Source organism: Pagrus pagrus, assembly GCF_965226575.1.
Source record: "Pagrus pagrus genome assembly, chromosome: 13".
Lineage (NCBI taxonomy): Eukaryota > Metazoa > Chordata > Actinopteri > Spariformes > Sparidae > Pagrus > Pagrus pagrus.
The window spans coordinates 11,569,557-11,691,452 of NC_140197.1; the positions used below are offsets into that span (position 1 = coordinate 11,569,557).

The following is a 121,896-nucleotide window of genomic DNA, read 5'->3' on the forward strand; positions in this document are numbered from 1 at the left end:
CCATGAGCTTGACGCTCTCCTCCCTCGTAACGTCCACTTTAAAGGTAAAAAAAAAACTCCACACGTTCTTTCGTTCCTTTTCATAGTTTACTCCAAAAATAAAGCAAGATACAATCCAGCATGATGAAAATAAAAAAGGCCAGAGCAAAATATCTAGAAAATGCTGAGTAAAGGCAGAGGTAAACGCAGAGGTCAAAAAACTGTGTGGCTCCACTCCATGACGACTGACCTGACTGACTTCTTCACGTGAATCACGCACACGTATCAATCCGCATTAAAGGTTACATGCGTGATTTTTTAACCTCTAAACATCCACACATTTAAGTGAAATGAATTAAATAGTAACTTATTAATATTAACTGTTCACCTGTAAATAATGTAAATAACCCATTTTTATCATAATTAACAACAACCTCTTCTTAAATGTAAACTTAAATTATTATCCAAATACTAATCAACTAAAATAGCATTTAGGCTCCTACATGGTTGATAATAATAATAATAACAATAACAATAATAATAATCATAATAATAATAATAAAGGTTATTTATATAACACTTATCAAAACGAGCAATCAGTGCTTTACAAGGCGGACAAAAAGAACAAAGGATAGAATACAATGCCAGATACACACATATTCCCACATACTGTATATAATTACAAATATAAATCCATCAGTAAAGATTATAAGAAACCTTTGCTGCTTGTCCTCCCCATGTGTAACCTATATATGTAGCTGTGAGAACGTTTGGACTGTTAATTCAGTAGTTCAATTTCTTAAATTTAGGGATTGTATGATTTATAAATGACAGTGCCTTTATATAAATCTACTTTGTAGGCAATTCTTGTTCAATAAATGACTTCCAAGGGCTGACATCTGCCCAGTCGTTATGATTCTCCCCTCAATCACAACAGTGGCATCGTTAAACAAATAAAAAGTTATGATTGACAAATTTAGACCACAGTGAAAAGTAGTTATCATTTTAGAAAAATCCACTTTGAATGACCTCAAAGTTTGTATTTCTATTTGTTACATTTGTGAGATTAAATATTAAAAATCACACCACATCCCATCTGCCCATTAAGATGATTAACACAGTGTAATTCATGTGCAAAGTGGAAAAGTAGGGGGATCTCTTCTGCTTCAATTTCATCAGCGATCAAGAACGCATGTGCAGTTTCTTCAGCCATAGCTATCCGAACGTGTTGTGCAAACTACAGATAGCCTACAGATGGCTCTAACAGGATGTAAATATTTCTGTGACTTCCTGTATATTCTTGACAGCGGCTGGAAACTGGCCGAATTGACTGCAGCTTTTTGCCACTGCCCCCTGCTGCTGCCGACTGGTCTCGTCCACCTTCCAGGCGAGGCGCAGTTCATCTCGAACGAGCCTATTGTGTGCTTGTGATGTCATAAAGCTGCTTCAAATAAGATTTCATCCAATGATTTTAGGCTTATAGGCATCGAAAATTAGCCACAAAATTAGAGGTTCTAATTAAGAGTGCAGCTTGACAGAGGTTGTCTGGTCTGATATGAATTTAAAGAACACATTCAGATATGAGACGTTTTCTGATTTGAATATTTATTTTGAACAAACACTGGTCAGCAAATGAGGCCGAGATGAATGGAAGATGTTGTCTTGCAATGCTCACCTATTATAAGGACACTTGTGATGACCCCCGCCTGTTGAGGCAGCAGCCTCCTGATGTGACTTTGTGGGAGGAGTTTTGGTTGATCAGGGGCACCTGGGCCCAGTGTTCCTGAGATTATAAAACCCATGATTCATTCATTCATTCGCTCTCTCTCTCCTCTCCAGCAGATGTCCCACGGGGTGATGTGGCAGCCGCAGTTTTCCTAAGTTCCATTACGCTCAGTTCATGCACTGTACAACATACATTCATTACCTTTTACACACATGCACATCCTACACTACTGATAGTACTGATGTTCACATCTCATTTGTTCATTATTTTCCTTTTTTGCACATTTTGTTGCCTTATCTTAAATAAATATACTTTGTTAAACCACCACACTCCCCTCCAGCCACTCCAAACCTACACAGACTGACTCGTCCGCTGCTGATTGATGTCCCCCTGGTCCCTGCTCCTATGCATTCAGTTCCACCTCTGATCACATCATACACAATACTGGACTCGGACCTTCTGTTCTCATTAACAACTCTCCCATTCCTGTCATCATCACTCAACGTAACGGTGGTGGTACTGCATCTATAACTAATAACTCATTACAGACTAAAGAAATCCCTTTTGATCAGTACACCACCTTTGAGCATCATGCAGTTGTTTTTAACAGTCCCTCAATTCTGTGCATCACTGTCTACAGACCACCAAAGCATGATGCTGCTTTTATCAGTGAATTTTCTGAATTTTTATCTATAATTCATGCCACTTATAATTTTATCATTATATCTGGTGATTTTAATCTGCATATTGATAATCCATCCGACTCCTTGGCAAAAGAATTTTTAAATCTACTAAGTTACTTGGACTTCACACAACATGTTACTCAGCCGACTCACAACAGAGGACACACTCTGGATTTAGTTCTTAGCTATGGCTTGTCAGCTACTGTGTCCTCTGTTGTTGATTTGGCTGTGTCGGACCATTACTGTGTGTTTTTTAATGTCACCAGTTTTATTCAGCGGGAGACTTCAGTGAGAACTATCAGGAAACGCTATATTACCCCGGAAGTGGCTGCAAATTTTATTGACAATTTTGGTAAACATTCTCCAGCTACTCTACCTGCATCCTGTGATTTTATCGTTGAACATTTTATGTCAAATCTCAAATCTACACTTGATCTCGTAGCTCCACTATCTACAAAAAAGATACTGCCTAAGCGCACAGCCCCGTGGAGAAATGAAGAGATCAAAAAACTGAAAAGAAATTGCAGGGTAGCAGAACGGAAATGGAGAAAAAACAAATTAACAGTTAATTATGAACTGTACTGTGAACAATTAAAAAACTATAATAACGCTCTCAGGCATGCAAGAAATTCCTATTTTACCAGCATAATCACTAATCATAAAAATAATCCAAAAATACTCTTTAATACTATTGATCTGTTAATCAACCCTGTTTTTAACAGACATCAACACACTCCTACAGACTCCCTTTGCGAGGACTTTGCAGACCACTTCAGGGGTAAAACTGATTTTATAAGATCTTCTATTTTATCGAGTCAAAATACTGTTCTTAATACATTAGAAAGCTTGCTTTTACCCGAGGAAACACTGGACAGTTTTGTTCTGGTTGAAGCTGAGATGCTTGGTAGAGTTTTCTCCCAAGTAAAACCAACAACCTGCCTTTTAGACCCAATTCCAACATCACTTTTTAAAACGTTTTATGGATCCTTTGAAGTTGAGCTCTTGAATATTGTGAATTGTTCCCTTCAGACGGGCACTTTCCCTGCTGCCCTTAAAACGGCAGTAGTGAGGCCGCTTCTGAAGAAAAACAATTTGGACCCGGATGTTCTTAATAACTACAGACCAGTGTCCAACTTACCATTTTTAAGCAAAATTTTAGAAAAACGTGTTTTTATTCAGTTGAATGATTTTTTAAATAGTCGTTCTATCTTTGACCTAAGTGCTGCTTTTGATACGGTAGATCACCCAATTCTTTTAAACAGACTAAAACATCTTGTTGGTGTCTCTGGTACTGCCCTTCAATGGTTTAGTTCTTATCTCAGGGATAGAAATTATCTGGTAAGTTTGGACACATGCTCCTCAAGGATACATGAAATTAAATGTGGTGTGCCCCAAGGCTCAATTTTAGGCCCCGTACTTTTTAACCTATACATGCTCCCACTGGGAAATGTCATCAGGAGGCATGGTGTCAATTTCCATAGCTATGCGGATGACACACAACTGTACATATCTATGTCTCCTGATGACACAGGGCCTATTGATGCCCTTTTTAAATGTATCTTAGACATCAAATCCTGGATGGCAGAACATTTTTTACAGCTCAACCAGAGCAAGACTGAGGTTTTAATTATCGATCCTAAGGCCCAGGGAGAGAAACTTTTATCAAAACTGCAAACAATATCTTTAACTCCATCCAATCAGGTAAAGAATCTGGGCGTCATCTTCGACTCTGAGCTCAATTTTATTCCACACATTTAACAGGTTACAAAAACAGGATTTTATCATTTAAAAAACTTAGCCAGAGTCCGCCCCCTTCTCTCCCGTGCTAACACAGAGACGCTAATGCATGCTTTTATTTCCAGCCGTATTGACTACTGTAATGCCCTGCTTTCTGGTCTTCCAAAAAGAAACATCTTAAGTCTACAACTTTTACAGAACTCAGCAGCACGTGTTCTGACGAAGACCAGAAGGCGGGCTCATATTACACCGGTTTTAAAATCACTGCATTGGCTCCCTGTGTGTTTTAGGATCGATTTTAAGGTCCTTTTGATGGTTTTTGAATGTCTTAGGGGTTTGGGACCTTCTTATCTTTCAGAACTGCTTTTACCATATGAACCCTCGCGGACCCTGAGATCCTCCGGCACTGGCCTTTTGATAATCTCTAAAGCTAGAACACGAACGTACGGTGAGGCAGCTTTCCAGCACTACGGCCCCCGTCTGTGGAATAGCCTGCCGGAGGACCTGAGGGCCGCAGAGAATGTTAATATTTTTAAAAGCAGGCTCAAGACCCACCTATTTAACCTGGCTTTTAACTAATGTTTTATTCTCTTAGCTAATTTATATTTTAGTCCTCGCTATTTATTTACTTTTATTTATTTATTTATTTAGTTACTTTTATTGTTTACTTACTTATTTATTCTTATAGCAGAGCTGATTTGAGCTACTTTTAGTGTTTTATTTATTTAACTTTCTTATTCCATATAGTTTTATGTAGTTTTTAGGTAGTTTTATGTTTGATGTTTTATGTTTTTATTGTCTCTAGTTCTTTTATGCTCTTATTCAAAATCTCCAGTGTTTCCTCGGTGGGGGCTGTCTGCGCTGGGGGCTGCTTTCGGCCGTGTCTGGGATGTCTCTGTCTTGTGGCGAAAATCATCTGGGCTTGGTGGGGGGCCTATGGCAGTGCTTAGCCGCGCTGCTGTGGGGCCCTCGCTGGCCTGTAGCTGGGTGGGCGCCCGAGTGGAGGTGTCCTGGTCTGGGCTGTGGGCGGCCCCTGGTGCAGACGGCCTCCTGTGACAGCGCTTCCTGACTTGGCTCCTCTGTGTTCAGCCACATGTTTTTAAAGGGGACATATTATGCTCATTTCTGCTTGTTGACATGGGTCCTTGATGTCTAAATGGAATGACAGTAACATGCTTTGGTCGAAAAAACCAAAGGATTGAGCACAGCAGTTTCACAGCCCTGCTCTAAGCGGCCGGATTCAGTGACTTTTTTTCATTATGTTAATGAGCTACTGCGTGCGCCGCCCACTTCTTCCTGCCGACCGGAAGACGTGAGGAAGGCATCGCGGGACCATGGCAACAAGCACTACACAGCAACTTTCAATAAAGTTGAGGAAAAAAAACAAACAAAAAAAAACAAACAAGGAGCAATACACAGCGCGACGCAGCTTTTCTGTGTCCGTGCCTGCATATAACTGATAGTAGCACAGCAGACATGTAGCAGGTAGCGGCTGTCTCCGGCTCCAAAACAAAGTAGTGACTGCTTTACTGCAGATAGCGTTTTGATACTCTCAGGTCTGGTCTCTCATGCCAGCAGCTAACGCTACAGGCTGTAGCATTAGCTATACCGTTAGCTGTAGCCTACAGCTCTTCGCTCTGATAGCTGTAGCCTACAGCTAACGCTACGGCTAACGCTACACACATATTACATGTATACCAACACACAGAAAAACGGTCAGAGGACAGTCTCCCAGAGCCATGACATCTGCCAAACTACAGCAGCTCCTCGGGCTGTCACACAGTCAGTAGTGCATTCAGACAAGACACGCTTCTAGAAGTTTGCTTACACACTGTCCTTTAGCACAACATGCTAATGAATGAACGTAGCTCACTGGCCGAGAATAACAGACCAGTTCATACCGTTTCCTCTGCATGTTCACCGCGGAGCAGCAGCTCACTGTCCGCGAACAACTGAGACATTTCACCCCGTCTCCTCCCCATGTTCATGGCCGAGCAGTGGTTCACCGGCCGGTTAGAAGCGATAAAATCTCAATATACTAATTCATTTTCTCAATTCACCGTCATGTTTTAAAAGAGTGCTGATATGACACATTAACGCTTCGTATCATTAACATTATCGTGAATCCTACGGCCAGTAAGCCCAACGTTGATAATGTTGGTTCAGCCTCATATTTACATCCACGGTTAGCATTAGCTCATGTGCTAAACGGCCAAAGTAACACAAACTACACTGTTTTTTAAATACTTACAGTTCCATCACTGACAGCGGGTATGGATCCATCTTTTAAGGGACAATCTCGTTGCCAGTCCAGCGTTGTACTGACCCTGGTTGCTGAAACAGTCCGGTGTGAAGTGACTGGCACAGACCATAACGCTTCTCCTCACTGAAGCTAGGACCCTGATAAATAAAAAGTAGCCTCTTCGCTCTGATATCCTCTTTGGTAGGGAGGCGATGTAGCGAAACAGGACGATCCGTGCATCCGACGACAGAGCAGCAGTGCTTGGCTTTCGGGTCGTACATGGTAGCGGTCAGGCTGTCGCGTACAAGTTAGCGAGGGGAAAAAAATGGCGGATCCTCGTTCAGGTAGCTGGTGTAATGTGGGAGGAGATACGCAAAGAGTATGCAAAAGACCGGATTGTGACGTCACAATCCGGTCGAAATCCAAACGGCTCATTTAGAGACTCAATTCCTGACTCTGCCAGGTACAAAATATTGACTTAGTTGTCAAAACTCATGCTTAGGGGGTGGGGAGGCACTCCGGATACGCAACTATACATACTAAAGCAAGGAAAAAGTCAGTTTTGCATAATATGTCCCCTTTAAGATCAATTTTATTTGTGTGTGTGTGTGTGTGTGTGTGTGTGTGCATGTGTGTACGTTTATATGTGCTGGGGTTGGGGCCTTGGGTGGGGTAGGGCGGGATGAGGGTTGTTTTTAAAACATGTAAAGCACTTTGTGCTACATTTTTAATGTATGAAAAGTGCTTTAAAAATAAAGTTATTATTATTAAACCTCCTTAATTCAGTGTGTCTCCCGTCTTGTCATGGCCCAAAGAGCCAGATTGTGACACACTCAACAACAGCAGCGATATACAGTTGTAATTTCTACTGTAATTATATAACAAACACTGATTACAGTAACACTCTATTACTATGCCTTTTTTCAGCTTGGTAACTGGCTTGAGGGAGACAAAGGGTTCATATCACGGTGGTTGCTCTGCATGTTCAGGGGTCACTGTAGTGCTAGCTTGTCATCTTGTGTTCATCATGGGAAAAAAAGCTAAATTTGCGACATTAACTAATTTAACTTTTTTTTTCACTCTCTGGGCTTTAACAGTATGTCGACTTTCTACTTTTCAGCTTCTTGACAATTCATTTTCAGCTAATCCAAGATTTGAAAATTGTTTATTTAGCTTAAAAAGTAGAGTTTCCTTAACACAAAGGATGAATTTAAAAAGGTAACTAGTAATTAAAGTTGTCAAACAAATGTGGAGTAAATGGTACAATATTTGCCTCTGATGTGCAGTGGAGCAAAGAAAGGCTCTAAAATTGGATAAAATGGGGGTACAAGTTCCTCCAATGGTGCTGTGATGTAAATGTAGTTGGTTACAAATCTAGAATACTTCAGTAAATGACAGTAAAGGTTTTAGTTGACTATTTGAGACATACAGCTGCAGCCAAAGTCTATAGGCTGATGTCTGTACAGCCAGAACTCTTTGTATATAATTGTAAGGGCTGTAATTATTACCCGGCAGCAGAACCACAGCTCACTTTAGTATTTTCTAAAATGTCTTATTTTTGTCAGTATTAATATTCATTGATTTTAAAATTCTATAGAAAATATTGTATTTGTTTATACCTCACTCTCTTCTGTATAGTTATTCCTATTTCGTCAGATGAAGCATGCCGTTTCAAAGGGGGTAGGACTGTAGTAGGAGCACTGGGGTATCAGGTGTGATTGTACGGCAATGGCAAAGGTTGACATGGCTCACAGGCCAGGAAGGAGGGCCCCTTATCATACCTTATTATTTTGCTTTGGGCCCCAGGGAGGTCAGGACTGGCTATCTGCTACATTCTCCTGCGTCTCAGTGACTCATTTGTTTTCTGAATCTGATCACTGCCTTTTTGGAAAGTGCAGTAGACTGACCTTCGTCATTTCATCCATTAACATCTTTATTGTTGCCTTCACAAGAATAGTGTCAGTTGGTCCCTCTAGATTTAAAGTCACAGCCTATCTGACATGCCAACATTTGTGTTTTTTCACTTTGGTGCAGGTCATTTCACTCAGTTAGAACCTTCAGGCAAAAGATTATTCAACTGGAGAGAAAGGATGAACAAGGAATCAACAAGAAACACAAAAAGAGTGGGGACCATGTCATACTTTACTGCAGTGTAACTCAAGGCTGAAATCTTTTATTTCTAAAAATAATGCAGTGTGAAAAAAGTGGAACAAGTTATCAGTTTTGAGCTTTATTGTCTGAACAAAGTGCATTGTCAGTTCTGCTTTCACATTCAAACGGGTTTAACAACATTTTTTCCAGTAACATGACTCACTCTTGGTGAAGAAATAACTTCCTTAAGTCAAAGTGAGGTGTGTAAGTGCTGGCTGGTTGTCCAACAGAATGTGTGAAGAAGCTGTTCCAGGGGTGGAGCAACTCTGTGCAGAGAGAGCAGAGCATTCTCAAGGCCCTTCTGAAAGTCATTTTAAAATTCATGTTAAATAGCTGATGTATTCTACACTAACCCAACCTATCCTCGCCCATCCTATCCATAAACATAACTGTTCTATCCTGATTGTGGTGAGGGGCACTAAGGGGGGAAGCCGAACAACGCCACCCGGGGACTTGCAACCCCAAGATATTTGAACCTCTGAGATTGGTTGGGAAATAGAAGAGGACACAGGCTCATTAATGAATAGGCAGAGACGTGAGTTATGACGTAAATTCAAGGTTTTATTTTAAACAATCAAAATAATCAGTGTAGACAGGCAAGGGGAACTGCTGAGGGGGAAAAGATAGGGTTATTGAGCAAACAGAAAACTCATCAATCAGTAAGGTGAATGAAATTACTTTATTTACGGCAGACTACACAGAGGCAGTGTCCAGGGGTGCTACCACTACTCACCTTCAGTGCAGCACAGCAAACCTCACAGCAAAACGGTGAAGTCAATAGTGTATACCTGTGTGTTTACTCATGCAAAAAGTGAAGGGACCTCACCACGGGTGCTTAGCCTCCCAACAATATGCACTCTGCTTAGGAAAATAACTATATCAATGATCAGAAAACAAGTAATCAAATAAACAAGGTAACAAAAACAAAGTAAAGTAAGGTAACCCAGTTGGTTTAAAACTAAAGGCAAAACAGCAGTGTTTTTGTGCAGGTGATCCTGAAAAAAGGGGAAACTAAAGTTAGCTAGGCTTACTGCATGTTAAAATACATTTTAAAAACTAAGCCTACTCACCACTTATGGCACCAGACATAAACAAGAAAGCACTCTGCTAAGGGGCAAACAGGGATTCCTCACATGGACAGCTGCTTCAAACAAAGACACTCCACTATAATACACATGTCAGGTGGTAATATGCCTTTATAGGAAAGGGTTTTTCTAGCATTCCTGGGACACCAAACACTGCCAGCCACAGCAGGGACAGAGAGCAGGACAATGGCACACAGGTGACTTATAGCTTGGCCCTATAGGGAATTTGTTGGGGAGGAGTTGATTCTAGGCTGCATTCACCAGCACTACACCTTACTCTGTACTAGGGGAGTATACCCACCACATAAATATGCCACTCTCACATATTTTATGACCTGATTCAAGCTGGTTAATAGCTCCTTCATGTGAAGGTTTGTCTTCTTCCATCGCCGCTCAGCTTTCCTTTTATGGCGTCTAATGGGATTGTTTATCCAGGAGGATGGATTGATAGCTGGGGCTATTCTGGTTTTGTATGGAGCTATTTGTTTTCAGAGCTACAGTATTACAAAATACAAATACAAAGCCGACAGTCACACACTGGTGCCGAGATGCGGCAAACATGGAAGTAAACATCACGGCTGATTTCTTCATAACCAAAATTTAAGAGATACTTTTATTATCTTTCCTACAAAACAAATAATCCTATTTAGATTGAAGATCCCATCAATCCTAAAGATGTTCTAAAATAAATACAATAATGCTATCCTATCATGTTCTACACAAGCATGATTAGACTACAGAGGCACTCAATATTATGGTGCAAATCACAACGTCAAATCCAAATCAAACAGCAAGTCAGAAAACACAACAGCAAGTTGGAAACCCCGATTGCAAATTCCAAAAACACAACAACATTAACCAGGAATCACATCAGACTTTTGTCAACCAGACTTTTACTTGTTGAATCTGATTGGGAAGATCAGTGTCAATAACAGTGGGAAATGTCAAGGTTTGAGAGAAGGTGAGGACCCAAATGCAGAAACACACGGTTGATCGGCAGGATTGAGAAACAAAAGTGAGCTTTTAATGAAAAGCTGAATAAAAAAAAACGACAAAGAAACCAAAACCAAGAAGTGTCGACGATGAAAAATGCAAAGTTACAACACAAAAGCTTAAACAAAGTACACGTAAATTTCACCACAATAACTGTATATAAACCAATAACTTTATAACCAGACATGTTCCAGCAGAAATCTGATCTGGAATTGGGGGAAATGAGCAGCATCAGTGAACAAGATCAAAGTTTTGTGTGACATTTTGCTCAGGTAAATATTGCTAATGTTATTCATTCGTCCCTGTCACATAATGTTGCTTACTGTAGATTAGTACTTATACCTTAACTGTCTACACATACAATCTGTTTAACGTTTGTCTTTTACAGGTCCATTTGTGACAAGTGGCCAACAGACCACAGTGAAGTAACCTTATAAAGTACTTGATGTGAGGAGCTACATAGGTAACATGTTAGCATGCGCATTTAGCACAGCATGTAAAGTAAACACTACGTTATTTATCAGTAAGTAATAAAACAACAGTGCTCGCCACTTGAGGATAATGATGGCCAACCAGTTGGTCGATTTCTTTGGTATATGTAAACCTGAACTTCCTTTTCTGCTTCCTTTTCTCTCTAAACTTTTCAGCTCCTCCTTTACTTTTTGACTCTTTCATCTGATCTTGCTGTAGTTGATGCACGTCTCTAGATTGTTAACGCAACAGGGGTAGGTAAGGCCATTGGTCAAACAAATTTCCCAGCACACCTTCCTTCCTAACTTTTGGGAAGAAAACAACCTAATTAAATAAATAGTGGATAGCCTAAGCCTATACATTGTTTTTTGGACATTCCCATAGCCAAAGGCAAAACACAAATTGATAAAAAATAGGTTGTAACTCAAGACCAACAGTTACAGTGAAATACAACCAGGGAAAGTGGTAGCCTACTAGCTATACATTCACCATAAAGGCTGATACATTGGGAACTTTTAACCTGGTGAATTGATGATAGCAGGCTGGTAAAAGGGTAGACCAGTGTAAAAGAATGCGACTGACCAGCCCAACAATGCGCCAGCACACTGGGATTTGTCCCGGTTTGCCAGATTGCCAGTCCACCCCTGGCTGGCAGTAGATAGCATTGCGATTGATCATCTATTATTCCTTCATCATTGTGGATATGTTGTATTGAAAGGACGATCCAGACATGAGGAAAGATTTTAACTTGGGAAATAATTAAACTTTTCCCATCTTCTCACTATTTGCACATTATTGCACCTAATGTGAACTTTATCTCCCTTTTACCAGCAAGCTTGATTAAAAATAACAGATCAGTGCCAAGCATTCAGCTGACCAATCACTCAGCTGTCGAGCCCCAAGAGGGTCACGGCAAGAATTTATGCAATGCTCCGAACACAGACAGGGTGAGACAGACAGAATCCTGGAGCCCATCGGACAACACCTGGGGGTTAGCAGTAAACAAAACTAAAACTGTTGTTACAAACTGAGCCTCATTTATTTACATTAAATAAATCAGAGCATTCACAATAATCCCTCAAAATCAGCAGGGAGATGTGCATAGTAACAGCTGATTGTCGTTACTGTTTGCACACACTCTCTCCCTCCTTTTCTCTTTTCCTCCTTGACTGTCCCTTCACCTCCCTGTCGACTCGTCTCGATCACCTCTGATCTATTTCAGTACTCCGGACAGTGTCATAGACTTGCACCTATACACATCAGCTTGAATTAACCACACTAGTTTCATCATTTCATTCCTTTACCTCTTTTTAAAATCTGATTTAAAATGCCTGGCATCACTGCGTGACATGACCGCTCCCTCTATCTCTTTTTAAATCTGATTTAAAATGCCTGCATCTCTGTGTGACATGACCGCTCCCTCTATCTCTTTTTAAATCTGATTAAAAATGCCTGCATCTCTGCGTGACATGACCGCTCCCTCTATCTCTTTTTAAATCTGATTTAAAATGCCTGCATCTATGCGTGACTTGACCGCTCCCTCTATCTCTTTTTAAATCTGATTTAAAATGCCTGGCATCTCTGCGTGACATGACTGCTCCCTCTCTCTCTTTTTAAATCTGATTAAAAATGCCTGCATCTCTGCGTGACATAACCGATCCCTCTATCTCTTTAAAATTTGCCTGCATAATAGGCAAACTAGTGATTTTTGAGAAACCTAAGTGGGAAATAAAAGAAGCACAGGATAGATAACATTAAATATTTCACCAAATGTATTTGATAGTGACAAAAGAGATGCCGGATCTAGGATGTCCCAGATCTTGTTATGGCAGGATCAGGCATAACTTAAGCCCTGCTCAGTGCTTTTGCATTACCTTGCAATATGTTTTGCGTTACACACCAACCTTCTTCACCCTCTTCTTTGGTCTTCTGCTGCTCTTGTCGGGGTCACTTATTCTGCAGAGCCGCTCTTCACCATCAGAGTTTATCTGGGCTCTTTAGGTAGAGCAGACAGACCGGCTGCCCACTGCCGTTGGGCTGCCCTTTCGCTTCTCCACCACCAGTGGTGTATAAAGTACTGACATGCTATACTTGAGTAAAAGTAAAGATCCCTTACTTGAAAATGACTCTGGTAAAAGTAAAAGTTACCCATGACAAAACTTTTACTTTTACTTTAGTAAAAGTCTTAAAGTAGCTTACATGAAATGTACTTGAGTATCACAAGTATTTGTCATGTACTTAAGTATTAAAAGTAAAAGTAAAAGTACAAAAAAATAAAACAGCCAGAAATTCAATTCTTCAATTTAAACTTTATTAACAGTAGATTAATCAGTCGATTATGTTTTCCATTAATTTATTAGTTATTTGGTCTATAATGTGTCAGAAAATGGTTAAAAATGTGGATCAGTTTCCCAAAGCACAAGATGATGTCCTCAAATGTTTTGTTATGTCCACAACTTAAAAGATTTTCAGTTTACTGCCATAGAGGAGGAAATAAACCAGAAAATATTCTTTTAAGAATCTGGAATTTGAGAAATGTGCCTTTTCTTCCTTAAAAATATGACTCAAAACGATTAATCTATTATCAAAATAGTTTTGGATTAACAACAGCTTGATACAACATCGTTGCAGCTCTAATTAACAGTATTTATACCTCCCTCTACTCCTTCCCTCTCTCCTTATACTCCCTCCATCCCTCTCACCTTACTCCTTCCCTCTGCTTACTCCCTCCATCCCTCTCCCCTAACTCCCTCTGCTCTCTCATTCCCACACAAGAAAACATTTGTTTAAAATACGGCCACGGGTGTTGTTCTTCCTCCGAGTTAGCCTTACTAGCGGATGCCGTTGTGGCAGCATCATCCATATTTCCTCCAACAGTGTCAGTGGACGAGGCTGCTGCCATGATTACGTTCGCGGTTTACAGCGAGACTAACGTCAGTTTTTCGCACGTGTCGTGAATACATTCAGCCCGGATACAATATCATGAGACAATTGGGCTGTTATTCAAATATATTGTTTTGTAACGAGCAACGACAGTGTCCTATGATAATCTAGCAGAGCAAAAGTACGTATTTTTTCTTTATAATGTAGTAATAGTAAAAATTGAAACAAATATTAAAAACTCAAGTATAGATACTCCCAAAATCTACTTAATAAGTACTGTAACGAGGTACTTGTACTTCGTTACTTTACACCACTGGATTTGAGCCCACTTCCCCACTCTATATGCAAATATATCACTAGAACAAAGGGATACAACCTTTTTTACACAAATAAAGAAATATCTTCATGTGTAACATTTGCCAAACTAACAAGTAGGCCCAAATAGTAAAGAATGTGTTGTAGACAGTTTTTCACAACGTGGTCATTGTCACTGCCACTTACAAGAGAATATGGTGCGTAGTTCCTCTGAAAAACATGTTTCTTTTAACTTATTTATATCAATGTTAAAAAAATACTCATTACATGAAAAATGCATTATTTTGGGATTAAAATAACAGTTGATGGTAATGTATTAGTGACCCCCACAGATGTATGAGTTTATTGCTTTCATGGGAGATCAAACCCCACCTTATAGGAGTTCAGCTCCCGTTGGCTCCCACATAACTCAGACCCTGCGTGAACAGACTGGTCTATAAAATCCTTGATGACACATCCCACCTCCTTCACTTTTTTTGAGCCGATTCCCTGTGGGGACAAAAACTCAGAGTCACCTATGTACAGACGTGCTGTTTTAAAAGATTATTTATTCTCACTGCCAACTTATAGCATTTTAATATTACCGTAGATTTAATATTCATTCCTTTTATAGCCACTGGTCATTATTTTTTAACTAATCTCCTAACTGTTAGTAAACAACATTCTACTTTTTACCGTAGAATATACAGTATGTATAGCTATACATCTTTCTTTTAAAAAAAATCAGATTTAAGTAAGGATTTGAAAGAGCACTGAACATTGTTTGTTTTGTTGATTCAATGGTATCAGTTGTAGGGTTTCGGGGAAATCACGAGTTAGAGCTGAACTACTTTCACTTTTTGTTATCACTGGTATATATAAATGCAGATGGTTATTTTGCATCGCAGACAGGACAGTTTGTGAGGGGCAGACCAACAGCTCATATTGTGATCTCTGGTTATTTTGAAGGATTTGTAACAAGGCAGCACATCGACTCAGACCAGGCAGAACTATTACAACACAAAGGTGAGTTTATTCAGCTTTGTTACAGATGTATAACAGTTTTTATTATCAGATTAATAATCATATTTGAAATGGGTTACCTTTACTTTACCATCCTTTATGTAGAATGTTTAAGAACTGTGGACATATTTCCTAAATGCAAGACCAAAATTCAAATTTGAAATAAGTTTAATATTCATTTAATTTGATCTTTTCTACCTAATCTCCTAACTGGTGGTAAACATTTAACTCTTTACTGCATCAAAAAACAGACAGATGTAATTTTATCTTTATCTACAATTGATGTTATACGTATGTACTGTATGTATTTTTTTTTAATCAAGGTTGTCAAGCGTTTAATTATTTAGAACTTTTAAGGTTAATTCATTAAAATTAATTGCACATACCAATATTTGCCCTAATGTTGCAATGTGTTTTGGTAGGACCCAGAAACGGACAACAAGGCAGGGAGTTGAGTGCAACTGCGGTCAAGCCCGCCTCCACTCCGAAAACCCACGGTCAAACTAGCCCCCAGTTGTTTTGTGGTGCCTGTAGATATGTTTTACGGTAATGCAGCGCAAGAACAAATTTCAAAATAAAAGCAATGACCTATGAACGCAATTTCTCATTTATTCAGTCAGTCTGTTAATTGATGAATTAATTGAGCATTTAAGGAATTCATTCATTGATTATTTACTCAATTCATTTTACAATCGTAATTCTGATCACATTGAAGCCTTAGAAGATGGAGGCCATGGCATTTCAATTGTGTGAATAATCAGTAAAACGTAAAAATAAACTATCAGGAGCTTCTGATAAGGAATTTCAAAATTAAAGCCCACTTCTTAGTCAAAGACCTCACCACGGCTGCCTAGCCTTCCAACAATATGGCACTCTTCTTACGAAAATAACTAAACAAATGGTCAGAAAACAAGTAATCAAATAAACAAGATAAAAACAACAAAGTAAAGTAAGTTACCCAGTTGGTTTAAAACACAAAACTAAACAAGAGGCAAAACTAAAGGCAAAAGGACATAACACAAATCTGAAGGCAAAACTGAGGACAAAACAGCAGCGTTATTGTGCAGGTGAACCCGAAAAAAGGGGAAACTAGGTTCACTGCACTTCACTAAGCCTACTCACCACTTATGGCACTAGACATAAACACAGAAAACACTCTGGTAAGGGGCAAACTGGGACACCAAACACAGCCAGCCACAGCAGAGACAGAGCAGGAAGCAGAGGCAGAACATGGCACACAGGTACCTTATAGCTTGGACCTGATTAGGGAATTTGTTGGGGAGGAGTTGATTCTAGACTGTATTCACCAGCACTACACCTTGCTGTGTACTAGGGAAGTATACCCCACCACACTATTTCTTTCCATGCTAATGATGTTAATCATGCTGAAACGACAGCGTCTGGTAGTGATGGTATAACGTCCAACTATTAACCACAGCCCATTCTCAGTTTGAGAAAGAGTGTTAAAAGGAAGAAACACTGGCTGCAGTGGGACTTTTCCATTCAGTAGTCCAGCAGCCTTTAGTCATCTGCCTCCATCATGTTTACAAAGCTACTGTGGAATGTGAAGGAAACATGTTCAGTGACGTAAGGCCAAGGGGTGTCATAGCTTTTTAGTTATAGTTATTTTTTCTAAAATTGATTAGTGAAATTAAGTTGCTTTATTGCCTGCATTGATGGACAATTATGTTTTTGAATCTTGAAATGCAATTTGGTAAATTTTTCATATTGCAATATCTACAAAATCTACAAAAAGGATAGACTCATATTCTATTGGTTAAATACTTTGCCCATTCAGCTTGAATGGTGATTCAATCTTGCAGTAATAGCTTATCACAGTATTTGTCTAACTGACTTTGCCCTTGTTCTTTATAAAGCATGAAGAACCGATAAGACAGAGGAGGAGAACCAAGACGAGACACGAGCTGGAAGGGCTGAAGAGTCTGAAGGCAACTCTGTAACACCACCTGAGACAAATTTAAAGGGTAACTTTAAAGTTTAAAAACAACCTAATTTAAACTTAGGACAAGGAGTTTACCAATAATGATGCGTTTATGCTCATCATGTTGCAATCGGGAGTTACAGGAGAGTGAAGATGAAACCAAGGTAAATGTAAGATTTCAAAACACATCTTCATCTCAGTGGGTCTGATGTGATGAGTTGGTCAATAAAATTATCCACTTTCTCAGTGTGATCCAGTGAATGAACCTGATGAAGACCAGCAGTCACAGAACAATAATGACACAGGTGGAGGGTCTGAAATCAAATCAGGATCATCTGCATCCAATGACAAAGGTAATAAACTTAATTATAAGTCATTTTGAGAATGTGAGATTTGTTTATTACCTTTGATTGTGTCATTGTTTTTTCTGTAAACTCTGTATAACTGTGATACTGTTGATTTTAAATGATTTCTGCAGTTTAACATATTGATGTTTTATTTGTTTTTTTAAGTGCTGCCTGAACTCACACTTGTGTTAATTGGTGACACAAATTCTATTGAGATTGGATCTAAAAACATCTTACTTGATCATGATGAGCAGGCTAATGTGGAACAGTTTTCAGCCAAACTGTATGATTTATGTGGTAGGCTCATCTCTGTCATTAACATGCTTGGCCTACAAAACACTGACCAATTCCCATTAAATGAGGGAATTCATTTCTTTCTCTTACTGTTACCAAATGGTCAGCATAACAGCCATTACAGCTCAGGAGTGCAGTGGTTAGAAAAGGCTTTTGGGAAAGGCTCACTCGCTTATTTAATGACAGTTGTGATTCATGAGTCAGATGAAAAATGTGAAAGTGCTCTGACAGACCTGAAATCTAACAGCAGGTTTGCTGAAAAAAGATATCACACATGTACAAGAAGTATGATGGATGAAAAAGAGATCATAGCTCTGTTGGACAAAATAGACATCATGGTCTCTGAAAATGATCCACACTGCTACAGTGGACCGATGTGTGATGAAAATAAAGAACAGAAAGAACGACTGGACCACAAATCCCATGAAGAAGAAAGCATAGATTCATCAGTGTTTCAGCAAAATCAAACAGGAGAGATTTTGATGTTGGTATTCTTAGATAACACCTACATTGCTTTATCAAGATAAAATGTACAGATATTTCCCTCTAGAGTTGGTGGAGACCACACACAGACCAAAAACAGTGTGAATAATGGACTTAGGTTTTTCAGGTAGCTGAAACATGAGTCCCATTAAATGTATATGTTTTCTAACTACTGAATGTATAAATATGCAACTGTTTGCTAACAAGTTCACAATATCAACTCAGAATATCTAAAGGCAGTGTTCACAACTTGTTTCTGCTGCCCCCATGAGGCCAAAAGTCAGTTATTGTACCTTTAAATAACTGAAATGTCAGCTCGTTGGAGAGCGTCTGGTGGCCTTGCATTGACCCATGGGTATCAGCCAGGCACAGCCTGAACAAAGTACATGGAGCCGCCACCCTGTGGGCCCACCACCTTCAGGGACAGAGAAATACAGAAACTGTGGGGGTGCCAAATTGCACAAAGTGCCAATTTCTACATAATGTTGCTTTAATATTGAAACGCATTATCTCTATTTGGTATAGAGGAGATGCATCTTGTTGAACAATTAACTTTTTGAATACACACATCATTTTTGCAAAAAAATCTTCTTCAGCTTGAATAGTTCACTGACAACTTCAATCCTGCGATCTGTTTGTTGTTACATTATCCTGCAGGAGATGAGCTGGAGGAGGAGGAGAGTGCAGCTAAAACCAACTTAAAGGTGAGATCTTTTCAACTTCAGCACTCACAGCAGTATTTATGTTTAGTGCCACCTATTTTTCTAAAGTTAGACCTTCAACTGAAGATTGGAGCTGTTTATGTTTTTAGTTAAGACTTGAACAGTTTGACTCCATGGATCTCCTGGTCAGACACATGGATGAGTTGGAAACATTTTCCCAGAAGAACTTACTTTCTTCTCACTAAATTACAAACCTGATTGCATTTAGTTTGTGCATATTGCTTTCCTTGATTTTATTTCTGGTGGTACTACTGTGTGTTGTAGATCTTAAAAATGAAATGAAATAATTTTGTTTCTGAGTGTGATCCAGTGGACAAACCTGCTGATGTTGAACACTGCGAGAAGAATGACAACAACACACCAGTAGCAGGAGAGTCTGAAATCAAGTCTGTACCATCTGCAACCAAAGAGAACGGTAAGATTTTGTAATTATTAACATTTTTTCATAGTACAATAACATGAAACTTTCAAAAACATAACTGATTTTGGTCATTAAATTAAATGTTATCGCACGTTGCTCTGACCTTCTTATGATGAAGTTAATTATTCTACTACAGGTACTTCAGATATGAATCTTTGTGGAAACAAGGATAAGGTAAGAGACTCCTAACTTTATTAACAAGATCTTTAGTACTATTTACTTTATATCCCATCCTATATCAATATAATTGCTTACATACAGTGCATTTTTAATTACTTATTTACAGCAGTCAGTGAAGATTTCTGAAGAGACCAACAGGATGAAACAATATCAAGCACAAACTGAAACACTGCTCGGCAGACTTCACCTTCAAGACAAACATCAACAGAAGTTTTCACCATCAGATTTTCTTCAGATAGGTCCACCTGTGAAACAGGATCATGAGACATGTGAGAAAGATCTAGCTCATACTTTTCTTCACAGGCTGATGATGTTAGACTACAGAGCCAGATATATTCCTGTAAGACAAGACAGTCCTGAGGTCAGCCATTTTTATTTTGTTGAAACAGATGACAATGACTTAGACGCTCTTTATGGCACCAGTGTAGACTCTGATCAATCAAAACAGTCTCATGTGCATCCAATGGACGTTCAGATGGCAGTATTTCACTGCTCAGACAGCTTTTTTAAGCAGAACATGATTACAAAGCTGTCACAATGTCAGTACGCTGTACCTTTGCTTGTTCCTGGCCCAGTCACAATGGACATTGAATGTCCTCTGTGGCCTTTCAGACAAATAAGAAAAACATGGAAGATAACTCAAAGCAAAGATAAATCAAACATTGTCACCATGAAGAGTATGCCCATCTGCAATGCTGAGACACCCATGGTGTCATTTTTCCGTCTGGGTTCACTGTCTCAATCTAAATCTCAGCTGATGAACACTTTGATCAACGACCGTCACAACACCTTCTTCCACAGAAACTGTCAAGGTAGCACAAAGTCTCGCCATTTGATGGATGGAGTGGCAGAGATTGCCTGGTACTGCCCAGCTGGAAAACCCAATGATGCCTTTACTGACTGCATGGCCTTCTGTAATCTTCACGGTGATGCTCTGTTGAATGAAAAACAGCGTGACATACTGACTGAAAAATCTTCAGTCAATGTTGTTCTTGTCCCAACTCTGGAAAAATGTGACAAAAGTTCTACAGTTATCTCTGCTCTTTACAAGGCTCCGAAGCCTCTCATTATGCTAATTGCTGATAATGACAGTGGTGCAGTTCAGTTGACAAAAAGAAAATACAGAATGGGTCTGAAGGACAGAAGCCAGTCAGATGTTTCTGAAGAACTGAAAGGAATCATTAGAAACATTTTGTCTGGACCACATGCATCCTTCCAGCTTGAAACCATGGCTGAGGTCTCTGGAATCAGAGTGGATGAAGATGACAGTCTCTGCCAAAAAGGGAAATCTGCTGCTGAGGGAATAGTGAAGTTGCTTCAGGGGATGGATGGTCTAAAGATTAAAGATACATTTCTCCAATGCCAAGGCCAACTGTGGAGCAAGTGGTGCAGAACAAACAAAGAACTGCATCGCCTCACAGGAAACATTGAGAAGGAGAAATCTGAAAAGGAACAACAACTGGAGCAAATAAGACAAGATCAATGCAAGCATGCAGCTTCCTGTAGTGAGCTGATGAAGTCATTTTTTGGAAACCTCTCATCTTTGAAATCAACAGACAGAGAGTATTTCCTGAAATGGACTCAGATCTTAATGGATGCCCTCTGCACAGACGATCTCTCTTCAATTCTCCAAAGCTATGATGACAAATGGTCTGAGGTCTTGGCTTTGAAGAAGAAGAAGCATGACAAATCTGATCAGCTAAAAATGAAGCAAAATGAGCTCGAACAAATATCAACCAAACTACAGTCAGCAACTTTTGGCTTGGAGCACATGTTTAGAGAAATGGGACAGATCTATGAAGCCCATAAATCTCTGAAGAAACAACCAACGAGGGGACAGACTGACTGGTCTAAATACCCTGAGCTGGCTGCAGAGCTGATGATATCAGGACACCCAACAGAGCTGATGGATGGTGATGCAGGTCATGTGCCTTTAACATGGATCTCTAGTCTGTTAGATGAAGTCATCAAGAAACTGGGCAACAAGAGAGTTTTTGTTTTGTCAGTTTTAGGCGTACAGAGCAGTGGAAAATCAACAATGCTGAATGCCATGTTTGGGTTGCAGTTTGCAGTGAGTGCTGGCAGGTGCACCAAGGGTGCCTTCATGCAGCTGGTCAGAGTGTCAGAGGAGATCAAGAAAGACTTTCAGTTTGACTACGTTCTGGTGGTGGACACTGAAGGACTGCGTGCTCTTGAGTTGGAAGGTAACACCACTCTTCACCACGACAATGAACTGGCAACATTTGTTGTTGGTCTGGGAAACATGACATTGATCAACATCTTTGGGGAGAATCCAGCTGATATGCAAGATGTTCTGCAGATTGTTGTTCAGGCTTTCATGAGGATGAAGAAAGTTAAGCTTTCTCCAAGTTGTGTGTTTGTTCATCAGAATGTCACAGATATTGCAGCTACAGAAATGAACATGGATGGAAAGAGACGCCTGCAAGACAAACTGGACAAGATGGCCCAACTAGCAGCCAAAGAGGAGGGTTGTAATGCTGAGTGCTTCAGTGACGTCATTGCATTTGATGTTCAAAAAGATGTGAAGTACTTTGCCCAACTGTGGGAGGGAAGTCCACCGATGGCTCCTCCAAATCCAGGTTACAGTGAGAGCATCCAAGAGCTGAAGACCTTCATCCTCTCTAAAGCTTCACAGACTGAAGGGATCACTCTGGAACAGTTCAAAAGTAAAATTCATGATCTGTGGAATGCCCTGCTGAACGAAAACTTTGTGTTCAGTTTCAAAAACACACATGAAATCGCAGTGTACAGAAAACTTGAGGTCCAATATGGGGACTGGACCTGGGCCCTGAGGAGGAATATGTTGACCATTGAAAACGAGCTTTACAACAGAATAGAAAATGGAAAACTTGACAAGGTTGAGCTCAGTTATCTTAATAAAGAAATGAGCAAAACATATACAGAAATCAAAAAAGCAATGACAAAGCACTTTAATGATGACAGAGACAAAGAAATGTTGGCTCAGTGGCGAGGCCGATTTGAAAACAAAATTAAGGAGTTTCATGATGAACAAGTGAGAGGAGTCCAAAGAAAACTGGATGAAGTTATCCAGCAGAAGAATGCCTGTAAAGAGCTTGATGAGAAGAAGACAAAGTTTGAAAGCAAGCTGCTGGAGAAGGGTAAAGAGCTTGCTCATGAGTTAAAAGACAAGGTAAAAGATGAAGAGGAACTTAAGAGGCAGTTTGACTCAGTTTGGAGAGGCTGGGTTACTGAGTTAACTGCAGGCACAACACCTATTAAGGACATCAACTATGAAGAAGATCTGTCAGTAATCCTTCAATACCTTTGTTTCGAATGGGCTCTCATTAATAAGTCCAGAAGCAGCTACAAAAAGATAGCATTGGTTGGAGATTACAGTCATTATGTAGCTCGCCATAAAACAGGCCAGGATGCAGGGACAGTGGAGAGATTTGTTACTGCTGCAAACAACCAATTCGCAAAAATAAGAAATTACTTTAATACAGAGTCTGCTCAGTATGAAGAACAGCAACAGATCAGATCCCTCATTGAAGATGTTGAAAAACACTCTCTCGATGCAATCAAGAGCAAACCTGTAGCTACAAGAGGCTACAATCCAGCTTATTTGCAAGAAGTGGCAAAAACCGCAAAAGAAAAGGTGACAGAATTTGAATCAAAGAGGAAATATACTCTGAAGAAGGAGTTTACAGTCGATCTTGTACTGTATGTATTTGACAAAGCAAAGAGTTGGCTGACAGAGTCCCACAAGAAATTCAAAAATAACAATGATGCACATGTTTATTTAGAAAGCAAGAAAGAGCGATATTACAACATTTTCAGAAGCTTCTGTAAAGGAAGCTCAGATGCTGTTGTGTTTGGAGAACTGATCTGTGAAAAACTGAAGAGTTCCACTGTTGAGGCCGTCTGTAACAAGACTGCTATTGGCATCGCTGATGAGATGAGGTGCAGCTTCCCAGCATTCAGTGGAAACAGGTTGAACTTAGAGAAACATGTGTTGAAGTCACTGGCAGAGAAAGAGGACTTTGATGGTTTTATCACCTACATCAGAAAGCCAAGGGAGCAAGTTGAGGCTTTTATAAAGGAGGAAGTAGAGAAATACATCTTCACAGAACAAAGAGATAAAGCACAGAATATACTCAAGAAAAATGTTGAAGACATCGAAATATTTGTGAGTCAAGCTTTATTTGATGCAACAGCGACAGTCAAATCCCAGAAGGGGGACATAGACATGTGGATAGAGGAATTCTCCAGTTTGCTGAACGATCAGCTAACATTTGACACCATTTGTTGTCAAAACTTCAGCGACATAAACAACTTTGACTTTCTTAAAGAAGAGATCGAGAGAGGCCTTGAATCCATCATGGAGGAGATGAGCAGCCTCTCACTGGATAAGATGGAGGAATTCAGAAATACGCCTGATCAAATCCTCATCGATCAGCTGTGTAACTGCTGCTGGGTGAAGTGTCCATTCTGTGCAGCTGTTTGTACCAACACACTGGCTGATCACAGTCCTGATAAACACAACGTCCCTTTTCACCGACCCTCTGGGATTAAAGGATGGCACTTTAGAAACACAGATCAACTGGTCATTGATTTCTGCACAACATTAGTAGCAAGTAATCAAAGTTTCCGCCCCCATCATGATTCAGAGGAAAGTATTCCTTATAAAGAGTATCCAAAGGCTGGAGGGGAGTATGCTACATGGACGATTACTCCTGATGAGTCTAAACTGATATATTGGAAATGGTTTGTGTGTCAGTTTCAACAGCAGCTTGAAGACCACTATAAATTAAAATTCCACGGCAGAGGAGAAATTCCCAGTGAGTGGAGAACACACTCTAAAGAAGAGGCTATTAAAAGTCTGGATGAAATGTAAAATCTGCAGTGACCCGAAAAACAGCTGAGATCTCCTCAAAGTAACAGCAGCCCAAAATGAATTTAACTTGTCAAAAGAGATAAGACTTGTTGATTTGATTAAAGGAGAGCAACAAGAGCAACAATGAGGATGAAGCCTTTCAAGAATGACTGAAACAGCACCTAATTATAATTTCATCAATAGATATTTTAACAGCTAAAAGTATGAGCCAGATCAGAATAGGCCAATTTTATTTTTGTTTGACTAAAAATGTGCATTTTTTTTACTTCACATGATGACGAGGATGTATAAAATATGTATGTTAATATTCAAATGAAAACAATCTTTTTAAGAAAAGCAGTATCAGTATCCAGTATAAAGGGTATAAAAGGAGTATCTGTAGCTTGTAGGACATCTTTTTGTACATATTTTCATTCTATTATAAACAGGAACGTGAGCTATGATTTGACTTTTGTTTTATTAATTTTTAGTTTTATTTAAAAATCTCATCAAACAGACATGAAACCATTCTAAGTTGTATGCTGAAATATATATGAGAAGGATATTTTTATTGATTCAAGATGCATCATTTTTTAAATGTTCTTTTTACAGTTGTTTAAAGTTCAAAGAGTAAGATGTTGAGACAAGGCAAATTGTTCTATGTGTATATAATGTAATTCATTTGAAATAAGAAACAGTCTTACCTTTTTTCTGTAATGCAGATCTCATTTTAAGAGCGTCATAACAAGCAACATGTTTAGTATTACTTTAAGAGTTTTATATAAATATCTGAAATTTAACTTTTGTTGACTGTTTTAGGGGTTATGAGAGAATTCATTTAGCATAACTGATATTTAAGTCATAACATTGTTGTTGATTGTGAAAATACATGAAACTTGTGTTTGTATGAGACTTGTTGAGTTCCATGAAAAGACAAAAACTTGTTGACATGTTGAAAACAATGGAATCCTTTTGTTCACCTTTAAGTTGTTCAAGTCATCTGAGAATCATTTTCACATGTAACAATAATATTTTCATCCTCATAAGTTTTTTTTAAGAATTCAATGAATGATACTATTTTAACTCACTCTAGTCTAGTCTTGTCCTTGTTTCTCCAAAAGAAAAAGTGGGGATATTTTCCTTACATGTACTAAATAAATGTTTTTACATAACTGATAGGATGTTCTGAGATTGAAAGAAATGTTGATTATAAAAAAGCAAGAAACTTATTTGATTTGACAAGTTGACATCATGTTGAAAAACAGAATGGAATTATTTTTCTTATTATTTTGCTGTGTCTGTTGTCCAACTCATCTGAAAATCATTTTTACATGTAACACAAACATGTTTTTCTTAATGTTTTTATTTGATGGATGATGGTTTATCTTAAGTTTTTTCTTTGTCATTTTAAACGTCTTATGTTGACATTGGATTTTTTTTTTTCTTGTACTAGATTCAATTTTTTGTCAAAAGACACATTGGTGATATTTTCTTTAAATGTAATGGCAAAATCTTTTACATAACTGACAGGATGAGTCATAAAGGGGATGTTCTGAGACTTAATTATTGAAATGGTGATAAAAAAGGCCTGAAACTTTTCTTTGAGACTTGTTAAGCTCCATAAAAAGGGACAGAGTTGTAGAAGTTGACATATGTACAAAATATGTGTCTGAGCTGTATCTGTTGTCAAACTCATGCTTTTTTTGTTATAAAACATTTTATTCTTCAAATTTTGTTTTTATTTTGTATAACGTTGATGATTGCTTTTACAGTATTTGATGATTTATCTTTCTCAAGTATTTCGATAATCTTACACTTCTTACACATCTGCATCTAATGTTAAATGTTCTATCATGCCCATATTGGAAAAGACTTTTTTTTCTTTTTCTTTAATTGTTCTCCTGTCATTGCTGCAGTATATTGATATACAGAGTTACTGACAAAAATATCAGTCATGTCTTTGTCAAAAAGAAAATGCTGAACATTTGCTTTAACTGAAATAAATAAAGCCTTCAAACAAAGACCAGATTGTCTCTTTTCACAAAATATGTCACAGACCTGCGATAAACTAAACCATCATTCATTTTAATTATATAACCCAAAATCACAAATAGTGTTAATTTTGTCAGCTATTTTTAGATTAACACTGAAAAGATCAAGTTTCCATGTTAAAGGATAAGTACCGTTTTTTACAACCTGGACCTTATTTCTGGCAAAAGATATGGTCATTTACTCACCCAGATAACTTTGGTGTCATTCGGCGTCGTTCGGACGAAATTAGATCCAGTGTAGCGGCGATATATCCATATAATGGGAGAGACGGGGCAGCGACACACAGCCTCTATATAACGCATTATCTGCCACGAAACTAGTTAATTTCATCAATATTTTGTTACGATATGCTAGCGCTATTAGCCTCTGAGTCCGGGCTCGTCCGTTATCAACATCCGGGGTCAAACTAGCAGCAGCAGCTACAGGTAAACAAGGCGCGCTGTCGCGGGTGCGCGCGCAGCTCAGAGACGACATCTTCCAGGTCAGAGGTAGTAGATCAGCCTACAGACCCCGGATGTTGACAATAGACGAGCCCGGACTCAGAGGCTAATAGCGCTAGCATTTCATAACAAAATATTGATGAAATGAACTAGTTTCGTGGCAGATAATGTGTTATATAGAGGCTGTGTGTCGATGCCCCGTTACTCCCATTATAAGGATATATCGCCGCTACACTGGATCTAATTTCGTCCGAACGACGCCGAATGACACCAAAGTTATCTGGGTGAGTAAATGACCATATCTTTTGCCAGAAATAAGGTCCAGGTTGTAAAAAACGGTACTTATCCTTTAAGTTTAATCATACGTATGTAGTTAACATCCTTTTCTTATTTTTTGTATTGAAGTTTAGTTTGATTAAAACACTGGACATTTTGGTCTCATTTTACTTATAGAAAACCATTGTAGTTCAGTTTTAGTTTAGTTTAGTTTTTTCAGTTTAGTCATCAAAATTTTCACTTTTTACTAAACCTTCATAAAGCTGCTTCAAATAAGATTTCATCCAATGATTTTTGGCTTAAGGGTACCGAAAATTAGCCACAAAATAAGAGGTTCTATGATTAAGAATGCAGCTTGACAGAGAGTTAGTCTCATCTGATGTTATGTATTTATTGTGAACAAACACTGGTCAGCAGATGAGCCCCGAGATGAATGGAAGATGTTGTCTTGCAATGCTCACCTATTATAAAGACACTCAACAACAACAACAACAATAGCGACATACAGTTGTAATTTTTATTGTAATTATATTACAGACACTAATTTCAGTAACACTCTATTACTATGCCTTTTTTCCAGCTTGGTGACTGTCTTGAGGGAGACAAAGGGTTCATATCACTGTGGTTGCTCTGCATGTTCAGGGGTCACTGTAGTGCTAGCTTGTCATCTTGTGTTCATCATGGGAAAAAAAGGTTTGAAAACATTGCTGAATTTGTCACATTTTTAACTAATTTAACTAATTTTCTTTCTCTGGGCTTTAACAGTATGTAAGTCAACTTTCTACTTTTCAGCTTTTTGACAATACATTTTCAGCTAATCCAAGATTTCAAAAATTATTTAGCTTAAGTAGGGTTTCCTTAACCCAAAAAGGATGAAAAATTGTAATCTAAAAAGGTAACTAGTAATTAAAGTTGTCAAACAAATGTGGAGTAAATGGTACAATATTTGCCTCTGATGTGCAGTGGAGGAAGAAAAGGCTCTAAAGTTGGATAAAATGGGAAAAAACAACAAAACAACAAGTGCAAGTTCCTCCAATTTCTACTTAAGTATGGTGCTTGTAGTTGGTTACAACTCTGGAATACTTCAGTATTCCAGGCAGCAGAGCCACAGCTCACTTCTTTTGTATTTTCCAAAATGTCTTATTTTTGTAAGTGTTAATATTCATTGATCTTAATGTTACAACCAGGGCCTAGGGGAAACCCTGGCACAACATGAAAATGAGACACCCCTCCCATCCCCCAAGCAGCAAAGCAATTTAAAAGATTTATTCAAAAACACATTTAGTACACAGACAGCCTGTCAGTGTGACTGAGAGAGGATAGCCCACAGGAACTGGGAAGAGCCGGCCTTTAAACTCCTGGCTTTGAGGCAGGAACCAATCAGCTCCCTGGACAACCTTCAATCACTTAAACACATCTGCAACCAATCACACACACTCGGGTAACTCAAGGCTGAAATCTCTCTTTTATTTCTAAAAATAATACAGTGTAATAATAAGTGGAACAAGTTATCAGTGTTGAGCTTTATTGTCTGAACAAAGTGCATCATCATCATATCGCTTTCACTTTCAAATGGATTGAACAACGTTTTTTAATCTTTCCAGTAAAAAGACTCACTCTTGGTTAAGATATAACTTCCTTGAGTCTCTTGAGTCTTGAGGTGTGTGTAAGTGCTGGCTGGTTGTCCAACAGGATGTGGTAAGAAGCAGTGGTGAATTATGGTAACATAATAATTGTCACAACGCGGTGAGGGGTGTCTTGTCCTGGTTTTTCTGTCTTGTCATTTTCATGTTTTATTTTGAAAAATAACTCTCCTCTCGTTTCAGGTCACTTGCCCTTCCTCTTGTGTCACAGGTCTGACGTCTCCCCTGATCCCTGATTGTTTCCACCTGTTCCCCATTAACCTCATGTGTCTTATAGTCTGCGTCTCCCTTTGTCCTGTGCCAGAGTGCCTCGGTTGTTCGTGTGCCTCCAGCCTTCATGTCCACAGCCTTGTCCTGTTCCAAACACCACGTTTGTATTTTGATATCTCTTGTTTCCTCTTTAGAAGAGTGATTTTCTGTTGTAAGTTTTTTCTGTTTATTTTATAGATCTAGTATTTGTTTCATAGCCTTGTTGTTTTTTTCCTCCCTTTGGAGTGACTTTGTTTTCATACAGTTTTTTCTAGCCTAGGTGTGCCATAGCCATACACTTCACTGGTGGTACACAGAACAGCTTCATTATTGGACCAACATGTTTCAGCTTGTGGCCTTCATCAGGGTCTTTACTGGACTCCTATCAGAGCCGGTTAAGACCTCCATGGGGCCCTAGGCAAAATTCTGCTAAGGGGCCCTCCTAACTGAACTCCAAAAATGTTCAACAGTTGCACCTGACACCCAGTGCTTCCACTCATCCCCCCTTTAAACATATTGCACTGTCGCCAGCTGTTGGTCTAACTAAGAATAAATTCAGACCAAATCAGAACAAATGGCTGGAGTCTGTGCTGCTTGTGGTGAGAAACTTAAGTATAACACCTGTAAAATATAGATAAGGCTACTATTAATTCAGCTCCATCAAATTGGCTGCACTTGTTTTACTTTCATATACTTCAAATGTAGGTAATTATTTATATTATTAATTATATAATTATTATTTATTTAGCACCATGGTCATAATATTTCACGAGTTTTATTTATTCACTAAGATATCTGCATCTATATTTGCCTGTGGGCTATCCAAGCAAATAAAATTCAATCTTAGTCAATATTTATCCTTTACTTTACATTTTGTATAAGTGCAGTTGTAACTACACTACAACTAAAATTATAGATGCCAGCAAGACGCACACGGAGACCGGGGTTCACCGGGCTCACCGCCCTGTTAATGTAGGTGAAACACGGACTAGTCCCTCCCACTCTCCCATCCGGAGAGGAGAGTTACCTGACTGCTGTTCCCGCAGTTCATTGTCATGCTGTTTCTTCCTCCTTTTTTCATTCCCCGAGGAATAACTCTGCTTCATCGTGGCGTGCTAAACGCTGTCTTGCAAGGCTGATGCGCTGGGAATCTGGGACACGTGCGCGACGGACGGTCACGTCGTCACGTTTTTTTTTTGTTTTTTTTCCCCACGGGGTCTCTATTAGTTTGCGGGGCCCTACGCAACGTAGTGTGCGTATTGGGTGAACCAGTACTGACTCCCACCATGAAGCACCATGACGATTTCTGGTTTCCGTTCACTTCACTCCTTTCCATCCTTGTTCAGTGGCATCACACTGCTTTTTCTGTCTCCTCCTGTTTTGTACTGTCTGTCAGTTTGTAATGTTAAGTCCATCTAGGAGACAGAAACCTGTCTGTCTCTGCAGTGAAGTCTCAGCAGTGTGTTGTTGGGTTGTTACATAGGCTACTGCCACCCTGTGACGAAAGAACTGAATTGCTAGACATACAGTAACTCTATAGCTCATACTTTTTAAACTTCATTTTCAATACAAACTATGAACTCTATGGTTTTCTAGCCAGGTGAAATGTGTTTGTGCTAAAAAAAAGCATTTTAATATATTATAAAGTGATATCAATTCTACTGTTCAAATCACTAAAATAGGATCATTTCTGATATTTCTGTTTTAGGTTGGATTTTCTTTCAGATATTTACACTTTGAAAAGTGACTTCAATTTGAAAATGTAAAATCATGACATAAAACCTTTCAGAAATACTTCACTTCAAAATCCAACTCCTACACATACCCAACACTCATTCCTTGTAACATCCTACATTGATGTTGTTCTTGTTTGAGATTCTGGTGATCTGTTTACTTTTTATCATTTCATCTTTAAATAGAGGTAAAAACTAAGTTTTAGAAGGTAAAGAAAGTTTCACCAGGATTTTTTTTTTTCAAATTTGTTTTTTAAATTCATCTGTATTGGACCATTTGTTTAAAAATGTATTGTTATACTTCTTTTGACCACAAGAGGGTGAAGTGCACCACAACCCCATGTTTTCAATAGTGTAATCTTCCAACTGAGTTTAAATTTCTCTATGCCCTTAAAACTCCAGGTACGTATATTGTGTGTTAGCAGTATGTAACATAACTGTTATATGTTGTTTTCAGAGGTGCATGTAGAAATCAAGGGACAACAAGATGCTTTTAGCCCTATGTAGAATATGAGATAGTAGTTGACTTCTGCATCTTGTGGCTGATATGAGTAAAGCAAAGACCAAAAAGACCCCCAAAAATGTAGCAGGCCAAAACTTTCATGATGAAAACAAACAAGCCAACAAACAAACAAAAAATGAAAGAACTGTAAGTCTTTACCATAATATTTTTTCTCACTTGCCTTTCAGGGCTTCTGTACAATTGCTAGTCACTCTGAGATGTTTTATATGTGTCATGTCATCATTTCAGTGACTTCAGTGTGTTTTCTTCTTGTGTCTGTCTGCAGGTCTGCAGTCTGGTTTTGTCACTCTGCCCCGCCTCTCTCGTCCTGATAGACAGTTTCAAGATGGAGACATCTTGAGACATCCAGAGAGCAGCTGACGTTCTGTGTCGTCATTATGGTGGAGGGTCCTTCACAAAGAGAACGAGGACCGACAACAACACCACCTCTCCTGCTCTTTCCCACAGCTGCAAAACACCATATGCCTTTTCTGAAGAGGAAGAAGAGATCAAAGTCTAGATGTTGAAACTCCATCTGACAGAGGGCAGAAACTTCATTGATGCAATAAAACTATAAAACATTTCCACTGACCTGAGATCTGGGCTGTTTCTGGTCAAAGGGCCTGAAGATTGTGTGATATTCTGTTGTTCCTTCATGAAACATTCTTCCTCCTCTCACATGCACCTACATGGAGGCATTACAGATCAGCCACCAGATCCTTGTCTTTGTTCAGTTTCTACAGTATGGATGTTTGATGCAAATCTTGACCCGGGCCTTCTGCCTCTTAGAACTTTGTTGCTGCCGTGATTTTATACAGATAATTTAAACTACTCGAAAGACATAAGTTATGGAATAAGTCTGACACCACAAAATGGATTCTTGGTGGATGGATTAGACTTTATAAGCTCTTCTTACATTTCAAGAGTAAACTTTATCATGTAGCATCATGATTTCAACAAACCAACTGCCATCAGACAAATATGGTGCAGTAAAATAGATTTGCTAATATGAAGACTCGTCAGGTAAAGGTTCTTGGGTTAGGGGTCAGGGTTATTATGAGAATATTTACATATAACTGCTTTCATCGATTTGGACACAGGTATAATCACAACAGTCACAACCTGATAAAAGTGGCTTGTAGGGACCTAGTCATTTATTTTTGACTATTGTTATTTGCTGTTTTGTATTTGTAGTGAAGTTCCATATTTATCTATTGTTCACTTTTCTTGTTATAAATTGCAGTTTAATCTTTGGGACCTACAGCATCCACTCTAAATGTATTTATTAATTTACGTGTACAATTTGATGTATCATTTTGCTTGTTACAATGTACAGTATTTTGCCTCTATATTTTCACTTAATCATATACTTTCAGTTAGGAGGTTGATGTTGGTTATTCATCTAGATTTCATGCAGTGATTGTGATCGACTGCAGACTTTCAGCCAGTCCTTGTTTAGGATTGGCTTCTCTTTTTAGACTGTTTACCTGATGAAGGTTTAGTATCAACACATTGCAAATAAATGTATTTTTGCAAGTTGAACAGTGTGCAGGACTTGCAATTCAAAATCACAACAGGGACAAACAGTGTTATCACTTCATGAAGTAGTAACAGCAAACATGTTGGCAGACAGTTACACGGAGCAACATTAGCATTCATTAAGAGTTGTTTTTCTGGCCACTTGAAGAAAGAAAAGTTCAGCATTTATTCTCCGTTCAGTTCTGGTTTAGTTTCCACCATAACTGAGGCAAGAATCTGTCTCATTAGTTGCTAAATGTTTCTTTATGTATACTTCTTTATGTACTATAGTACTTGCTAACTGTGTTTGTATGCTGTTTGGTGCAGGGCAGTTACAGTACGTAGTTTTTTTTTAGAGCTTTTAAAGGTAATAATAACAGCCTGCTGCTGCAAGAAATGAGACTGATGAGTGTAGTAGCAAAATGTATCATTTGCATTTAACCACACATATTGTTGTTACCTTGCATCACCTTGCACTGTTTCATTTCATGTATTGACCTATAACCTCAGTTTATTACACCTTTAACACTGTGAATTATAACCTGGCCTAAGTGTGAACTGTCTGATTTACTTTTAAACAGTGACCTCGCTGATTTATGGGAAAGTGTTTGTGCACAATAGCACTATGTGCTTGTCAGGTGTTGTGTGTACATCCAAGGCCGTCTGGACAGCTGGATATTGTTTAGTGAAATCTCCTTTTCTCAAGGTATCTCTGAGTGAGCTATAAACTGACTTTGTCTGTGTCTCTTGGTCAGTCTCTGCCAGGGTTTGCTTGGTGGATGAGGCTGGCCTTTCAGCTGAAATTGCTTAACTCTGTTTACTTTTTGCTTTTATCACTTTATTAAATTACACAAATACAACCTTGTGTGAATCATCTTTTATTTGTTCACTTCTAAATGAGAATTTCCACCACAATGGGGGTGGCGAGAGTATTTTGGAGATTTCTGTAAATGATGAGCTGAGAAATTTTAATAAAACCTTTGGTACAGCTGAGACAAAAAGCAGGGTCAGAAGATGATTATCTTTGGGTTTCAATATTTCTCTTACAGAGGCAACAACTTTGTAAATTACAAGTGTTCACTGTTGAGAGAGCATTTGTGTCATCAGGTTTTTGGATCACCACGAGTCGGAGCTCACCTACTTTCACATTCACTTCTTGTGATCACTGGTTTACAAGAAACGCAGATGCAGGTTTGGGAGGAGGAAATAGGACTTGTTTGTAAGGGGCAGATCTACAGCTCACTCTGTGATCTCTGGTTGTTGGAAGGATTTGTAACAAGGCAGCACATCTACACAGACCAGACGGAACTGAGAATACGAAGGTGAGTTCATCCAGCATTGTTACAGATGTATCGCTATAGCAGACAGGTTTTTTTTTTCCAGATTCAGGTTCAGATTTGAAATTGCTCAAACTTGGCATACACTACTGATTTTAGACATATTAATTCCAGCTCATAATGTACGAGTCAATCGTCTACGATGTAAGGCCAAAGCTCACGATTAATGTGCTCACAGTGTACTCGTCAAGCCATGACCTGAAAGCTCACACTGTACGTGTAACAACGTCCTGGCTACTGACAATTGTCAATAAAGATTAGTTTGAAAACTCCGAGGCAGGTTTTAGCAACAATGCTAACAAGGCAGACGCGTGCTTCCTCGATAACCTGTGCAATCCTGTGTGCTAAAACCTGCAAGAAAAAGAGGCGCCGGTATATCACTGTGTAAATGTATTACTTTTACTAGGACACTAAGAACCTCTGCCATCCCCAAAACCCTGCTGCATTCATGCTGTTGTCATGTATGACCTTTGAAGTCATAGACACCCTGAGCTTCTTCATCTCCTCAACAGAATCCATACTGTTCATCCAATTATTAAAATGTATATTCCAATAAGTGATGCTAATACAATCTAAAAAGAAAGGTTGACATACAGACAATAATTGTGGATGAATTCTTGTTAAAATGGTTGTATTACCCTCTGACCATTTTATGATTCTGGATTTTTCTGAATATTACATGAAACTACATGAATTGATTTATATTTAGGCCAGCGGACAGTGGAACCAGGTGAAATCTTAACTGGCACATGTTGGCTAACAGTTGCATTCATTTGGAGCTTCTTGCTACTTGATGAATGCCCAGTCTTTGCTCTCCCTTCAGCTCTGGTCTGGTTTACCCCAGTTCTGAGGGAAATATCCGTCTACTTAGTTGCTTCTATTATGTTCACTTACTACTCTCTAACTGTATCTATCTGCTGTTTGGTGCTGGTCAGGGAGTGTACAGTGTGGTTAGAGGTGAAAACAACAGCCTGTCGGTGTCAGAAACAAGATGAATGAAAGCAGCAAGAGTATTTTGGCTGTAAAAACAAAAAGAGCTAAAAGACTAAAATATTCAGTAAAGCTGCAGAGGGGATCATTCTCTGTGGGTTTGTCTCTATCAGTGACATGACATGACCCCTATTAAACTGTCAGTATACCAATATTTATTAGTGTAGTTTTGCCACTGCTGTAAAAATGATGAATCTTTATAGAACCAGCTCACTAAGAACATTTAACATTGTGTGTTTGGTCAGTGGTTCATTTAATGGTATCAGTATTGTGTCATATGAAATCATGAGGTGCAGATGACCTACTTTCACTTTGACTTTTGTTATCAGTGGTTATCTAAAAATAGATGTTTTTCCGTCACTTTTGAACTTTACTACCATCTACTGGATTGTAATATGTATGGCATGTATTCTGTTGAGGCCAAATGTCCTATCTTGTGATACATTAATAAACATTGTGAATCTGCCCCATGATTAAGATCTGCTCCAAAATTCAATGAAAATTAGGCCAGTGGTTTTTCTATAATCCTGCTGACAAACACGCAATCTAGACCAAACCCAAAATATAACCTGCTTCATGGAGGTAAACTCTCACTCCCTTGAGAGTCATTGAGCCTGTACAGTTGTTATGGCTAACCTGTGAGCAAACAACTGCCTATGCCTGATGTGAACACCCAAATGCTAAAACATTAACTGGGTCCTGATGAACAACCCAATGAGTCTTTGTTTTGTTTGTTGTGATAAACAACATTTTGAGTCATTTTATTGGACATCAATATGAAAATGATTTCTAAATTTAATGATTTAATCAAGCAAATGAATCTTGTTTTCCCTTTGCAAACCTGAAAGAAATAATGGTGAAGTAGATCATCTATTACACTTTAAATAAAATATATATATTGCTTGCTAATATCAACTTGATTTATTGTAATCAAAACTTAAAGCACAATACTACACTTCACAATCAAACATTAAAATGTCACACAATTACCCTGATGTCCTCAAGTTACATTCCACCTCCATTTACCCTTCTTATCTTGCTCTGCAAAACCCAAACTCCTCATAAGATAAAGTATGATGAGATAAACCTTTATTGATCCCCAGTGGAGATGTTGCATGTTGATTGTTGCAGCAGGATGATGACCAAAATTAGTACAGACAAGTACACAGAGTAAAAGAAACAAACAAGTAAAAGTGAATACAAAAGTGAACACAAAATTTAAAAAATGCAGCAGCATTTGGAGAAAAAATTACAAGCCAAAGGGCCATATCACCTCTGGTTGTAAGCCAGAAAATATGGACACAATTCAGTGTACAAAATCTTACTTTTACATTTTTTGGCAATAACGGTACTTCAGCATCAAAAGTTAAAGTAAGAGTAATTAATACATATATTTAAATGGGTTAGGGTTATACATACTGTATACTATAGGTGGACCTATTATTGGCCTGGTCGGTCATCAGATCTAATATTTAGCAAATTGCTGATTATCAGAATTACTTTTTTTTTTTTTTAGCTGAATGGTGATAAAATTTATTTATTTACTGTACTCTGGCTCTGATGCAACATGTAATCTGCAAAGAAAAAAACCTCAGGACTCACTGAGCTAAACCAGCTTATAGCATTTTAATATTTACAGTTTATTTAATATTTATTTCATCATATAGCCACTGGTCAATCTTTTTTACCTAATCTCCGGTTAGTAAACAACATTCTACTTTTTACTGTAGAATATATGTATAGCTATATATTTCTTTATTTTTAAAAACAAATCAGAATCAGAGTACAGATTTGAAAGAGCACTGAACATTGTGTTTTTCAGTGGTATCAGTTGTAGGGTTTCAGGGAAATCAGGAGTTGGCGCTGAACTACTTTCACTTTCACTGTTTGTCATCACCGGTTTATATAAATGCAGATGGTTATTTTGCAGTGCAGACTGGACAGTTCGGAGGGGCAGACCAACAGCTTATATTGTGATCTCTGGTTATTTTTGAAGGATTTGTAACAAGGCAGCACATCTACTGAGACCAGGCAGAACTATTAAAACTAGGGCTGGGACTTTTACGCGTTAATTAAGATTAATTAATTACACAAGAATTAACGCGTTAAAAAAAATTAACGCATTTTAATTGCACTTATTTTTGCACCGCGGAACGTTTCTCACTGGATGAGTTTCAGGCGTACCGATTATACTGGAGCACAATTATTTAACAAGTTAAAAAGCCGCCGACACTGATCACTGCCTATGGATCTATAAAGTTTTAATGTAGCCTGAACGCAGTTCAAACCGACCCGGTGCCTCAGCCCTGCGACCAAGCTTTGATAAACACACCGGATCCGCGCCGGTTTACAGTATCCTCCCGTAGTTTAGCCGGTCGCTACTGGAGCTTAATTAAAAAAAAAAAAAAATTAAAAAGCGCTCGTCGCAGTGGAGCTGAGAACAGCGGAGTTTCCTCTGCTGCAGCTGAACAGCTGACATGTGGTCAAGACGTAGGTAGCCTACAGACCTGTCACTGTCTCACTGTGCATAAGACTTCAACCTCAGAGCTCTCTGTCTTCAGACTGTCCTGACCTGTCCCTGAACATCACACAGGGAAAACATAGAGCTGCCTATGTGTTATTAATGTTTACATCAGGCTGAGTTCAACAAATCAGTTTATGCTATCGTGATTTAAGTAGTTAAATACAGTAATCATCATAGTGTAGTGGCAGGAAAGACCATTTACCAAATAACGTGTTACTTAAACATTTTTCATTGTGCTGTGCTCTAAAAATAAACTAACAAACTAGTGTAGAGTCCTGTATAAGGAATGTTCAGCTTAAATTTTCTCCTTAAATTTAGGTTCTCAGGAAAATCGCATCTTATCAGGTAATTGTTAATCGATCGATAAGGTCCATTAACTAACGATTAATGAATTAATCGATAATTTGCATCCCTAGTCTGTTGGTCTTGGTTAAGTACCACCTTGAAAAAAAAATAAACAATGTTTTGTAGCTTAAGCTTATGTATTCAGTCATTATTCAGTGGTATACTAAAACCCATATGAAAAACAATGCTTCTCACTGTTCTCAGGTCAAATATTTATATGCGATTAAAAATGCGATTAATTTCGATTAATTAATTACAAAGCCTCTAATTAATTAGATTAATTTTTTTAATCGAGTCCCGGCCCTAATTAAAACACAAAGGTGAGTTTATTCAGCATTGTTACAGATGTTTAATAGTTTTTATTATCAGATTAATAATCATATTTGAAATGGATTACCTTTACTTTACCATACTTTATGTAGAAAGTTTAAGAACTGTGGACATAATTTCCCAAATGCAAGACCAAATTTAACATTTGAAATAAGTCTAATATTCATTTAATTTGATCTTTTCTAACTACTAAACTACCCAACTTGTGGTAAACAACATTTAACTTTTTGCTGCATCAGAAACAGACAGATGTAATATTGTATCTTTTATGTACTATTGATGTTCTTATATGTTCTGTGTGTATTTTTTATTAAGGCTGTCAAGCATTTAATTAATTAGAACTTTTAAGATCATTACAATTAATTGCACATACCAATATTTGCCCTAATGTTCCAATGCGTAGTTTTGGTAGGACCCAGAAGCGGACAACAAGGCAGGGAGTTGAGTGCAAGGAGATTTATTGACACTTCACAAGGGTTATGCAACTGCAGTCAAGCCCGCCTCCACTCAGATAACCTATCCTAAAAATACAAAAACACACTGGAGTGGGGCTTCAAAAAGCACCCAGATGTTGACAGGAGCACCGTTTATTTATGCAGCAAGGACTTTTCGTGCCATTGGAGCTTAAAGTTTGAGTCTCTAGCCAGAGCCTCTCATCAACACTGCGGTCAAGCCCACCTCCACTCCGAAAACCCCGGTCAAACTAGCCTAGTAGTTATTTGTGGTGCCCGTATATAGTAGATATTACGGTAATGCAGCGCAAGAACAGAATTCAAAATGAAAGCAACGAGCTATGGACGCAATTTCACATTAAAACATTAAACACAGAACTGAAGGCAAAACTGTGGACAAAACAGCAGTGTTATTTCTGAAAAAAGTTGAAGCTAAAATTAGCTGGGCTCACTGCATGTTAATATATGTTTAAAAACTAAGCCTACTCACCGCTCATGCACCAGACATAAACAAAGAAAACACTCTGGTAAGGGCCAAACAGGGATTCCTCACATGGACAGCCACAGCAGAGACAGAGCAGGAAGCAGAGGCAGAATAACTGTCACAGGTGCTTCCGCTTGGCCCTGATTAGAGAATTTGTTGGGGGAGGAGTTGAGTCCAGGCTGCATTCACCAGCACTACACCTTGCTGTGTACTAGAGGAGTATACCCCACCACACTATTGCTATCCATGCTAATGATGTTAATCATGCTGAAATGACAGCATCTGGTAGTGATGGTATAATGTCCAACTATTAACCACAGCCCATTCTCGGTTTGAGAAAGAGTGTTATCAGGAAGAAACACTGGCTGCAGTGGGACTTTTCCATTCAGTAGTCCAGCAGCCTTTAGTCATCTGCCTCCATCATGTTTTAAAGCTACTGTGGAGTGTGAAGGAAACATGTTCAGTGACGTAAGGCCAAGAGGCGTCATAGAGCTACATTAATCTGCTTTTTTTTTTTAAAAATGCGTTATTTTTTCTAAAATTGATTAATTGAAATTAAGATTCATTATTTCCTTATTTGCCCCATTATTGGACAATAATGTTTTTGAGTCTTGAAATACAATTTGGTAAATTTTTCATATTGCAATATCTACAATATCTACAAAAAGGATATTAGCCTCATATTCTCTTGGTTGAATACTTGCACATTCAGCTTCAATAGTTATTCAATCTTGCAGTAATAGTTTATCACAGTATTTGTCTAACTGACTTTGCCCTTGTTCTTTACAAAGCATGAAGAACAGATAAGATGGAGGAGGAGAACCAAGACAAGACACCAGCTGGAAGAGCTGAAGAGTCGGATGTCAACTCTGTAGAACTGCCTGCGAAAAAAATAAAGGGTAACTTAAAAAAAAAAAGAATAAATAAGTAAATAAAAACTTAAATAAACCTAGGACAAGGAGTTTACCAATTATGATGTTTATGCTCATCATGTTTATTCTGATATTCCAACATGACCCTGCAGTGGAGGAGTTACAGGAGAGTGAAGATGAAACCAAGGTAAATGTAAAATTTCAAAACACATCTTCATCTCAGTGGGTCTGATGTGACGAGTTGGTCAATAAAATTATCCATTTTCACAGTGTGATCCAGTGAATGAACCTGATGAAGACCAGCAGTCAGTGAACAATGATGACACAGGTGGAGGGTCTGAAATCAAATCAGGATCATCTGCATCCAATGAGAAAGGTAACAAACTTAAATGTAACTTATTCAACTCATTTTGAGAATGTGAGATTTGTTTATTACCTTTGATTGTGTCATTGTTTTTCTGCAAACTCTGTATAACTATGATACTGTTGTTTTTAAATGATTTCTGCAGTTTAACATATTGATGTTTTATTTTTGTTTCAGTGCTGCCTGAACTCACACTTGTGTTAATTGGTGACACAAATTCTAGTGAGATTGGATCTAAAAACATCTTACTTGATTATGTTGAGCAGGCTAATGTGGAACAGTTTTCCACCAACCTTTATGATTTATGTGGTAGGCTCATCTCTGTCATTAACATGCTTGGCCTACAAAACACTGACCAATTCCCATTAAATGAGGGAATTCATGCCTTTCTCTTACTGTTACCAAATGGTCTGCATAACAGCCATTACAGCTCAGGAGTGCAGTGGTTAGAAAAAGCTTTTGGGAAACGCTCACTCGCTTATTTAATGACAGTTGTGATTCATGAGTCAGATGAAAAATGTGAAAGTGCGCTGACAGACCTGAAATCCAACAGCAGGTTTGCTGAAAAAAGATATCACACATGTACAAGAAGTATGATGGATGAAAAAGAGATCATAGCTCTGTTGGACAAAATAGATGATATGGTCTCTGAAAATGATCCACACTGCTACAGTGGACCGATGTGTGATGAAAATAAAGAACAGAAAGAACATCTGGACCACAAATCCCATGAAGAAGAAAGCACTGATTCATCAGTGTTTCAGAAAAATCAAACAGGTGAGATTTTAATGTTGGCATTCTTGGATAACACCTACATTGCTTTATCAAGATTAAATGTACAGATATTTCCCTCTAGAGTTGGTGGAGACCAAACAAACACAGACCAAAACCAGTTTGAATAATGGACAAGCTGAAACATGAGTCCCATTAAATGCTAATGTTTTCTAACTACTGAATGTATAAATATGCAACAGTTTGCTAACAAGTTCACAATATCAACTCAGAATATCTAAATGCAGTGTTTACAACTTGTCTCTGCTGAGGCGAAAAGTCAGTTATTGTACCTTTTAAATAACTGAAATGACAAAGGGGGGGGGATAGCTCGTTGGAGAGCGTCTGGTGGCCTTGCATTGACCCATGGGTATCAGCCAGGCACAGCCTGAACAAAGTACATGGAGCCGCTGCCCTGTGGACCCACCACCATCAGGGACAGAGAAATACAGAAACTGTGGGGGTGCCAATTTATACACAATGTTGCTTTAATATTAAAACACATCATCTCTCTTTGGTATAGAGGAGATGCATCTTGTTGAACAGTGAACTTTTTGAACACACACATCAATTTTACAAATAAATCCTCTTCAGCTGGAATAGTTCACTGACAACTTCAATCCTGCGATCTGCTTGTTGTTACATTACCTGCAGGAGAGGAGCTGGAGGAGGAGAGTGAACCTAAAACCAACGTAAAGGTGAGATCTTTTCATCCTCAGTACTCACAGCAGTATTTATGTTTAATGCCACCTATTTTTCTAAAGTTAGACCTTCAACTGAAGATTGGAGCTGTTTATGTTTTTAGCTTAGACTTGAACAGAGTTTGACTCCATGGATCTCCTGGTTAGACACATGGATGAGTTGAAAACACTTTCCCAGAAGAACTTACTTTCTTCTCACTAAATTACAAACCTGATTGTATTTAGTTTGTGCATATTGCTTTCCTTGATTTTATTTTTTGTGGTACCACTGTGTGTTGTAGATCTTTAATTTCAATAGTTATAACCTGGTAACTAGAAAATTAAATAAAAATAATTGGATTCTCAGTGTGATCCAGTGGATAAACCTGCTGATGTTGAATGCTGCAAGAGGAATGACAACAACACACCAGTAGCAGGAGAGTCTGAAATCAAGTCTGTACCATCTGCAACCAAAGAGAACGGTAAGATTTTGTTGACTTATTTAATACTACAATAACATGAAACTGTCAAAATCATAACTGATTTAGATTATAAAAGTCAAAATGTTATATGATAGAATGAAAAAATGATCCAAAAGCACATTGCTCTGACCCTTTTATGATAAAGTTAATTATTTTACTGCAGGTACTTCAGATATAAATCTGTGTGGAAACAAGGATAAGGTAAGAGACTCCTAACTTTATTAAAAAGATCTTTAGTACTATTTACTTTATATCCCATCCTACATCAATATAATTTTTACAAACAGTACAATTTTATTTACTTATTTACAGCAGTCAGAGAAGATTTCTGAAGAGACCAACTTGAAGAAAAAATATCCAGCACAAACTGAAACACTGCTCGGCAGACTTCACCTTCAAGACAAATATCAACAGAAGTTTTCACCAGCAGATTTTCTTCAGATAGGTCCACCTGTGAAACAGGACCATGAGACATGTGAGAAAGATCTAGCTCATACTTTTCTTCACAGGCTGATGATGTTAGACTACAGAGCCAGATATATTCCTGTAAGACAAGACAGTCCTGAGGTCAGCCATTCAAAGCCTGTTCCAGAGGTTGACAGTGCTGAGACAGAAGATAGTGATTTAGATGATTTTTTCAGCACCACTGTAGACTCTGATCAATCAAAACAGCCTCATGTGCATCCAATGGACGTTCAGATGGCAGTATTTCACTGCTCTGACAGCTTTTTTAAGCAGAACATGATTACTAAGCTGTCACAGTGTCAGTACGCTGTACCTTTGCTTGTTCCTGACCCAGTCACAATGGACATTGAATGTCCTCAGTGGACTTTCAGGCAAGTAAGAAAAACATGGAAGATAACTCAAACCAAAGATAAATCAAGCATTGTCACCATGAAGAGTATGCCCAACTGCAATGCTAAGACACCCATGGTGTCATTTTTCCGTCTGGGTTCACTGTCTCAATCTAAATCTCAGCTGATGAACACTTTGATCAACGACCGTCACAACACCTTCTTCCACAGAAACTGTCCAGGAAGCACAAAGTGTCGCCATTTGATGGATGGAGTGGCAGAGATTGCCTGGTACTGCCCAGCTGGAAAACCCAATGATGCCTTCACTGACTGCATTGCCTTCTGTAATCTTCACGGTGATGCTCTGTTGAACGAAAAACAGTGTGAAATACTGACTGAAAAATCTTCAGTCAATGTTGTTCTTGTCCCAACTCTGGAAAAAGGTGACAAAAGTACTGCAGTTATCTCAGCCCTTTACAAGTCTCCAAAGCCTCTCATTTGTCTCATTGTTTATGAACATTTCAATACTGTTGAGAAAAAGGGAAAATACAAAATGGGTCTGAAGGACAGAAGCCAGTCAGATGTTTCTGAAGAACTGAAAGGAATCATTAGAAACATTTTGTCTGGACCAAATGCATCCTTCCAGCTTGAAACCATGGCTGAGGTCTCTGGAATCAGAGTTGATGAAGATGACAGTCTCTGCCAAAAAGGGAAATCTGCTGCTGAGAGAATAATGAAATTACTTCAGGGGATGGATGGTCTAATGATTAAAGTTACATTTCTCCAATGCCAAGGCCAACTGTGGAGCAAGTGGTGCAGAACAAACAAAGAACTGTATCGCCTCACAGGACAACTTGAGAAGGAGAAATCTGAAAAGGAACAACAACTGAAGCAAATAAGACAAGATCAATGCAAAGCTTCCTGTAGTGAGCTGATGAAGTTGTTCATTGAAAGCCTCTCATCTTTGAAATCAACAGACAGAGAGTATTTCCTGAAATGGACTCAGATCTTAATGGATGCCCTCTGCACAGATGGTCTCTCTTCAATTCTCCAAAGCTATGATGAAAAATGGTCTGAGGTCTTGGCTTTGAAGAAGAAGCATGACAAATCTGATCAGCTAAAAATGAAGCAAACTGAGCTTGAAGAAATATCAACAAAACTACAGTCAGCAAATTTTGGCTTGGAGCACATGTTTAGAGAAATGGGACAGATCTATGAAGCCCATAAATCTCTGAAGAAACAACCAACGAGTGGACAGACTGACTGGTCTAAATACCCTGAGCTGGCTGCAGAGCTCATGATATCAGGACACCCAATGGAGCTGATGGATGGTGATGCAGGTCATGTACCTTTAACATGGATCTCTAGTCTTTTAGATGAAGTCATCAAGAAACTGGGCAACAAGAGAGTCTTTGTTTTGTCAGTTTTAGGCGTACAGAGCAGTGGAAAATCAACTATGCTGAATGCCATGTTTGGGTTACAGTTTGCAGTGAGTGCTGGCAGGTGCACCAAGGGTGCCTTCCTGCAGCTGGTCAGAGTGTCAGAGGAGATCAAGAAAGACTATCAGTTTGACTACGTTCTGGTGGTGGACACTGAAGGACTGCGTGCTCTTGAGTTAGCAGGTAACACCACTCTTCACCACGACAATGAACTGGCAACATTTGTTGTTGGTCTGGGAAACATGACATTGATCATCATCTCTGGAGAGAATCCGGCTGACATGCAAGATGTTCTGCAGATTGTTGTTCAGGATTTCATGAGGATGAACAAAGTTAAACTTTCTCCAAGTTGTGTGTTTGTTCATCAGAATGTCTCAGATATCACAGCTGCAGAGAAGAACATGGATGGAAAGAGACGCCTGCAAGAAAAACTGGACCAGATGGCCCAACTTGCTGCAAAGCAGGAGGGTTGTGATGCTGAGTGCTTCAGTGACGTCATTGCATTTGATGTTCAAAAAGATGTGAAGTACTTTGCCCAACTGTGGGAGGGAAGTCCACCGATGGCTCCTCCAAATCCAGGTTACAGTGAGAGCGTCCAAGAGCTGAAGACCTTCATCCTCTCTAAAGCTTCACAGTCTGAAGGGATTACTCTGGAACAGTTAAAAAGCAAAATTCATGACCTGTGGAACGCCCTGCTGAACGAAAACTTTGTTTTCAGTTTCAAAAACACACGTGAAATTGCAGTGTACAGAAAACTTGAGGTCCAGTATGGGAAATGGACCTGGGCCCTGAGGAGCAACATGTTGACCATTGAAAACCACCTTTACAACAAAATAGAAAATGGAAAACTTGACAAGGTTGAGCTCAGTTACTTTAATAAAGAAATGAGCAAAACATATGAAGAAATCAAAAAAGCAATGACAACATACTTTAATGATGACAGAGACAAAGAAATGTTGGCTCAGTGGCGAGGCACATTTGAAAATAAAATCAAGGAGTTTCACGATGAACAAGTGAGAGGAGTCCAAAGAAAACTGGATGAAATTATCCAGCAGAAAAACGCTCTTAAAAAGCTTGATGATAAGAAGACAGAGTTTGAGAACAAGCTGCTCCAAAAGAGTAAAGATCTCGCTCATTGGTTAAAAGACAAGGTCGAAGATGAAAAGGAACTTAGAAAGCAGTTCAACTCAGTTTGGAGAGGCTGGGTTACTGAGTTAACCGCAGGACCAACATCTATCAAGGACATCAACTATGAAGAAGATCAGTTAGTAATCCTTCATGAGCTTGGTTTCGAATGGTCTCTCATACATGAATCCAGAAGCAGTGGCAGCTATAAAAAAATATCTGTGGTTGGAGATTACAGTCATTATGTAGCTAGCCGTAGAATATGGGACAAAGTTAATTTTTTGTTAACAGGGTATGCTCAGTATGAAGAACAGCAACGGATCAGATCCTTCATTGAGGATGTTGAACAACAGTCCCTTGATGCGATCAAAAGCAAACCTGTAGCTACAAAAGGCTACAGTCCAGCTTACTTGGAAGAAGTGGCCAACAAAGTAAAAAAAAAGGTGACAGAATTTGAATCAACAAGGAAATATGCTCTGAAGAAGGAGTTTACAGTCGATCTTGTGCTGTATGTATTTGACAGAGCAGAGAGTTGGCTGACAGAGTCTCACAAGAAATTCAAAATGAACAATGATGCACATGTTTATTTAGAAAGAAAGAAAGAGCAATATTACAACATTTTCAGAAGCTTCTGTAAAGGAAGCTCATCTGCTGTTGTGTTTGGAGAACTGATGTGAAAAACTGAAGAGTTCCACTGTTGAGACTTTTATAAAAGAGGAAGTAGAGAAATACATCTTCACAGAACAAAGAGATAAAGCACAGAATATACTCAAGAACAATGTTGAAGACATCAAAACATCTGTGAGTTTGGCTTTATTTGATGCAACAGAGAAAATCAAAAGAGAGAAAGGGGACATCGACCAGTGGGTGAAGGAATTTTCCAGTTTGCTGCACAGTACACTAAAATTCACCATTTCTTCTCAAAACTTCAGAGACATAAATGAATTTGACTTTCTGAAAGAAGAGATCGAGAGAGGCCTTGAATCCATCATGGAGGAGATGAACAGCCTCTCACTGGATAAGATGAAGGAATTCAGGATGAAGCCTGATCAAATCCTCATCGATCAGCTGTGTAACTGCTGCTGGGTGAAGTGTCCATTCTGTGCAGCTGTTTGTACAAACACACTGGCAGATCACAGTCCTGATGACCACAGCGCACCTTTTCATCGATCTGCTGCAGTCAATGGATTTCACTACAGAAACACAGTGGAACTGAGTGTTGATTTCTGCACAACAAATGTTGCAAGTGATCAACAATTTTACCCCCATAGAGATTCAGAAGAACTGATTCCCTTTAAAGAGTACCGAACTGCTGGCCCAGAGTTTGCTGACTGGAGAATTATCCCTGATGAGTCTCAGGTGAAATATTGGACATGGTTTGTGTGTCGCTTTCAGGAGGAACTGGAGGATTACTATGAATTAAGATCCCAAGGCGAAGGAGAAATTCCCAAATGGTGGAAAAAACACACTAAAGAAGATGCTATTAAAAGTCTGGATAAAATGTTCAAGCTGTGAGTGAGCCAACAAAACTACAACCCTGCTGAAAATCTCTTGTTATTCATGAATCCCAGAATAACACAACTGATTTCATCACTGACAGGTGAATTTGTCTGTGAGTGAGAAATGGATTCAGACAACAAAAGTCTGTTTGCTTGATTGAGGTGAAGGCAACAAGGAAAAGAATGCAAAAGAACAATAGTTATAATTCACATGTACAAAGTCAGCTACATGTACGTACATGTATGTAGGATTCATGGCAACATTTTCTATGTAATCATGACTTAAAAGGAAATTAAGACAGGAATTCTTACAATGTGTCGCTGTTTGATTGAAACTGAATCCTATTACATCATTGTTTTACAGGATGGACAATATTATGTACTTCTGCTATATCAGCATGTAATCAAAGAGTATTTCAAGTATTTTCTTTAATTTCATATTTCTACTTTTTAAAGCGTCTAAATCTTTATTTTGATGTAGTTGTTGTTTCATCATTTGTTGTTGTTTTTTACAATATGTTTTAAACGTTTCTGTTAAATTTGTTTCAAGGAGTGAAGAAATGTGCCAGAAGTTGAAACATGATATTTGAGTTTAATTATTTTAGTTTGAACGATGGAATGATGCCACATTTTTTATTTCTTTCTTCATTTTATTTTATGTTAAACTCTCTCGAAAGACTTGACAACATACACATGTTATCACCTTTGTGTATTGCTTTTTAAGTTGTATATTTACGTTTTCATGGAGAAAATTGATGAAGATGTGACGTGAAATCACCATATATCAAATTTGAAGTTCTGAGGTTTTATTAACAGAAAGAGTTGTCAGATATATATTGTCAGATAAAATATGTAATTCTTATACAATGAGGAATGTTTTAATCACACCTGAAAATCATGTCAAACAAATATTGCCTTTAGTACTTTTATGCTGTAACGATGTACTTCTTTGAATGTTCACGTTAAAGAACATACCATCTTCATGATAATGGATGCTTTATGTTTTTTAAGTATATGAAGTGTAATCTCATTTGACCTAATCTTAATATGTCCACATTAACATGAGTTTTTTATTTGTGTCTAGTCAGATTTCTGCTCCATCAAAAGCAAACTGCTCTAATATCCTGAATTAATGTAGACAGTGTTGTCTTTGTGAGAAGAATCATTGTTAGATGCTTTTATCATTCAATAAACTGACCTTTCAGTGATAATGTATGAAAAACACAAGAGTTTAACTTGTATGTTATTAGTGTGTGTTATAGGTGATGGAAATAAATACTTTCTGTTCACTAAAAGACCGGGTTTCTTTCTGATTAGTGTTTTTGAACTGACATTCTTATTAAACATATTTAACTGCAAATACGCCAACTTTTTTTAATTATTACATTTAAGTACTTTGCCCTACTACCATTGGATAGGGGCCTTCTTCTAATGACCCTATGAACCTTCACCTTTGGGTTATTAACTTTGACTGTAAGAATATCACATTACCCAATAAGCAGTGGTGACTAATGGTAAAATAATAATTAAAACTGGACATTTATAACATTGAAAACTTCAAGAATTCTGCTTAAGATAAACATGTTTAACACAAACACACACATTCTTCCCCTCTGCATAAAAATAAATGCAGAACTGACTATTTTAAACACAACAGTCCCAAAAAAACATCATTTTGGAAAACACGACAGTTGATTTAATGATAAAGGTGGGACAACACTTCTTGTTTGTGATTGGACAGAAGTTCCTAGTGACAGTTCAGTGTCATTTCCTGTTTCTATTGCGTACTACTCTCAGCCTCAGCTCTAATTCTTTCAGGCGTACTGTCAGGGTTTCATGGGACATTTTAAAGGCATCATTATTCAAGTGGGGTTGTATGAGGTACTTATCCATAGTCGGTGTATTACCTACAGTAGATGGCGGTCAGCATGCACCCAGTTTGGAGAAACAGCAGTGGTACGGGTGTAGAAGCTAAGCAATGTACTGCTGTGGACAGGGCTGCAGCAAAACATATTTAATACACCTAAAAAAGGCCAAACCAAAGACGTGTACACTATATTTAGAATATTTTCAGCATCTTGCCTTTAGTAGCCGTTTCTGACAGGAAACTGAAGCTTTCTAAGCCACCAGACTGTTGCTGGTCTATGATCAGTTAGTTGTTTTTGTTATTGTGTGCCTTCTGTGTTTTAAAAGAGTGAGTTCAGATTCACCAAAGTCTAAAATTGCATTTTAGTATTTACACTGAATCACACATGTAATACAAACGACAACTGCATTAATTTTGAGGGATCTGTTGACTTGTGAAAATGCAGATTAACATGCCGAATGATGAAATAAAGAGTTCATCACAAAATGAATGAGCACACTGCAGTGAAGAAGATAAATAAAAAAAAAAAACATAATATGAAGATCTTCTGCCTTTGGTTGAACACAAGCTGTAATAACTGTAAGGATCGCTGTGTATTCTGTGGTAAAAGTGGCACATTGGTCCTATTAGCTCCAAACTGACTGTGATGGAGAATAAATAAAGCCCAGACACAGGTTTGTTGGTGCCTCCTACAATTAATTTTTCCAGTTTTCATTTCCTTCATTCTAAATGCACTGATGATACACAGGCATCATACCCACATCTAAATGAACTAAATTATTCTGACCAGTTCTTCTGCTCCTCCTTTTGCTGGAGCAGTTTGTTCTCTAAATCGATCTACGTTGTCACCATGTGTCACTTATGTCTCCAATCGTTTCTTTTTTCTGTGACATTTATCCATCATGCGCAAAACCATTACAGCCATCTTCTCTGACTGTGTATTTTTGAGTCCCAGATCACGACGAATGAAGGCAGCAGTAAAGTCTCAGACAGTCACTATTAGTTTAATTGATTCCAGTCACAGATTACACAGGCAATCTCAGTAAGCTTTTTATATGCAGTTTGCTTTGTCAGACTGCTACTCTTTCATAAGTAGACTGATATTGTGTGTGAAGTCAGTGTTACTGTTTGTGGGAAACAGTTTTTCAAAGCCAGGATTAGGCTTCAACCTTCAAACACAACCAAACCAGATCAGTTGAATTTTAACATTTTATATTCTTGTGCACAACATGAGACTTTTAAATAAAGATACATTTCCAATGCACTGAAGATCTACATCTCTTAATGAATAATGTTTCTCATAATACCTGACTAATTGTCAATGTCTTATCTTCAATCAAACTGATAAACAAATGATACATGTGTAAGAGCAGTTCTGTCTCTCAGCAGATCTTGAAGGAAGTCAGTTTGAAGTCCCCGGCAATTTTGACGTAGCTGATGACATCCATGCTATCACGGTTGGGAAACTGGACTTCCTGTCCGTCAGGAAGCTCCACTTCAAACATGTCTCCAGCCAGCTTCAACACAATCTAAAACAGAGAAGGTACTTTGAGAAAAAGTTTTTTAATTTTTTGTAGAAAATATCTGACAGATCTTAAAACCTCTCCAAACAAAACTCATGGCTGAATATCACTGAGGGTAAGTGGGACAATATGCTCCTTAGCTCATTACACCGACCCTTTAACATTAATTATGTTTTGTCAGCTGCCTTTAAACTATACACAGCAATAAAAGAGTAATACATTTCAAGTTAATACAACTTCCCATTTCTCATTTTTTTCTTGATAAAATAACCTGAAATTCAAACATGTATCGACTGAGCATCACTCACTCTTTACTGGACTGTGGAAGCAGAGGAGGGATTTCTGGAAGAGCTTTACCAACTTCAAGGTAGATGGAGAAGGAAAAAAGTCTGAAGAGGAAATAACCTTCACTGGTGGTACACAGAACAGCTTCATTATTGGACCAACATGTTTCGGCTTGTGGCCTTCATCAGAGTCTTTACTGGACTCCCATCATGAAGCACCATGAAGATTTCTGGTTTCCATTCACTTTATGTTCACTCCTTTCCATCCCTGTTCAGTGGCATCACTCTGCTTTTGCTGTCTCCTCCTGTTTTGTACTGTCTGTCAAGTTTGTAATGTTAAGTCCATCTAGGAGACAGAAACCTGTCTGTCCCTGCAGTGAAGTCTCAGCAGTGTGTTGTTGGGTTGTTACATACTGCCACCCTGTGATGAAACAACTGAATTGCTAGACGTACAGTAACTCTATAGCTCATACTTTTTAAACTTCCTTTTCAAATACAAACTATGAACTCTATGGTTTCCAGTTAGGTGAAATTTGTTTGTGCTAAAAAAAAAGAAATATTTTAATATATTATAAAGTGATATCAATTTTACTGTTCAAATAACTAAAATATGATCATTTCTGATATTTATTTTTTAGGTTGGATTTCCTTTCAGATATTTACACTTTGAAAAGTGACTTCAATTTGAAAATGTAAAATCATGACATAAAAACTTTCAATTCAAATACTACAACAAACATTCCTTGTAACATCCTACATTGATGTTGTTCTTGTATGAGATTCTGGCGATCTGTTTAATTGTTATTATTTCATCTTTAAATAGAGGTAAAAACTAAGTTTGCAAAGGTAAAAGAAGTTTCACCAGGATATTTTTTCAAATGTGTTTTTTAAATTTGTCTGTATATGACCATTTGTTTAAAAATGTATTGTTGTTATACTTCTTTTGACCAAAAGAGGATGAAGTGCACCACAACCCCATGTTTCCAATAGTGTAATCTTCCAACTGAGTTTAAATTTCTCTATGTCCTTTAAACTCAAGGTACGTATATTGTGTGTTAGCAGTATGTAACATCTGTTATATGTTGTTTTTAGAGGTTTATGTAGAAATCAAAAGACAACAAGATGCTTTTAGCCCTATGTAGAATATGAGATAGTGGTTGACTTCTGCCTCTTGTGGCTGATATGAGTAAAGCAAAGACCAAAAAGACCCCCAAAAATGTAGCAGGCCAAAACTACAATGAAAACAAACAAACAAGAAAACTGGCAAAAAATGACTTGCCTTTCAGGGCTTCTGTACAATTGCTAGTCACTCAGAGATGTTTTACATATGTCATGTCATTATTTCAGTGACTTCAGTGTGTTTTCTTCTTGTGTCTGTCTGCAGGTCTGCAGTCTGGTTTTGTCACTCTGCCCCGCCTCTCTCGTCTTGATAGACAGTTTCAAGATGGAGACATCCTGAAGGGGTCTCTACCAGACAGCGGGATTGTTTATCAAGGTTTTATCAGTATTAGTGAAGATTTTTCTAAAATGATGTGGCTGATGTAATAAAGGCCTGATTTCCATTAGACATGTTGTTTTATCAAATTTGTGCTTTGGTTTTTGTTTTGTTTTTGTGTCTTTTGAACTTTTTAAATTCACATCAAATTCCCTCAACAGCTGTTAAAGTGTGTAAATAACGTTAATGTAAAATTACATCTTGAATTCTGATAATAACTTGCTATAATTTAATAAAATAAATATAAATAAATATGTACTGTAAACATCATATTGACTGAAATATTGCCTGCTTTGCTCAGTTGGTAATCCAGCCATGTCTCAAATGTGAGATTAAGTTCAGGAAACTGTCACATGAATGACGACTCAGTCCCTTGAGAGTCATTGAGCCTGTACAGTTGTTATGGCTAACCTGTGAGCAAACAACTGCCTATGCCTGATGTGAACGCCCAAATGCTAAAACACTAACTGGGTCCTGATGAACAACCCAATGAGTCTTTGTTTTGTTTGTTGTGATAAACAAAAAGTTTGAGTCATTTTATTTGACATCAATATGAAAATGATTTCTGAATTTCTTCCATTATAATGATAAATGTCTGTTAGTTGATTACAAATGAGGTCAACTATGACAACTAAAAAAGAAAGCTAAATATTCAAGGGAGGAGTTGTTGGTGTTGGTCTGTATCTTCTGTATAAGTAAATTAATCTTTTTTTCCTTTGCAATCCTGAAAGAAATAATGGTGAAGTAGATCATCTATTACACTTTAAATAAAAGATTTATTTTGCTTGCTAATATCAACTTGATTTGGAAACAATGTCAACTCTGACTGGAGTGCAGTTGAACTCAATTTAACAAAGCAAAACTAAACAAAAGGGAGCCGCAAAAGGCGATCTCCGGTCCAAAAACCACACAAAACGGAATGAACCAAAAGAGGACCCGCAACAGGCGAGCTACAATAGTTGGCAAAAGCCACACCAAAAAAACAGAAAAGGAAAAACAAGTCTCTCAGTCAAACACAAAATCACCAGACACAACCAGTACTCCTACAATAACCAAACTAACAGAGTGTGTCGGCTCTCTAGTGCCTCGCAGACACGCACATACAACAAAGGCTACGGCTTTTTTAAACACACACACACACACACACACACACACACACACACACACACACACACACACACACGCACACACAACCACAACAGAGGCACAGGTGTTGTGCAACTCCCGACTGACGAGCACTCCTGGACTTTTTAGCCTCCTCCTCAGCTGGCGCCGTCTGACTGGTGGATGGATTCTGGGTCCTTACCAATCAGGAACCTCTGGCCGCGGAGTGGGAGGGAGCAACCTGCTTGACAGACATAAGACTACACCAACCCCAAGAGAGACTGAGATGCGGCGGCGGCCGTAACAATCTTATTTGTTACCCTTATAAGTACACAGTAAAATAAACAAATAATAGAGGTATATACAAGTAAGAGTGAAAACGTGAATAAAACATTTAAAACATGCAGCAGCATTTGGAGAAAAAATGACAAGGCAAAGGGCCATATCACCTCTGGTTGCAAGCCAGAAAATATGGACGTCAATTCAGTGTACAAAATATTACTTTGGTAAATTTCTGGACATTTTTTGGCAATAACGGTACTTGAGCATCAAAAGTTCAAGTAAGAGTAATTAATAGCCTACATATATTTAAATGCAAGGGTTAGGGTTATACATACTGTATACTATAGGTGGACCTATTGGCCTAGTCTGTCATCAGATCTAATATTCAGCAAATTTCTGATTATCAGAATGACTTTTTTTAGCTGAATGCTGATAAAATGAATTATTTACTGTACTCTAGCTCTGATGCAACATGCAATCTGTGTTACGGGTCCCAGGATTGGTACCGAAGTAACAAAAGAGATTTCTGTAAAATACAGATAAAGACCAGCAGCAATGAAGACACACGTTATTCGTTCGTCATCCAGATTGCATCTGGGGTTTGGGCAAAAGTTTCCCCCCGAAACAACCTGGGGCACCATAGTTCCTGTGTCCCATGTTCCACCTATATGCTGCTGGCATTTTCCACACATGAAAAATAAAATAATAAGATGGTTCCCCATATTATTAGGCAAAATATTAGACCCAAGAAATTAAAGGAAATTACTTTTCAGCTTGTTAAATTAAATAAACACCAAAAATGGTCCCTATATTTTTGAGGTGTACCACACACTCCCCCACTAACAAAAGTGGCTCCCGACACTTAACAATTAAACTTAAATACCCCACTTAGCTGTGCCCACTCTCAATAATAAACCAGACATCAAACAAATTTCTGTGGGACACCCAAAATTCTAAAGCATGTTACCAGCTAACCATACACACTGTCGTGTAAGCACTCAGTAGCAATGCAAAGGATAAGCTATGGGCTGGTATGTGGGATGGATAATGGGCATGGGCTGGAATGAGTGAAAGAAGGACTGGGGATACTGGTGAGTGTAAACAGGCGGCTGAGTTCCTATGGCACCCACCATGAAACGTGGCTGGTAGGTCGGTTGACCAAGAGAGGTGTAAGTCAACATCTGGCCAGGGTGTCTGTCTCTGGTAGACCTTCTCAATGTGGGCTGGGTGTCAAGCTGAGTCTCTTGGGTGTCTTTGAGTGAGTCATTAGCCTGAGACAGGTCCTGCTCATCATAAAGCTGGGGTTCGTCAGGGCCTGGTGTACTTTCACTTAGTCTCTCCAGCTCTTCCATATTAACACCTTCTCCCTCAGGTGCAGGTTCAACAGAGGTTGTTTCTCCAAAGCAGGCTCCTGTCCACTCAGAATTATTTCGTGTCTCACAGTTGACTCTTTGGTATGGTGCAGGATTATCAACTCTTGGGGTTTCCCTTGGTATCCGCAGCCAATATCGTGGTTGATCCTCCTCTTCATCTGATTCACCTGACTCAACGTTCTGTGTCTGTTCAGTTGCTCTGCTTGGTTTTGTCGACCTTAAATCTCTCTTTTGCGACTTTACAGCCGCATTTGGTTCTGGTGGCTCAATAGGTAAGTCATTTACTTGGAGCAACAAGTTTCGATGGAGAGTGCGGGTGGGACGACTGCCAGTCTCAGGGCTCACCTTATAGACTGGGTTATCTCCAATCTGCTCTCTGACAATGTATATAATCTTTTCCCAGAAGGGCTTTAGTTTACAAGGGCCTCCTCTTTCAGCAACGTTCCTGACAAGGACTCTGTCTCCTGGCTGAAGAGTCACACCTTTGTTTCTTTTGTCATAATAATGTTTGCCTTTGGCACTTGACTGTTGGCTGTTAGTGCTTGCGATTCTGTACGCTTCGATCATTTTCTCTGCCCATTTCTCTGCGTATCCTCTTGCTGTGGTTGTTCCTTCCTCGGCAACCAACCCGAAGAGGAGGTCGACAGGGAGTCGTGGGTGACGACCATAAAGCAGATAGTATGGCGAGTAACCCGTTGACTCATGCTTAGTACAATTGTAAGCGTGTATGACATGAGACAGGTGATCTTTCCAACTTTCTCTCTCTTTCTCTCCAAGTGTTCTTAGCATTTGCAACAGGGTCCGGTTGAACCTCTCCGCTGGATTGCCTTGGGGATGGTAAGGGGAAGTCCTTGAATGGTTCACACCAGAGTACTGCCTGAGAGCTCTAAACAACTCGTTCTCAAACTCACGGCCCTGATCGTGATGGAGTTTGGCCGGGTATCCGAAGCGGTGAACAAAGTCATTAAAAATCTTGTCAGCAGCAGTTTTTCCTGCTTTGTTTCTGGTGGGGTAAGCTTGAGCAAACCTGGTGAAGTGATCGACTACAACCAGAATATACTCGTACCCACCACGGCTGGTCTCAAGGTGAAGAAAATCAATACAGACAAGCTCAAGGGGGGAACTTGATGTCAGACTCCCCATTGGTGCTCTGTCATGTGAAACTGGCTTTTTCTGCTTTATGCAATGGCACTTTCTGGTGATGTACTCTTCGATATCCCTCTTCATGAAAGGCCAGTAAAATCGTTCTCGTGCAAGGCTCAGAACTCTTTCTACACCCACATGTCCCATTTTGTTGTGCAGGTAGGTGAGAGCTGTCTGCTTATAGGTGGCTGGCAAGACTAGCTGCTTGCGACCAAGGGGCTTCCTATACAGAAGTCCATCTTCGATAACAAGCCTGCTCCACTCTCTTGACAGTTTCCTGGTGTCTTTGTCCAATGTCTTACGTTTCTCCTCAGTCAGTTCTGTGTTATTTTCCTTTAAATCCAAGATTTTCCCAATGACCGGATCTTTTCTCTGCTCACTTGCAAGTTCAGTGTGGTTAATTACAGGGAAAGGTTCTGTGTGGGTTTGCTGTTGGGTTGCGATGTTCAGGGCTGCCACCCATGCTACTTCACCCTGCTGGGCAGTTCTGCTTCCTTCCCAGGTGGCACACACTGCCTCCTCTGACCATCTTTCTGAGCACTCACTCATGTAGGTGTTTATGTCAAGGGGACAACGAGAAAGGGTGTCTGCGTCGACATTCAGTTTGCCTGGTTTGTATCTTAGCTCGAAGTGGAAGTCAGCCAGCTGCCCCACCCAGCGATGTCCTACGGCATTAAGCTTGGCTGTGCTCATTACATAGGTCAGTGGGTTGTTATCAGTGTAGACAACAAAATGTGGAGCATAAAACAGGTAGTCCCTGAATTTGTCACACACTGCCCACTTCAAGGCCAAGAATTCCAGCTTTCCACTATGAAGATGGTAACTCTGTTCTGCCGGTGTTAGCGTGCGGGAACCATAGCCGATCACCCTCATCCTTCCGTCCTGATTTTGGTAAAGGACCGCTCCGAGGCCCTGTTGGGAGGCATCAGTGTGGAGTATGAAGGGACGTTCAAAGTCTGGATACCCCAACACTGGTGGGTTAGTTAGAATGTTTATGAGGCGCTCAAGGATCTGTTGATGTTCGCTGTTCCACTCCACTGAGGTGCGTGAAGGCAGTTGGGGCCCCTTTGCTTGTCTGTTCGCAGGTTTTGGCTGTGGCGGGCTGGGTCCTACCTCAAGGAGCTTGTACAGCGGTCGTGCTATGCGTGAGAAATCTTGTACATACGCTCGGTAATAGCTGAGGAAACCCAGCAGTCTTCTTACATCTCCTACTGTCTGTGGAGTTCTCTCCTTCAAAGCCTGTACTGCCTCGGCGTCCTTCGGGTCCACCCTCACTCCATCTGCAGACACAAGCCGACCAACATATCTCACCTCTTTGCGAAAAAACTCGCATTTCTCTGGTCTCAACCTTACCCCGTGGTGCTGTAAGGCTTGAAGGACCCGACGTAGGACTTCGACATGCTCTTCAAAAGATCTGGAGAAGCAGAGAACATCATCTAAATAAGGAATGCAACACTCATCCCTCAGTGTATCAAGCATTTCCTCCATGCTTCTTTGGAAGGCGGCTGGTGCATTTGACAACCCAAAGGGCATTCTAATCCATTCATATAGGCCCCAAGGGGTTGTAAAAGCTGTCACGTGCCTGGAACCTTCAGCAATGAAGCCTTGGTGGTACGCTTTACCCTGGTCAAGGATGGAAAACCAGCTGTAGCCCCCAAGCGAGTCAAGCAAGTCCTGTATGCGGGGCAGGGGATGTTTGTCTGGCACAGTCTTTTTGTTGAGTAATCGGTAGTCGATACAAAGGCGTAGTGACCCATCTTTCTTCCTCACACAAACAATAGGTGCAGCATATGGTGACTGGGACTTTACAATCCATCCTTTCAGTAGCAACTCCTGAATGTACTCTTTTACTTCCTTGTACAGCGGCTTTGGAATAGAAGCATAAGCCTTTTGAACAGGGATGTCATCTCTGAGTCTGATTGGCATTTGAAGAGAGGGGATACATCCAATGTCATTACCATCACGGGCAAATGCTGCGGACTCCTCAGACAGCATTTTCTCAACTATCTTTTGTTGTTCTGGAGTGAGATGACTAAGGTCAGCCGGTGGTTTCCAGGACTCGGTTGAGGATGTTTTAGGGGTGGTAACATTGTTGACGTCAGCTCTAACTGTTGTCTGTGGTGTCTCAGCATGATGTGTTTCTGTCTTTTTTATCTCAATGATTTTGGTTATATGCTGGATGGAGCCCAATGAGGTTCTCTTGGGGAGGATAATTTCATGCCTAGTGTGGTTAGAAATGGGCACGTGGACAAGCGGCCACCTGTTCTTACTGAGCTCCAAGAGCCCTTCCCCCACACTGAGCTGTTCTAAGGTTGTGCTGTTTTCTGAGGGTTCATATAGGACAACAGGGTCGGACATGTCAAAGCTGGGTGGTACTCTGCATCGCACATGTATTGTCTTTCCAGGGGGGATACTTTCATTCTCTCTTCCCACTCTGATCGTTGCCATACTGTGTGTTGATGTTTTATGGGCTTGAATCAAGTTGACCATTGCTTCCGCTTGTTCTACTTCTACACCAAGTGCTTTTTGGAGGAGACTTACAAGCATGACAGGTGCGGTTTCAGAGGATGCTTGCCCGTTCATCATCTCTCGGAGAATATTAGAACCCAGTAATGGCTGTGGGAACGGGACCTGGCTGACAAGGAAGGGGACCTGTATTTCAAGGTTTGGGTTATCATTTCCTGTGAGATTGACCATCAGCTCCACCCATCCATCGTATGGGAGTGGTTCCCCATTGGCAGCATAGAGGTCAAGGCTCTCCCCTGGATCAAGGAGCTCTTCCAATGGTCGTACTTGGAAGTGGGGGATGAATGTCTCTTTCCAGGACCTGTCGATGATACTCACTTGTGAGCCGGTGTCAAATAATGCTGTGGATGCATAACCACTGATAAAGCATTTGAGCAGACTCTTTTTTCCAATCAATTGTGCTGTGCGAGTTGTATTTTCAGGCATTTTTAGTGTCTTTTGAGAACATGGGTCAGACTCTCTTTTGTGACATTTCTGTTGCTTTGAGAGTCGCTGCTTTTGTGTGGTTCTTACTGGGAGGGACTGGAACTGTTGAACGGCCTCTGGTTGCCCCTCATCAGAGACCGACTCCCGTTTCCCTGCAATCTAGTTCTTTTTAAACAGCCAATGGCCCGATGTCCTGGATCTCCACACGCAAAACAGTGGTTACAGTTCTCTAAGCCTTGTTGTGAACAGTTAGTACAGGTGAGTGATTTACCCTTCCTTGTGAGGAGTTGGCCTGCTGTGGGAGGACTTACTTGGCTTGGAATAGATGTGGGAGGGGGTTGTGCTTGTGTCTTTGGGTGGATGGCATGCGTGGCTGCTTGATGCTGGTCCATCAAGGCAGCAACCATGTTCGTTAAAGTCTCCACTTGAGCGCTGAGCTGTTGAATTGTCTGATTTTCTTTCTTATTTATAACTTGTTCTCCACCTTCCGCTTGGACACTATGTGTGTGTGTTGTTTTCTGTCGTGGGAGATAGCCTAGCCTCCTCTGGTGTTCATTTTCATCACTGGTTATTTTCATGACCTTGCTGACCACTTCCTCATCAGTGACCTGGCTGTTAGAGAGGAGAGGCCTCAGCTGCTGTCTGATGTCTGTGTGTTTGGATCCCAGACCCTGGTAGATGGTGTGGAGGAAAATCTCCTGGACGGTTTTGGGGTCATAGCGGATGTCTGTGTTGACTTGTTTTGACTGGAAGAGGATCTTCTGTTTCAGTCCAATCATGCGATAGAGGAATTGCTGAGGGGGTTCTTGGTCGTTCTGTTTCGCACACATTAATTCTTGGAACAGTTCTGTACTGGCTTTCTCACCAAGATGGGACCGCAGGAAGCCCTTGAGTTCACCAATCGTTATTTCATCTTTATGAGAGAGCATGTCCTTAAAGGCACCTGGCTTAACAATCCTCAGCACACCTCGAATAATCTCTGTCTCCGTGAAGCCCTCCCTGACTCCTTCTTCTATCTGTTTGTAAATAGTGTTGTACGTGATATCAGAGTTGTGGTCCCCTATCTGCCCCCCATGCACTTTAAATTCCCTTCGCTGGAGATATGAGAGGTCCTTTAAGGTAACCATTTTCTCTGGACCACCAATAGGTGGTGTGTGGCGTGGAAGTTGATCTGATGTTGGCTCACCAGGGCTGTGGTGCCTACTGTCCGAATGTTTTGTCTTCTCTTTGTAATATTGCAGCTTCTTGCCCAGCTCTTCATGCATTATTTGGAGATGGTCTACATTTGTCATGTCTGTGTTTGTGTACTGTTGTGTGACATCGATGGCAGCAGCAGCAACCGGAATAGAAATACTATCTCTAGTATTCAATGCATCATCATTACCATGTGTTAGCGTGGTTTGATTCACTACACTGGTTGGCAGGGTTATGAGTGTTTTGTGTTCCTGTGCTACCCCATTTGTGTTGACAACTGCACCAGGATCATTAACGAGACTGCATACAAGGTCATTCAATATTAACAACTGACTCATACCTTCATCTTCAGAGCTAAGTAACTTATCAGATTGCATATAATCAAGGATATAGTCCACACAGCCTTCTTCATCTGTGGACTGCAGGTTGGCTGCATCTTCATTATCAGTTGCAATCTCCTTTGCCAGCTCATATGCTTCAATACCAGTAAGCTTGAACAAGTTCTTTTTGATGCCCCACACAAGCTCTTTACGTGCTGTGGACATGGCGTGCGTTGATCTGATGCCGCAGCAGTACGGTTCCCTTGGGAGAATGAAGACCGTCCTCAGGCTCTGATCTCCCCTCGTGGACACCCACCAGCTGTCGTCAGGACTGTAGCCACGCCCCTCACCTTGGCTCTGTGGTTCTGTTATCACTGGATCTGCTCCCCTTGGTGTGTTGGATGGAGAGAGATCCCGGACGAGCCCCCACAATTTGTTACGGGTCCCAGGATTGGTACCGAAGTAACAAAAGAGATTTCTGTAAAATACAGATAAAGACCAGCAGCAATGAAGACACACGTTATTCGTTCGTCATCCAGATTGCATCTGGGGTTTGGGCAAAAGTTTCCCCCCGAAACAACCTGGGGCACCATAGTTCCTGTGTCCCATGTTCCACCTATATGCTGCTGGCATTTTCCACACATGAAAAATAAAATAATAAGATGGTTCCCCATATTATTAGGCAAAATATTAGACCCAAGAAATTAAAGGAAATTACTTTTCAGCTTGTTAAATTAAATAAACACCAAAAATGGTCCCTATATTTTTGAGGTGTACCACATCTGCAAAGAAAAAACCTCAGGACTCACTGAGCTAAACCAGCTTATAGCATTTTAATATTTACAGTTTATTTAATATTTATTTCATCATATAGCCATTGGTCAATCTTGTTTAACTAATCTCCGGTTAGTAAATCACATTCTACTTTTTACTGTAGAATATATGTATAGCTATATATTTCTTTCTTTCTTTCTTTTTTTTAAAATCAGATTAGAGTACAGATTTGAAAGAGCACTGAACATTATGTGTCTTGTTAATGGTTAATTCAATGGTATCAGTTTCAGGTTTCGGGGTAATCACGAGTTGGAGCTGAACTACTTTCACTCTTTGTCATCACTGGTATATAAATGGAGATGGTTATTTTGCAGTGCAGACTGGACAGTTCGGAGGGGCATACCAACAGCTTGTGATCTCTGGTTATTTTGAAGGATTTGTAACAAGGCAGCACATCTACTGAGACCAGGCAGAACTATTAAAGCACAAAGGTGAGTTATTCAGCATTGTTACGGATGTATAACAGATAGATTTATTATCAGATTAATAATCATATTTGAAATGGGTTACCTTTACTTTACCATACTTTATGTAGAAAGTTTAAGAACTGTGGAAATAATTTCCCAAATGTAAGACCAAAATTCAAATTTGAAATAAGTTTAATATTCATTTAATTTGATCTTTCAAATCTCCCAACTGGTGGTAAACAGCATTTCACTTTTTACTGCATCAGAAACAGACAGATGTAATATTGTATCTTTTATGTACTATTGTTCTTATATGTTCTGTGTGTATTTTTTATTAAGGCTGTCAAGCGTTTAATTAATTAGAACTTTTAAGATGAATTATTAAAATTAATTGCACATAGGCCTACCAATATTTGCCCTAATGTTACAATGCGTAGTTTTGGTAGGACCCAGAAGCGGACAACAAGGCAGGGAGTTGAGTGCAAGGAGATTTATTGACACTTCACAAGGGTTATGCAACTGCAGTCAAGCCCGCCTCCACTCAGATAACCTATCCTAAAAATACCCACACAGGGATTCCTCACATGGACAGCCACAGCAGAGACAGAGCAGGGAGCAGAGGCAGAATAACTGTCACAGGTGTTTCAGCTTGGCCCTGATTAGAGAATTTGTTGGGGGAGGAGTTGAGTCCAGGCTGCATTCACCAGCACTACACCTTGCTCTGTACTAGGGGAGTATACCCCACCACACTATTGCTATCCATGCTAATGATGTTAATCATGCTGAAACGACAGCGTCTGGTAGTGATGGCATAACGTCCAACTATTAACCACAGCCCATTCTCAGTGTGACACAGAGTGTTAACAGGAAGAAACAGTGTCTGCAGTGGGACTTTTCCATTCAGTAGTCCAGCAGCCTTTAGTCATCTGCCTCCATCATGTTTTAAAGCTACTGTGGAGTGTGAAGGAAACATGTTCAGTGGCGTCATAGAGCTACATTAATCTGCTTTATTTATTTTTTAAAAAGTGTTATATTTTCTAAAATGGATTAATTGAAATTAAGTTTAATTATTGCCTTATTTGCCCCATTATTGGACAATAATTTTTTTGAGTCTTGAAATACAATTTGGTAAATATTTCATATTGCAATATCTACAATATCTACAGAAAGGATATTAGACTCATATTCTCTTGGTTACATACTTTGCCCATTCAGCTTTAATAGTTATTCAATCTTGCAGTCATAGTTTATCACAGTATTTCTCTAACTGCCTTTGCCCTTATTCTTTATAAAGTATGAAGAACAGATAAGATGGAGGAGGAGAACCAAGACAAGACACCAGCTGGAAGGGCTGAAGAGTCGGATGTCAACTCTGTAACACCACCTGAGACAAATATAAAGGGTAATTTAAAAGTTTAAAAACAAATTAAAATAAACTTAAGACAAGGAGTTTAACAATGATGATGTTCTTTATGCTCATCATGTTTATTCTGATATTCCAACATGACTCTGCAGTGGAGGAGTTACAGGAGAGTGAAGATGAAACCAAGGTAAATGTAAGATTTCAAAACACATCTTCATCTCAGTGGGTCTGATGTGACGAGTTGATCAATAAAATTATCCATTTTCTCAGTGTGATTCAGTGAATGAACCTGATGAAGACCAGCAGTCAGAGAACAATAATGACACAGGTGGAGGGTCTGAAATCAAAGCAGGATCATCTGCATCCAATGAGAAAGGTAACAAACTTAAATGTAATTTATTCAACTCATTTTGAGAATGTGAGATTTGTTTATTACCTTTGATTGTGTCATTGTTTTTCTGCAAACTCTGTATAACTGTGATACTGTTGTTTTTAAATGATTTCTGCAGTTTAACATATTGATGTTTTATTTGTTTCAGTGCTGCCTGAACTCACACTTGTGTTAATTGGTGACACAAATTGTATTGAGATTGGATCTAAAAACATCTTACTTGATCATGATGAGCAGGCAAATGTGGAACAGTTTTCCACCAAACTGTATGATTTATGTGGTAGGCTCATCTCTGTCATTAACATGCTTGGCCTACAAAACACTGACCAATTCCCATTAAATGAGGGAATTCATGCCTTTCTCTTACTGTTACCAAATGGTCTGCATAACAGCCATTACAGCTCAGGAGTGCAGTGGTTAGAAAAAGCTTTTGGGAAAGGCTCACTCGCTTATTTAATGACAGTTGTGACTCATGAGTCAGATGAAAAATATGAAAGTGCGCTGACAGACCTGAAATCCAACAGCAGGTTTGCTGAAAAAAGATATCACACATGTACAAGAAGTATGATGGATGAAAAAGAGATCATAGCTCTGTTGGACAAAATAGATGTCATGGTCTCTGAAAATGATCCACACTGCTACAGTGGACCAATGTGTGATGAAAATAAAGAACAGATAGAACATCTGGACCACAAATCCCATGAAGAAGAAAGCATAGATTCATCAGTGTTTCAGCAAAATCAAACAGGTGAGATTTTAATGTTGGCATTCTTAGATAACACCTACATTGCTTTATCAAGATAAAATGTACAGATATTTCCTCTAGCGTTGGTGGAGACCAAACAAACACAGACCAAAACCAGTTTGAATAATGGACTTTTTTCAGGTAGCTGGAACATGAGTCTCATTAAATGTTAATGTTTTCTAACTACTGAATGTATAAATATGCAGAGTTTGCTAACAAGTTCACAATATGAACTTAGAATATATAAATGCAGTGTTCCCAACATGTTTCTGCTGCCCCCATGAGGCCAAAAGTCAGTTATTGTACCTGTAAGTAACTGAAATGTCAAAGGGGAGGGGAGCTCGTTGGAGAGCGTCTGGTGTCCTTGCATTGACCCATGGGTATCAGCCAGGCACAGCCTGAACAAAGTACATGGAGCCGCTGCCCTGTGGGTCCACCACGTTCAGGGACAGAGAAATACAGAAACTGCGGGGGTGCCAAATTACAAAAATTGCCAATTTCTACATAATGTTGCTTTAATATTAAAACACCTCATCTCTATTTGGTATAGAGGATATGCGTCTTGTTGAACAATGAACTTTTTGAACACACACACCATTTTTGCAAATAAATCTTCTTCAGGTGTAATAGTTCACTGACAACAACATTGTTTTATTGTTTTTATGTTTCTACAATCTGCTTGTTGTTACATTACCCTGCAGGAGACGAGCTGGAAGAGAGAGCAGCTACAACAGAGGTGAAGGTGAGCTCTTTTTAACCTCAGTAGTCATTGTCATAGCATTTCTATTTTTAACATTACTTATTTATTCGATTTTACCTCATTACCTATTGCACATTACACACATTATCTCAATCAAAACTGTAGACTAAACTGAAGATAGTGACTCTGTTCAGTTTTAGACTAAATGAGGACAGATTGTGACTCGCTGAACCTCCTGGTGCAGTTGGAAACACTTTCGCAGAAGAAATTACTTCTCAATCAATGACAAACCTGCTTGCATTTACAGTAGTTTGTGTATATCATATTTCCTGGCTTTCATTGTTTTGTGATAATCTCAATGGTTCAAGGGGAGCTCTGAAAACACTGAAAGGTCGATGATGCCATCTGTAACCAGTGATAAAGGTGAGATTTTAATGACTTTGGGGGTTGTATATTAATATACATTTTAAAAGTAACATTATTTTTCATTTACAATCTATTCAGCTCAAGCTTCACACAGGTTTGAAGAAATACAGGAACTAATCTAATCTCTGATATGTGTTGTCTTTGACCCTTCAACAGAAGAGGCTGATGAAGGTAAAGAGATCAACAGTGAAAGCAGCAGAAACACGAGTGAGAGGTCCATTGAGGAGAGTGCAGCAGTGAAGGACACAAGTCAAACATCTCAGACAGTTTCAACAGCTACCATTCAAAGTAAGAATTACTTAATTTCCTACTATTGTTGTCTTGCATTTCTGAAATCTTTGTATGATTAAAGCAACATGATGTAAATGTTTTATCTTATAATAACAGCTTCAACATCATGTTGATGGTACAGTGTCTTGCATTAAGTTGAATGGTGTCTCTGTCTCAGCCACTCTGCCCCCATCACTTGTTTCTGCACTATGTAACGTCAGTGAGAGGGAAGGATTACAGTGATACATACATGTTTACTTCAAGAAACAAGTTTTCAACACACAACATTGTTATGATGTAATGAGTTTTATTTGTAGTTGGCACCTACATTATATCTGACAATTTGTTACAGACCTGGAATTTGTATTTATGACAGTGGTGTTACACTCAGAAACTGTGGGGGGTGCCTAATTGCAGAAAATGCCAATTTCTACATAATGTTGCTTTAATATAAAAAAAACCCTCCTCTCTACTTGGTTTAGAGGAGATGCATTGTGTTGAACAGTGAACTTTTTGAACACACACATCATTTTTGCAAATAAATCCTCTTCAGCTGGAATAGTTCACTGACAACTTCAATCCTGTGATCTGCTTGTTGTTATATTACCCTGCAGGAGAGGAGCTGGAGGAGGAGGAGAGTGCAGCTAAAACCAAGGTAAAGGTGAGATCTTTTCAACCTCAGTACTCACCAGTGGCATATCCAGGACATTTTTTACTGGGGTACTGTCTTGCCAAGATGGGACACAAAGCTAGTGTGGGGTGGCCATGGCATACGAAGTTAAATACCACGTACGCAGCCTTTGCTGCATGTCACATCCCCTCTCTCTCCCATGATTTCCTGTCTCGTAGCTGTCAAATAAAGGTGTCTATGCTGGTAAAAAAATATTTTTTTAAAAAGTAATTTTTTTTATTCCATTTCCACCTATTACAGTCCTCAGGAGTCTCTGGTTATTTAAACATGTCTATTTTTAATCAGAAAATTTGTACCCTATCCTGAACATAATTACTAAGAGCCATTTCCTTGGAGTGGATTAACGTCCTCATCTCTTCACAAGTTAGATTAGGAAAGCAAAATTCAACGCTCTTAACTCATCCTATAGAATAACATTAATCAGTCATCAGCTCATCATCTGTGTCACCTGTATTGTTACCTGTGTTTGCTTTACTAATTGAGGCGCCATTTTGTGACTACATAAAAACACAGCAACAAACCAAAAACTTCAAATCAAAGCTTAAAGATAGGCCTTATTAAAAAGTTTATCTGTAAGCAAAAGAAAAACTAAGCTTGTAAGGAAAAAACAGAAATATTTGTTTTTCTTTATATGCTTAATTTATGTTATTATTTAGCTTAGATATAATTTGTTGGAGATACTGGAATTTGATTTTTTTGGTTTGTTCTCTGCCAGGTGTGTTTTTATTTAACCACAAGATGGCGCCTAAATTAGTAAAGCAAAGAAATGTAATTCAATCAATCAATCAATCAATCAATCAGTCAGTCAATTCACTTTGAAGTAATAGCTATAACTACAAACGTCAAGCAGCATCATTGTCACATTGGGTTAGAATCAGTGTGCAAAATACAGGATGTTCGTGCGGCTCTGGAGGCCCTTAAAAAACAGCTCTGACTCCATTAAAATGTCCAAAAGAAAGTGCCTAATTATGTCTATTTATGTATCTAGAAAGGTTTATTTTTACGTAACTACCGACATCTTCGATGACTTTTAATAACACAATTAACACATATTGCATCTCAAGCATTTGTGGCATTTGAATGCAATTTGCTCACTAGCTAGTGCAGTGTAGTTCACTAGCTAAGCTGCTAGCTTAGCTAACTAATGCAATGTAGTAGCTAAGCTGCTAGCTTAGCTAGCTAGTGCAGTGTTGTTCGTCTTTTAGCTGCTACTTACTGCTAGATAAAGTTTTCCTACACATTCAGAGGGAACTGCGACATAACTAAACATTAAATTACCATACCTCTCAATCTACAGACTTCAGCGTTTTTATCCAGCAGTTGTCACTGTGACGTCCTCCTGTTTCATTACCGACCGGACCAGCAGCAGCAGCAGATGCAAGTAAAAATGTTAGTTAAAGATGTAAAACTGGCCCTAAATCAGCTGATCAGCTGTCATCATTGATTGACAGCATTTCTCTTGTTTCTTGTGTTGACAAACTTGACCAACTACCTATCAGATCTGGGGTGGCCAATGAGTTTTCAGGGCTCGCCCCGGCCACCCCTCAGAATTGCCATTAGTATTTATGTTCAATGCCACTTATTTTTTCAAAGTTAGACCTTCAACTGAAGATTGGAGCTGTTTATGTTTTTAGTTTAGACTTAGACAGAGTTTGACTCCATGGATCTCCTGGTTAGACACATGGCTGAGTTGAAAATTTGATTTTATTTCTGGTGGTACTGCTGTGTGTTGTAGATCTTAAAAATAAAATGAAATAATTTTGTTTGTCAGTGTGACCCAGTGGATAAACCTGCTGATGTTGAACACTGCGAGAAGAATGACAACAACACACCAGTAGCAGGAGAGTCTGAAATCAAGTCTGTACCATCTGCATCTGAAGCGAAAGGTAAGATTTTGTTGACTTATTTAATAGTACAATAACATGAAACTGTCAAAATCTAAACTGATTTAAATTATAAAAGTCAAAATGTTACAGGATAGAATGAAACAATGATCCAAAAGCACGTTGTTCTGACCTTCTTATGATGAAGTTAATTATTCTACTACAGGTACTTCAGATATGAATCTGTGTGGGAACAAGGACAAGGTAAGAGACTCTTGACTTTATTAAAAAGATCTTTAGGACTATTTACTTTATATCCCATCCTATATCAAAATAATTTTTACATACAGTACATTTTTAATTACTGATTTACAGCAGTCAGAGAAGATTTCTGAAGAGACCAACAGGATGAAACAATATCAAGCACAAACTGAACCACTGCTCGGCAGACTTCACCTTCAAGACAAACATCAACAGAAGTTTTCACCAGCAGATCTTCTTCAGATAGGTCCACCTGTGAAACAGGATCATGAGACATGTGAGAAAGATCTAGTTCATACTTTTCTTCACAGACTGATGATGTTAGACTACAGAGCCAGATATATTCAAGTAAGACAAGACAGTTCTGAGGTCAGCCATTCAACGCCTGTTCCAGAGATTCCTTATACAGAAGAAAGTGTTTTAGAAGCTCTCTATGGCACCAGTGTCGACTCTGATCAATCAAAACAGTCTCATGTGCATCCAATGGACGTTCAGATGGCGGTATTTCACTGCTCAGACAGCTTTTTTAAGCAGAACATGATTACAAAGCTGTCACAATGTCAGTACGCTGTACCTTTGCTTGTTCCTGACCCAGTCATATTGGACATTGAATGTCCTCTGTGGACTTTCAGACAAATAAGAAAAACATGGAAGATAACTCAAACCAAAGATAAATCAAACATTGTCACCATGAAGAGTATGCCCATCTGCAATGCTAAGACACCCATGGTGTCATTTTTCCGTCTGGGTTCACTGTCTCAATCTAAATCTCAGCTGATGAACACTTTGATCAACGATCGCCACAACACCTTCTTCCACAGAAACTGTCCAGGCAGCACAAAGTCTCGCCATTGGATGAATGGAGTGGCAGAGATTGCCTGGCACTGCCCCGCTGGAAAACCCAATGATGCCTTCGCTGACTGCATTGCCTTCTGTAATCTTCATGGTGATGCTCTGTTGAATGGAAATCAGCGTGACATACTGACTGAAAAATCTTCAGTCAATGTTGTTCTTGCTCCAACTCTGGAAAAAGGTGGCAAAAGTGCAACAGTTATCTCAGCTCTTTTCAAGGCTCCAAAGCCTCTCATTATTCTCATTGCTGATAATGATAGTGGTGCAGTTCAGTTGACAAAAGGTAAATACAAAATGGGTCTGAAGGACAGAAGCCAGTCAGATGTTTCTGAAGAACTGAAAGGAATCATCAGAAACATTTTGTCTGGACCACATGCATCCTTCCAGCTTGAAACCATGGCTGAGGTCTCTGGAATCAGAGTGGATGAAGATGACAGTCTCTGCCAAAAAGGGAAATCTGCTGCTGAGGGAATAGTGAAGTTGTTTCAGGGGATGGATGGTCTAAAGATTAAAGATAGATTTCTCCAATGTCAAGGCCAACTGTGGAGCAAGTGGTGCAGAACAAACAAAGAACTGTATCGCCTCACAGGACACATTGAGAGGGAGAAATCTGAAAAGGAACAAGAACTGAAGCAAATACGACAAGATCAATGCAAAGCTTCCTGTAGTGAGCTGATGAAGCTGTTCATTGAAAGCCTCTCATCTTTGAAATCAACAGACAGAGAGTATTTCCTGAAATGGACTCAGATCTTAATGGATGCCCTCTGCACAGACGGTCTCTCTTCAATTCTCCAAAGCTATGATGACAAATGGTCTGAGGTCTTGGCTTTGAAGAAGAAACATGACAAATCTGAAGAGCTAAAAATGAAGAGAAATGAGCTTGATCAAATATCAACAAAACTACAGTCAGCAAATTTTGGCTTGGAGCACATGTTTAGAGAAATGGGACAGATCTATGAAGCCCATAAATCTCTGAAGAAACGACCAATGAGTGGACAGACTGACTGGTCTAAATACCCTGAGCTGGCTGCAGAGCTGATGATATCAGGACACCCAATGGAGCTGATGGATGGTGATGTAGCTCATGTGCCTTTAACATGGATCTCTAGTCTTTTAGATGAAGTCATCAAGAAACTGGACAACAAGAGAGTTTTTGTTTTGTCAGTTTTAGGCGTACAGAGCAGTGGAAAATCAACTATGCTGAATGCCATGTTTGGGCTACAGTTTGCAGTGAGTGCTGGCAGGTGCACCAAGGGTGCCTTCATGCAGCTGGTCAGAGTGTCAGAGGAGATCAAGAAAGACTTTAAGTTCGACTACGTTCTGGTGGTGGACACTGAAGGACTGCGTGCTCTTGAGTTGGAAGGTAACACCACTCTTCACCACGACAATGAACTGGCAACATTTGTTGTTGGTCTGGGAAACATGACATTGATCAACATCTTTGGAGAGAATCCAGCTGACATGCAAGATGTTCTGCAGATTGTTGTTCAGGCTTTCATGAGGATGAAGCAAGTTAAACTTTCTCCAAGTTGTGTGTTTGTTCACCAGAATGTCACAGATATTTCAGCTGCAGAGATGAACATGGATGGAAAGAGACGCCTGCAAGAGAAACTGGACCAGATGGCCCAACTTGCAGCCAAAGAGGAGGGTTGTGATGCTGAGTGCTTCAGTGACATCATTGCATTTGATGTTCAAAAAGATGTGAAGTACTTTGCCCAACTGTGGGAGGGAAGTCCACCGATGGCTCCTCCAAATCCAGGTTACAGTGAGAGCATCCAAGAGCTGAAGACCTTCATCCTCTCTAAAGCTTCACAGTCTGAAGGGATTACCCTGGAAGAGTTCAAAAGCAAAATTCATGACCTGTGGAATGCCCTGCTGAAGGAAAACTTTGTTTTCAGTTTCAAAAACACACTTGAAATCGCAGTGTACAGAAAACTTGAGGTCCAGTATGGGAACTGGACCTGGACCCTGAGGAGCAACATGTTGACCATTGAAAACGAGCTTTACAACAAAATAGAAAATGGAAACCTGGACAAGATCAAGCTCAGTTACCTTTCTGGAGAATTGAGCAAAACGTATGAAAAAATCCAAAAAGCAATGACAACATACTTTGATAATAACAGCGATAAAGAAATGTTGGTTCAGTGGCGAGGCACATTTAAAAGCAAAATCAAAGAGTTTCATGATGAACAAGTGAGAGGAGTCCAAAGAAAACTGGATGAAGTTATCCAGCAGAAGAAGGCCTGTAAAGAGCTTGATGATAAGAAGACAGAGTTTGAGAACAAGCTGCTACAAAAGAGTAAAGATCTCGCTCATCAGTTAAAAGACAAGGTAGAAGATGAAAAGGAACTTAAAAAGCAGTTCGACTCAGTTTGGAGAGGCTGGGTGAGTGAGTTAACTGCAGGCACAACACCTATTAAGGACATCAACTATCAGGAGGATCAATATACAATCCTTCAAGAGCTTGGTATTGAACGCACTCAAATAAATGAATCCAAACATGAAGGCAGATACAAAAACATGTCAAAGGATGGAAATTACAGTGATTATGTGACCCTCACCAAGCACCAAGAGTCCAGTGACACAAGCCAACGATCCCAAGATGATCAGACAGAAGACAAGAGCGCAAAAGAGCAAGGATTTAGCCTTTTTAGGGCTGTTAAAAAAATTTTGGTAATTGGGTCATCAAGCTCTTTATCATCCACAAAACGAAAAGAACATCTGCCACATGAAGGACAGGACTTGATCAAATCCCTCATTGACGATGTTGAACAACAGACCTTAAACATAATTAAGAAGAAACCTGTAGCTACACAAGGCTACAATCAAGCTTACTTACAAGAAGTTGCCAACAAAGTAAAAGAAAAGGTGACAGAATTTGAATCAACGAGGAAATATACTCTGAAGAAGGAGTTTACAGTCGATCTTGTGCTGTATACATTTGACATAGCAGGGAGTTGGCTGTCAGAGTCCCACAAGAAATTCAAAAAGGGCACGGATGCACATGTTTATGTAGAAAGCAAGAAAGAGCAATATTACAACATTTTCAGAAGCTTCTGTAAAGGAAGCTCATCTGCTGTTGTGTTTGGAGAACTGATCTGTGAAAAACTGAAGAGTTCCACTGTTGAGGCCGTCTGTAACAAGACAGCTAGTGACATCGCTGATGAGATGAAGTGCAACGTCCCAGCATTCAGTGGGAACAGGTTGAACTTAGAGAAACATGTGTTGAAGTCACTCGCTGAGAAAGAGGACTTTGATGGTTTTATCACCTACATCAGAAACCCAAGGAAGCAAGTTGAGGCTTTCATAAAAGATGAAGTGCAGAAGTACATCTTCACAGTGCAAAGAGACAAAGCACAGAATATACTCAAGAAGAATGTTGAATACATCAAAGGACTTGTGAGTCGGGCTTTATTTGGTGCAACAGACAAAATCAAAACTCAGGGAGGAGACATACACAACTGGCTGAAGAAATTTTCCAGTTTGCTGAACAATGAATTAAAATTCACCATCTGTTGTCAAAACTTCAGCGACATAAACAAATTTGACTTTCTCAAAAAAGAAATTGAGAAAGGCCTTGAATCCATCATGGAGGAGATGAGCAGCCTCCCAATGGATAAGATGAAGGAATTCAAGAACCAGCCTGATCAAATCCTCATTGATCACCTGTGTAACTGCTGCTGGGTGAAGTGTCCATTCTGTGCAGCTGTTTGTACCAACACACTGGCTGATCACAGTCCTGATAAACACAACGTCCCTTTTCACCGCCCCTCTGGGATTGAAGGATGGCACAAAAGAAACTCAGATGAACTGGTCATTGATTTCTGCACAACATTAGTAGCAAGTGATCAAAGTTTCTGCCCTCATCATGGTTCAGAGGAATATATTCCCTATAAAGAGTATCCAAAGGCTGGAGGGAAGTATGCTTCATGGAGGATTACTCCTGATGAGTCTAAGCTGATATATTGGAAATGGTTTGTGTGTCAGTTTCAACAGCAGCTTGAAGACCACTATGAATTAAAATTCCACGGCAGAGGAGAAATTCCCAGTGAGTGGAGAACACACACTAAAGAAGAGGCTATTAACAGTCTGGATGAAATGTAAAATCTGCAGGGACCCGAAAACAGCTGAGATCTCCTAAAAGTAACAGCAGCCCAAAATAAATTAAACTTTTCAAAAGAGATACAACTTGTTGATTTGATTAAAGGAGAGCAACAACGGCGACGACTGAAACAGCACCTAATTATATTTTGATCAATAGATATTTTAACATCTAAAAGTATGAGCCAGATCAGAATAGTCAATTATGTTAATTATGTTGTTTGATTTTTTTTTTTTACTTCACAAGATGACAAGGATGCGTAAAATATCTATGTGAATATTTAAAGGAAAACAATCTTTTTGAGAGAAGCAGTATCAGTATCCAGTATAAAAGGTATAAAAGGAGTATCTGTAGCTTGTAAGACATATTTTTGTACATATTTTCATTCAGCTACAAACAGGAACGTCAGCTATGATTTGACTTTTGTTTTCATCTTTTTAGTTTTATTTAAATATGTCAGACATGACATGAAACCATTCTAAGTTGTATACTAAAATATATATGAGATATAAATATTCATTTGAGATGCATCATTTTTTATACAAGATGCATTTTCTTTTTACAGTTGTTTAAAGTTCAAAGAGCAAGATGTTGAGACAAGGCATATTGTCCTACGTGTATTTCATGTAATTCATTTGAAATAAGAAACAGTCTTTTTTCTGTAATGCAGACCTCATTTTAAGAGCGTCATAACAAGCAACATATTTAGTAGTAAATATCTCTAGAATTTAACTTTTGTTGACTGTTTTAGGGGTTATGAGAGAATCAATGTAACATAACGGGTAGATAAGATGAGTCATAAGGTTGTTGTTGATTGTGAAAATACATGAAACTTGCGTTTGTACGAGACTTGTTGAGTTCCATGAAAAGAGAAAAACTTGTTGACATATGTTGAAAACAATGGAATTATTTTTTATTCTTTTGTTCACCTTTTAGCTGTCCAAGTCATTTGAGAATCATTTTCACATGTAACAATAACATTTTCATCTTCATAATCCATTAGATTTATTTATTTTATTTATTTTATTTTATTTTATTTTTTTGAGAATTTAATTAATGATACTTTAACCAAATTTACTCTAGTCTAGACTTGTCCTTGTTTATCCAAAGAAAAAGTGGGGATATTTTCCTTACATGTACTAATTAAATGTTTTTACATAGCTGATAGGTTGTTCTGAGATTGAATTAATGAAATGTTGATCATAAAAAAGCATGAAACTTGTATTTGAGACTTGTTATGTTCCATGAAAAGACAAAACTTGTGACAAGTTGACATCATGTTGAAAAACAGAATGGAATTATTTTTCTTATTAGTTTGCTGTGTCTGTTGTCCAACTCATCTGAAAATCATTTTTACATGTAACACATTTTTTTCTTCATTTTTTCATTTGATGGATGATGGTTTGTCTTAAGTTTTTGGAGATTTCAATAATTTTACACTTTGTCATTTGAAGCTTCTTATGTCGACATTGGATTTTTTTTTCTTGTACTAGATTACAATTTTTGTCAAAAGAGAAATTGGTGATATTTTCTTAAAATGTAATAACAAAATATTGATGGATGAGTCAAAGTGGATGTTCTGAGATTGAAATGGTGATTTTAAAAAGGCCTGAAACTTTTCTTTGAGACTTGTTAAGTTCCACAAAAAGGGACAGAGTTGTAGAAGTTGACATATGTACAAAATATGTGTCTGAACTGTATCTGTTCTCAAACTCATCCTTTTTTTGTTATAAAACATTGTATTCTTCAAATTTTCTTTTTATTTTGTATAACGTTGAATGATTGCTTTTCCAGAATTTGATGATTTATCTTTCTCAAGTATTTCGATAATCTTACACTTATCTGCATCTAATTTTAAATGTTCTATCATGCCAATATTGGATTAGACTTTTTTTTCCTTTTGATTTAATTGTACTCCTGTCATTGCTGCAGTATATTGATATACAGAGCTACTGACAGAAATATCAGTCATGTCTTTGTCAAAAAAAAATGCTGAACATTTGCTTTAACTGAAATAAATAAAGGCTTCAAACAAAGACCAGATTGTCTCTTTTCACAAAATGTCACAGACCTGCTACAAACTAAATTGAGTACATTTTAATTATATAACCCAAAATCACAAATAGTGTTCATTTTGTCAGCTATTTCTAGATTAACAGTGTCCATGTTAAGTTTAATCATATTTAATCAACCTCCTTTCCTTATTTTTTGTAAATGTTTTAGTTTGATTAAAACCCTGGCCTTTTTGGTCTCATTTTACTCAAATAAAACCATTGTAGTTCAGTTTTATTTGACAAAACTTGACAGTGTAGCCACCACAGGATTAGGTGACAAAAATGTGAACACTTGAGTCCAGTTTAAGTCAAGACCAAGAGAATCAGTTTTACTAAATCTTCATAAAGCTGCTTCAAGTAAGATTTCATCCAATGATTTTAGGCTTAAAGGCTCTGAAAATTAGGTTCTATGATTAAGAATGCAGCTTGACAGAGAGGATGTCTGGTCTGATGTTGTGAATTTAAAGAACACATTCAGATATGAAATGTAATTACAGTAACACTCTAATACGTTGCCTTTTTTCAGCTTGGTGACTGTCTTGAGTTAGACAAAGGGTTCATATCACTATTGTTGCTCTGCATGTTCAGGGTTCACTGTAGTGCTAGCTTGTCCACTTGTGTTTATCATGGGGGAAAAAAGGTTTAAAAACATTGCTAAAAAGTAGGGTTTCCTTAACCCATAAAGGATGAAAAATTGTAATCTAAAAAGGTGACTAGTAATTTAAGTTGTCAAACAAATGTGGTGGAGTAATTGGTACAATATGTGCAGTGGAGCAAAAAAAGGCTCTAAAGTTGGATAAAATGAAAACAAAAAAGTACAAGTTCCTCCAATTTCTACTTAAGTATGGTGCTTGATGAAAATGTAGTTGGTTACAACTCTGGAATATTTCAGTAAATGACAGTAAAGGTTTTGACTAATTGAGACGTAAAGCTGCAGCCATAGCCTATAGGCTGTCTGTGTAGCCAAAACTCTTTGTATATAATGGTAATGACTGTAATCATTACCAGGCAGCAGAGCCACCGCTCACTTCTTTAGTATTTCATAAAATGTCTTATTTTTGTTAGTATTAATATTCATGGATCTTAAGATTCTATAGAAAATATCATATTTGTTTATACCTCGTCCTCTTTTATATAAATCTAGTTATTCTTATTCCGTCAGATGAAGCATGCTGAAATCTCTCTAAAAATAATACAGTGTAATAATAAGGGGAACAAGTTATCAGTTTTGAGATTTATTGTCTGAACAAAGTGCATCATCATCAGTTCTGCTTTTACATTCAAACGGATTGAACAACATTTTTTAATCTTTCCAGTAAAAACACTCACTCTTGGTTAATATATAACTTCCTTGAGTCTCTTGAGTCTTGAGGTGTGTAAGTGCTGGCTGGTTGTCCAACAGGATGTGGTAAGAAGCAGCGGTGAATCATGGTAAAATAGTGATGCTGGTTTGTGACTGTCTGGTAGAAAGAGAGGTTCTTCCTCTTCTTCTTCATTTGTTTGACTGTCCAGTCAAACCAGCAGCGCTCAGATTAAAACATTTGGACATTTATAACATTGAAAACTTCAAGAATTCTGCTTCAGATAAACATGTTTAACACAAACACACACATTCTTCCCCTCTGCATAAAAATAAATGCAGAACTAACTATTTTAAACACAACAGTTCTAAAAAAAACAACATTTTGGAAAACATGACAGTTGATATAATGATAAAGGTGGGACAGCACTTCTTGTTTGTGATTGGACAGTCCCTGCTGAAAGTTCAATGTTATTTCCTGTTTCGATTGCGTACTACTCTCAGCCTCAGCTCTAATTCTTTCAGGCGTACTGTCAGGGTTTCATGGGACAATTTTAAAGGCATCATTATTCAAGTGGGGTTGTATGAGGTACTTATCCATAGTCAGTGTATTACCTACAGTAGATGGTGGTCAGCATGCACCCAGTTTGGAGAAACAACAGTGGTACGGGTGTAGAAGCTAAGCAATGTACTGCTGTGGACAGGGCTGCAGCAAAACATATTTAATACACCTAAAAAAAGGCCCAACCAAAGACGTGTACACTATATTTAGAATATTTTCAGCATCTTGCTGTTTCTGACAGGAAACTGGAGCCTTTCTAAGCCACCAGACTCCTTTGACCAAACAGTAATTTACCTCACAGAAGAAAGGAGTTGCTGGTCTGTTGTTTATTAGTTTGCCCGACTGGTTTTGTTTTTCGTTCAGTTTTCCACTTAAAGATAAAATGAGAATATCAGTTTTCATTTTCTTCATTCTAAATGCACTGATGATACACAGGCATCATACCCACATCTCTGATGTTTCTCTGAACCATCAATATACTGTATACAGTATCTAAATGAACTAAATTATTCTGACCAGTTCTTCTGCTCCTCCTTTTGCTGCAGCAGCTTGTTCTCTAAATCGATCTACGTTGTCACCATGTGTCACTTATGTCTCCAATCATTTCTTTTTTCTGTGACATTTATCCGTCGTGTGCAAAACCATTACAGCCATCTTCTCTGACTGTGTGTGTATTTTTGAGTCCCAGATCACGATGAATGAAGGCAGCAGTAAAGTCTCAGACAGTCACTATTAGTTTAATAGATTCCAATCTCAGTAAGCTTTTAATATGCAGTTTGCTTTGTCAGACTGCTACTCTGTCATAAGTAGACTGATATTGTGTGTGAAGTCAGTGTTACCGTTTGTGGGAAACAGTTTTTCAAAGCCAGGATTAGGCTTCAACCCTTCAAACACAACAAAACCAGATCAGTTGAATTTTAACATTTTATATTCTTGTGCACAACATGAGACTTTTAAATAAAGATACATTCCCAATGCACTGAAGATCTACATCTCTAAATGAATAATGTTTCTCACAATACCTGACTAATTCCAAATGTCTTATCTTTAATCAAACTGATAAACAAATGATACACGTATAAGAGCAGTTCTGTCTCTCAGCAGATCTTGAAGGAAGTCAGTTTGAAGTCCCCGGCAATTTTGATGTAGCTGATGACATCCATGCTATCACGGTTGGGAAACTGGACTTCCTGTCCGTCAGGAAGCTCCACTTCAAACATGTCTCCAGCCAGCTTCAACACAATCTAAAATAGAGAAGGTACTTTGAGAAAATGTTTTTATTTTTAGTAGAAAATATCTGACACAGATATCTTAAAACCTCTCCAAACAAAACCTAAACTCCCTTCATGGCTGAATATCACTGAGGGTAAGGAGCCAATATGCTCCTTGTGATTTGGGTGAACTGAACACATCTTGACTTCCTTCAGTAAAATCCCCTCACCTTGACATCGGTGCCCCTCTGTAGGGGGTTATGTATTTCTCGCTTCTCTTCACCCCAACAACCATCAGTCTTTGAGTTGCACACGAGAACAGATCCATCAGCATCGTCATGGAAACGAGGGTTAAAGTGCAGCGCCAGGTCGTCTGCGTCACAGCCGAGGTCGATCTGGAATCTGGGAGGTTCCAACATTACACAGTGATACAGAAGTCTTAATGTTGAGATGTTTGCAGATCTTAGAACAACACAGGTTCAGTGTTAGGCATACTATGATCACCAGGCTTTTTATGAAAGTGAAGGTCTAAACTTTACATTTTTCACTGCAGCAATTAACCAGAAAACACCTGCAAAGATATCTTTTGATTCAGTTAAGAGGCTCATATGAATTAAATACAATGTGTTTGGTTATCTCACCTCTCAGCATCATGTTGAATCATCCCCTTTACTTTCAGCTGATCTCCAGCTCTCAGATTCACATTCTTCAATTCAAGTTGCTGAGAAACACAGATGAGCAAACATTTTCATCTGGGAATTAAAGGTTTCTGTTGCTCAGAGTTGAACAGATTTGGTAACAACCAATTATTAATATCTGTCAGGTATTTTTATTCAACAAATCTGTCATCGGTTTGTGTGCAGTGAAATAAAAGCAGAAACAAAGCAGAGTAACTTACCATGTTCATGTTGGAAGCTGGTGTCGGTGAACAGTCCTGGAGCTGATGGAAGATACAAAGAAGATGGTGTTGACACACAGGAACAGTCCTCTGTCCAGGGAGACAAAACTTAAGTGTGGCTGTGGAGTTTCACCTAAATTATAAGGTTAAGAACAAAACACTCAGTGAAAGGACTTTTATCAGTTACAGTGTGGCCCACTCATCATAGTCACAATCAAGTAGCCTCTTCAATGCAGATGGACCGCTCTGTTTAATCACTGCTGTTCAACTCGTTTGACAAAAGACTGATTGCCTCCTTGATCACAGAACAGGTTGTGAGTAACAGCTCTGATGGTGGCACTGTGAAGTGAACCAACTACTCTCCCACTGAGAGTGACGGGTACACTGAGAAGGGTCTGCAAGACAGTACTGACGTCACTGGAGCAGAAACACAACCTAGGAGAATATTCTGTGCCGGTGGTATTCAACCAATCTATTAAAGTGATGGATAAAAGAACACTGTGGCGTTTGATCATCAAAAATAAATCATTTAAAGATTATCATTCATTGTGTGTCAGGTTGTATCATGTGGTTTTCAGTGAGGAGCCTTCTATTGCGTTTTTGTAGGACCTAATTTATCATTTGCAACAATATCATTGTAAAGAAATGGCCTTTTTATGTTTACATTTTTAACCTACTTTTAATGTTAGAGGTGATGAAATAATTAATCTATGTTAAATTAAACGGTTAGTTGTCGGAAGATTTTCGATTAATGGTCATACATCAATAACAGGCTTTCATGTGGCCACGAATTATAAGGATCAAACCTGTTTCCGTATCAGGGTTATACTTCCTCATCACAATAACACGTGTGGATGTTATTAGTTATGACTTAGTCTGTAGTAAAGCGCGCATTATTTTTCACTACCCTGTACAGTTTCTCCTTTATTCTGCATGATTACATTATAACACACTGAGAGCTGCGTTTACAGTTTGTAACACGACACCGGACCAGCTGTGCGTAAAACCAGATCTACTGATGGCGCACCGAGAGCGCGTGTCATCCAAAACTTAACCCCTCTGTGCGTCTCCAGTGACTTAAACCATTTACTGTCAGTGATGGACTTTGTTTTGATATTAGCCGGAGCTATGTCTGCGTCATGGTCCCTGTCTAAGGTGATACAGTGATCCTGTGACCCCCGTGATGCGGGTGATGTCTGACTGGCCGTCGGTCACACTGATCAGCAGGATTCTCACTGTATTGAGACGAAATATAGGTTGATGGTTAATGAGACTTGTTTCAAACATTGTTATTTTAGGGGGGCTTCGTGATAGATTCCCTGGATACTGTACCGTTTTTCATGTGTCAGTTGCGGACTTGCGCTTGAATTTGGACTGTGTATACTGGTGTAGCGCGATTTTTGACAATGAGGGAAAAAATCATATAAAATTAGCGTAACCCTATTTGATAGTAGCCCTTTTTCATCTCCTCCAGCAGTGTCCCCAAAACGCCAACTTATCCAGTTCAGACATGGTCTGCTGGTTTATGACATTGCCACCAATGAAAGCTGGTGTAATTCATTTTTATTTTCAGGATTTTGTATGGGGAGAGGAGCGACTCAAAGTTCCTCTGTGCTCACTGCACTCATTCAGTTGTGATGACAACAGTCACTGGTGCGTAAAAGCCAGCGCGGCTGTGCGTAAAGACGCTTGCTGCGGGAGGTTGCTTGATACATACAGCTTCCTCCCTTACTTCCGCACGTCAGAGAGTATTAAGAATTATTTTTACCGACGGTATTAACAAGTGTTTTGATATACAGCTGTGTCTTTGGTACAGCTCGTGAAAACGCCTGGCCACGCAACTTGGCATCGTGTTGTGACTTTGAGTAGGATTATTATAAGACTTGCGATAAACTCACATTGGAGGAGAGCAACATATTAAATTCCTCATGTTAAAATCAGCGCGGGCATGATTGAGTTATAATACTTCCAGTATTTCAAAATACAGTAAATAAAATTGTCAAGCGTAATTAAGAGTACGAATAAGCTATTATTTTAATTGATTTCTGGTCGTCACAGTGAAAATAATATAATATATATAATATATAATCGTATTGATCATCTGTACTCATGAACACTTTATCATCAGAAAGCCCTGTGCCAAAGACATTTAAAAAAATCCTTAAATGAATTTAAAAGTGTAAGCTGCCCTCCAGTGGTCACGGTGAGGAACTGCAACACATGAAATTCGTCAAGCGGCATCAACAGATTAATTTGGTTCCTGTAATTTGAAAGCACCTACCGGAAGTGATGGTTTGACTATATTGACGGTAGTCTGACGAGTTCGCTGTGCTGCAGGTCCCGACTGTCGCCGCAAGAGGGCAGTAAAAACAATTATTTTAAAAACGCTGAACGCTTCTTTGGACGTCATCGCAGGGGCTTTATGTTTGTTTTTAACAAAGTGAACATCAATACAAACTGTCTGTATATCTGTAGTTTCCCCATGAAATAATGTGGAGTTGGTTTGGTTGGTTTTTAACTGTGACCACAAGAAAACAATTGAAAAGGGTCTTTCTCAGCAACTTCCGCTATGTTGCCGGAAGTGACACAAGAAAGTAAACAGAGGAGCTGTCACTGGATCTAGAAATTAAGATAATTGCTACTAAAGGAAGCGATTTTTAAAAAAGATATTTCGCTTGATATACACAGTAAGGACATTTGTATGAGAGACTGGTGCATATTCTTAAAAAACGGTAAGTTGTACACGGTGTATTTACGTTTCTTAACAAGCGACATTTGCCATTTCCACCTGCCAACATCCTACAGTAACGTTAGCCATTAGCTTATCAGCCAGCGTAAGCGAGCAGTTTTCTGGCTGTTGGCATCCGTCACTACGAAAATACAGAGTAGTTGTGTCTTCCGCAAAGTCGACGTATTTAGATTAATTGTTACACTCAGTTCTACCTATTTAGCTGGCTTACATTGAGCAGTTAGCATGCACTGTAAGTTACCAGCTGTTTGTCCATCTGCAGCAGCAGCTAGCGTCTTGTCACTGACTGCAGAGCTGTGAATCAGTAGGATCAGGCGAGAGAAGCTGCGACGAGACTCAGCTCTGCTTTAGTTTGAGCACACTTCAAATCGACACAGACAGAATGATGTGCTTCAATTTTGCACAAACTTTATTTCACTGGGAGCCCAGAATGAGAAAGCTGCTGAGATTGACAGAAAGCTGTCTTGATCTTTCTGTCTTGTTCAGTCAGTCCTCAGGTACAGTCACAGAATATTTAACGTGATGGGTTTTGTTGTGATCACAGGTTTTACAGGGACAGGAGAGACACTCCTACAATGTTCACAGACATGGACTATGAACTGGAGGAGGATAAACTGTGAGTTACACTCATGTTGTCTTTTTTATGATCTGCCCCATTCAATTATGTGTCTCGGTGTCTTTAACAGTACTTTACACTCAGTACTGTCATTATTTAACTAATTATTTGAAAAATTCAAGAGCTTTGTACTGTAATGCTGTGCTCCTTAAAGTAGATTAAAAACTGGGTCAACTAAAGTAACATGTTTTCTCCTCAACAGGGGGATACCAACAGTACCTGGTACTGTGTGTCTGAAGAAAGATGCTAATAATCTTATTGGGATCAGCATTGGTGGTGGGGCACAGTACTGTCCTTGTCTCTACATTGTCCAGGTAGGTACAGAACACTTGATTGAAGACGTATTTATGTAACGTAAGAACATGTGTAGAGTTCCAGTTAATGCTGATAAAATGGCGGTAGAGCTCCGTTTGATCAAGTCAGAGGGGAAATGTCTAGTTTGTGTCGGTGGTACCTTTTTAATGTGGTTACTGTTGTCCCGCAGGTCTTTGATAACACCCCAGCAGCTCTGGAAGGGACACTGGCAGCAGGCGATGAAATCACAGGCGTGAATGGGAAACCAGTGAAGGGAAAAACTAAAGTGGAGGTGGCCAAGATGATTCAGGCTGTCCAGGTACACAGATGCTGGGAATGAAATTACAGTCCACAGTCACTTAGTCCTGAACAACACATGCTATGCTCTGATGGCTTATTATTTACCACTTCCACGCTCAGTCGATACACACAGTCTGGATTTAGACCAATTCAACAAAGTCGTCAAGTCGGTTTCATTTATACTGTATGTCTCAAAATCATGATCAGATCACCTCAGTGGCCTTTACGACCTGCTATGACATCCTCTGTCCGTAGACCCTCAATTTTAGTAGGAAGAAAATCCCCCAGAAAAACAAAAGCTGCTTTATGTATGTGATGACTAAGATAGAAAATTAGATCCTGTCACCTGCCAGAGCTAGGTTATATTCTGTTGTGGCTGGTGAGTCACAAACTAAACTAAACTCACCACCTCTACCAATCTTTTAATTAATTTAAAAAACTAAAAGTGCTGATAATCAAGCACATGAATAGAAGGATGCAAAACAATCAAAACATGACTCACATTTTTGTGTCCGGTTGTGGCTGCAGACTCAGCAGTGAATAGTCCAACAGTTTAGTAGTTATGTGTGCAAACCCAACATCAGACTGTGGAGAAGAGGGTTCTGCCAAGCTCCGCTGAAGAGTCCAGGACAATAGCCCATAGCATGTGGCATCACGTCACCGATGCGGAGTGGCTGTGTTGTTTTTGGCATCCATTGTTCACACCAAAAATTCCATGACTTCCTGTATGATGGATTAAAGACAGGCTTCGGTGTGAGATTATAAGGATTAGATTGTGTTGCTGTGCATTCAGTGCAAATACTGCATGTGAGGTTCACCCTCGGCACCATGAAGCGGGAAAAGTTTGCACTTTGTTGATTTTACCACATGTGAAATAGGCTAACACGCCTTTAAACAATCATTTTACTGTTTAACGAATTCAATAAATGGAAGACAGACTTTTTTCACAAAATTGTCTTTTAAGTAAATCCAATTTCATTTTCTCATCTTTTTTTTTTCATGTATGTCTGTTTCTTTTTTTCTTTCAGGGAGAAGCAACAATCCACTACAACAAACTGCAGGCTGATCCGAAACAGGGGAAGTCTCTGGATATAGGTATCTTTTCCGCTAGATACATGCTCACTATTAATCCTGAGTCATTGGTTATTTATAGTAGCGTGTTCAGTATTGCATTCTTCCATTATCACAGTAACTTTTATCCAATGCTGTACTGTGCATTAAACACTTGTTTTTGTGTTTCAGTGCTGAAGAAAGTCAAACACCGCCTGGTAGAGAACATGAGCTCAGGCACTGCAGACGCTCTTGGACTCAGCAGAGCTATTCTATGCAACGGTAAGATCATTGTTATTATTATTATTATCATTATTATGAGCATTCTGATTTCATTAATTGATTGCTACATGTAGATATAAAGCGCTACTTGTGTGGACTGATTTTACTTTTACTTTACTTTACAGATGGACTGGTCAAAAGACTGGAAGAGCTGGAGAAAACAGCAGAGCTCTACAAAGGTAAAGAGTAAAAAACTGGTCTTCAGTAAACTTAAGTGTTGACCCTCGACCGTGTTTTGTGTAATCACTGAACTGAGCTAACTTTTAATCTGATGTTTTCATCAGACAGATGGTGTGGAGATTCACCTGTTGCCGTTTGTTCAATCCAGTGTCTCATTATTCCTCTGTTTGCTTGTAGGACTGATGGAGCACACAAAGAGGCTGCTCCGAGCTTTCTTTGAGCTCTCTCAGACTCACAGAGGTGAGTGACTAATCAAAGTCAGAAATTATAAAGTATGATTCATTTGTTTGGTGCACTCTTTAACCTTTGACATTTACAGGCAAAGAAAATAAAGATAGAAAACAAGATAGATAGTCTCAGTCATGGATCTCAGTTTATCTCAGCTTCAGTGTCTAATACATCTGATTGGTGTTTGAAATTCTACCCTTCCAGCGTTCGGGGATGTTTTTTCTGTCATCGGGGTACGGGAGCCCCAGGCTGCAGCCAGCGAGGCTTTTGTGAAGTTTGCTGATGCTCACCGCAACATTGAGAAATACGGTATTCAGCTGCTAAAGACCATCAAACCCGTGAGTAAAAGACTCGTAGGTTGTCTGTGAAGCACTCGAGAACACACAGGACTCTTGAAGTTACACTGTGGAGCTTTTGACCATAAGCAGCGCTACGGTTTAATGTATTTACAAGTCGGTTCCCATTTTGATTGTGCCGTACAAAGGCATAAGCCATGCAGTTTCACAGTTTGACGCTTGGTGGCGGTACCGCACTACCAAAACATCAACATGCCAGCAAACACAGTGAAGAAGATGATGATTTAAGAAACTTTTTACAGATGTTTTATCAGAAAGGAAACACACTCGACATGCTGCTTGAGAAAAACTCCACGGGGCCCCTTTTAAAGAGAGAAATGTTTTTATTTAAATGTTCTTGTAGCAGACTTGAAAAAGTTGTAAACTCGATGAGCTTATTTTTGCCTTGTATTTGTGGCTCGGTTAAATTTGATCAAGCATCATCAATAGAAGCACAAAGCACATCTTTGTTTGTTCACAAAGACGTCTAGAGTCGATCCAGCTCTGCTCTCTTATACTAACCAGTAACATGTTGTTGTGCAGATGCTCCACGATCTGAACACATACCTTCACAAGGCCATACCGGACACAAAGCTCACCATCCGCAAGTACCTGGATGTGAAGTTTGAATATCTGGTGAGTCAGCAGCACCGTGTGTCTTTTAGTTAAAGAAGTGTGATGTACAGTGCAGTGCCATCACTTGTAAATCTGTTCAAGAAGTCAGTCAACAGAGAAACAAAGTGAATTCTTTGTGTCTTTCAGTCGTACTGTCTGAAGGTGAAGGAAATGGATGATGAAGAATACAGCAGCATTGTAAGTTGTCATTTGAGTTAACAAGATTTACAGGTTTTGTTTTTTTTACATCTCTTATACGGTTCTTTTCCTCGTATCATCTGAAGCCGTGAATAATGTGCTTGTTCCTACAGGCCATGGGAGAGCCCCTGTATCGAGTCAGCACTGGGAACTATGAGTACCGATTGGTGCTGCGGTGTCGCCAGGAGGCACGAGCCCGCTTCGCCAAAATGAGGAAGGACGTTCTGGAGAAGATAGAGCTGTTGGATCAGAAACACGGTCTGTTGTTGTTGTTGTCTTTTTACAACTCACTCAGGTGCAAACAACACGGTCATTACACCTCTGATCAGTTTCTCTCTGTCGCCCACAAATGGAGCTATGTCTGTCACTCCGACCACTCAGCCATGTCGGGATGTAAATTTTGTCACAGGTCGAAACACATCTGATATCTAAAGCAGGATGTGAGAGATAAAGGACTGGTACTGTGTACACGCTACACATGAGTAGGGATGCAGCAAATAACCAATTTTACTAGTAACCATGGTTTGAAATGTTGTGGTTTTGCAATCGTAGAAACTCAGCTGCAAAGACTTTTCTGTTTCTGTTCTCATACTCAGAAAAAGGGACGTGATGTTACATTGTTTTTTGAAGTAGCTGAGTTGAGAGCTGGATGTTCAGGGCCATGTAAACCAGCGGCAACAAAGCAGGAAAAGGAGTATCACACCATTTATAACTTCCCAAAACGGCATGTATACCCCTCAAGGGCATAACAGCTGCAGGAGAGATGCTCTCCGTTTATTTCTTTCATTTTTACTGAAGCTGAACTTTGTACTGTATTATTTCTGTTTTTAAAACGCAGCAACAACCAACAAAGAAATGTTGTGGAGACAAAATACAAAGAAGACTCGAAGTGAAGATGCTCATGATTTATACAACTGTAGTGTTGTAAAAAAAAAAAAAAAAAAAGTATGCATTTTAGTCATGAAACTGGGATTTTTTTTCTCAGACTATAATCGCACCATCAACATCTATAATCATTGTATCCCTAGATGTGACAGACAAAAGAGAGAGGTGAACAGTATCCACTGTTTTAACTGAGGATGTTTCAAATTTAAAGACATGCTTTGATTTTCTTTCATGTAACGTATATTTTAAACCGTGCTACATTTTAACTTTATGCAATTATTATCAAGATAATATTATTCTGAGCCAGTTTTGGCCAAGATAATATTAGTGTGATAGTTTCATATTGGCGACCAGCTTGAGAAGCAGAATTTTTTAGAATTAGATTAGTCAGAAAAAATGCACAAACAAGCAATGCAAAGATACAGAGAAATGTAAAGCAAAAAACGGATACAAAAGTAAATTGATTTCCCTCCTGTCCTCTCCACCTACAGTCCAGGACATCGTGTTCCAGCTGCAGCGCTTCGTCTCGGGCATGTCGCATTACTATGATGAGTGCTACGCCGTCCTGAAGGAGGCAGATGTGTTCCCCATCGAAGTGGACCTCTCCCGCACCATGATCAACTACAGCAGCCAGTCGCTGTCCTCCTACACCGGAGATGAGGAGGAGGAGGACGAGGAAGGAGGAGGAGGAGAGGAAGGAGGCAGCAGCGCGGGCAGACAAGCAGAGAACGGCGCTGAGAAACTGATCGATGATGAATGAGTGTGTGTTTGTGTGTGTGTGTGTGTGTGTGTGTGTGTGTGTGTGTGTGTGTGTGTGTGTGTGTGTGTGTGTGTGTGTGTGTGTGTGTTCTTGTGGAGCCCATCCATCCCTCCAACATAAACATTCTTCACTTGCAAATGTCAGTGTGCTCACCAAGCAGGGCTCTTTGCAGTGGTATATATAGCAGATTAAATGGATGACACTACTGTCAGAACGGTGATAAACTACTGAAATTGCTGCTATGATGCTGTGCGTTGGTGTTTTGGTGGTGTTTTCTTCCTGTAATACTCTAAAATCAACAGCTTTGTGATTATTTTACCATAAAGAATCTCAATGTGAGCGTTCTCCACACATAAGGTCTTTGCCTATGACTGTGAGAGAGACCACACAAACAGAAAGCAACTTTATTTTGTTCTGAATGTAATGGAGGGGCTGTAATGCAGCAGATTAGGGTTTATATTCATATGAGGTGTGCCTTCTTTGCTCTTAATGAAGTGTAATATGTCCGGGCTGTGTGTCAGTGTGCATATTTTGGATTGTAAGACTTATACTTTAATATTTACATTTTTATTTGTTATTTTCTTTGCTACAAACTTTCTTTGCTAGGATTCACTGTGTCACTTAAACTACTGGCAAATGGATAAATATGTAAAAATGTGAAGGTGTTGTTGAAGATAATAACAGACACTGACGTGCTTCTGTTGCTACATTTGGCTATGTCCACTGTTTTTACTTCTTCTAATTACATTTTTAGTTGTTACACAAGGGAGAGCTTGCATTCGCCACACAAAATCTCCACAACCAAAGTCTTTTTTTCCCCCACGATTCAAGTTAAAGTTATTTTCTTGTAACACTCGCCCATGTTGCTAACTCCCTGTCAACAGTGTGTGTTTTCATTCCAGCAGTGTCCTGCACTCAGGTAGTGTTTCTGTGTGTGAGGAGGAAGCTGCATACAGCCTGACAGAGCTGTAACACTGTGGAAACTGATTGAAAAATACAAACACTACATGTACATAAGTATGTAAAAATGGAAAGGGTGTAAAAACTCTCGTCATTCCTACTTTATTTATTGTTTATGTCAAAATATATTTACAAGTTGTAATGAGAAAGATTACTTCTATATTATAGTGAAAATAATTATATGTGTGTGTGTGTGTGTGTGTGTCTTTCTTGGCTGCAGGGGTGTAAGATGATTTAGTGGATTTTCATAACAGACACTTGGGGGCAGTATCACATCAGAGCACACTGTTCTGCAGTCAGCAATGATCTGAATTAAAAACAGTTTACTCATGTATTGTTTTCTTTTTATGACTGTATTGTAGTGAATCATGAGTTATATGAGTATAATGAGTTATTTTGTCTTACACACATAAGTTAATAGACACCTAAGGCATACTGGCTGAAATTATTAGGTCTATTTTAATGACTATTATACTGGCTATATTGCCTTTTGACATAAATAAAATCATAATAACTAAAGTATTTGGCTTTTGCATGTTTTAGGATGGTTTGACACGTTTTCAACGTTAAATTTGAAAACGTGCTTTTCTTTTCACTTAAATGAGCAAAAACTTGTGATATTAGTCATGTTGATGCACTGAAAAAATGCAGCAAATAATGATAATACATATAAAATGATGAACGTACAGTTGCGTAACTATTATCAACACACTACTACTACTGAATTTATGTTCATTAATAAATAGTTTCCTGATGATAAGAATGTGCCGCATAGCCCCAGTGGCCTAATGGATAAGGCACTGGCCTCCTAAGCCAGGGATTGTGGGTTCGAGTCCCATCTGGGGTGAACGCTTTTGTTCCCATTTATAAACTCCAAAACCAAAGACGACTGGATCATGTATGCTTAAATTATGCCAAGTCATGTACGACTCTGTTTTCACACCTAAGGCGCATGTGCTTCGTGTTGTCCCTTTCTTCCCCGACTCGCAGCCAATCAGGAAACGCTCCGCTCCGTGTACACTAATAAGGCTCCTTCGGACTTTCCCACCGCCCAGAGACAACTGATTTCCTCTTCGCCTGAACTTCTTCAGCAGATCCGTCTCTCTTTCTGCTGTTGCATTAGCTTTATATCTGCACAAACGCAGCCATGCTTTTTGTAAAGAGGCTGTACGTCTTTCTTTTGTTTATTACGGCGACGGCCATCGCCTCCTCTGACAGTAAGTAGATCGACCTCATGTGAAATCACGACTGGTTGTATAAAGATAGAATGGCTTTACGTTTAGGGATTTGACTGAGTGCATGCGTGCTGCTGTTGCTCTGTGTCCGCTGTTGTGATTTAACGTGTGTCGGAAACGACAGCTTGAGTTGACTATATTCTGCTTACCTTTAGGAAAATCCCCAAACTCACGAGTGCTCATGCTTCTGCTGCTACTGGATTGTTTTAGTTTTAACTTTAATTTTCTGTCTTTAAAGTCATTTTAACATAAGCCAGTATAGAAACATGTACGTTAATAAAAGAAAAGAGCGAAGTATTACAGACGTACAGAGGTAGGATATGAGATTTTCGGGTCTTGTGACTGACAGTAAATGTCATCTGTCTCAAGCAATAAAAAATACAATGCATGTGATGAATGCACCAATATGCCAGCAATATCAGTATTCCTTGTGGGTTAGATTTACTGCACTTATGAGAATTGCCCAAACATAACTGTCTGCATGAATGTGATGCAGGAGATCCTGTGTAGCCTTTTAGTTTGTTTCATGCCCTCTTGCTTACTTCATTGGCATCTGATGTCTTCTCAGAGATGACAGCAGCCACGGTGTACTGGGACGCCCAACACAAGACCGTCCTGCTGAAGGAGGGGGTGCTGGAGACAGAGGGGGATGCATACGGGTATCTGAATAATACCCTGTTCAGCACAGGCTGGAGCATCCTAGAGATCCGTGCCGGGTATGGACAGACCCCTGAAACTGACGAGGTCACTTTCTTCCTTGCCGGCTACCTGGAAGGCTTCCTCACTGCCCAGTAAGTGTCATGAATGTCACTGCTCCTGAAGTATCCTTATCTTTTCACAAGGAGGTCTATTCCTGCCACTCAAACATCTGATAATCAAAACAAATACGAGAAATCAAATTGGTGATTGGTTGGTCCTTGTAGAACAGAAACATGAATCAGCTTTGACCTTTGACACCTTCTGAAAAATGATTGACACCCACCAGCCTCCCTCAGACTGTAGGATGATAGATAGCAAACCAGACATGATCAAACACTTTGTTTAAAGAATCTAAGTACAGAATTCCTGTTGTTTTGATTACATGTATTCAGTAGTCATACATGCTCTCCCTCCGCAGGCAGATGATGGACCACTATACCAACATGTTTCCACAGCTGATCCGCGACCCAAAGATCCTCGGCCCGGTGAAGAGTTTCATGGCGTGAGTCTGTTCTCTTTTCCTTGTAAAAATGAATAAACCACAGCAGCAGCACCCCCGCCACCTACAAGTACCCAAGCTGAGACACACATCACAGTCATCATCTTTCATATCCTCTTCTCAGAGTTTTTCAGTTTAGCTAAGGCTACACCCAGTTTAGGGCTGGGTGTGGCCAGAGATTTAGGATCTCTCTGTACTGGCATTTGGCTTAATGCAGTTCACTCCTGACCGTAGTTATATTGCAGAATTCAGTAGAAAGAGGAGAATATAGACATGATTATTGTTTGGTGGAGTCAAGATTTTAGTTTGGTAATGTTAGATCTTTTGATGCAATGTTTTAAAGGTTTTGAGTTGCCCAATGGGATCATATTTCTTTCCATGCAGGATTTCTCAGTTTATGTCCTTTTATCAACATGTATCTGCTGGTCACATTACTGCGGAGCTTTTGATCACGAGCCCAGTGTTTTACAGTGAGCATCAAATGTCACTCTTGCACATGCAGGAAGCAGGACTCGTGGACCAGAGAGCAGGTGAAAATGAACAAGAGCTCTGATCCTCTGTGGAAACACGCAGGCTTCATCGTGGCTCAGCTGGACGGGCTGCAAGCAGGAGTTGCAGACTGGGCCAAGAAACAAGGGAAAAAGGTATGATTGGCCATATCTTAGCATTTTGACTTGTGTTTATACTGGCCAGTGAGGGCAGCGACTCTCTTTTACATGCAAGGAAGACCTTTGGTTGCACCAAAACACAACAGTAGAGAAACATATCCCACAATGACAAAAACAAACTTATAAATCAGTGGGGAAGATACAGAAGAAACAATTGCAATTGTTCAAAATCAGCATATACATTCAGAAATATGTACATATGTAAAGATACAAGAAAATCTACACATTCTTTACTTTAGGATCTTTATGATGTTTACTTCATCTGACTGGTGCACTGCTTTAAATACTACTCTGCAAAGGTGATATTTAAAATGAGGAACTTCCAATGCGAACCAAGCTTGTGATCATAGATCACAACTTCACACTCTAAACTTTAACGGGAAATGAGAACGTAGGCCTTTAAATGCCTCGTAGATAAGAAGCAGCCACATCATTTTGTTATTTGTCCATCTACATTGTTTTGGTGTGAGTTGCTGAGTGATGTCTGCCTTCTCTCAAATATATTGGCAAGATGGCACTCGGCTTGTGGTGCTCCAAAAGCCAAAAAAATACATTTGAAAATCTCAACAGCCCTGTCTCTTCCCAGAAATCATGACCCAGTTACTCAAGATAATCCTCAGACCTTGTTGTGAGCTTCTTCATGTAAGAACTATTTTGTCTTTTACCGAACTACAATCGTCGACCAAATCAACATGCTGAAGGACACATGCATCTGCTCATAGACGAGAGGCTCGTGCTGTTAACAGCGGGGATGTAAACACTGTTGGCGTCCTCCTCAGCTGAGCTGTTACATAAGTTAGCTCAGTTAGCTAGCCTCTTGTCCATGAGTAGATGCACACTTCCTTCTGCGTGGTTGTTTGGAAAGAGAGTGGTTCCCACATGAAACTGCTCACAACAAGGTCTGTGGATTATCTTGCGTAATAGGATCTGATTTCACAAAAGAGACATTGCTGTTTAGTTTTTCAATTTTTTTCTTTTCTTTTTTTTTTGCACTTTGAGCACCACAAGCGGGGTGCCATCTAGTTCCATTAGATTTGAGAGGAAGGAGATATCTCTGCAGCTGACAGCTCCCAAACTTTGCAACACACACCAAATCACCTCACACTACATATAAGAGGAAAAATATGTATTTGATTTTAAGGTGAACAATCTCCTAAACTCATCCGTTGTTTCGTAAGAGGTTTCTGTTTGGATTGGTGGCTGTCTCACTGTGGAAGCAACACTCCTCTTCATTTCCATCCGCTGACCTGCAGGTGTTTATCTGGTGTCCTTCCCATAGCCGCTGTCCCTGTTTGACGTCCAGTTCCTGAATGCAGTGGGAGACCTGCTGGATCTGATCCCAGCTTTGGTCCCCTCCTCCAACCCTCCGCTCAGAAACTTCAAACTTCCAGGGATGGGGCACTGCTCTGCACTCATCAAGGTCAGAGGTCAAAACATGTTCCAGTCAGGTTGTAAGGCCTGTTACATACTCGACATAAGAAATGCACACAGCAACACGGAAGACATTATTATAAAAGAGAATTATTCCTGTGAAAAATAATGTGCTGGTGCATTAACTCAATCCGAGAATATTGTTCTTCATCCTGCATATAAAGAAGATAAAGCTTTCCAGTCCTATTTTTAAAGTTCTGTTTTTGCATTCTCATGAAAATATTGTGTAAAGCCCTTAGTGTGATACATATTTTCAGGAGATCCCTCTGTCTTACCCAACATGACAATATATTTACACACTAACAGCAGAAATATTGTACCCTTAGGGAATGTTATATCTATGAGGAGTGCAGTTTGTGCTGTGTTTCATTAGCCCTTCTCACACAGAGACTCGGTGCAGCGATAGAGCCGCAGTGAAACTGTCGCACAGACAGCGATGCAGAGAATCGTCGCATGATTCCCGCACTGAAGGGCAATGTGAATGGGGCTACTGTGTGTTTAATAAAGTCAATACTATTCTTTTTTCCCCTTGATTGGCTTTAAAATTATATCAAACATACAGTATTTGCTATATTATTGAGTACTGCCAAATTTACTTTCATCATGGTCATTACATAAAACCCAAATTCAATGTCTTTTCTGTAATTTTATGGTCACATATCCCTGCCAAGTCTGATATTTGTGTGTCTTTGGAAACCTTGGGAATCACCAAAAGGACCGTAGGGTGAAAGAGCTTAAAGATGACGTTTTGCCTCATTACATGTGACCCTAAATTGGGTCATTGCATGAAGCATGAGCTGAGTTGCTGTGTCTAAATAAGTGCTTCTTTTAATCGAATTTTCACTGACACAAATTCCAGTCATTTGTGCTGACACAGGCATGCCAGATAGACTGTTAAATCTAACTTTATTGTTTGCCGTCCTCTCCCTCAGATGCTGCCCGGCTTTGAGAACCTCCTGTTTGCCCACTCCAGCTGGTACACATACGCCGCCACAATGCGGATCTACAAACACTGGGATTTCCACATCGCTGAGCCCCATGCGGCCACTGGGAAACTGTCCTTCAGCAGCTACCCTGGTATGTAGGAGTTCTCCTTTCGTTTGCAATCACAGTTATTCAGCAGAAGCAAAAGTTCAACACAGTGAGGAATTCTCAAAACGGCAAGAGCCTTTCCAGCAGGACCACACCATGACAGCTTATGACCAGTTGTTATACACTCTCTAAATGATCGTTGGCATTAAAAATCTTAAATTAAACTGTTGTTTTAAACACTGATTCTCTCTTGGACACATATATTGATATTCCTAATCTCGCACACCCTCCACCAGCACACACACTTCTTTCTGACAAACACACACGTTCTCCTGTTATCAGCAACAACTCCCACAAATGTTGGGACAGGGCTTGTTTGTGATGATAGTCAGAAATGGCCTCAGCTTATCTTTCTCTTCAGGTTTCCTGGTGTCTCTGGATGACTTCTACCTCTTGGGCAGCGATCTGATGATGACCCAGACCACCAACAATGTCTTCAACTCCTCCCTTTTTAGCACAATCACCCCCAGCAGCCTGCTGGCGTGGCAGAGGGTCAGGCTGGCTCACAGTTTGGCACATACTGGAGAAGAGTGGGCCAAAACCTTCTCCAAGTACAATTCTGGTGAGTGATTATATATTTGTATAGCACTAAGCATACCAATTCTTCTGTTATTATGTTACAAATTATTTTACAAGACAGCAATGACGTACATGTTTAACATAAATACAAAGGTCAATAAACTTGAGTCAGCAACAGTTATGTTGGCTGGCTACACATTTTGAAATAAGAAAAAAATCCGTGGGTGTGGAGCTTATCACACCTCTGCAGCCTGCTCTCATGCCACTCGAGGCTACGTCAGGTGCGACTAGCATGCTTGAAATAAAACCACGGTGACTCTGCTTCTGCTGTATCGATTTTGTTTGTTCTGTTTTGTTACATTAAATGTTTCACGAGTGCAATGCTTAATCAGTGGAATGTTCTTTTAAACTTGAAGCCTGAGATGTGACCCTTCTGAGTCCTCAAGCCAGCTGTCAAGATGTGAGAATCATGAACCTTGAGATCAGCAATTCATCACCATAAGCATCGTGTCTGGTTTCATTTTTGTCGATGAAACTTCTTTTATGAACGGCTGTTTAAAATACAAAACAATTTTTTTATAATTTACTTACATTTCACTGTAAGCAGCACAGTGATGTTAAACTCATGATGGAGATCTGATCAGAGGCTTTTCAGTGGTAAACTTTTTTGTTTCTGTACCACTCTCACTCATTCTTCATTTACCATCGCCCAACCTCAACTCTTGTAGGTACATACAACAACCAGTACATGGTGTTGGACAGGAGCAAAGTGAAGCTGGGCCACAGTGTCGATGACGGCGCTCTGACTGTGGTGGAGCAGATCCCCGGGCTGGTGGAGTACTCTGACCAGACACAGGCGCTGCGCAGAGGTAACAACAGATCCACTTTTCTGTTTTCTACAGTGTTTGTTTCATTTGGAAGTTTGTAGAATTTATCTTTCCCTCCGCCCGTGTTTACTTCAGGGTACTGGCCCTCCTACAACGTTCCCTTCCACCAGAAGATCTACTCGCTGAGTGGTTATGAACAAATGTGGGAGGAGTATGGAGAGGCATTCTCTTATGATCTCTGTCCCAGAGCCAAAATCTTCCGCCGTGACCAGGCTAATGTCAAGGACCTGGACTCCTTGAAGCACATCATGAGGTCTAATGGTGTGTGGCTCTGTCTGATTTTATTAGTTTATATAAGAGCCTGACAGATACTGGATTGTTTGGGCTGATGCTCTTACCAATTAAGTAGTACAAAAGAGTAAGAGTAAAACATTTCCAATGTCTCTCTCTTTCTTTATCTTTTTTTCATTTTTGTGCGCTTGTTTTCAGACTACAAGAAGGATCCATACTCCAAAGGTGACCCCTGCAAGTCCATCTGCTGCCGGGGCGACCTGAGGGCAAAGAGGCCTTCACCATCAGGTTGCTACGACACTAAGGTAGTGTCCTGTCACCACGCCGATCTTACATTACAGTCAGAGGTCACTTAGTTGTCTGCAAAAAATGCTTTTTGGCTCAGCTGAGATTTTCTCTGCTTCCCGTGATGCCCTTCGTCCAGGTAACAGATTTCCTCATGGCTGGGGACTTCCGCGCGGAGGCGGTGAACGGGCCAACGACGGAGGATGGACTCCAGCCGTTCGTCTGGGATGAATTCAGCAGCATCAGCCACCAGGGCCTGCCGCAGTACTACAACTTCACCTTCATCAACATGCAGCCCGTTCTCTTCGAGCCGTGAGGTGTGTGTGTGTTTGTGTGTGTGAATGAATGACACGGAGGGAGACACTTTCTGTCTGATGCTTTCAGACCGCTGACTGATGAGGGTCAAAGGTACAATCTGTGAAATGATGATTTTTATTTTAACTGTTGCTTGAAGTTCAGAATTGCGTCCTGCCAACATGTGCTTTTTTTCTTTTTTCTTTCCACTTGATAAAATGCCAATTGTCAAACTGCCAATCAAATTTTCACACATCTCAGGGTGTGTTGGATGATTAACTTTGGATCACAGTAGAACGCAGTATTGTTTTTGTTTGTTTGTTTTATACCTGCAGCCATTTGTGCCTTGAACACTGAGAGTAACTTTATGATTTTATAAAATGAAGAATCAATGCACTATATCAGTGGTTATCCAATCCTAAATCCTTTTTTTAAATGCTTGAATGTTTTTATAAATGCAAAAATCCTTTTAATGATAAACGAACAATCAGTGCAATGTCATACTCAGGGTGGTTGATCTCGCTGTGCATCACTTTCTTATACTGTGCAAAATAAGAATATCTCAGGTTTGTATTTTTGTGTACGCCTCGGTTTCTTATGATATATAATGAGTAATACTTCACATCTGTATCATGCCATCGTTTAACGTGTGAACTGTTTATTAAAGGTTTACAGATGTACCAGTGCAGTCCTGTCTTCAGTCTTGTCTTGTGCAGCTCTTGGTTGAGACATTTTCACCTGTGCTTCCTGTTCTCTGCTCTGTGTTGGGAGAGGTTCATGTCCCAGCTTGTTGTGAAGAGTTTTTGGTGAGGTACGCTGCAGTCAATAACAAGATGTATGGGGGGAAATTCTTGTCAGAAAGTGTTTGATGATGAGATGTCGTCAAGCCCCACAGCTGCCTCCATTAGTATGTAGTTTATGAAAACTTGCGTTACAGATGGCAAGGAGATATTTGATGTCTCAAAGCATGTGGTCTCATTAGTGAATTAGAAATGGATATGTTGTTTATAAACAGTAGTAATGAATTAATATGCGCACCAATTAACCATGTGGACAAACAATAAAATGTTTATGACTTGCCAGTCATACAGTATTTAATCTAAACTGAGGTCAGGACCTCTTTGTTTTTGAAACAGAAACATCTCTCTGACTGCCCCCGGGGACACATGTAGTGATTCACTCTTTCCTATGAAATGGAGGAACTGAAACGTCTGTTAGGCACTCTGCATTCATTTCATAAATCCTTCCGTCACATCCCTCCTCTGTGTCTCACAGTTCTGTTTGTGTCACAAACACAAGTGTAGAGGAGGGTAGCACGGCAGCAGGTCTCCACATCTCTCACCCTGTTACAGCCATGACCAAGAAGGACTGTCATGCTGGCAGCTATTGGGACAGCCTCGTCAGCGACTGTGTCTCTGGCAGGATGGAAAGCAGACCTGAACCTGAATTGCCAACAGGTGATTTCCACTGAACCTCTTGTTTTTTCTTTTCTTCATCCTCCTGAGGAGAATTGTTCTCTCAAAGTTTGCCTTTCTAAGCCTCTTTGAACCAGTCTTGGTTTTAGACCTACTTTAACTTGACATCTCCTTGCCACTTTTTGATGTGGACTTTATTCCAAGCTGTCTAAAACCTCACAGATATACTGTTTTCCACCTGCCTCTCCTCTGTGATGCACAGCATTCAGGGGATTACACCTGTGTACATCTGCTTATGGACTTCTTCTATGCACTGATAGGTCAAAAAATGACATTGGGCACATTTAGTCGCCTGTTAAAGGGCAAGGCACAGAGCCTGAATTTAAAATAAATACATTTGGTATTATTTTTAAAATCGTTAACTGACTCAGATCCGACTGACTTGGTCCTGACTGCAGCCCTGCTCCTTTAGGAACCAATCGATTCTAATAATGTGCTCATATCCTGTCAAATATCTTGGGTTTTTACAGCTGTTGAGAATGCAAACTGTTTTCTCTCTGCTCCCCTCAGCGCAAACTCTGCCTATTGTGGTCCAGCTGAGATCCACAGAACGCACTGCCCAGGTCAACCCGGTGATGGTGTTCAGTCCAGCTCTGTGGATCTTTGTGGTGCTGGCCACACTGGGGTCCATCTTGACTCTGGTTCTCTGGTTTATCATATACAGACGACAGACCAGCCTCAGCAGCACCTCAGGTAAGGACAACTAACTGTCTGATGATTCATTTTATTGTATTTATATTTTATCAGTTTGATGAATTCATTCTTCACATACGAGAGCAACATATCCCAGGATCCTCTGCAGCTGAAAGTGTCACATAGTGGTTTAAATCCTGTTTCAAAGTGTTCTCTGCTCTCAGAAGAGTGTCATTTCTCTGAAAAAGACAGAAAAGTTGAGCCACAGAGATAAAGATTTATTCTCCATGTCTTTGATTAAATGTCCCTGCAGTGATGTATTTCACATTTGGGCAGCATGTAGTTTTTTGAGTGTTAATCCAGCAGCAGCCTTTTCTCTCACTGTAAGCGGGGGATCTGACATGCAGAGCGGGTATCTGAGAGGAGCCTGAAGGAAGTGGGGCTGCAGGCAGGCAGGTGATGAAGTGTGACGTTCATCACAGTAGAAACTCCACAGTTTCTGTTCTCTTCTTCTCAGGCGTCCCATGGGTCAGCCCCGCTCTCTTACCAGCTATTCTGGTTTCAACACTCATCCGTTGGTTAGGCAGGACAAATTAGGTCTCCACATGACCTTGAAAACACATAAACTGACAAAAAAGACCTACTGAGAGGCATGAACAGCGAGCTTACACTCACTACTATAAGCCAGATGTTTGAAAGCTGCTGGTGTCTTTGTATTTACTTTGTGAAACATGTTGATTAGAACTTGTGACTCATGAAAACGTCCCTGACAGTCAATGACCGTCACTATATATAATGCAACGTCTTTAAATGTCTCTTGTGCTGGTTAGTAAGCCTAGATAAGGCTAAAAGCTTGAGCTTTTGTGCTTAATATGATAAAAATGCCAACATGATCATGACCTTAATTTTATTCTTCTGGATTGCAGCCCTAACCCAGTTAAATAAAAACTCAGGACTGAGGAGATTCACTTTATCAGTAGCGGGCTTAAGTCCTCATTGAGTAAATAGTCTGTCAATAGAGCTTTATCCACAGGACAACCAGGAATGTGAAAAAACTAGATTAGCAGAGTGGTGCTATTCAGCCTCGTCCACTTAACTGTTGTGAAACATGTCATTGTTGTTGTCTGCTGCTTGTCTTGTGATGTTTAAAAGATTTCTTTTTACCCCAGTTGACTAAATATAGGTGAAAACAATATGACATTGCAAGGATTCATCCCCTGGTGTAAGGATCTTAACAAGGTTTTCTAGAATACTGTAGCTGCTGGGTTGTTGCCTCCTGTCATATGGAAATGATAAACGCCAACCTATAAACAACATATGACATATAAACATTTGTATTTTTTTTTAAAGCACAGTTCTCAAATGTTATATTGTACATTCACATATTAATTTTACTAAATATTGTAAGCTTATTTTCAAGGAATAGTGTTCTATAGATGTATGACTAGAATATAAACCCATGACTGCATAGTGGTGCCCTGAGACTTTAAGACCCTCACACATATTGCTGCCTTTACATTGGGTTAACTTGTTGGAAATAAATCAATAATAAAAATAAATGCCTGCTTAAATGTCCAGTGTGTAGGATTTAGTAGCATCTACACTGAGCTTGCAGATTGCAAACAACAGAACACCCCTTGTTTCACCCTAACCTACGGTGACGACTAAAAACGCTGAAGGCCCTCTGTAGAGCCACTGTTTGGTTTGTCCATTCTGGGCTACTGTAGAAACATGGCAGTGCAACATGGTGGACACTGCGGAGGACGACCTGCTCCCTCTGTAGATATAAAAGTCTTATTCTAAGGTAACGACAGCAAAATAATTCTTAGCTTCAGATGATTGTACACTGAAGAAAAAATAATTATGAATATTAGATTCCATTTTTGCCAATATATCCACCTAAATCTTGCACACTGGATATTTAAGGTTGCGTAACTGATGGTTTAAATCAACATGATGTAACTTTTTTACCTTATAATAACAGCTTCAAAATCATGTTGATGGTACAGTGTCTTGTAACAGGGTGAATGGTGTCTCTGTCTCAGCCACTCTGCCCCCATCACTTGTTTCTGCGCTATGTAACTTCAGTGAGAAGTTTTCAACACATTACATTGTTATGATGTAATGAGTTTTGTTTGTAGTTAGCACCTACGTAACATCTGAAAAATTGTAACACAACTGGGATTTGTATTTACGACAGTGGTGTTGCACTGTGGGGGGTGCCAAATCGCACAAAATGCCAGTTTCTACATAATGTTGCTTTAAAGGCACGTTTCTTAAAAAAAAAAGTTAAATAAATATATTTCTAAACTTAGCTTTGTCATTTGCTGCCACAAGGCAACATTGTGAAGGAAAGGCACATTACCATAGCAATATTTTTCAAATGTATTTACTTTTTTAGGTTTTGGTCCAGTCTTTGATTTATGGATCCTAATCTTGCAGTCCTAATACACAATACAATTCATTTAATTTAAATATTCAGACGCACTCATGTTACAGCTGTTTGTGTTGCAGAGGACGCAGAGCAACAACAGGAACCTCCTCAGAAAACAGAGCCACCTGCCGTTATCCACTCACAGCCTTCACAGAGAAACGGTCATGCACACATGTTGCAGAGAGCAGCAGTGGCCCCTTCACCCTGTTCTCACCCTCACCTCTGGGCCCAGTCCGGCTCACAGTGGGAGGGGGGCCTCACCTCGAACAGGGACCCCACAAAGCATGCTGGGACAGATGGGGGCAGAGGGCTGCCAACATGCAGCGCAATGAGGGAGCACAGGATCCCACTTCCTGCCACAGAGTTGGGTGGCACTGCGTTAGTTACAACTAAAACTATGTAGGGGCATGTGTGTGTGTGCGTGCGTGCGTGCATGCGTGTGTGTGTGTGTGTGTGTGTGTGCGTGTGTGCGTGTGTGCGTATGTGTGTGTTCTTAAAAGCTTTTTTCTACTAAGACTTTTCTACTCCGCTCATTGTGCTCAGTGTGGTGAGTTTATTGCCATTTTGTAATCCAAATGTTGGACATCTTTCTTTTCTACCATGTTTTTATGGATTTTTAATTTCTGAATTTTCTGTCGTTCTATATTTCTGCACTGCATGAAAAAATACATGTGTAAATTGGTGTCCAATATTACTATGTGAGACTATGTATAGTTTAGTGTACTAAGTGTACTGCAAGTGTGTTGTTAAAAGACAAAACAAAGAACTACTCTGAATCTTATTTCTGTCATATTTCAAACATCATTTAATAAAACACAAATCCGGAATCATCACAGAAATATTTCTGATGTTCTGAAAACAAGGTAGCAGAGTTGTGCTGTGAAAGAGAAATATTCTCAGATCTCTACTCTCTAATGACAAGTACTGTTTGGATATTCGTTTCACTGCCTCTGCAGCAGAAAAGGCTATTTACATGGTAAATAATTGTGTCAAAGTTTCTCAATCAATGCGCTTTCTGCAGGCAACATCTAAACATAAACAGAGAACTGTTCAAAGTAAAGTCCAGAAAAGTACATTCAATATCATCTCTCATTATTAGGACGTCTTTGGAGAGAACTGTTAACTTAATAGAGCTCTTAGGAGGACTTCATGTACTGTAGTTGTGATGTGTGACTTATCTTTGTCCACAGCACAGGAGTAGGCAAAGGTTGATATGTATGTTACAAATTACCAGTGGTGGAATGTAACTAAGTACATTTACTAAGTACTCTACTTAAGTACAAATTTGAGGTACATGTACTTTACTTGGACCATTACTTTTACTACTACTACTACATTTGTCTGACAGCTTTAGTTACTAGGTACTTTTCAGATTACAGTTCTTCATACCTCTCCTCTCCTGTGGAAACCACATATCTCCAAAACTTAATGAGAGAATTCTTTACTTTTACTTGAAGTGGAGTATTTTCAGTGTCGTTTTGATACTTTTACTGAAGTAAAGGATCACAATACTTCTTTCACCACTGCAAATTCCAAAGACGTGTCTTTTAAACCCATGCCACTTTTGTTTGTATCATTTTAAAAGAAGGATCCACCCAAAACAGTCCCAGGTTTAATTTATGGATTATTTGTGGAATGTGACAATGTCTTACTTTTGCGCCCCCAAGTGGTAGTAACAAAGCAGCAGCTAATAAAGCCTCATTAGAAAATGATGACTGTCATAAAGAGTGAAAAAAAGGCATTACTTTTGACTTTGTTACTCTTTAGGCTAGATTTAATATTTGGCTCTGTTCCTTACTTACTTCCATGAATAACAGGACAAATGTAATAATGTAGAATGCAGCACAGCTACAGTTAAAAGTAAATGTGCCTCAACAAAACTCAACAAACATGAGTGACAGTATCTGTAAGTGGATCATTTCTTTTTTCTTTTTCTTTTTTCTTTCTTTTTTTTTTTTTTACAAAAAGTTAGACCAATAAACCGTTAATTTTATGTGGCAGAGGGAGTGGTGTTGAGGGGGAAAAGCATCAAAGGGTAGAAAGAAAACTGAGACCCTTTTTAACATGGAACACACCTGCTTGTTCCACAGCTGCTCAACTGTCACTCCACCACCTGAACGAACACAAAGCTGTCCACAAAACCTTAGCAGTGCTGACCCAGGCAGGTGTTGCAGGCTATGACACAACTTCTACTTCTTAGCCGGTATTGTACGGAAGGTTCCTCTATAATCACAGGAAGGTGCTGGGGTTGTCGGTGACAGCCAGGTGGAAGTACTCTGGAGAACTGTCCCCTGGCAGGCTGCTGTTTGTCTCCCTCCGATGGACTTTAGTGGACAGGGTCTTTTTGAGGCTTCTGTCTTCACGCTTCCCCAGACTGGACACGATCATCTCTGCCAGGTCCTGCTGGAGCCGTTGGAAGTTCTCCCTGAGGCGGTGACACCAGAATAGTTTGAAAAATCTTTTAATAGATTGAATAATTTGTGCATTCTATTATAATTAATTGTGTTTTCTGTTTTTCAAGACATCTCCCTGATTTTGTTCCAGTCCCATCAAATCCGGAAATTGATGCCAAGCTCACTGTTGTTTTGTAGCTAAACACAGTTTACCTCAATGGTTCATCTGATATCACTGTGTTGTTGTTGTTGTTGTTGTTGTTGTTGTTGTTGTTGTTGTTGTTGTTCCAACAACATCATGATTAATGTTGGTCCGGGAGCGTCATTGCAACTGACCAATACGCGATCAAGTTAAAATAGGGAGCAAATTGTGGTGGATGGATGGGTCATGAACAGGACTTTCATCCAGGATCACAGGTTTGTGTCCCACGTGGAGCTTATTGTTAAATTGTTGACTTATTATTACATTTTTTTGATAATGTAATTTTTCTGTCACAGTTTGGTCAGGTTTAGGCAACAACACTACTGTTTGGTTTAGGAAAACATCACAGTTTGGGTTAAAAAAGACCCTTTTACATCAGTTCTTTTCTGTTAGTATCAAAGCTATGACATCACAAAAATGTCAATGGTCAGTTGCAAAGATGGTCCTGGAGCAACATTAACAATGATGATGTTGGAGGAACAAAACACCAACACAGTGATCGTGTTTACATCAATAATGGGGCTGGAAGGAAATGTTGGGATTTGCGGGGCCAGAGGAGTGTATCTTTCAGCATTAGTAGATGTGTGTCCTTATCATAAGGAGTACATTTATATGAGACTGTTTTACTCACGCTGTTGGTGGTGTCGGCAGGTTGTATTTGCCCCCCGTAATTCCTGTTAACCAGTACGTCATCTCTTTGCCTTTACCCTGTGGGTCAGGTACACAAGGACATAGACAACACACACAGGAAATGAAAGTAGTAACTTACTAGATATGAGTGCTGAGAACATAAAAAGCCAAAGCAAACAGAGCTAACCTTCAGATATGTCTCCCCTCTTTGTTCATACTCAAACTGGCAGTCTGTCCTCTGCAGGATGTTGATAGTGGACTGGCTGACGTGAATTCTCAGAGCTGGAAAGCGACAAGAACAAAGATCATGAGAGACAAAGCTTCTGTTTTTTAACTCTACCAATGCATGTGTGAGTGTTTGTTGACTCTTACGCAGGCCTGTGGACTCCATGCGTGAAGCAGTGTTGACTGTGTCTCCGAAAAGACAGTAGCGAGGCATCTTGTTCCCCACCACTCCTGCTGCACATGGTCCTACACACAAATACACACAAACAAGCATTAATGCCTGAGCTTTCATGTCCATTCTGATATCTGATAAATGCTAAAGAAATGTACTCTCCCAAGTGTCTCTTGGTGGCTGCTTCATTTTTTTTACTTTTCTTATTTTCTCACCTCTTACACATTTGATTAACTATTCTCCAGTTTCTACACATTTATGAACATCTATAACAACTATAATCAAACCCAACCAACTACAGGCTATATTTAGTATCGTGAGGAAGAGTGAGGTGAGGGGTTCAAGGGTTAAGGCCATTATGAATTTCTCTTACCTGAATGCACACCAATACGGATCCACAGTGGGATGCCGGGTAGGTGGAGCAACTCAAACGACCCTACAAAAGCCAGCATGTCCAGAGCCATGAGGGCGATGTCGACTGCATGCCTGTCGCCGTTGCGTTTGGGCAAACCAGACGCAACCATGTAGGCATCTCCTATCGTCTCAACCTGAGAGACAACGGATGGATTAATGAAGACATCATCTGTACTCAGTAAACATGAAACATGACATCTAACTTCAACTGATTCTGAGTTTTAAATAAAAGTTTCCTGCTAAGTGCAAATCTAAGTTCTATCTCAACTTGTAAAACAGCAGTAACATCCTACCAGTGACCCACAGAGCTTAACTTTCGCCACAGTGCTGTCATCACTTTGACTGACTACTGATTAAACAATAGATTATAAAGGGGCCTAAAGTCAGACTCTGAAGTACCTTGTAGACATCATGGTGGTCAAGGATGCTGTCAAAGTTTTTGTAGATGTCGTTGAGCATGTCGACCACCTCCATGGGAGTGCTGTAGTGGCAGAGGGTGGTGAATCCCACGATGTCGCTGAAATAGATGGTCACCTCCTCAAACAGCTCTGGTTTCACTTTGCCTGTCTCCTTCAGTGAACGCACCACCGGGCTGAGGAGACATAGAGGTAAAAGCACTTTTTTAAGTCATTTAGGGGCCTTTTGTAAGTTATTTCAGGACACTAAAGTAACATAATTTTCATTTATAAACATCATCATAAATCTATAGCTTTTTGGGGGCCTTTTAGTTGCGACAGTTGCCCACTTTGCCTAATGGTAAAGTCCACCACTGAGTGGAAATTATTGATGTTACTGGTTGGCTTCTAGTAAGATTAAAATTGCTGTACATGCAAAAACAGCTTTTCCTTGAGCTGTAGGTGAGTCACCCATTGCCTCTACATAGAACACAGAAAAGAGAGGTAATATAAACAGACACACATTAATACTAGGCTAAACACTGCTAACACTTATATATCATATACTTAAGTAATGCTTTACTAAATCTCTGACGATTGAATGCATGATTTATTGCAAGATGTGTCATGAGTTCCTATTGCCAAGCATTAACGATGCAATCGAGATGGATTTCAGTTACAGTGTTCAAGTTTATTTCTGTAATGTGTAAATGTTTGCATCTGACAGCCAGTTTGATTGAAAAGAATATATATTCTTATTTCTATCAGAACATTTACTGTTCTGCTTTCAGGGAGGTTGAGCAAATACATGAATCTCAAAGATTCATGTATCTGGAATCCGGTTAACTTGGTCGCAAATCAATTAATGTATGAAGTGTGAATTAACATTCCTTAACTGATGATCAATTTAGTGTGGACTAATCAAATGAAGTCATAGTTACTTAAACATTTGTTTTTAATTAGCAACAGGAGTTCACGATACATCCCGCATTGATTCATGCATTAAATCATCGTGAGTCATGCAGTAGTTGAGCATCTATTACCAGTAAACAGCATAAGCTTACCCAGGAAGTAGCATGAAGTTGAGGCGATCAGCTCTGTCCCTCTCTGCTTTGTACAAAGAGGTTCTCTCCTCCACCAGACGCTCCAGAGTCCTGGAGTACATCTGCAGGCGACGGATCAGGTTGTCCATGTATGTCTCAGTGGCTTGATTATGCAGGTTACTGTTCCAAAACAAATATGTTGCATTACTAAAACTAATTATATCCTTCAATCAATTAATCATCATGTCAGAGAAGAGTGAGGCAGGAATTATCTCACAGGAAGTATGCTCACTATATGGACAAAAGTATGTGGACATCCCCGTTTGTCATAGTTTGGGCCCCTTAGTTTAAGATTATGGAAACCTTAATGCTACATTTATTTATATAGCCCTTAATCACACATTTTATAGAATTATGTGCCTCTAACATTGAGGCAACAGTAAGGAGATGGCTCATTTCTGTTTCAACATGGCAATGCCCTCATGCACAAAGCCATAAAAAAAAACACTATCCTAGTAGGGTCTGGAAGAACTTGACTGGCCTGTGTTACACATATGGGTCTAATGTTATGTAGTGTTTGAGTGAAATGATTAAAAGTCGGCCTAAATGAATGTGTGGTTTTGACTTACCTGAAAATTTTACCCAGAGATAACTCTATTCTCCTAAAATCTGGCCTCCGTTCTGGGTCTTCATCCCAGCAGTTTTTTATCAGCATGTACAGCTGTATACACACATGAGAACACATACACAGACAGATACAAAGAAAGAAAAAGAAAGAAGGAGTGTATGGCTTTCTTTCTTTATTTTTTATTAATCAAAATAGATTTACTTTATACACCTTAGAGTTTTTTGGTAAATGTCCTTCACAGTGTTTGGTGGCTCTCTTACCTCGACCTCCCTCTCTGATGCACCATCAAAGTTGAGATCAGGTCTGAAGTAGCCCATCCCAATGGGAAACTGCACTCTGTAGATCTTCTCTGAAGGAGTGGATGACATTAAGATTGCCAAAGTGAGCAGGACTTATGCTGAGGATGATCACTGAGTGAACATCCCATCTTACCGGGAATGTCTGATTTTGAACTAGGTAACACCTAAAATGTCTACATTGAATGATTCTGTCATAATCTCCACATATATGAGCACATAAACCATCCAGTTTTTTAAATTAAAGTGCTAATTTCCTCACACTAGATCAAATAAGGCAGTAGGTAGGAGTACATTTTGTTTGTTTTGTTATTTATTGCAGTTTTAAAGGTGTGCCAAATTATCCTGGCCTACCTGTAGGATTTGAGCAGAACTGTGAATAGAACGGGGTCCGCCTATGAATGATCTCATGGGCAATGATGGCATAGCTGTAGACATCGCCTTTCTGTGACACCCCATCTTTACGAAGATGCTCCGGGGCCGTCCACAAGTCTGAGAGGAGAGGAGAGAAGAGGAGAGGAGAGGAGAGGAGAGGAGAGGAGAGGAGAGGAGAGGAGAGGCTAAGTCGCTTGTATTTTCAGTGTTTAGCTCTATAACCAACTGTAATCTTAAAGAAATAAAAAAAATACAAATAAAAAACTCAGTCTTACCTCTTCCTGGATTCAGGATGGTGTGACAACCAAAGTCAGTGATCTTGACCACCATGCGGTTGTCGACCACACAGTTAGTGGACTTAAGGCGACCGTGGACCTGAATGTTACTGGAGTGAAGGTACGACATGCCCTGTAGAAGATAAAGCAGGGGAACCATAGTGAGCAGGATGTGTTAATCCAAGACAGTTGTACAGAGTTGCCTTTTATTGTATCATCCTACTTTCCTTCAAATGCATTATGAATGAGTCAAATACCTCTGAGATATAAAATACAATAAATCAGGCCATGTACATTGGGAAAATACTGCTGAATTTAAATCAATATTGTTAAATGAATAGAAATCCTGGAGTGACTGTAAATGATGTGGTATTCATGTTTTCCTATTTTGTCCTCAACAAACAGCTAAATGAAGAAACAAGGTATTGAAAAATGACATACACACAAATACAAATAATACCTTTGCTATGTCATACATGACTGATATCTTGAACTCCATGTCCATGAAGGTTTCGTCTGGGTAGGAAATCTTGTCATTCAGAATGTACTGGAAGAAAAAGAGATGAAGAAGTTAATATTTTATCACCTTTACTGCTCTGCTTACATACTGTACTCAGTTAATGTAACTGTGAAACAGTAAAACGCTTAAAGCAGCTAAAAGGAGCACGTATTTTGTGTTGATTCTGGCAGCCCCTGTGGACAAAAGTGGTATGACCACCACCACCTTGTGTCTCAAGATCTTAATCTTGTAAGCATGCATTTGTTTGGAAAACGATTGAAAGAAAGAAGCAACATATTTTTGACACTATTATTTTTTTCTAAAACACAGCTGTTTGCCGGGTGCATGGTGATGAGATTATGTATCGATTTGTTGCTATGTAAGATTAATCACTATAATATGATGATGATTAAACAAAGTAAACTTTATTTAGGGTTGTACCACCAGACTAAAGAGCAGCGTATTTCCTCAGGCTGCGAGACTCCTCAATTCATCCTCAACACTCCGCCATAAAAAATCCTTTTAGTTTTATGGCTTAGTTGACCCAGATAATTCTGAATTCAATTTGGTGACAGGCATTAAGCGAGACTCTATAATAACTGTATAAAAATTGGTGGTGTTGTTAGCTTATGTAGGCCATATAGAGGGGTCTGTATCAACTTGTGCGTGTTTGTGTGATTACGTGCAATTACGCACACACTATTAATGCTCTTTAAACTGTGTGTCCATGACTTATCAAATGAACAGTAAAGTCATTGAGAGCAGTGGAGAAATGAGGCCACCGAGCCTTGTCATAAACAACATGTTTGTATGTTGTGTAATCATGTAACCTGAAGAAAATTCAGAGTAACGTGTACTAATTTACTTATCTATTTATTTATTTATTTTGTAGGAAAGAATCTGCATTACAATACACACAGTGATAAAAATGACTTCAGACTTTATATTATATTGGTCTGGTAAAGAAAGGAAGGAAGAAAAGAAAGAAAGAAAGAAAGAAATGTGGACTCTTACCCTTAGGGAGCCCCTCTGACAGAGCTCAAACACTCCAAACACGCCGTACTCAAACTTCACCGTACCGTAAAACTTGGTCAGGTTGTAGTAATCGATACCCAACAGCTGAAACATACAGTGTGGAGCGGAGGAAAAAGTGAAAGGATGGGAAGAGAGTGACAAGGAGGTGGGACAAAAAGGGTTAAAAAGGGTTAGTCAACACACTTGTCCTGCTATGACATAAAAATGACTAACTGTTTAAAACCAGATGACACATCCTTTAAATAATGTTTTATTCACATTCGTTCAAAGCACAAAACCTAATGTGGAGCTAGAAGAGAAAAGAAAGATGGAGTAAGGTTCACATTTCTAAAAAGAAATGCCCCTCAAAAGAGGGACAGAAAGGATGATTTAAATTTATCCACAGTAAATAAAAAAAAATATTGTCCACTTGCTGTAATGCCTTTGACACAAAGGGATAACACAGATGTGTCTTACGGTGTTAAGCTCAATCCTCTGGTCCTCTGTGAAGTCTCCATCTGCTTGCTTCAGCTCTTTCAATATCACAGGCTGAAGAATACAGAGAAATAAGACACAGTCAAACACCGAGAGAAAATTCATGATCGGTAAATACTGATTTTCATAAGCTGAAATACCTTCTTGTCATAGCGGCCTCGGTGTCTGAAGAACGTGCTGTCCTTCCTCTTGTCTTCATCAATCTGTTCCATGCACACACACACACACACACACACACACATTTTGTATTTTGTCACATAGCTGCTTCTTTGTCAACCCCCTGTGAAAAGTGTAGATTTATAAGTTATCACAGGAGTTAGTTTATAAATTAGTTTAGCAGGATGTTAACATGAGGGTATGTCTTATCAGCATTTCCAAAAGAAAGTGCAAAATTCTGCTGTTGGCACATCATCAAAGAAAAGGTTGCTGACCCCTGATCAGGAAACAGGTGAATGATGAGGCTGTTTACCTTCAGAGAAACCTCCTTCTCATCCAGAGGACCAATCAGATGTGGGTCGATATGAGACCACTTCTTCTGCAATAGACGCTCCTTCCTGTTCTGCCTGACATTATTGAAAGACACATACAGTAAATACAGACATAATAACAGAATGGATAGCTCTCAGGGGGGATCCAATTTCATTACAGCTTTATATGGTGCGTCGACCAAATGTAAACGCACAAGAGCTTATTCTTATTGTATTAATCCTGAGCTTCAATTAAGGCTGCCATTTTATCACTTATAATATCTGTCTAGTTCTTTTCTAGTCATCGATTGTTCATCAACTATTGCTTTATATAAAAATCAGCTTTACTAATTAAGAAATTTTTTAAAAAATTACACAAAGCCCATGTGATTCAGCTGTCAAATGCGGCCGCTGTTTACCTGTAGAAGATGAGAGCAATGGCTGTCACCACGACAACACTGAGACTCAGAACGATCATGATCACATCCTGCACACTCAACTCTGGAAGCACACACACACACACACACAGAGAGAGAGAGAGAGAGAGAGAGAGAGAGAGAGGCATTTAAAGCCTTACTTTGAATAAAGATAATGAAATCAAACTATGTTTCTAAATATTGTCAGATTCTAATAAAGTGTTGTGTTCTCTGTATGACAAAGCTTCTTAACTTTGTCGCACCTTGACATCTCAAGCACTCACACAAACAAAAACTATTCTGTGAGGTTGTGTTTTACCGTCTGATTTCTTCGGCACATCAGAGGGCAGTTTGTCCCCTATCCAGATCAGGGCTGGGTTTTCATTTGCGAATATGGTTCTATTTTGTGATGTGTCAAAAACTGCCAGGATTTCGTACTGGAGAGAGACAGAGGCAAAGTATAAAAAGAAATGCTCACGTTGAACAAGCTAACTGCTAAATGGACAGTAGTCTCACCTTGTTGTCTCTTGATGTGTAAATGATAGAGAAGTTAACATCTCGATCACCGTACTCATCGAGCATATAGTGTCCTCCCATACCTGCTTGAAGCAAACACACACACACACAAAGAATATTTTCAATTTCTTTGAAATAGAATAACAATTTGAATTGGACGAGCTACAAATAGTTTTTTGACTATACTTATTAAAAAGTATTTGAGACCGACCAAGGGAGTAACTAGAGTTAGGCTCGCAATTAATAGTAATTTTCATTATCATTGCTTTTCTTTTTTAAAAAATTAAGGTTCCCTTGTGTAGGATTTAGAAGCATCTGGTGGTGCAGTTAAAGACTAAAATCAACGGTACCCTTCAACACTTTTTCTCAGCACAGTCCCCAGGATATAGTGTTAGCAGTTAATATTTCTGCAAACCACAAACAGTATACGTCTAAAGTTAACATTTGTACCAAACATGGCATACAATGTACACATTATATGCTTATTTGCTGACTTTCACATTAGGACATGGATGGGATGGTGGTGGAGTTACTACAGCCCACAACACTGCCAAGTGGGTGACAGCAGTTCATGTCTGTGGGGACATTTTCAGCCTTTTATGTGCTGACAAAACCAGATGTTTTTCACGGCAAATCAGACCATCTCCAGCTGTGTTTGTAGTGACCAAAACAGCTATTTGATGCCAAAACATGATGTTTTTCTAACCCTAACCAAGTAGTATTTGTGACTAAACCCTAACCAGAGCAAAAGGAAAGTGTTGTGACAGGAGAGAAATAGAAAATTGAATCCAAACAAATGTAAGGTTGCAACATAAGGAAACGTTTGAACTCTTCTGTGGTTTTGCAGAAACATACTTAGCTAACATTTATTCTGGCAATGGGGTTGTTTTTCCTTCAGTGGCCGCTAAAAATGCAAAAAATCGCTGCAGGCCTCCTCTAGAGCCAGTGTTTGGTTTGAATCAGATCAGTTAACTAGAAGCATTATAAACATTTTATAGTATTACATGACTGCGTTACCAAGCAACAATAAAACTAACCACAAACTAAAGGCAAGTAATCATCACTGTGTTGTGACGCTCTCTGTAAGTTGATTTGCATACTGTATTATACTGAACTGAACTGGGGCTAACAATGTTGCCTTGGAGGAGAGCAAAACAACTGAAAATGACCCATCGTTATCTACAGCATTTACAGTTTATATTTGTTGTGGCAGAACATGCAAAACCACCTCAAACCAACACAGAACAGGATAATTCAGTGAACATAAATATTAAAATTCTCATGACCGGTAAAATACCCAAACATGAGGCTACAACAATTATGATGCACTGTGTTTGCCTGTCTTGTGCTCTGATGTTTTTGCTCCAGCCTGTAACATTTGCAGAGCCTTATATGTGATTAATAAAACTTTGAAATTGAATTTGTGTTTCATTGGAAGAAAATGAAGGCAGGCGAGTTCTGGGGTGATATGTGACTGGCAACTAGTATTTTTTAATAACCTAGCTGCTGAATTTTGGACCAGTTGAAGTGAAAACCACCAATATAACAGAAGGAACAGAAGCAACATAGTGATTTAAACCAGAACAATAACATTTTCTTAAACCTAAACATAATAAATGCCAAACCGGTTAACTTCAGTTACAGCTTTACATATCCAGTCTGACTCTTAAATGTTAAACAACCTGCCATATACACTCTACTGACCTATTACACCTTGTGGTATGTGCCCTTGATTAGTGTTTGATGAATTTGTTTTGCATTGTACAGTAATTCTGCCTCTCCCTGTGTTGCTAAACCTGAGTTGAAACTGATCATACGCACCATAAAAAGAGGCGTTTCCAAAGGGGTTGTCGCTCAAAGGCACATCAGATGGTCCATGGTCACGTTGACGACTGAGCATCCTCTCTCTGAGCACTTTGCCAAACAGCAGAGCCCCATCATGATACCCAGCCACAAAGTCATTTATCTGCAAATTGGACAGAAATTTAGAAAAAAAAGAGTTGAATCTTTATATAAGAGCTGGTCCCCTGCACAGTCTTATTTGGGTGTTAAAGTTGCTGCTCACCGTGCTATTGTATGTTGAGTTTGATCCAGAGGTGTAATTCCTCTGTGGCAGGGTGATCACCAGTACGTTTTCCATCCCCTCAGTGGATGTTGTGTTGATGTAATAGTCAGGGCTGGGGAAAGGCAAAGGGTTTCACTTGCCTTACACTGAAAAGATTCTTGGTCACAGTGTACAAGTAAAATGGTAAACTCATAAACAGGCTTACTTGTAAACATCGAGGAGAATGAGCACGATTTCCTCAGGAATCTTGGCCTTCACTTTACTCTTTATTGAAATAATGTCATCATGGCTCCCACACATGATGAAAACTGAAATAAATACATCAGTTTCACTATAACAGGAAGGGAAATGTTTCAGTTGTACAGTACATTTAAAACAATTCTTCTCTTTTCAGACACTGGTTACATATTTCAGTGTCACCAGCTTCATCAGGGGTGCCCAAATGTTTGTATGAAGTGTCACTGCGGGTGCCATGCTCAGATCATGAATGGACAATTATTTATTAGGAATCCTACATATTCAAAGAGCATTTTTACCTCACAAAAATTAAAACAATTTAAACATTAATTTATGTGACAACTTTCTTAAATTATTTTTTAATTGTCTTCTGCTAGAAACATCTGGTGGACCAAATCAAACTTTATGGCAGGCCATACAGGCACAGATTGACTATCTGTTGCTGTAAAGCAACTATCAGCAACTAACTCCTTTTGATGTGGTTTCGTGCATGTTTCACAACAAGAAGTAGGCAGGTGCAACTCGTTCTACCAAAATGTGGAACAGCCGTGTTATTCTATCAGCCAAACTGAGCTGCCGTCAATAAAGTAACAACATTTAGTAGAACTGACAATGGGCCATATCTAAATAATCAAAGGTACGTCATGGTCAGAAGTCCACGGTGTAAGTGGATTTAGGGCAGATTACTTTTGCTAATGGTGCAAAATCTGGGTGCAGTAGAATACATTCACACGGCGGCCAATTCCTCAGGTGTCACGCTCAGGAGGGGAAGCCTCAAATGCTCAGATAATGTTATGATGCGTTCCAGGTCACACAATATAAACATGTTGAAGCTGAGTGACATAACTTTTCAAGGTAAAACAACACCCATTAGCTAATGTTAGCGTTCAACCACTTCCTAGTTAACATTACTGTCTAATTATATTACATTGGGAAGGCTGTAGCTCATGAGAGCAGGTCGTCAAGCAATCGGAAGGTTGCTGGTCTGAATCCCCGGCTCCCCCGGCTGCATGTCAAAGATAATGAACCCCAAATTGTTCCTGACAAGCAGGTTGGCACCTTGCATGGCAGCCGCTGCCATCACTGTATGAATGTGTGTGTGAATGGGTGAATGTGACAGGTATTGTAAAACTGGAAAAGCGCTATAGAAATGCAAGTCCATTTACATCCAGTGTGGTTCACTTCCACATCTAAATTAATGTGTCCAAGGTATGTGCTGGTATATTGGAACAAATATCCATCTTTCTTATCACATCATGTAACATGTTAGCTAGGAAGTGGTTGAATGCTAAAATAAGCTGTTGTCTAATGGAGAAGTACATTTACATTTACATTTAGGGCATTTAGCAGACGCTTTTGTCCAAAGCAACTTACAATAAGTACATTTGTCACAAGGAAGAAACCAGAACAAGTACCAGGGCAAATGGCCTGATGTTCCTCTGAATTTTCATTATCCATTGTGTTTTCAGTTGCTGATTAACCAGAAGGCAGTTAAATAATATCAGTTGTCAGATTACACAACTTGCAACCTGGAGGGCAGCAGTGTGACAAATGAGTTTCCCACCCAGAGCGTGATGTCGGAGGAAAATGGGCCGCATGGCAATATGGCAGCCATTTTCCATAGAAGTTGTATTTAGTCTCTTATACAATCATGGCTGTGTTTTGGGCATAGATTGAATTAAATCAGAGTCTCATTTTCTATTGCCTTTAAAAGTCAGGTGTGCCTTATTTAATTTATATTAAAACAGTGGCACTTATCTTCACTCAGGGATCCTCTGCCTCCACCGTCTCTTCCAATCCTCTGTTCCGTTTAAAATTCAACTTTAACTGAATATGAGAAAATGCACAATATCTAACTGAAGGGGAAAAGCACTGATATGCATTCCTGTGTTTAATAGTGATTAATTACATTACCTGAAACGATCCCCCAGCAGTAGACAAGGATTTAATGTAAATATTAAATTCTGTTTCCTCTGTTTTTATCTATATCTTTAGATTTGCTGCTTAAATGTGCCACGATATTTACTGCAGTGACATTACTGTACGTGTGTAACTTGACTATGTTGGTTAGAAACTGCAATGGCACTTGAGATGCACTGTGCGCCCCATTGCGGCAGGCATAAGACAGGTCCGAATAGTCTGCAGCCATGCTAGCAGATCTATGAGGCCGTACTTTTGTTGTTGCCATGCTAACATGCTCACAATTATGCTAGCATCCTGGTTTAATTTACCATATATTAGCGTGTCAACATGCTAACTTTTCCAAGGTGTTTGGTGAGTTTTGGAGAAATTAAAATTTTGGGACAACCAAGGTGATTATCCATTGATGGTTAACCATCCAAAAGTGCTTGCTGAGATATTTCAGTCTGTACCAATGTAGTTGACCAATGGCCACACCAACAGACCATCATTGCCATCCCAGTCATGCTGCTATCAAACAGTAAATTCTTAGTGCCTCTATAAATTGTAGGGCACAAGCTCTCCCCCCATCCCCCTCAATGTTTTATATACTACTATTTTTTCCTGTTTTCTCCATGGATGCTAATGTTGTGACTGTTCCGATTAGATAGCTTATTCATCTCTAGTCTAGATATTAGATAATGTTTTTCAACATAGTCCTAGTGGAGAACAGCCCAGTAAAAAAAAACTGAGTTTAATGAGATGTAACTCAAACAAAATACCCACTGTTGCTGTGTCTTTTGTCATTGGCGAGGGCATTAATCATCTCTCCTTCCGAACGCAGCATCTCTCTGGTCACGTTTTTGGCAAAGTTGGCAGATGCCGCTTCCAGTGCATTGATGTACCTGTGGTAAAAACAAGGAAATAAAAAACACAAGAAGTGGCACATGCTGGAGCAGTAAAGGAACCTACAGAGGTCACTTCGGCGAAATACAGCCCCTGCTGTCTCACCAAAAGCAGTCCTCAGATACGTTGTTGTGGGGCTTCCTGTAGATATACGTCTGCTTCCAAGGTGTCTTAAATGACAAGGTTTCAGCCATAAAGTGAACGAAAAAGTCTGAGATCTTGCGTGCTGGAGGCAGAATTCGAGTCACTTTGGGTTGATAGTCACATGAGAGGCCAAAGCTCCCAGCAGAGATGACAGGAATGCTCAGGGTCAGGCCATTTTTGTCACTGATGGCAGACAACAGGGAGTCAAATTCAGTCAGTTGTTAAGTTGTATATAATTAAAGAGAAACAGAGTCATACTCACTCCACTAACTGGAAGGTGGCATAAGTACAGGAAGGCCCCAGCATGACGCATCCAACTTCACCATCACTCTGCAGAAAGATACAGTACAGTTACTCTGTGTGAAACTGAATCACCCCCACAGCCAAGGTTCAGATACTTAAAGAGGAAACTGAAGGGAAAAAAATATATAATAATTCTGTATAGTAGGCACTAATGCTGCATAAAGGCACTGTGATTCACATGTCTTTATGTAGTTATTTGATGATTAGGCGCTGCATTTATCCTTGTCCCTTTTCCCTCTTGCATTTCTTCAGTCCCTGGTAAACTTGAGCCTGTTGTTTTCAGCTGTGGCAGAGAAAGTAGGAGCAATTGAAGAGTTTGTTGCACCTCCTAGAAGCTAGGATGCTACAATGGCAACATGTGCAATGTTGATATTGTTGATGCAAAGTGGTGAGTCTGCAGAGAAGCAGTTGATCATTGACTGTGCTGTGCTGACAGCAAAAGTTTACTTTAAGTATTGAAGTTTTAAATAGTTGACATTTTCCTTTCCTTCCCATCAGCCTTAGAATCAGTCATGGAAATAGTTTTGCTGGATGCAACATTTATAATTTTACATTTGAGTACGCCATGATAACCATCCAGTCATTGAGCAGTAGAGACGTAAATGTTCAGCTGAAGGGTAATACAGGGATGATAAACTATCAAACTGCAAAAAGGGAACTTGTTAGATTTTATCACTATTTTAGTATTGGAGATAAGTGACACAGGAAAGAAGATTCAGGTTTTCTAATATCTAGCTCTCATGTCAGATGGTCTTTTCAGTATCGTTAGGCCTCTCAGTGGGTCTTTATCAAAAGCATTTGGACCACAACACAAGTAATTTGACATTAAGTATTCACTAAAATAAACACTCTATAGACATCTCACTATTGTCATCTTTTGACCATACTCACATGCAGCCTCTTCAGTATTGCCACTCCTTCACAGGTGCTGCTCCCACAGCCCTGCCGGTTGTACAGGGTGGTGTTGAATCCGTTGTAGTTGGCCGTCAAAGTGAAGTTTAAATCTTGGGTCATGGAAAGACGATAAGAGTTATTAATATCAAAAATGAACTCATTAATCACTTTGGGCTGAGGAGATTAGATAAGGCTGATTTACTGCCTACTGGTGTAAATGTACCCTTTGATTGCTCCCGCAGAGAAATTCAAAAATTACATTAACAGCAGCAGCGAAAAAAAATTCTATTACAAAGAGTTTCATTGTGTAATACGATGAACAGCCTCATAGTAGGAGTAAAGCTCATCATGCATTGTTACTCTAAATAATAAGGCATCTTTAACTATTTGGTTTTGGTTGAAAAGCAACACTTTAAGCATCTGAGACAGTTTGGGCCAGTGGTTCCCAACTGTAGGTCATGACCCCTCAAGCCCTCACAAGATATTTCTGAGGGGGTATAAAGTTGATTAAATGTACAGTATATTGTTGGCCAAGCCACAAATCTAAAAGGAACACACTGGGGAAAAATACACATTTGCTGTAATATTGGTGTATAGATAAGAAGTTTCAGTTTCATCCCTGTGTGATCAGGAGATAGACTCATCTATATATTTTTAGTCAGCATGCCAGCCACCAATATATCCAAGAATCTCCTACAGTACACATAAGTGTTCAGGACAGCTGTTAATTTGGTATGTTTGTTACATCAGGATGTTTTCTACATGTTAGATTAAAGTGTATCAGTAAGACTTGGAGACTGCACAGGATTCTTTTAATTGTAACAAACACGGTGTTTGCTTAATGCACCGTACACAAGAGAAAGCACTTAGGAATGGGATAATGACAGATTTCATTTCGGATTGCAATAAAAACACTCAGATAAGTTGACTGTGGTGAATTTCCATGATTGAGATGATCACAAAGTGATGTTCACACATCCTTCTCCGTTAGCACAATAGTCTTTCTTAAGGGTCTAATGATTTAAGATTGTTTCAGTGTTTCATTGCTATTTTAAGAGTTTAAAGCATCATTTGATGATTATAAGCATAATATCATGATTGGAAAATCGTGACGCGTAATTTTCATATCATCCTATACCTACAACCACTACATATAATACATATAGGTTTCCTCACATATACCTGTAGGATTGGTTGTCAAACCAAATCTTGATACATTCAGGTGCCTGTAACAATGTGTTGATAATTTGAGCATCAAAATCTACCAAGCACTGTCTGTGGCAAAGAATGTCTGGCAAGAGACTCAGTGTTTTTTACTTATTCTTCAATTGAAAAAAATCCTGATTTAAATAAAAATGTTTCCAGTTTTATAATATTTTATATAGCTGAGCTTTAAAGTTCTTTCTTGGCCGAGAAAACTGTAGTTTCTAGTGTTTTTGCCAAGGTCTTCTACAGCTACTTGTGTTTAGACGACATTTGACATTTAATATGTGAGAATTTTCGGTTTCTTTTGGCAAATGAAAAGGATTTTGTAGAGAAATGTGTTTATATTTCTCAAAGTCCTGTACCAAAAAAGTATGTGTAACAAAATCAGGTATCATTTCAGTACTACTATGCCCAATGTTCAGAATATTCTAGAAAGACCCCGTTCGACTGGCTGCGTGTCTTTAAAGATGGGATAAAGTGATGGCAAATAAACTGTGAAATTGAATGTAAAGCCTGATCATTTGTTGAATCCATGTGAAAGGTTATTTTTTTCATCTGTTAAAAGCTTGAATTACCAGAGAGAGCTCATCCTCTATAAACAAATGTAAAAAAATGCTTTTATCATTTACACAACAGTGGTGAGGTAAATCTCTTCTTGCTCAACAGAGAAACTAGTTCATACATTCATAACCAGCCATCTTGACTTTGTGGTTCTCTGTTTTAATGGTTTCTAGGAGCTGCTACTAATTGACCTCCAGTTATTAAAAACGCCTCCGCTAATGTCCAGTCGTGTTACTTAAAGAAAGTTTACACCGGCTCTGTCTGACAGTCAGGATTGATTCTGAAGTTTTGTTTTGTATCTTTTACTTTTACATTATCCTAGTTTTAGGGTTTGTTTTTAATTGGCTGGTGTAAAACATCATATATTAATTTGTAGATAATATGAAATCATTATTATCTGTAAGATCCATTTAGCCTTTTTTAGGAACAACTGGTCCATACCATGTTTAATGTTTTCCAGTCTGTCCTCTTCAATGGCTTGTTTCACGGCTTCCTCCACAAAGGGTCGACTCCACGCATAAGTGTTGTCCTCCAGCAGCACAACATTCATGGTGTAAATACGCTTTGATGACAAACAGTCATCCAGCATCTTGTTGGCGACCACCGCCATTATCAACATTCCCAGGTAAAATAAACAGTGTGAGCTGTACATCTTGATCCTCGAGATTTTCCTTTTCCTTTTCTTTTTCTTCTTGTCTCTTCCACACTTGTCAACTACATGTCAAAACAATGTATTACAGAAGGTCTTTACGTTCGTCCACCTGAACAGATCCTCTCCACTGACGACATGAGTCCAAAGAAAAAAGTGAAAAGGGCTCCCAGTGACTAAGTAGAAGTCTCTTAGTTCACTGTCAAGCATCCAGAAAACAGATGAAAATCAACTTTTGTCTGAGATCTTCTTTCAGTAAACACAAAAGAAAGAAGTTGATTAAAGACAAGTAACACAGTCTTCGCAGCAGTTGTTCCTGTGGTCAAAGCCTTCGATCAATAATCCTCCACCTTGGTACGGGCTGGTCTACCTGTCCTCCACACGTTAATGAACAACTGTGAAGTGACAGTCGGTGCACCAGTTAAAAGGAGGGAGGGCAAGGCAGGAAAGACTCCCACACTCCATCTGGACTCCACACTTAGAAACTGAGATCATAATTCATCTTGTTTGTAAACATGGAGCCTCTACATTACATGTCCTGTCTGAATAACATCAAAGATTATTCCCAAATATCCTTGCGGTGACCAGTCAGTCCATAATAGCCTGAAGTGTAATAATAAAACTCCAGTAACTCTGTTCACTTGACAACAGCATATTAATTGTAGTCGTGAATTACAGACTGGCAATAAATGTAAAAAATAACATAAATTGTGTGTCAACAGTGGAAGCTTTTTGTTTAACACAATCTGATTCTTCTTGTTGAAGCAGAGGCGGGGGAAAGCTTGCATAGGGGCAAAGGTCACAGGAGGCCATAAAAGTGAAGGCTTGTGTGGAGCTGATAAATGTTGTCTGCTATAAAAGCAGGGTGGATTAAGCCTGTAAAAGTCTTGACCAAACTGCTCGT

At 39.4% G+C, this 121,896-nt stretch overlaps 9 protein-coding genes and 1 long non-coding RNA gene across 12 annotated transcripts; 7 read left to right on the forward strand and 3 right to left on the reverse strand.

Annotated features, from left to right (window-relative positions):
* Positions 1–17,310: 17,310 nt before the first annotated feature.
* LOC311268464 (interferon-induced very large GTPase 1-like) lies at positions 17,311–24,579 on the forward strand (the record flags this gene model as incomplete). Its single annotated transcript, XM_084372139.1, has 4 exons — positions 17,311–17,373; positions 17,457–17,562; positions 17,722–18,338; positions 19,766–24,579. 4 exons carry the CDS (start codon positions 17,311–17,313, stop codon positions 24,530–24,532), a joined length of 5,553 nt encoding a protein of 1,850 aa, XP_084228265.1. The 3' UTR covers positions 24,533–24,579.
* Positions 24,580–31,543: 6,964 nt separating this feature from the next.
* LOC311268351 lies at positions 31,544–39,498 on the reverse strand. Its single transcript, XR_014623963.1, has 3 exons — positions 39,393–39,498; positions 31,999–32,091; positions 31,544–31,897 (listed from the first exon to the last, which is right to left on the reverse strand). It is a non-coding gene; the product is annotated as an uncharacterized lncRNA (long non-coding RNA).
* A 696-nt stretch (positions 39,499–40,194) lies between these two features.
* On the forward strand, positions 40,195–47,428 carry LOC311268465 (interferon-induced very large GTPase 1-like; the record flags this gene model as incomplete). Its single annotated transcript, XM_084372140.1, has 11 exons — positions 40,195–40,285; positions 40,411–40,445; positions 40,529–40,634; positions 40,800–41,399; positions 42,048–42,091; positions 42,441–42,555; positions 43,355–43,395; positions 43,534–43,730; positions 44,406–46,052; positions 46,846–46,999; positions 47,309–47,428. 11 exons carry the CDS (start codon positions 40,195–40,197, stop codon positions 47,426–47,428), a joined length of 3,150 nt encoding a protein of 1,049 aa, XP_084228266.1.
* On the forward strand, positions 42,471–74,408 carry LOC311268335 (interferon-induced very large GTPase 1-like). The gene is made up of 2 exons (XM_084371930.1): positions 42,471–42,555; positions 68,826–74,408. Exon 2 carries the CDS (start codon positions 69,008–69,010, stop codon positions 73,814–73,816), a length of 4,809 nt encoding a protein of 1,602 aa, XP_084228056.1. The 5' UTR covers positions 42,471–42,555; positions 68,826–69,007; the 3' UTR covers positions 73,817–74,408.
* Positions 63,502–68,878, forward strand: LOC311268466 (uncharacterized protein; the record flags this gene model as incomplete). The annotated part of the gene is made up of 10 exons (XM_084372141.1): positions 63,502–63,592; positions 63,706–63,740; positions 63,824–63,929; positions 64,093–64,692; positions 65,391–65,431; positions 65,758–65,812; positions 65,972–66,103; positions 66,700–66,746; positions 68,548–68,662; positions 68,826–68,878. 10 exons carry the CDS (start codon positions 63,502–63,504, stop codon positions 68,876–68,878), a joined length of 1,275 nt encoding a protein of 424 aa, XP_084228267.1.
* Positions 74,409–78,510: 4,102 nt separating the features above from the next.
* Positions 78,511–83,737, reverse strand: LOC311268715 (galectin-1-like). Of its 3 annotated transcripts, none has more exons than XM_084372507.1 (5): positions 83,659–83,737; positions 79,840–79,881; positions 79,583–79,662; positions 79,172–79,343; positions 78,511–78,974 (listed from the first exon to the last, which is right to left on the reverse strand). In XM_084372507.1, the coding sequence occupies exons 2-5, from the start codon at positions 79,846–79,848 to the stop codon at positions 78,828–78,830; spliced, it is 408 nt and encodes a 135-aa protein (XP_084228633.1). In that variant the 5' UTR covers positions 79,849–79,881; positions 83,659–83,737; the 3' UTR covers positions 78,511–78,827. The 3 variants fall into 3 exon arrangements, with proteins under 3 accessions (XP_084228633.1, XP_084228632.1, XP_084228631.1); XM_084372506.1 differs by lacking the exon at positions 83,659–83,737 and adding an exon at positions 82,830–82,907 and having other exon boundaries at positions 79,840–79,972; XM_084372505.1 differs by lacking the exon at positions 83,659–83,737 and adding an exon at positions 82,830–82,894.
* pick1 (protein interacting with prkca 1) lies at positions 82,395–89,623 on the forward strand. The gene is made up of 13 exons (XM_084372504.1): positions 82,395–82,571; positions 83,133–83,204; positions 83,407–83,518; positions 83,689–83,817; positions 84,827–84,893; positions 85,041–85,130; positions 85,256–85,309; positions 85,488–85,550; positions 85,743–85,876; positions 86,417–86,509; positions 86,636–86,686; positions 86,800–86,944; positions 88,063–89,623. Exons 2-13 carry the CDS (start codon positions 83,164–83,166, stop codon positions 88,329–88,331), a joined length of 1,248 nt encoding a protein of 415 aa, XP_084228630.1. The 5' UTR covers positions 82,395–82,571; positions 83,133–83,163; the 3' UTR covers positions 88,332–89,623.
* A 686-nt stretch (positions 89,624–90,309) lies between these two features.
* plbd1a (phospholipase B domain containing 1a) lies at positions 90,310–97,811 on the forward strand. Its single transcript, XM_084371667.1, has 11 exons — positions 90,310–90,508; positions 91,095–91,317; positions 91,644–91,727; positions 92,227–92,368; positions 93,672–93,812; positions 94,756–94,900; positions 95,277–95,477; positions 96,163–96,303; positions 96,397–96,582; positions 96,751–96,857; positions 96,977–97,811. The coding sequence occupies exons 1-11, from the start codon at positions 90,439–90,441 to the stop codon at positions 97,151–97,153; spliced, it is 1,617 nt and encodes a 538-aa protein (XP_084227793.1). The 5' UTR covers positions 90,310–90,438; the 3' UTR covers positions 97,154–97,811.
* Positions 97,812–98,275: 464 nt separating this feature from the next.
* LOC311267933 (uncharacterized protein) lies at positions 98,276–102,104 on the forward strand. The gene is made up of 3 exons (XM_084371204.1): positions 98,276–98,588; positions 99,117–99,299; positions 101,754–102,104. Exons 1-3 carry the CDS (start codon positions 98,486–98,488, stop codon positions 102,074–102,076), a joined length of 609 nt encoding a protein of 202 aa, XP_084227330.1. The 5' UTR covers positions 98,276–98,485; the 3' UTR covers positions 102,077–102,104.
* A 67-nt stretch (positions 102,105–102,171) lies between these two features.
* Positions 102,172–120,953, reverse strand: gucy2ca (guanylate cyclase 2Ca; the record flags this gene model as incomplete). The annotated part of the gene is made up of 27 exons (XM_084372142.1): positions 102,172–104,098; positions 104,900–104,976; positions 105,086–105,180; positions 105,271–105,369; positions 105,669–105,843; positions 106,109–106,301; positions 107,169–107,327; positions 107,777–107,868; positions 108,036–108,124; positions 108,426–108,563; positions 108,722–108,854; positions 109,182–109,268; positions 110,235–110,339; positions 110,712–110,783; positions 110,870–110,932; positions 111,199–111,292; positions 111,616–111,697; positions 111,932–112,049; positions 112,129–112,211; positions 113,950–114,094; positions 114,194–114,305; positions 114,399–114,501; positions 117,116–117,234; positions 117,341–117,562; positions 117,642–117,709; positions 118,574–118,686; positions 120,785–120,953. The coding sequence occupies 27 exons, from the start codon at positions 120,951–120,953 to the stop codon at positions 103,903–103,905; spliced, it is 3,201 nt and encodes a 1,066-aa protein (XP_084228268.1). The 3' UTR covers positions 102,172–103,902.
* Between the last annotated feature and the right edge of the window lie 943 nt (positions 120,954–121,896).

Coding starts and splice junctions, on each gene's coding strand:
- plbd1a (XM_084371667.1), top strand. CDS start 90,439: ATGCTTTTTGTAAAGAGGCTGTACGTCTTTCTTTTGTTTATTACGGCG. Junction 90,509..91,094: donor GGCCATCGCCTCCTCTGACA/GTAAGTAGATCG, acceptor ATGTCTTCTCAG/AGATGACAGCAGCCACGGTG. Junction 95,478..96,162: donor CTTCTCCAAGTACAATTCTG/GTGAGTGATTAT, acceptor CAACTCTTGTAG/GTACATACAACAACCAGTAC.
- LOC311268715 (XM_084372505.1), bottom strand. Junction 79,663..79,839: donor CAGCTTCCAACATGAACATG/GTAAGTTACTCT, acceptor TGTGTTTCTCAG/CAACTTGAATTGAAGAATGT. Junction 78,975..79,171: donor AGAGGGGCACCGATGTCAAG/GTGAGGGGATTT, acceptor TCTCTATTTTAG/ATTGTGTTGAAGCTGGCTGG.
- LOC311267933 (XM_084371204.1), top strand. CDS start 98,486: ATGACCAAGAAGGACTGTCATGCTGGCAGCTATTGGGACAGCCTCGTC. Junction 98,589..99,116: donor TGAACCTGAATTGCCAACAG/GTGATTTCCACT, acceptor TGCTCCCCTCAG/CGCAAACTCTGCCTATTGTG. Junction 99,300..101,753: donor CAGCCTCAGCAGCACCTCAG/GTAAGGACAACT, acceptor TTTGTGTTGCAG/AGGACGCAGAGCAACAACAG.
- LOC311268335 (XM_084371930.1), top strand. CDS start 69,008: ATGAAACAATATCAAGCACAAACTGAACCACTGCTCGGCAGACTTCAC.
- pick1 (XM_084372504.1), top strand. CDS start 83,164: ATGTTCACAGACATGGACTATGAACTGGAGGAGGATAAACT. Junction 85,310..85,487: donor AACAGCAGAGCTCTACAAAG/GTAAAGAGTAAA, acceptor GTTTGCTTGTAG/GACTGATGGAGCACACAAAG. Junction 85,551..85,742: donor GCTCTCTCAGACTCACAGAG/GTGAGTGACTAA, acceptor CTACCCTTCCAG/CGTTCGGGGATGTTTTTTCT.